This window comes from Plecotus auritus, assembly GCF_963455305.1.
Source record: "Plecotus auritus genome assembly, chromosome: 12".
Classification (NCBI taxonomy): Eukaryota; Metazoa; Chordata; class Mammalia; order Chiroptera; family Vespertilionidae; genus Plecotus; species Plecotus auritus.
In genome coordinates this window covers 9,207,105-9,346,714 of record NC_137778.1, presented here as the reverse complement: position 1 = coordinate 9,346,714, position 139,610 = coordinate 9,207,105, and the positions used below count along the sequence as shown (strand labels likewise).

Genomic DNA, 139,610 nt, shown 5'->3' with positions numbered 1-139,610 from the left:
TTTGTTACTTAGATTCCACATATGAGTGCGATCATGTGATACTTACCTTTCTCTAACTGACTTGTTTCATTTAGCATGATACTCCAGGTCCCTCCGTGGTGTCTCAAAGGGTAGGAGAGTCGTCTTTTTACTGTGCAGAAGTTTTGAGTTTTTTGTAGTATTTTAATGGCTTGACTTAATTGTTTTCAAGTCCTATCCCGATTCATTGAGATCTCATTTCTAGATTTAAAAAAGGAAGTTTTTGTTTTTGTGTTGGTATTGTTCAGTTATAGGCTCCTTAGATGTGCTGATATGTATTTGGCCAGAGTTTTTGCCCTAAAGAATTCTTCCTGTTAAACAAGGTGTTTTGAAGTTTTATGAGGAAAATAACTTTGTGCAAGCAGTTCCTTGCTGCTCCATTGCCTAAACCAGTGGTTGTCGGCGGGATGACTTTGTACCCCGGGAGAACATTGGCAGTGTCTGTGGGCATCTTTGATTGTCACAGTTGGGCAGGAGGTGCTACAAGGCCCCTGGTGGGTAGAGGACAGAGATGCTGCTAAACAATGCACAGCACAGCTTCCAGGAACAAAGAATTATCTGGCCCAGAATGTCAGTAGTTGGGAAACTCTGGCCTAACTAGGGAGGTCCTAAAATTTGGGATATTGAAGGATTTTTCAGCTCATGTCTTGATAATCAAATAAAGGTTACTACTCAAATTGAAGGTGGATTGCCCCGGCCAGTGTGGCTGAGTTGGTTGAGCGTGGTACCATGCAAAGAAAGGTTGCTGTTTGATTCCCGGTTAGGACATATGCCTGGGGTTGTGGGTTCGATCCCCAGTAGGGGGCGTACAGAGGCAGCCAGTTGATGTTTCTCTCTCACATGGATGTTTTTGTCTCTCCCTCTCCCTTCCTCTCTCTCTGGAAATTAACAAACGATTCTTAAATAAATAAATAAATGGCGGATCTATGCGGAGGAAATCCCTGTGGGCAGATAGATGGTGACAGAATTTGCAGGTTCAATCAAGGAACATTTTGCCCAATTTTCAGTGCTGCCAATTTATATGTAAATTATAGTTACGATAATGGAAACCATTTGAAGGAGAAATACCAGTGGAACAGAAGTAGATTATTCTATACCCCCGGGCCACACTGAGACACACACATACACATCCTGGCAATAAATCAACTGGGCTGATTAAGATGCCGAAATGGTGGTCTCCTCAGAGAGGAGGACAATGAGCTTGTAAGATAAATTTAATAACCGTGATACTCCAGTGATTGGCAGGCATCAGGCTGCTCCTATAATTTATGGAACTGGCTTTGTCTCCCAAGCTAGACTTCCCTTAAGCAGTGTGGCATGATTGAGCATTTAGACTCTGGATTCGACTGCCTAGATTTAAGTCTCAGCTCCATCATTTGCTTGTGTGATCTTAGACAAATTATTTAGCTCTTTTATGAATCAGTTTTCTTTCTTTCTTTATTATTAAAGTATTACATATGTGTCCTTATCCTCCCATTGCACCCCCACTTCCCCACTCATGCCCTCACCCCTCTGGTGTCTATGTCCATTGGTTGGTTAGGCTTATATGCATGCCTACAAGTCCTTTGGTTGACTTTTTCCCCTTACCCCCTGCCCTCCCCTGCCTTCCCTCTGAGGTTTGATGATTCTCTGTCTCTGGATTGGTCTTTGTTCATCAGTTTATGTTGTTCATTATATTCCACAAATGAGTGAGATCATGTGATATTTATCTTTCTCTGACTTTTTTTTTTAATATATATTTTATTGATTTTTTTTTTTTTTTTTACAGAGATGAAGGGAAAGGGATAGACAGTTAGAAACATCAATGAGAGAGAAACATCGATCAGCTGCCTCCTGCACACCCCCTACTTGGGATGTGCCTGCAACCAAGGTACATGCCCTTGACCAGAATCGAACCTGAGACCCTTCAGTTCACAGGCTGATGCTCTATTCACTGAGCCAAACCGGTTAGGGCTGACTGACTTACTTCACTTAGCATAATGCTCTCCAGGTCCATCCATGCTGTTGCAAATGGTAAAAGTTCCTTCTTTTTTACCACAGCATAGTATTCCATTGTGTAGATGTACCACAGTTTTTTAATCCACTCATCTGCTGATGGGCACTTAGGCTGTTTCCAAATCTTAGCCATGGTAAATTGTGCTGCTATGAACATAGGGGTGCATATATCCTTTCTGATTGGTGTTTCTAGTTTCTTGGCATATATTCCTAGAAGTGGGATAACTGGGTCAAATGGAAGTTCCATTTTTAGCTTTTGAGGAAACTCCATACTGTTCTCCACAGTGGCTGCACCAGTCTGCATTCCCACCAGCAGTGCACGAGGGTTCCTTTTTCTCCGCATCCTCACCAGCACTTGTCATTTGTTGATTTGTTGATGATAGCCATTCTGGCAAGTGTGAGATGGTACCTCATTGTCATTTCGATTCACATCTCTTGGATGATTAGTGACTTTGAACATGTTTTCATATGTCTCTTGGCCTTCCTTCTGTCTTCTTTCGAAAAGTATCTATTTAGGTCCGTTGCCCATTTTTTGATTGGGTTGTTTATCTTCCATTTGTTAAGTTGTGTGAGTTCCCTGTAAATGTTGGAGATTAAACCCTTATTGGAGATAACATTGGCAAATATGTTATACGGTGATCGGGGAGCGTCAGCTGTTAATGTTACTGTGTCTCTCCCTGTGTGCCTCTTTCAGCTCATTGCTATGGACAGTGCTATCACCCTATGGCAGTTCCTCCTGCAGCTCCTGCAGGAGCCTCAGAACAAGCACATGATCTGCTGGACCTCTGACAATGGGGAGTTCAAGCTTTTGCAGGCGGAAGAGGTGGCTCGGCTCTGGGGGATTCGCAAAAACAAGCCTAATATGAACTATGACAAGCTCAGCCGAGCCCTCCGATACTATTATGTAAAGGTAATACACGTCCACCCGAGAACAAGAAGCGTTCCTTCTCTTCTGTTCAGGTTATAGGTACTAAGATGTTGATTTATTTAATTTTTAAAATCTACATATATAAAAGCCTAAGCGACCGTTACGATGGGACGACCAGAACAACCGGTCGCTATGACGCACAATGACCACCAGGGGGCAGACACACAACGCAGGAGCTGCCCCCAACCCACAAGCCCCAATCACTGATGGGGCCTGCCAGCCAACCTCCTGGTCCCTCCTCTCTGGTTGGCAGTCCCCGGTAGCCTGATAGGGGCCGGGCCCCCGGGCTGGGATGGGGAACCGGGGGTGAGTGGTGGCAGATGTGGGTGGCAAGGGAAGGATGAGGGGGGGAGGCAGGGAACCATGCTGTGGTGGTGCATGGGTGGCGGGGGAAGGAGGAGGCGGGGAGGTGGGGAACCTGATCGCTGGCCAGGCCTAGGGACCCCACTTGTGCATGAATTTCATGCACCAGACCTCTAGTTGAGATATAATTGAAATAGTTTCAGGTGTACAACATGATTTGATATTTGTTTCCATTGCAAAATGATCACTGTCCTGGTTTATTTTAATCCAATTTATTTTATAACTTGAGCAGTTTGGAATTAAGATGGAGGCTGGAAATGTTCCAGTTATCTTTCTGCAAACTGTTATTCAGTACCCCACCCCCATTGCACCTATTTTATTCCAAACAGTTGTCTGGAAAAGTAAGGATAGGGTTGAAATAAGGAAAAGGAAATCTGAGATTCTTGAGGATAAATATTATTTTGTATATCATGATTTACTTTAAAAATTGTCATAGATACTTGTTTCTTAGCTTTACTTAGTTTTTACTTTTTAATTTAATCCAGAGAACACAATTAATACATGCCTATTTCCCCATAGAATTGATTTCTTAGTCAAAAATTTTAAAAAAATTCTCATTTTGAATACACTTTGGGCCCTGAGGTAAAATAAATGACTCAAATGGATAGAATTGGAATGAGAAGCTGAGATCTTAATTTCTTTCACTTTTACAGTGGTTGTTCTTATCAGCTTTGCTGTCTGAGACATGAGTTGAAAGCAACCACTGGAATTTTTGAAGGAAGTAGGAACCTTAGTAGAAGTGATGTTTTCAATTCCTTTTTGCTTACTCAGCATGTGTATGGCTTGTACCTTTGGACTTATTTTAGACTAGAGGCCCGGTGCACAAAATTCGTGCACGGGGGTGTGTGTCCCTCAGCCCAGCCTGCACCCTCTCCAATCTGGGACCCCTTGAGGGATGTCCGACTGCCCTCTCACAATCCAGGACTGCTGGCTCCCAACTGCTCGCCTGCCTGCCTTCCTGATTGCCCCTAACCGCTTCTGCCTGCCAGCCTGATTGATGCCTAACTGGTCCCCTGCCAGCCTGTTTGCCCCTAACTGCCCTCCCCTGCAGGCCTGGGTCCCCCCAACTGCCCTTCCCTGCAGGCCCGGTTGCTCCCACTTTCCCTCCTCTGCTGGCCTGGTCACCCCTAACTGCCCTCCCCTGTAGGCCTGATCGCCCACAACTGCCCTCCCTTGCAGACCTGGTCCCTTCCAACTGCCCTCCCCTGCTGGCCTGATCGCCCACAACTGCCCTCCCTTGCAGACCTGGTCCCTTCCAACTGCCCTCCCCTGCTGGCCATCTTGTGGCGGCCATCTTGTGTCCACATGGGGTCAGTCATCTTTGACCACATGGGAGCAGCCATTTTGTGTGTTGGAGTGACGGTTTGCATATTATTCTTTTATTAGATAGGAGGATTAGATAGGATAGAGGCCTGGTGCACGGGTGGGGGCTGGCTGGTTTGCCCTGAAGGGTGTCCCGGATCAGGGTGGGGGTTCCCTTGGGGTGTGGGGCGGCCTGGGTGAGGGGCCTGTGGTGGTTTGCAGGCTGGCCACGCCCCCCAGCGACCCAAGTGGAGGCCCTGGTATCTAGGATTTATCTTCTATAATTGAAACTTTGTAGCCTTGAGCAGAGCCAAGCCTCTTGCTCGCTCCCCGTGGCCGCAGCCATTTTTGTTGGGATTTATTTATCTTCTGTAATTGAAACTTTGTAGCCTTAAGTGGACGCCAAGGCAGGCTAGGGCTGCGGAAACTTGGCTTCCTGCATCGCCGGGGGCAACTCAAGCTTCCTGCTCTCTCCAGCTCCGTGGCTGCCGCCATTTTTGTTGGGATTTATTTATCTTCTATAATTGAAACTTTGTAGTCTTAAGCGAGGCCAAGGCAGGCCAGGGCAGGCGGAAAGCTTGGCTTCCTCCATTGCCAGGGAAACCCAAGCCTCCTGCTTGCTCTGTGGCTGCAGCCATCTTGGTTGGGTTAATTTGCATACTTGTTCCTGATTGGCTGGTGGGCATGGCTTGTGGGTGTAGCGGAGGTATGGTCAATTTGCATATTACTCTTTTCTTAGATAGGATTGTGTGTAGGTCAGCGATTTTTGACAATACAGATAATTGGTTGAGAGTGTTAAGCAATTAAAATCTTTAAGCTTTTATGTAATATATTCCGTTCAGTTGTTAATATGACATGTAAATGTTCTTAACTTATGCTCCACAACAGTAGGCACTGTGTTGAGTATGACTAGATAACATAGACGATGTTAGATGAATTTGAAGCTTGAAGTAAAATGCTTGTCACACAGAGGACACCATTAGGTCAGTTTTTTCACGAGCTATGCGAGATGAGATTATAAGGAAGTATAAGAATGCTTTTTTTATTTATCTACAGAATATCATAAAAAAAGTAAATGGTCAGAAGTTTGTGTACAAGTTCGTCTCTTACCCGGAGATTCTGAGCATGGATCCGATGAAGGTGGGCAGGATTGAGGGAGACTGTGAGGCCTTGAGTGCCAGTGAGGTCGGCGGCAGTTCCAGAGATGTGGAGAGTGGAGGGAAGGAGAGGCCCCCGCAGGCCGGTGCCAAGGCCTCGAGCCGCAACGACTACATACACTCTGGCTTGTATTCTTCATTTACCCTCAACTCTTTGAACTCCTCCAAGAGGAAGCTCCTCAAGTCTATAAAGATTGAGAATCCAGCTGAGAAATTGGCAGAGAAGAAATCTCAGAAGCCAGCACCATCCGTCATTAAATTTGTAACAACACCTTCCAAAAAGCCACCAGTTGAACCCGTTGCTGCCACCATTTCAACGGGCGCCAGTATTTCCCCATCTTCGGAAGAAACTCTCCAAGCGCTGGAGACGTTGGCGTCCCCCAAACTGCCTGCCTTGGAAGCCCCGGCCTCTGCCTGCAGTGCAGTTGCCGCGTTTCCCAGCACACCCGTCCCGTCCCCTTCCTTCCAGGAGCCTCCGAGAACACCCTCCCCGCCGCTCAGCTCCAACCCGGACCTCGATACAGACATCGACTCTGTGGCCTCGCAGCCCATGGGACTGCCAGAGAACTTGGCGCTGGAGCCTAAGGACCAGGACTCGGCCTTGCCGGGAAAGGACAGAACAAACAACTCATCCAGATCCAAGAAGCCCAAGGGGTTGGAGCTGGCTCCCATCCTCCTGATCACGGGCAGCGACCCGAGCCCCCTGGGGATTCTGAGCCCCTCTCTCCCCACAGCTTCCCTTACGCCAGCACTTTTCTCACAGGTAGCTCTTTCTTTCTCTTTAGTGCCAGCGTTGTTTGCATTCACTCACCTTCCCGAACAAAGCCAGATTTATAACTTCAAGTTTTCATTCTGCTGTTTAGGTTTTTAAATGACCCCATAAAAGTAACCCAATCCCTTACTTCATTAGGATCGCCAACACAGAAGGTTTGGAGCACTGTGTTAAATAATTCATTGTTCTACAAGTAAAGAAATATTTTGGTTTTCCACTTCCTTCTATAGAAAATAAGTATTCTCTCTCTTTTTTTTTTTTTTTTGCTTGTATAAAAATCTTATTAAAAACAAACAAACAGCGATAATCTCAACTTGCTTAAGTATAACATTTAAATGGATGGCTCACTCACAGACCTCATTATTAAGGAAAAACTACGTTTGTGACTCAAGTTACCCATTATTTTTCAATACCTGAATTCAGATTGGTCTTTCTGTTTGAGAAAGGCCCTACAAAAAATAGATCAAAAAATATTTTGACCTTTATCTTTTTTTTTTTTTAATATATTTTTATTGATTTTTTACAGAGAGGAAGAGAGAGGGATAGAGAGTTAGAAACATCGATGAGAGAGAAACATCGATCAGCTGCCTCCTGCACACCTCCTACTGGGGATGTGCCCGCAACCAAGGTACATGCCCTGGACCGGAATCGAACCTGGGACCTTTCAGTCCGCAGGCCGACGCTCTATCCTCTGAGCCAAACCAGTCAGGGCTGACCTTTATCTTTCTTAAGTTGTAAAAAACAATTTTTGAGTATTTCCTCGTGATAAAATTTCAGACTCGGAGAGATTTATAGTGAATAGGACAGTATTTGGGGTCAAGGCTAATGGCTGTATTACTACCAGGATAAAGCATAACCCCGAAGTGCCAATCAGCGAATGTTTTGCTTTGTGTGTTGCAGACACCCATCTTACTGACTCCCAGCCCCTTGCTCTCCAGCATCCACTTCTGGAGCACCCTCAGCCCTGTCGCTCCCCTCAGCCCAGCCAGACTGCAAGGTGCTAACACACTTTTCCAGGTAAATGGCGTAAAGCCCGTCTCTTGTAAGGGGGCGTGGTAAACGAAGAAAGAGGCAGAAACACAGTACCCCCTCTTTGGTTTAAGCATTATAAAACTCCTATTTAATAAGTATTCTTTAGTTTTGGTTTTGAATTTCTAAGTGTTAATTTCCTAGCCAGCGGAAAGAGTTCGGATAAATATTCACAGCAAAGTTTCCTTTTCATTGTTGACCATTTACATACATTGGAGTTAGATCAAGAACTGTTCAACACTGTAGTAGATTTTGAGACCACCTAGTTTTTTTTTTATCATTTTAAACTGTAGAAATCCTTTTTTATTAGAAAAAATATGTATACACATATATATTCATACACACACACACACACACACATATATATATGTGGAGGGGATTTTGGACATATGTTTCCCCTTTTAACTGAGGATTTAAAAGAAATAGAGAAAACTCTTGAGAATAGTATATTAAATACTCCCATTTCCCCCTCAGAATATACATTTATTAACATTTTAAATATATATATTTTTAAATGACTACTGTATTATCTCTTAAGCAAGATCTTAGGAAAAGTCTCACAGCTTTTGTTATTTTGCCCAGAACATCTAGACTTTATAACTGGTAGGCTTTCTTATGGTTGATTCATTTACTATTCAGGGGTGACTCCCTGGAGGATTTTCTTATGTTTTTGTGATTTAACTCTTCATTACTTCTTTTGAAAATGAAATGTTAAAGAAGAAAATAAAAACACCCCTACTTCTGCATTTTTTGACAAAAAGTTCTAAATTATTGAGTAGAAAAAGTTGAGAATTTTCCTTGTTTCATTTTTGCCTCTCGAAAACCAGTGATTGCGTTATAGAGGGATCTGAGACCTTAAGCAAAGTCCTGTTCAGGTAGCTTCGGCCTAGAATCTCCTTCTAGAATTGGCCTCAGAATATATGATGGGGAACCCTTTTCTGCGATGAGCACCCTGTAACTATTTGTACCAGTTATAAATAGAGTTAACAGGTGGGTGTCTCTTTCTGGACCTCTTTTTACAGTCTGCGATTTGCTTTGTAATTGAATATACTCTGTAGGGTTATTTACCGACCTTTCTAAAACCTTCAACTGAAGTTTAATGCAATCCTGTGCACCTTAGGATATGAGGAAAGGTGTAGGTTTGTGCTTTGCATTCCATCAGGGCAAGCTGGAGAGTATTAATAGTTAACATTCTTTTCTTTTTTATTTATTTATTTTTAATTTTTATTGATTTCAGAGCGGAAGGGAGAGGGAGAGAGAGAAACATCAAGGATGAGAGCAGATCATTGATCAGCTGCCTCCTGCATGCCCCACACTGGGGATCGAGCCTGCAACCCGGGCCTGTACCCTGACCGGAACTGAATCGCAACCTCTTGGTTCATAGGTTGACACTCAACCACTGAGCCATGCCAGCTGGGCAACATTCTTTAAAGTTTTGTTATGACATCATATTCTTTCATGATAAACAGTTACTGCCTTTGTCCTATGAGCCACTGCTGATGGCTTGTCATGTTCTGGCTCAGGAAACATAGAAGGGACAGAAAGTGAACGTTCAGTTGAGTCAAAGGATGATAATGTATTTTCTTTTCTTTCTCAGTTTCCTTCTGTTCTGAACAGTCATGGGCCGTTCACCCTGTCTGGCCTGGATGGACCTTCCACCCCTGGCCCCTTTTCCCCAGATCTACAGAAGACATAACCGACGCACTTGCAGAAAGAGAGAACCAAGGAATAAAGAAACAGAGGGACACTCGCATGATTACCTTTGAAGTGAGTGGTGGACAGTTCCACAGTGCCGGTAATAGACTATCGTGATTTGCTATTCCCATCAAAATGCCTTTTTAGGATTCCCTTCCAAGAAGACTCAAGTTGGACTGTGTTTAACAATGCCTTAATTGGAGTCTGAACTCCACCTCCCTCTTTTTCTTTCTTTTATTTTTCTAACAAATACTTGAGCTTTGTGTTAAGGAAATGTTTGGTGGGGTTTAGCAGCTAGCTATGTTTTGCCAGAGCAGTTAAGAACAAAGTTATTCCTTCTGCCTTCTTGGTGGAACTCTTTGGCCAGGAAAAAAATAAATAAATTATGCTTTGAGCATATTAGTTAAATGAAATTGGCCATATCTCTAAGACTTAAGTGTGCTTTGCTGGGTAATGAGAAGTGAGCTGTGCATAGGCAGGAGAGGAAAGAGACATTTCTGTTCACCCGGAGGCAGACTGGAGCAGTCTCTGGGGCTGGTTCTGTATTGCTGTGGAGTCTGACCTATGAGAAGCAACTCTGCAAAAACGCATCCTACTTACATTTGTTCAGGAGGGTCTCTCAGCCGTACACATGTGTGATCTTGTCTGGGCCTGTCTACAGAGCATGGAGCTAGTCCGTTTCAGCGGAGGGAGACTTGTAAACCTGGGGTTTAAAACTGTTTGCAACAGCCAGTGAGAATAGGGGGCCCCATCTCTAGCACAGAAAAGTCGGCTGCTCGCTGGGTGTTCCAGTTCCACATCTGTGGGCGACAGCATGGCAGATGACCGCTTTTAGGAGACTAAGCCCAGGTTTTGAAATGTAGAGGCATCTCTGAGTAAAAGATCCAGTTGAATAACTTGAAACAGCATCTGTGGCCTTTCCCAGTTCGAGGATACATCCCAGCATGAAGGACCCTTTCTCGCTTCTGTTCCTTGCACCTCATTTTCTACCGGATGTTGATCTTCTTTTAAATGTGAGGTTGAGAGAGGTCGTGACAGTTTTGAAGATGTAATTAGAAAGATGAAAAGCCTCCAGATCCATAGTGAGGTAAAGGTGTGCTGATGTCTTTGAATAGTTCTTTTTAAATTAGGGAGGAGCAGAATTCCTTTGGGAATTCTCATGCATAGGAATTAGATGGTTCTTAGTAGTGAAAAATTTGGGCCTTTGTCTCTACCTTACCAAATTTATAAAATACTCCTTTATGGTAATCAATGCCAGCTTTGTTGATTCCCCCAAACTGAATTGATACCAATGTCTCAGTGGAATCTTTTGAAAATCTTGGCTTTAAAGTCCAGGATTAGATAGTATATGCGGCCCCCTCCCCCCCCCACACACACACCGCTCTGTCCATTAAACTAGTCTTTTAACCCTAGAAATAGTTCCTATAATTTAATCGCATGAACTAAATGGAATGAGGGAATAAAGAATTGAGGGCTCAAAAGGACCCTGATACAAACCAGCACCTTCCAGGTGTACAATCTGTTAGTGTGTTTACACCCAGAGAGGAGAAGCGCTTGTGAAAGACGGCTGTGCTCGTGCAGTGGTGGCGGAGGGACAGTGTTCAGGGAGCTGCCTTTGCATTCGGAGCGGGGGAGACCCATTCCTGCTTCCTCGGGGTCTCAGCCGGAAGGCTTGTTCCTGAGACGTGCAATAGCCGTGTTGAGAGGTTGTGGTGTTCAGTAGTGATGCGGACAGACTTCCCGGACGTGCCCCCCACCTTGCATCGTTTAGTCTGCATGCCTGTTTGAAAGTGGACCTCTCAGCAGCACTTTAGAATAGATTTATTAGGTTGATTAACATTTTGTACATTAAATAAGTAAATTTTTTAAATGTATTTTATTGATTTTTTACAGAGAGGAAAGGAGAGGGATAGAGAGTTAGAAACATCGATGAGAGATAAACATCAATCAGCTGCATCCTGCACCCTCCCCACTGGGGATGTGCCCACAACCAAGGTACATGCCCTTGACCAGAATCGAACCTGGGACCCTTGAGTCTGCAGGCCGACGCTCTATCCACTGAGCCAAACCGGTTAGGGCAATAAGTAAATATTGATGGATTGACTGAATTAGATATTTAAAATTGTGAAAGCACAAAAAATACCTTTTGGAATTAAAGGAGAAAAGCCATTGGTTTGTTTTCTCTCTTTAGTAATTAACTGTTTCAGCACAGGGATGCCTGGGAAGCTAGGACACCATTGGAACTGAGTCAGAGCAACTTCCTAGGAACGAGTGTTGGTGAACCCTCGGTCCATAAACCTATCCTGGAGGCCTCTGAGTGGTGTGGGCCTGTAGGAGGCTGATGGTGACCTGCTTTCTCTGTGAGATCAATTAATCTGGGGAAGCTTGTGTGTGAGTGTGTGTCCTTTTTTAAATGAAAGTTTACAACCTTAGCTCAAGTGTTTGAGACAGACCATTCTATTTGTAAACTACCTCCTCCCTGGAGAAGTCTCAGCTTCATATTTTTTTGAACATCCATGGAGTGACATACCACTTGGGACCAGTACACTGGAGAGACTTCCATTTGGTAGCTGTCGCTGGTATCCATCACGAGTCACTTTGCCGGGATGAATGTTGGTGGGCAAAGGCAGCCTACGTTAGGATGGGGGAGCAGGCTGCATGCGTCTTTGAGACATCTGCTGCGGTTACCTTAGCTCTCCGTCTGCTCTGGTCCATGTCGACTCAGTTGTTTGCTGGAAACTGTTTAACTGCCAGGCTCTCCGAAGGGGAAAAGAAGCCCTTATATGTAGCATTTGCTGATTCCGTGTGAGAGTTCTCCCCATAGGGCTGATTTTAGCTACCACATTGGGGCTGGGAAGGGACGCGCACAGCCACACCCTCAGCCAGCAGCCCGCTGCCTTCATTCCGCCCTGGGGTGGTGGATTTTCACATAGCTTCTAAAACATTCTTTTTTTTCATGCGCTGATTTTTAAAAATACAAAATTAAAACCACATGTCGGACTTCAGTAATCTTTCTTTTCATGGTTTGTCACAGTGCTTTTGTGATGTTAGACTCCTCAGGGTGTATTTTGTGTGTTCAAACGAAGGTGGAAACTGCCATTGATTTTTTAAGAATTTATACATAATGAGAATCCAGAAACCCTCAAAAGGTCAACCTTCAGCTTCTTGGAGTTAAAATATAGGTTTAATTTTTCTTATTTTTATGGTTAAAAAATGAGTTTAATTCTTTTTCTTCAAATTTTGATGGGAAAAGTAAGCTCATGACCCTATACTATATAGTAAAAGGGTCTGGATTTAAATATATATATTTTTTTAATTGATTTCCGAGAGGGAAGGAGAGGGAGAGATAGAAACATCAATGATGAGAGAGAATGATTGATCGGCTGCCTCCTGCACGCCTCCCACTGGGGATCGAGCCTGCAACCCAGGCATGTGCCCTTGACTGGAATTGAACCCAGGACCCTTCACTCTGCAGGCTGACACACTATCCATTGAGCCAAACCAGCTAGGGCTGGATATTTTTTTTAAACTGGAAGAATTTCTTAAAGATTTATGTACTATGTTAGAGATAAAAAAAAAAAGGCAGGACTATTTATCTGATACAGTTTCTAGCTTCTCCATATTATGTGTCACTTAAGTTTTCTGTTGCTGCTATTACTTCAGTTCCCTTCACATCTGGCAGTGTATGACATCACCTAGTGACATTGTTTCATCCTGACCTCAGAATTTGTGTTATGATTCTAAAGTTCTAAAGGCAGTTTTATGTGTTTCTAGTGAATTTTAAGCACATTAGAGACACTCATTGGCATTTCAGAAAATCAGTCTCCAACCTTTTTGACCATACACCTTGATCAGTAAAAATTTTTGAACACAAATTCCCTCTTGCAAATTCGTACCTGTTAAGTTATATACCGCTCTACTAAAGTAATATGTGCATAAGACATACACAAAAATAGAAATAGGGTGGCATAAAAAGTAAGTCTTGAGGCCCAGGCTGGGTGGCTCAGATGGTTGGAACTTTGCCCTGCACACCAAAAGATGGCAGGCTCGATTCACAGTCAGGGCCCATACTTAGGTTGTGGGTTCGATCTCTGGTTGGGGCAAGTGCAAAGGCAACCAATTTGATGTCTCTCACATCGACATTTCTCTTTCTCTCCCCCTTCCTCTCTCTAAAGAAAAAAAGAGTAAGTCTTGAGTAGAAGTTCTATTTCTTCCTGCACTGGTGGCTTTGTCTGGCCACATGCACTCAAAGGACCTCAGGATATGCTTCTCAGTCTAATCTTGGAAAAAAAAAAAAAGAAAACAACCGTGGATGCTTTTGTTGGATGTATAGAGAAATTCTTTACATATTTGATCTGATTTTCATGTAAAACCTCTCGTAGAGATTTGGAATTTTTCAGGAGAGCTTGTCATCAACTTTCTGAAATTTCATATTCTTTTTCATAAGTTACCAAGTAACCCATTACCAAATGTTTTCCAGAGCTTCATGCATATTGTTTTGGACAGATACCTCTATTTCCTTCATAGTAGGTGTAACTCTATAATGTACTTTTTATTTTACTAATCTGCTTACAAACTTCTCTGGCCTAATTAGTATTATATTTTACCAACAAATTCAGAATTATTTAAGTTGCTTTATGTTACAATACATAGTAACCTCCATTTTATTGCTGCATTAGTTTTTCTTTTCTTTTTCTTTGTAACATTTCAGCATCTGAAGAAATACTTTTCTTGATGGGCCTGTTCTCTTGTCACTTCATTTATTTTACTTATCCACGCCAGAAAGCTAGGACTGTGCTGAGGCACCATTCTTAGGTGTGTAAACAGGTATAGAGACAAATGCAGGTACTCGGAAACCTGGGGCTCTGAAGAATTACCAAACCAATAGGAAAGTTAAAAGATGCATGATATAAGCAGTCATATCTGAGGGTGTGACAGAATATATCGTTTCTACAAAGGAATCAAGAAGTTAATTAATCCATAGTAGTGAAATGGTGGTAAACCATAGTTGTGTTTCTTTAGCAGGTACTCTGACCAGAGAATGGGTTCTATGGAAAGTATTTTGTTAGTTACCTTCTTGATTTGGGGTCAGCAAGTAAATGTTTTACTGTTTTTAATACTGCAGGTATAGCCTGCAACAAGGTGCTCTGTTATTCCTCTGAGGTCAGAATTCTGCTTTCCGAAGCCAATGTTTTCATCTTGGGATCTGGAAATCTTGTGGGTGGTAGTGTATTAAGCAAGAAAAGAAGGCGGTTTGATTTCATTTCTCATACTTGGTGGAACCTGTTATATATAAAAATCAAGTTTTGACCTGTAAACAGAGCAGATCGGAAAGGTGAGTTGTTGATGTAGTATAAATATTCCATTGGAAACTGCCAAGTTCTTCAAGCTATTTTTCTTGGGGGGAAAAATCGCCACAGATTGACAGCCTGTCAGAATATAGCAGTTTCTCGGTGCTGCCATTCACGCTCAGCCATTGTGAAAGCTGGGATCCAGAGTGGTCTGTGGACAGGGAAATACTGGCTTTAAGCTTTCTTTAGAAACCAGAAAATTCAAGTTGTCGTTAACGTAATTTAAAATGAAACCTTTAACAAGAAAATTCATGAGGGATACACTCAAACATAGTAAATTGCTTGAACTTTAGTCTTTTGAGTATAATATAAAACAGGAACTTTTATGAGGTTTAAAATTTTATTTTTAAATATTTAATTAGGAGACTAGAGCATTTCTTCCCGTGTCCTAATTTATTGGCTGAGTACATATATGTGTGTATATATTGACTCTGTGTGTGTGTGTGTGAGAATCTGTTTTTCAGAGGAACCATTTATTATTCATCCTCTAGGATGGCTCCTGGGCTATTTTATACTAAAACGTAAAAGAAATTGGCGCACTTTCAATTGCCACTTTTTAAAAATCAATGCCTTGCACATTTCAGTTTTTTAGACTCATAGGCCTTAAAGACTAACTGCTTGCCAATATTTTACAACTACAGCGCCGTATGTGACATATGTTAAAGTCATCTTAATCTTTTATTATTGAGCAAATAAGGATGTTCTTTCTTAAAATTCCTACATTTACTTTTGCTTTTGTGTAAAACCCTTATTACATTGGGTTCTAAGTTTCTCAGAGGAGAGGTTTATACTGTAATGTTTCTGAAGTACCGATTTGCCCATGGATTGATATAATAGTGGAGGAATTCTGACGTTGTAGCTTCATTTAACCTCTTAAACTGTACGTAATAAGTGTTAGAAACCTCAGAGTATCTTGGGCTGAATGTTCTCAACTTTGCCTTGTTTTCCATCTCATAAGGGCCCATGCTGGTTCTTGTCCCTTCTGAGGATTATGAGCGGTGCTAGGACAGGCCTGGGGTCTTCTGGACGGGGGTGGGGGTGTCCTGTGGCTGCGCCAGAGTTCTAGCCAATGCAATCATTAAAGTATGCCTGGAGTTCAGGGGTGGGAATGCCAAATATTGGTATTAATTCACGTGGCACTTTTTTTGGGCACCATTATTAGCACTGTTTTGTTTTTAATAACTGGAAGCACTTAATGATTATTTTGTTAGTCTAATTCCAACGTATGGATGTTAAGAGTCAGGGAATTAAAGCTTATTTCTCATTTATGTTTTCTGGGACTTAAGACTGTTTGGAGAAGGGGTACATGGGTTCTTCCAGGCTCTGTAGGTGGGCTGTCTTGCCTAGGATGTTTTAAATAACTTACAAGCTTTCACTGCTCTGCTTGGTAGAAATGTATCACGTTTGATGATTTGCAATTAGATTATACTCAACTTTGTAAACGCTTCAGTTTCAAGTTTCTTTTCTGTTTAATCATGGTTGTTTACTGTCTGTTATTTAGGGGGTGCAGTTCCTCTTAAGACATTTCATATTTTTTGTTTTTGAGGGCTGTAGTACCAGTGGCCTTTGTATGTACATTATATTCATTGCTTATGTGGTAAAGTAGCATATTTGATGAACTTCCCTGCTCTGTATCAGTGAAATTAAGAAGCAGCTAGAAAGCCATACAATTACTGTTTTATTACTTAAGGCCTATTTATCCCGTTTGGTCATTCAATTGTCTCTAATTATAGTCATATCTGTTTTTTCACTTTTGCCTTCTGGCAGTTTCGTTTATCTTTGTGGGTAGGGAAGGTTATATATGAAACTCAATCCAGTCATTTAGCTACTGGTTAACTTTGGTTTGAGGCAATAAAATTTTATTAAAATTAGTTTTTTTAAATTACGTCCTTTAGTCACCAAATAATCAAGTTGGCTAAAAATAAAGTGTTTAACTTTATATTTTGAAGAACAAACAATTTTTAAATGAGTTCTACTGGATCTTCAGTGTCGACATCACTTGAAAATTAAATGGTGTTAAATAATAAACTTTTAACTTCCATTCACCCAGTCGGTAATTCAGAAGAAAAGTCTTCTATGGCATTAACACAGAAGAGATGTATTTTTTTATGTCAGTGTCTTAGTTTTAGGACATGTGATAATAAGAACTTGTCAGGGTGCTTTCCTTAACCCTAGATCAACTCAGCTGAGAAGACCGTTACTTCATTTTTTATTTACCTTCTTGTTTATTTTCTTGAAATCTGTCCCTCATAATACCCAGCATCCACCACTCTTGTATAAGTAGAATACTTACCTATAAAGTGCAAGTGTCATTAGTAACTTGTTTTCATTTCAGTGTAATTTATATTAGGGAGACTTTCAAAGTATTAAATATTTTTCCTTAAAAAAAAAAAGGCAATTAAAATGATGGTAACTGCTAACACTAAAATCGTTCGTTTTGATGTAACTGAGAGAAACTGCCCTCTCCTCTAGCTAAGCAGTTTGACCCAGCTAACCTGTTGGGAAACAAAGGATGTTGTTTTAAGTCTTGAGTTGTATTTATTTACGACATAGAAACATGACCCCAAGTTTAGTGGGTGAGGGTGAGGGTGCGCCAGCACTTGGAGGGCTTTGAATCCACTGCTTTTCAAAGAAAAAAGGTGTGGTTGACACCTAGTGGGTCTTCAGACATTGCTCTGAATAACTTTTTTTCTATCACTTCAAGTTTTATGCAAAAGTTTTGTTAAATTCTGTAATGATAAGCATTTAATAGAAAGATGACATTAAAAAACTATTTTATATAAGGACTGACAGGAATTTGCTTTGTATAATGGCTAGCTGGCTTTAAGCACTGTATCAAATTTACTAAAGTCCAAAATTATATAGATATGTTAATAGATACATGTGCAACTAGATATGGACAATTGTATTTTTTTAAGTAAATATTTTTAACAAAATGGATTTCTGAATATTCATTTCCCTCCTCTCACATCTGTGTCTTAGACACCCTCTCCTGTTTATTGCAATTGTAACCTTGCCTGTGTCCTCAATTTTATTCCTGCCCCTCACCTGCTCACAACTCTTCTAATAACTCACATAACTTTAAAAAAAAATCTATACTCCTAACACGGCTTACACGATCTGGCCCCTAGCTTCCACTCCCACCGGTTTCCTGCCACTCTTCTCCCTCGCGCACTGGAGCACGCTGGCCTCTCGCCAGTCCTCACAGTACGAGCACATGCAGCCTAAGCCCTTGCACTGTGTCCCCTGCCTGGTCCAGGCTCTCCCGGGTACTTGGGTGGCTTGCTCCTGTCTATCCTTCAGGTTTCTGCACAAACGGTACCTCCTTAGAAAGACCATCTCGTGACATTCCCTCTCCCACCCCTTTCCCTGCTTTGCTTTGTGGCCCTCCGGTATCCCGCTTCCTGTAGCATGTTACCTGTTTACCGTCTGTATGTCTTCAACCGCAGAGTGAGCTCTGGGGGGCAGGGACTTCCATCTCATTTTCTGCTCTATCTCTGCACATAGATCAGTGCCTTGAGCATAGTAGGTGCTCAACAAATCTTTTGCATGAATAAGGGCATTCTCTCCAGCACCTGTCACGGTACCTCCCGTCAGTGAGCCTGGCGCGCTGGTGCTGGGTTCGGTCCCCGCATCCAGTAGCAGAGGGAACTCCGGAAACGGAAAGTCCGCAGCAGCCTGGAATCCCCGAACTCTTAAAGGAAGATCGGAAAACTGAGTGTGCAGCCTGGTGTCAGCACCCACCCGCCTCTCCTCATTCTGGTCCTACGAGGGAATCGTGGTTCTCAGTCCTATCTGGTGAGATTTTGTTTCTTCTAAAATATTAGCCATGTGAACTCGCACTAGGATAAAGACCCGTCTTTAGGGGAACATTTGGTCATTTGTTTCTGGGGTTATGTAAAAGGATCAATTGCCCTTGATAATAGATAACACACTTACTCAATTTAAAATGTTTTATTTTAGAAAAGGAAGTCTTAAATTTGTCTCAATCTTGTTTTCTATAGTCACAAATTAATCTTGGTCATCGTAGATATAGCCACGGATTCTTCTTTCTAACTCTGTATAAAAAGGATGTTTTCTTGGAAAAAAAACCACAAGAAAAATACAGCTGTTTTCTTTTTGTCCCAGTTAGGCACTCCCGGAGTATTTACAGACATAGTTAAAACTATACCCCGGCACCACCAACTTTCAAAAGAATTTGGATCTGTTTGACTTACCATAAACATGTAACAAACATATGAACAATTTCTAAGCTGCTTATGAGGAGGTTTTATAAGCAATTTGTCGGGCATGTGATTAATTCCACAAATTCACCAAATTTTTTCAGAATTCCTTTGAGGTAGGGCAATTCCTTCTAGAAATGTCACTTTACAGATGACAGAAGTGAAGCTGGAAGAGCCTCAGTGACGTCCCTGCCCAGGGCCACAGCGAGAAGCGGAGGCCGGATGTGATCGCCACTCGGTGCTGCTGGCTGCTGACGGCAACGCCTGCAGGCCCAGGACGCATCTTTTCATGTCGGGCATGCGAACTGCATTCCTTGGACAGGTTACTGCGAATCATGATCCACTTCCTTTTCATAGGTGTTCATGTGTATACAGAGAAAGAGCAGGTGAACTAAATACAGTCCCCGGGACAGCCACGTCACGACTTAGTCTCAGGGCTCACCCCTCTCCAGGCCGCCGAGAGGGTAGAGCTACGGGACTTGCTCTGGACGGGCAGGCGTGGTTACACTCTGACAGGCAGGCACGGCTTTCAGGTACTGTGCAGCTTGGATTGCTCAGAAGTCCCGTTTTTGTCCAAGAACTTGACATTGGTATACAGGCATACCTCATTTCATTGTGATTCGCTTTATTGTGTTTCACAGATGTTGCCTTTTTTTTTTTTTTTTTTTTACAAATTGAAGGCGAGAGTCTCCACCAGCAAAAAGATTGCAACTCACTTGTGACACTCGCTTTATTGCGATGGTCAGAACTGGACCCGCCATATTCCTGAGGTATGCCTGTAAAGAGTTGTTTTCTCTATAGAAGTAAAGTTTAAATTAGATATTTTTGAGAAATTCTTAGAGCCGTTTCTACACCTTTTATAAGCTCTAGTCAGTGTCAGTAAAGAAAAATGGAACATCCATCTCATTCTCTCAGGCAACTTCTGGACCAATTCGCATTGGTTTTTAGCAGTGGTGTGCTGGCAAATGTTTTAACACCTGGATCTCCCAGGGAGAAAAGCCATGCTTTGTAGCTTTTGCCAATTTCTGTGGTGTAAATACTCCGGCTCTGGCTGACCTTGAGTCAGCAACACCTTATCACTGAAAGTGATAGTGTTTCTACAATACAGATACAACAGTCATCAATTCCTCCAAGAGCACAGATATAGAAAAATCAGGAAGTGATGAGTTTTGAGTAGGCATTACCTTTGTTTTTAATGTAATTGTAAGTTTCTATAATTTAAATTTTAATAATGGCCACATTTAACAAACAGCTCTCAAAAGGAAATTTTAACCATCAGCCTTTTTTCTTTTATAAACTGGTAGGAGCTAGACCAGCATACCACTGAATTAGTGTCCCGCAGAAAGCAAGATTCACCGTTTCCTTTTGCTGTTTTAGATCACGGATGAGCTACTGATACCAGCAGTGGGAATTTGAGGGACTTTGGACTATGAATAAGGAAAAAGCACACAAATCCTATGAGCATGCCACGGAATAACTTGGGGTTTGTTCTAATTAACTTAAAATAGATCTACATAGAACAACGATCATCAAGTTTTGTAATTTCAACCTGTATTTTCAAAATCATCTAAGAGTGATCTTCAAACCCGGGGTGTGGTCCGTGCAGGAGGCGGCCAGTGGAGTGGAGTGATGATTGTCCTCCTCCTCCCCAGGCAGGCATCCTGGACAGCTCTGACCAAGTCTCCCCAGGGAGGAGAAAAGTCACCGGAATAGCCGGGTGAAATCCTAATGATTTGCCCAGGGGGGACCCGGATACCAGAACTCGATTTAATTTCTTCTATGCCAGTATTTAGTGGAGAAGACCTGACCCGGGCGCCAGGGGATCGATCGCCTCCGCTTTCACCCAGCTTTCTTCCACGCTTTGGTCTCTGCTGGTGCTCAAGAGGCCGGAGGTCTTCGCCTGCCTCCTTCCCCCACTTCTATCTCTGGTAGCACTCGGAGCTTTCCATCCCACGTGGTCGGTCCTGGGGAGGAACTGCAACAACAACAATAAAAACCAGGCAGCACTGTTTACGCGGCTCTGATGGAGCTGCAACCAGCGCTGGTTCCGAGAGCTTCCCCAGCCTTTGCTTCTCTGCCGCTCGTGGCTCCTTAGCGAGCCAGGTGGAAAGTTAGACCTACTGGTTCTGGCAACTGTTGGTGGAGGCAGTTTGTTGAGACTAGTGCCTGGGGCTTAGGGACTATGTACTTCCTTTTGTCTCCCTTGATTAGAGAATTTAAGTGTCACTCATTTGACATTCAGCAAACTCTTCTTGAACGTGGGGCCTAAAGGAGGGCTCTGTGCTGAGTGCTGGACCAGACGGCTGCTGGTACCGGCCACCTCTCAGCAGGACTGTCATTAGAGCTGATTGGGGGACCCCATTGCTCTTCTGGGCTTTACACTGATTGCTTACAGCGGGCATGTGCCCACCTGCTGAGAGAGGACTGTGGCTGCCCGTCCCTCCAGACTTTGCTTTTCATGGGGAGGACGAGGGCTCTGCCGGGCACCTTCTCTTAGGACCTGGCCACGTGCATGGCTGAAGCAGTTGCGGGGACATTGAGAGCTCTGGGTGGGAAGGCAGGGGAGGGCTCCAGCAACGAAAATAGCTTTGGGCCTCCCCCAGCCCGGGTTCTGCCGCCGGGAGACTGTTAGCTGTGCCTGTCCTGAAGGAGCTTTTCTTTGCCACTTGGCCTGAGCACTTCTTTTTGACAAAAAGTTTGGACTTGAGTCAAAATCCTAAACTGCAGAGAGAGGGCCAATTGGGCTGCTGGGCTGAGTTCCAGCCAAGGAGGCAGGCTCTGCCTCTCAGGGCCCCGTGCAGGCCGGGCGAGTCCTGGCCTGCGGTCCGTGGGATGCAGGAAGCCAAGGTCACATCCACGCCCCTCTCCTGTTAGAGAAACCATGAGCCAGCCCCTCCTCGTTGCTCCTGCCCTGAGAGCAGACAATCGCCTAGCAAAGCAGGAAGAGGGGAGAGGAAGCTGCGGAAAAATAAACATTTCCTTGCATTTTTCTTGGAACAGAACAGCCCTGGTGGCGTGCTGAGGGCCAGAGCATCTCCCACGTCCTCCCCTGCTCCGTCTTCCTCCCCTTGTGTAGAAACAGCTTCTTCCCTACCTGATGAGAGTCCAGGGTGCATCCTGTGGAAGAACAGGAGCAAGATGTAGAAGGTGAAAGCCAAGCAGGCAAAGATCACGCCGCAGACCAGGAAGCTGTGGCTGCCCCGAGCCTGGAATACCTGCCAAAGGGGAAAGCACAGAGACGCAGGCCATCAGAACCTCACACGAAGATGTATGGGCGGAAGCGGCCTTCGCGGGCCCTTGGCAGGTTTTCCAGCCACACCAAGGACGGTCACCCCGATAGACAGGAACGTGGGCAGCAGGAACATGTTGGCCTTGTTTCAAGGTCATGTTTCTGGAGGAGACGGAACTCCTGCTCTACAGCAGGGGTCGGACCCGGGGACCCCGGCAGTCCCTTTCAGCTCTATGCCTGGAACCTTCTGAAAAACATCCCTATCTTCCTTACAACACCAGTCACTAGGTGTTCCTCTCCCCACAAGGCCTGTCCAGAACTTTGCAGAGGACACACACACACACGTCCAAGCAGCATATGGAATGAATGCCCATAGACGCACCACCAGCTTCAGCAATTAGTACCAGTTTCCCCCGTGGCCTCCACGAGATCACACAGAAGCCCATCCAGGTCCCCTCGTTTGCACACACACGGCCCTGTGCGCTGCAGCTCCTCCCCGCCCAGCAGGCCAGGGCAGCGGGCAGGGGAGCAGTGTGGAGGGGACTCTGGAGACGGAAAGACCTGGGTTGGGAGTCGTCCCGACAGTCCCTAGAAGTGTGATGACTGAGGCTAGCTGCTTAGTTGATCTGCGCTACAGTGTGCTCCACTGCAGAAAGGGGGGTGACAGTGTCTACGCTCTAGTCTTCAGTAAACAGCAGGCTTATTTCCCCTGGTGAACACGTGCACGGTGGGTGTGGGACAAGAACTGGAGAGCAGGGCCAGGGTCTTGGCAGGCAAGCTGGCCCTTTGCAGGTGGCCAGAGGCTCTGAGAGGCAGGCTGAGGGAGTGGCCGGTTGAGAAGCGACGGACAAAGAGCTCTGCAGCTCGATCCATCCCAGGCCCGGGAGCTAAACGTTCCCACGGGGCCCCCTGGCCCTGCTCCCAGACATGACTTGTGTTTGTGTTGGACTCTCGCATCCCTTCCCAGCTCCAGGTTCCCCGTTTGGGAGGCTCAGCTTCCAGGGCTGGCTCAGCAACGGGGACAGGTAACACCGAGTGGGCCCTGCTTGCCTTCCCACCTGCTTGAAGGAGCGCACCCCAAGTGCTCCTCCTCCCCCCAGAGTTTTCCACTTACCCAGCCAACCAGCATCTGGAGGGACATCTCGCCCAGTCCTGCCCCGGTCACCAGCACTGTGGTCGCACAGCCTACCAAAAGAAGGCTCGGTTTAGCGAGAACAAGTTAGGAGACAGAAGGCAGCCGGCGTGATCCAGGTGGTTTCTGGGAAGGGCCGGAAAGCAGCATGGACTTTCCGTCCTAGGAGGACTTGCCATTCCTAAGGTTTCTCAGACTTTAGCTCTTAACTGGGCTTTGAAAATGCTCAGGTCCCGCTGTCGTTACGACTCCTCCGACCTTCAACTGTTCATCATTGCCTTCGTGGTAAATCCCAAGTTGCTTAGCCTGGCATTCAGGGCCCTTCCCAGTCTGCCCGCCATCCACCTTTCCAGAAAGACCTCCTGACCCCAGGCCCCTCCACTCTGGGCAGAATGGTGTCCTGGCGCCCTGGCACTGCCCTGGCCAGCGCACCGCTCACCAGCCTGGCACCGACTTTCAGAGCCCACGCCCCGCAGTGTCCCCTGCAGCTCTGTGACCTGAGGCAAGTTCTGTCCCTTTTCTGGGCCTCGGTTTCCTTCTGTGAAATGGGCGTCGCAGGGTTGCTGTGAGGGTCCCTGGTGCGAGGCATGGAGTGCTGAGCACAGTCCTGGACAGGGCAAGCCCCGAAGCCAGGCCGGCTCTGCTTAAACCCTCCAACGCGGCCTCAGGACCAAACCCGAGTGCCGGGCGGGGTTTCCAGGGCCCTTTATAACCTGTGCCTGGGGAGAGCGCAGACCCACCTCACACCCCCTGCTGGCAGGCTGCTCTCCAGCCAGGAGAAACCATCGGCTTCGCACCTGCCTGTGCACTCACACTCACCACCCCCCCTCCCCGCCCCGGTCCCACACGTGCATTCGCCCCCCCCCCTCCTCCTCCCGCAAACTCCTGCTCAGCTTCCAGTCCTGCCTGGATTTCCTTCTGTTCTCTCCTCATCCCATCCCTCAACTGGGTTAGCTGCTGCTCCTCTGTGCTCCCTCAGCCCTCTCATGCCCCTCCCACCCCTCCGGGATCTCCATCCTTCACCAGCATCTCCCTCCCTCCCAGCCTCGCCCACCGGGGTCAGGCCCCCAGAGAGGATGTGCCTGGGCTGTCAGTGCAGTGGATGCATCACTGCTTCATTGCATTGTGGCGGACGGACGGACGGAAGACGGTGTTTTCTGAATACAGCAGGTGGTTTCCTCCCTGTCTCTGTGCATTTTCTCTCACACTGGCCACTGCCCCGCCCCACCCTTCCCTGGAATGCCTTTCCTTTTTCCTTCTGCCTTTCCAAATTCCGGGCCAGCTCACGTCCCATCTCTTCCATGAAGCCACATCAAGATTTAACACTGGTCACTCCCTTCTCCGAATCCCAGTGGCACCCACTGTCTGTTCCACCCATTCGAAAACCTTCCAGGACCTTCTATGCATCAAGTACTGTGATGAACACTGATGAATAATTAGAGTTAACATATATATTGGGCCCCTGTGAGCCAGTTAAGCTGCTAAGTCAAGAGCTTTGCATTCCCTCTAATGCGCAAAACAATCCTCACAGGGAAGTGTCGGCATCCCCACTTTTCAAATGAGAAGACAGGCTCAGAGAGGGGAAAGAAATCGAATCACACCAGGCCACAAAGCCAGAGAGGAAGGCTGGACTGGTGCTCAGGTCTGCTGACGACCTCACAGCCCTTGCCCCGGCCCTTGTCCCTTGCTGGTGCCCCTGGGGAGTGTGTGGTCAAGGAGAAGATGCAGATAACTAGGTGCAAAGCCTTGAGGGGATCAAACATGAGAAGCAGGGACAGAGGAGAGGGTACCTTTCAGTGGGGATCAGGGAAGCTTCCAGGAGGGACGGAGTCGAAGACTTTCCGTGCAGAGGGTTCATGTGCCGTCAGGGAGTAGCCGGCCGGAATGCCGCCTCCGAGGGGAGCAGGGTGGGAGAAGGCGGGGAAAAGAAGAGAGCTCCACGGGAAGATGGAAGACGCGAAGGCCGGGGCCAGCTGTGTGGAGGCAGCCCCTCTGTGGCAGCGTGAGTGGCCCTCGCCCTGGCTCCACCTTAGAATCACCCGGCAGCTCTGACCAGTGGCATCAGACTTGGAGGGGAAGCCCAGGTGCTGGGCTTTGTAACAAGTGCTCCAGGTGAGTCTAACGGGGAACCAGCACAGAGAACCTCTGATGGGGGCAAAGGTGAAGGCCAGGAGATAAGCCAAGGCAGCGATGGAGGTGATCAGACACTGGGGAACGCTGGGTACTGTTAAAGATTCCTAGCAGGCAAGTGATGAAGGCCCGAAGCAAGGCAGGGTGGGGAGAAATGAAGAGAAGATGGGTCTGAGGGATCATCTGCAGGCAGAACCAACCACTGTTATTACTGTTAGACTCTAACACTTGCTGATCACGTAACACTCTGCGGGATGTACTGTGTGACATACGTCACCATTATTTCCTGACTTCGTTTACTCGCTTGAGGTTTGGGGGTTATCCTCAGGTTTCAAGGGTAATCTCATTGCCACGGAACAAAGCTGGGTGTAGTAGTAGCTCTAACTGCTCTGACCCCCTCCACCTCCCCACTACACCAATTTCCCCCCTTCCTCCTCGAAAGAAACCACCCATCTTTAATGCTGCTTTTCCGGCACCAGGCCTAGAGTCTAGGCATCTCCAGGTACTTCTAAAGCAGCGGACGCCAACCTTTCTGACCTCACGGACCACCAGTGGTAATGTTAACTGTTCAAAACCAACTATTTTCCAGGAACTCGTTTTACAAAAGATTTTCGCTACCTGCATTTGAGACAAGGCTACAGAAAGAGCAGGAAACGAGTGAAGAGAATTCGAGGTCTCTGACATCAAAGAAGCTGCGTCACAAGCCACAGCAGATGTGGGTGCTGCTCCAGTCCTCTGTGTGGAGCAGCACCCGCGGGAACAAGCGAGGGGGCGCGATTACTGCTGAGGTGTCAAACCCCTCTCCCAGCCCGTGGCTTCTGTGCTATGGAATGTCCATGCATGTTACACAAAATGCCAACTGGGGGTCAGTAGAGATCACTATGGGGAAAAGGAAATGGGCGAGAGAAACGTACTGCTTCTCTGAGGCCTGAAATCACACAGAGGTATCATGTTGAGCAGGGAGCCCCCTGGATCAGAACAACCCCCCTGCTGAACCTGTTCCCACCAGTCAGGAGCATCACAGAAGACGGGGGGAGGGCGGGAAGTGGCCCCCGGCCAGAGGGAGCGGCCCGCCCCTGCGCTCAGCCCTGCTCACGTGCACACTCACCTCTGTACTGCAGAATGTCCTCCGTGTAGGCCAGCATGCTGGGGAAGGTGCTACTGAGGAACAGGCCCAGGCAGGCTGTGCCCACGAACAGGAAGATGACGTTGTAGGAGAAAGCGAGAAGCACCAGGTGTGTCACCACCGCGCCGATCTGTCACAGCGGTGACAGAGGTGATTAGAAACTGGGAAATGCCGGGTGTCCATCAGAGAGGAAAAACCTGGAGGAGTCGGTCCCCTGACCTGGACAGTGAGGCCTTAGCAACAGCGCTGTGGCCAGTGTGCCACCCTGTGGAAGATGTGGGGACTGCACCTTCCGTAGTCCCGCCTGCCAACCGAGCCCAGAGAATGTGAGGCCTGGAGAAGGTGAGCCCACCCAGCCGTCGCCAACAAATGGCCTACCACACTCGCTCAAGAAGTGCTTGGTGAGGGGCCGTGACTGTCCTCAAGGTCCTGTCTGTAAGCACAGGGAACTCCATCCAAGTCATTAGCTCTGTGCCTGCTGGCTAGAGGCAGGGGTCCCCCACTCCTCACGAAGAGGAACTGCTTCTTCCTTAAAGGACCCACGTTTGCAGAGGAAGCCCTGGTAGCAGGAGAGGAGGTGGTGGCTGCAGGGTCCCCAGCGTCCAGGAATCCCGGCAGGACTCCCAGAGAGGGTCAGCGGCTGTGGCAGGCCAGTGTAGCTCCCCCCAGATTCGGCTCAGACTCACAGATGGTAGCCCCTGTGATGCGCTAGGGCAGTGGTCGGCAAACTGCGGTACGCGAGCCACATGGGGTTCGCGAGCCACGGTTTGCCGCCCTGTTGACTGATGAGTTTGCTGACCACTGGATAGGGGCTTCATCACAAGGAACAACAGCCTGTAATTATTGGAATCGAGAGTCTAGGTCAGTGGTCGGCAAACTCATTAGTCAACAGAGCGGCAAACCGCCTGTGGCTCGTGAGCCGCAGTTTGCCGACCATTGCGCTAGGGGACCAGCAATCTTCCTAGTTCAGTCAGGGGACTGCCCATGGGAATGTTTTTGGTAAAACAACCCTTTAAAATTTATTTTAAAAATGTGTTTGTCGCCCTGGCTGGTTTTGCTCAGTAGATAGAGCATCGGCCTCTGGACTGAAGGGTCCCAGGTTCCATTCCGGTCAAGGGCACATGCCTGGGTTGCGGGCTCGATCCCCAGTGTGGGCCATGCAAGAGGCAGCCGATCAATGATTCTCTCTCATCATTGATGTTTCTATCTCTCTCCCCCTCTCCCTTCCTTTCTGAAATCAATAAAAATATTTAAAAAATAAAAATGTATTTGTCAATATTGACTAATTTCTATGCGAAGTGCATCTGGGCCCAGCTGGTGTGGCTCAGGGGTTGAGCATCAGCCCGGGCGCCAGGAGGTCACCAGCTGGGTTCCCGATCAGGGTATGTGCCCGGATTTCGGGCTCAAGCATACAGGAGTCAACTGATGTAGCTGATAGATGTTTCCGTCTCTCTATCCCTCACCCTTCCTCTCTCTCTGAAATCAATAAAAGCATTTTTTTTAAAAAAAGCAGGTGGGAAGAAACCCAGGCAGCAGCGATTTGGAGCCGGAAGACCCAGTCCCCTCCGTCTGGCCTCGGAGTAGCCGATCTCGGATTCCTAGCCTCCTGCTCTGCAAGGGGCCACAAAAGCCTCCCCGAGGAGCAGGGGGACACAGAGCTGCCAAGGGGCTCTTCAAGGGCAAAGCTTAGACAAGTCTCAGCCCCGGAGTCTGTGTGAGCTTTTCCAAACGTCTCAGGAGATACAGATCTTCTACAAGCCCCATAGCGCTGAGGTAAAATTCTCCTGGGTGAGTGCATGTTTCTAGAAAAAGTAAGATCCTATATAATAAAAGCCTAACATGCTAAGTGTCTGGTCATCTGGTCATCCGTTCAACCAATCAAATGCTAATGATATGCTAAGACGGCTCAACCGCTCACTATAACGTGCACTGACCACCAGGGGGCAGACGCTCCAACCAGTAGGTTAGCTTGCTGCTGGGGTCTGGCCAATCGAGACTGAGTGAGACAGGCCAGCCACACCCTAGAGCCCTCCCACGGTGCCTCCCCAGCTGGCCAACCTCCTGCATCCCTCTCCAGCCCCGATCGTGCACTGGTGGGGTCCCTAGGCTTGGCCTGCGCCCTCTCACAATCCAGGATCCCTCGGGGGATGTCAGCCAGTTTCGGCCTGATCCTGCTCAACGCAAGAGCTGCCCCCTGGTGGTCAGTGCAGCTGCAGTGGCAGGAGCGCTAAGGATGTCTGTCCCCCGAGGGCTCCTGGACTGTGAGAGGGCACAGGCCAGGCTGAGGGACACCACCCTCCCCTCAGTGCACGAATTTCGTGCACTGGGCTTCTAGTATAGCTATAGAGAGCTAGAAGGTATGGGAGAAGTCACAGCTACCCCAGGCCCGTCTGCTTTACAGATGAGTGTGAGGGAGGAAGGACTGCCACACTCACAGGTGGACCCTGAGGGATTTGCTCCAACTGGAAAGCAAAGGCAGTGGCCGCAGCTGTGAGCCCCTCCCGTTCCTCTCCTTCCCTGGTCCCCGTCCCAGGTCCCCTGCAGGCCCTCTCAGAGGCCAGGCTCCTATGGAAGCTCGGCGTCCTTACTGAGAGAGGCTCGCTGTCCAGAGAGGGATGCAGCACCAACACGTCCTCTCCCCACACGAAACACGCAAGCCACGGGCCTGTCTGTGGTTCCAAATGGAACGGATTTCCTCCGCGTAGAAAGTGGCCCTGCAGAGTCCTCTGCTCTTTCTTCCTTCTCGGCCCAGTTTCTCAGCACGAGAGGCTGCTGCGGCGCTTCTTTGCCGGCATTTCCCACCGTCCAGCTCCGCGGTTTCAAAGGCCTCTGTGCCTGGACTCACACCCGCCCCTCCAGCCCGACCTGTGGCCAGAACCCCAGACCTGCCGATAAAACTGTCCCTTTGACGTGTCGCTGGATGACTAACAACGTGGCCCAAATGGGACTTTTCCTTTCCTCCCCCAAGCCTGCTCTCCCTCACATCAGCTAGCAGCTCCTGCCCTCCGGGCTCAGACCTGTATCGAAGGTGGTCAGTCCTGATCCCTCCTTTCCTCACCTACATTCGAGCCAACACCAAGTCCTGTCACCTCCCCTTCAAAAATCGCTCCACAAACTTTGGATCTCCCCAAATCCACCCTGACACGCTCGCCCAGCGCCGCCTCTCAGGCCTGGACTGAGTGGCATCTCAGATGGCCTGCAGGACCGGCCTCTCTGGTCAGGAAGTCTGGGTTGGGCCCCAGAATCCGATTCTCCTTTTTAAAAACCTTCACTCCGCCCTAACCAGTTTGGCTTAGTGCCGTGGTCGGCAAACTGTGGCTCGCGAGCCACATGCGGCTCTTTGGCCCCTTGAGTGTGGCTCTTCCACAAAATACCACGGCCTAGGCAAGTCTATTTTGAAGAAGTGGCGTTAGAAGATGTTTAAGTTTAAAAAATTTGGCTCTCAAAAGAAATTTCAATCGTTGTACTGTTGATATTTGGCTCTGTTGACTAATGAGTTTGCCGACCACTGGCTCAGTGGATAGAGCGTCGGCCTGCGGACTCAAGGGACCCAGGTTCGATTCCGGTCAAGGGCATGTACCTTGGTTGCGGGCACATCCCCAGTAGGGAGTGTGCAGGAGGCAGCTGATCGATGTTTCTAACTCTATCCCTCTCCCTTCCTCTCTGTAAAAAATCAACAAAATGTATATTTAAAAAACAAAATAAAAACCTTCACTCCGCGTGAGTTTTCATCGTCGTACCCAGGGTGCTTCAGACGTTCTTCCTTCTCTCGGACCCAGACGCCCGCCCTCTCCTCTCCCTAAGCAGCTGGCCTCCAGGGCTGGCCACCAGCAGGGCCTGCACCTCCCTGGTCTCCGCCTCTTCTCCTGCCGGGCACCAGGTCCCCGCGGCTCCCTGAACTCCCCACTGCCTTCCCCTCTGCTCTTCATCCCCTCCCTCCTCTCCCAGGGCCCTCTTCGCTCAGTTCTTCTCTGACAGTGGTGTCTTCACAGGCCCCCCAACTCTTCAGGCTCTGCCTACAAACAGGCTCACACCACCCTGACTCCTGCCGGACAGAACTCCCTTCCGCTCAGAAATATGTGCAATACTCTCACCTCCACCTCCAACTCCCTTCCACCCGCAGTCTCCTGTGCTTGGCCTCCACCCGCCCACCCAAGCGCCATCTACCTTGAACAGAAATTTCTTTCTGGAAGGTCATAAACCCGTACAAGGCAAATCCAAAACCTTTCTTGGGACTCATCGTGTTCGTTCTGTGGAGCCCCAACGGTACTTCCCAACCCCCTCTCTGCAGAAACCCAACCCAAGGAAGGACTTTCTGACAATAGATGGGCTACGTGGGAAGGGAGCGAGTTCCCAGTCCCTGGAGGTTTGAACAGACCGTGTGTCTCTCCTCGTACAGGGGTGTTACGGAGGTCAGTGCAGTCCTTCTAGGAGGCTGGGTAGAGACCTTTCTGGAATCTGGAATCCGGACCCTCGGTCATAGGTGGTGACAGAGATACATTTCAGGGTGAAAGCTAAGACCCATCACTCAGGCCCCGACCTCCTGCCTCCTGGGCAGACCAGTTCCTGGAAGGCAGCCCACATGCCAGCCTGGCTACTTGAGAATCGCCTGGGAGAGTTTCAAAATGCAAATGCCAGGTTCCAGCCCAGGGTGGAGATTCTGAAGGCCAGGGGTTCCCTGGCTTCCACCGGTCACAAGGCTCTGCCAGCTGGGCACCAAGGAGGGCACAGGGCCAAAGCCAGAACCTCTTCCCTTGCAGGTAGGTTGTCAGCTGGGACCTACCCACACACAGCAGGAATCACCTCCTTCCTGTCGGAGTACAAATGGGGGGAGGGCAGAGGGAGGAAGGGACCACAGATGGGGCTACGTGGGAAGGGAGTGAGTTCCCAGTCCCTGGAGGTTTAAACAGACTGTGTGCCCCCTCTAAGGGCGCAAGGGTAGGCTCCACTTCCTGGATCTCCATCCTTCTTCACCAGCATCTCCCTCCCTCTGCCCCGACATCCCACCCCATTGGCGGAGTCCAGTCCTAAGCAAAGGCCTGGGGCAGTGGTAGGGCCAGGAGTGAATGGTTCTCCTGAGGCTCCAAGAAGTGAGAGGAGGCCACTTACCACATTGATGAAAACCATGGTGGCCGGCTTCACGCGGGAGGAGATGGGGATGGAGGCGAGCTGACCCAGGGTGATGAAGCCCCAGAACAGGCTGGGGAGGTAGCCGGCCATCTTGTGTCCCACAGACAGCGGCTTCTCCACGGCATAGCTGTACACGAAGGTGGAATATGCGCCCTGTGGAGACAGGCCCGCTAAGCACACCCGCAGCGCGGCCGGACCAGACCCCTGGGAAAGGAAGCCCTGGTGGCAGGAGGTGAGGACAGACCCCGGGCGCCACGGCTCCCGGACGGCACCTGCACTGGCCTCTGGGTCCAGGGAGGTGCGGAGGCTCCTGGGCAGACCAGTTCCTAGAAGGCAGATCCGGGCCCACTACGTGTCTTATTTGTCCTGATTCCACAGAAAGCTTTTTGTTGAAGGACGTTTGCTAAAGGGTGTGTGTACACGCATCTCATTTTACAGATGAGAGGGGGGAGCAGCGACGTGCCCGAGGTCATACTGCGAGGTGGAAGTCACCAGCACTGGCCGCCAGAACTTTCTCCCTGGAGAGCCCCTCATGTGGCCATCAGTGAATCAGCCATTCACACCGTCCTAATTAACCCTTAGAGATTTCTAGAAAAAGGCATTAAACAGTGTGACAGTGGTCACCGGCGGACTGGACCGCCGGGCCCCGATCCGTCTGCGGCTGGTTTGTGCCACATGGCGAAGGAGCCCAGGTGCGGAATGTATTCCAGGGAGCAGCGTGCCCCCGAGTTCACTTGGCATGACCTCTGCTTGGCAGAACAGGGCTCTGCCTCTTAAAAAAAAATTGGGGTAAAGCCTGCACTTAGTAACAAACCCATAGGCCCCTCTCCCCAGAGTTTACGAACATGTAAACCACTGGCTGGGACAGAAGACTGTGGTACCAAGAGGCTGTGAGCAATTCTGGAAACAGTCACCCAGAACTTTTATTTAGTTTGAAGTTTTGGATCGACCCCACAGGTGAGGTCTCTAGAAAACCTCGATGCCTCTCTCCTGCTCTTGCCATCCCCAGATTTGAGTCTCGGGTGGAGGGTCCCAGGAAGGTGCCCCCCGAGGGCAGACTCACCGTCATCCCATCGGTCATGAACAGGACCAGGGCAGCTGTGACGTGGATGGCGAAGAAGGAGTAAGGGGCTCCTCTGAAGTTCCTCCTCTGGCAGCAGCTGAACAGGTCCTCGTGCACTGGATGAGACAGAGGAGCAGGGCTGAGCTTTGCTCCCGCCCCGCCCCCCTGCGTGCCCAGGGGAAGAGGCTGGCAGCATGGAGGACCACTTACTGCCGCCTACCTTCTCTAGCTTCAACCAACCATCTGTTAGAATCAGCCCCTGTCCACCTCACAGTCCTGGTGGAAGCAAGGCTCAGAGAGGTCAAGTAACTTGCCCCAGGTCACACAGCAAGGTTAGGCAGAATGGAGGCTGCAGCCGGAAGTCTGCCTTCCTGGTGCCCTTGGCCAGGCTGCTCCTTCTCCTGCCTCATGAGACCACTGGTGCCAAGGCCCTTTTCCAACCTTTATTGCCTGTGACCTACGTCACCCTCTGGGGGAGGGGTTACCGGAGAAGCCTCGGTGCGGGGCTGTGACATGAAGGTTCGTGAGAGCCCCCACCTGGGTATGACTGAACCTTTGGGGGCAGCGAGGAAGCGGCTTCCTTCTCGGGAGGCTGTGTCTCCAGGGCGAGCTCATCTGCAGACAGGAGCAGCGGCCTCCTCTGCGGGCAGCAGGTCAGCAGCCGCTCTTTGGACAGCAGATACAGCACAGCCATGGGCACCGGGAGCTGGGGGTGGGCAGAGGGTCAGGAGAGCCCTGTTCCCGTCAGGCTCCCCCCTTCCCACGCCTGGCCCACTGCGTTCGCCTGCACGGTCGGTCGTGGGGCGCAGGTCTGCGTGGTCCTGGGAGAAGACAGCTCTTTTCCAAGGGCGCCCACCTGAGAGGCGCCCCAGCTAAAGCAGCCTCGGCCCCGCGCAGGCTTGGTGGAATTGCTGCCCAACCTGAACTGCCTCTGTTTCCCCGAAAAGACAGGTACGTGCCACCTGCAAAGCTTAGACTCGCACCGGGCCCCTGCTGGCCAGGAGAGGTGCCAGAGGCAAACTCGTTTCCAAAGAAGTTCTGCTTTGGTTCATCTCGGCTCTATAAACCGTGCTGGGGGGTTATTATCCCCATTTTCCAGATGGGGCCACTGAGGCTCCAAGTTATCACTTAGTCAGAACCTGTTAGAACTGGAAGAGACCTGAGAGGTAAGCCAGAGACCCAGCGAGCATTAGCGCGGGCCACACAGCTGACTTCGGGCAGGGCAGGGCTGGCCCCGGTACCCTGCTTCTGCCAGTGCCGTCGCCACCTCAGGAGCTGTCTGGGTGATGTCTTACCCTGGGAGGCAGGGGCTGTCCTCAGGGGCTTGGTGTCTAAATGGGAAACAGAGACTCCGACTCCTTTTGATTTAAAAATGCCTGCTACAAGCAACACACCCACGCCCAGTGTTATGGTAGCCGCTTAGGCGTTACGAACTCCCAGAGCAGGGAGAAGGGTCTCCTGTCTGAGGGGCCCGGAGAAGCCTCTGCCACCTCCCTCGGGTGCCCTGCATGTCTAACCACCTGCTGCCAGGAGGGCCTCATCCAGCCCGGCCTCTGCCCTCGCTGCCGCATCCCACCCAGCTCCTCCTCTTAGGACAGGAGGCTCGGGGGCTCTGGGAGTTTCCCTGAGGCCGCGGGCTCCTCTGGCGGACGGAGGGTGGAGGGGAGTGTGCCTGGGCCGCCGAGAGGGAGCCTCCCCCAGCCTGGCTCGCTCCAGCATTTTCCAAGCCACCCGCACACCAGCCTGTGCTGGCACCTCCCTGCGGGCACCTTGGGAGCCTCCCTCCACCCTCAAAAACAAGTCCAAGGTCAGGCTCTGCCTGGAGAGCGAGAGCCACAGAGTGGGCCCGAACGGAGGGAGACAGTTCCCGCCCTCAGGAGGCCGGGTCTGGGGTGACGAAGCTCTCCCTCCGGTCTGATGGGGAAACAGGAAACCCACGTGAGGCGGCTGGTGCAGAAGGCCCAATGCCCGAGCGAGGGCCAAGGCACACGCCTGCGAAGGGGCCAGTCACTCAGGCGGGGCTTCCAGGGAGGCGGGTGGTGGGGAGACGTCACACCTAGCATTGCCACAGGAACACACTTCATCTTCAGAAGAAGCCACTTTGAAAGCCAGAGAGTGCCAGGTGGGCAGTGTGTGTGTGCGCGTGCATGTGTGTGCGCGTGTGTATGTGTATGTGTATATGTGTATGTGTGTATATGTGTGCATGCATGTATGTGCATGTGTATATGTGTGTGTGCGCAAGTGCATGTGTATATGTGTGCGTACACGTGTGTTTGTGTCTGTGTGCATGCACGCCCACCCACCATCGCCCACATGCTCGCTTGCACGGCCTCATTCTCTTCTGTGTGGGCGGTTTACCTTCAGACACAAAGCGATGGAAAAAGTACGGAAACCCCGCTGCAAACAAAGCACCTCCAGCCTGCACCTTGGGGGGCAGGAGGGAGCCTCGGGCTTTCGTGGACCTCCAGCCTCCTGGCCCCAGAGTCCCAGCTGACATGGTACTGACACTGCTCCTTCCCTGTGCAGGTTCTCCTTGGACATCACGGCCCAACGCGGCGTTGTTCCCGAGCAATGATGGGCAGGCAGGAGAGGGAAGGAGCGGAGGGAGAGGGGAAGATTCTGCTCCGGGGAACAGGAAGTTACAAAGGAGAAGGAAGGCCAATGAGCAGTGACTGCAGGCAGGAGTTTGTGCTGGGAGTCGGGCTTCCAGCCCGGCCTGGCCTCTTGCTGGCCCCCATCAGGGCGCTGAGCGTGGTGGTGTGACACCGAGGCCCAGAGGGACTGGCCGGTGGTCTCAAGAGCCCCTTTCAGTGCCACGGGCACCGCAGCACCCCGAGTGCCAGCAGCAGCCAGGCAGCTGCCGATCTTGCCTGAACCCAGCCGGCCCGACTCTGGGGGTGACAAGTCCGCTTAGTCCAGGCCCGACTCTGGGGGTGACAAGTCCGCTTAGCGCAGGAGAAGCTCTAAGGCAGAGTGACAAGCCACGCGGTGACTCCATCCCAGTCAGCAGGCCAGTGGCCACCAAAACACTCCCCACTCCCAGCCCCTGCTGGGCTCAAGCCAGGAGGTGAGGGCTGCTCCTGAGTTCCCCCGAAGCAGGGCCAGAGGCTGGGGTGGGGGGAATCTCCCCCCCTCTCCTTCTGCCCAGCCCAGGCTACCCTGGGAGGACCCGGCGTGGGTTAAGAGCAGCAGCGGAGGTTTCCAGCCAGAGGCCAGAGTCTGTGCTGATGGGGAGGGTGTGAGCTGGGGACTCAGAGGGGCCTCCGTGTCTGACCCAGTGACCGTGAGGTAGTCAGTCTCCATTCAGGACCCCGGAGAAGAGCCCGGCCTGGCCCGCAGCCTCCGGCCCAGGGTCACCTTTACCTGACGACTTGCAGGTGGGCCCTGATTCCACTGGGCCGACCCTGTGCCCTGCTCTGTCTCCCCGGAGAACTGCAGTCACAGGGTGCCACCCTGAAGGACTTGGAGGTGAGCTTTTGCAGCCCTCCTTGTGCTCAGATAAATCCTGGGGGGTCAGCTCTCCCATCCGCTTGTTTTCTCGAGGGCACTCTCAGCCTCAACCCATTTCTCAGAATCAGAAAAATCTTCAGCAGGAGCTGGGATGGACTGGTGCTCACGACTGTGACTGACTGCTAGCCCCCGCCCCACCCGCCCATCCCAGTGGCACTCACGTTGATCAGGGCCATGATCCAGAAGGCGTAGGACACGCGGGTTCCTGCTCCGTCTGGCGGGGACAGCCCAGGGAGCGTCTGGTTGGCCCAAGGCCGGGCCTCTGCGTGGTGCTGGCCCAGGACCCTGGAGGCGTGGAAGAGGTGGCTGCCAGAGGTGACGTTGACCGTGCTGTTGGCCGGCAAGCAGCTGTTCTCCGACAGGAAGGGGTCGGCGATAAGGGGGCTCAGCAGAGCCCCAAAGCCCACAAAGAAATGGAGAACCTGGGGAAGGAGAGGTAGAATGGGGGGTGATGGCTCAGGCGTCATACCCCACCCGCGTCTGTGTCCCCTCTGGGAGCCCCTTCCTGGCCCAGGTGGGAGCGAGGGCGTGAGAGGCAGGAGAGGGAGTGAGCTCCCCAGCCACCCGCGTGTCCTGGGATGGTGATGACAGTGGCTACTCTCCCTCCTTTCCCAAATCTTCACCCCCAGTGGGGGGCTGTTCCCCTGTTAATCATCCACCAAAGGGGAGAGGGCCGGGAAAGGGAAGGGCTGCGCTGGAGTCACGGGTAACTGGAAGACGAGGAAACAAGAAGAAATGCAGAGAGTGGAAGGAGACAGGAGGAAACAGCCCCCCGTCACGCCACTTCGCAGTGACAACAAACTCTCTGGCCGGTGCTCAGACGCCTGGGACCACCCTGCAGGCAGGGCTGTTACTACGTCCAGAGACGCCGGCCCCGCTGGTCACACTGAACTGCGCCCCTGGTGCTGTTTCTGCATCACCACCCTGAGGCCTGGGCAGAGGGGCTGGGAGAGACGGACAGAGGGACAGGCCCCTCCCGGCCCCAGCTCGTGCCCACGTGGGCTCACCTGGAGGAAGATGGCCGAGTCCTTCTGGTAGATCCTCACCAGCTGCATGTTGGCCACGGTGTCGATGCAGCCCATGGCCAGGCCCGCCAGCGCCATGACGGAGGCCAGCACCTTCACGTCGCGGCAGAAGGGGATGACGGCGAACACCAGGGAGATGGTCAGAGAGGAGGTGAAGAGAGCCCACAGCGACTGCGCCAGGCTGCGGTCAGGGAGGGGCGCGGTCAGTGGAGGGGCCCGGAGCCCTCGGGGCAGGCCCCCCACACGGGGTGGAAGGGAAAGGATGCTGGGAAGAGGCTCTGGGTTGCGGGCAAGATGTGTAACGAGCCCAAGTCTCAGAGAGCAGCCCCCCTCAGGGGCCGTGCTGTGAGGACTCCGGAGAGTATGTGCGGGAACACGTGGGCCTTAACAAAGTGTACCTGCTGTTATTTTACTTACAACAGTTTATATTGTGAAGTTTATACCTGTAAATGCTTAGAGGGGAGCCTGGTTTGAGTATTTCAGGGAACTGGGCCACATGCATGTAGCACCGTTCCCTGAACCCAAGGCCCCACAGCGAGGTGTCGGGGCCATTTGGTGACCCCTCGGTGGGCAGAGCTGTTGGGCCCTGTATCTGGCAAGTATCCGGATGGGGGGCTCTGTGGGCACCCCCACTGAGAGGCATCCCCCGGAGGAGCCCACCGCAGGCGGGCAGAGGGCCTGTCCCCCGCGAGGGAATGAATGGACGAGCGAGGGAATGAATGGGGCGCCTAAGGCTCTGTCCAGGTCTTTTCCGTACACCCTGCCTGACAAGCACTCTCAGAGGAAGGAAGGAAGCCTCGTATTTCTGGGACCAGCCTCCAAGGCTAATGTGGGGAGGAAGGAGACTGGGCAGCAAGAGGCTCTGGGAGGGAGGAGTCGTGGAGAAACCTTCTCGACTTATGAAGAGTTGGGGAGGCCCTGCCAGCCTCTGGCTGCTGAGCGTGGGAAGGTGCAGGGTACGGGGCGAGATGTGTCTGAATCGGCAGCTCCCCCAGACCCTGCCGCTGCCTTCCCCGCAGGTTCTGGCCTCTGCGCCCTGGCGCTCAGCTCTCATCTTGCCCATCTTTGATTAAATCCTTTATCAGAGGGCTCTGCTGACCGCAGCGGTCCGTTATTTTCTCTTTCTTGTTTCCAGGCTGATCTGCCAGATTACTGACCATGACCCCTGCCTGTTCCCACTCCGCGTGGTGTGAGGGGCGTGGGAAAGCTCGCTCACCCTGGCCACTGTGAGGAAAACAGGGACGCCCTGTCCCTGCCCCGGCCCCGCCAGCCCTGCTCTGTGGCCCCCAGTGCTGGCAGCCTGGGCTGCTCACTGAGCTTCTGCTTCCGGCAACTTGGTGGCTGCGGCTCACCTGCCTCTGATGCCAACACAGGTGATGCCCACGCCTCCACGGGGCACTAAAAACACAGGACTTTCATAACAGCTCTTCCTCCCCTTCATTCCTCTACACAGATGTTCAAGGAGCCCAGATGTTGCATCCTCCTGGCTGGCCCGACTTCAGGGACCCCAAGAGGGTCCCTCTCTCCTTCAAATGTCCCCTGCGCTGGCCCCGGACACAGCGGTGCCATCCCCACCACTCACTCACCACTCAGGGAAAGCACAGATGCCCGGGTACAGGTGCTCTCCCGAAGAGCTGGCACATGGCCACCTGCCCCGGAACCCTGAGTGAGCGCTCAGTCATCCGTCCTGGGGCAGGTCGAGGGACTGGCCGGGCCCAGTCACCGGGACGGGAAGGAGCTGGGGCGCGGGAGAAAGTTTACATGACAACGACTAACGCTTTAGTGTCCAAGACACCTGCACGTGACCAAGCTGTGAGGTAGACTGTGCCATTGTTGACCCAAAGTAAACTGAGGCTGAGAAAGGCCGAGAAAGTAGCTGACAGAGCCTGGACTTAACCCCAGGTCTTCCATGCCATGCTCCACGTCCATGGAGGAGAGCACGCGTGCATGTGTGTGTGCCTGCGTGTGTGTGTGTGTGTGTGTGTGTGTGTGTGTGTGTGTGTGTGTGGCTGGAAGGCTGGTGTTGGGCCACAGTCCCAGCCAGGGGGAGGGGTGGCCAACGGGGAGCATGAGGGAGCCTGTGCGGAGGCTGGTCTCAGGAAGCAACACGCACAGCTACGGTCGCTGGAACATGAGCCCCAGGTCCCTCTGCTGGTGTTATGGGAGCTCCAGACGCACTGCTGGCCTCATCGCCCCCTCCTCCCAGGCATCTGCTGCCGCCTGTTCATGGTGGGACCCCCTGCCTGGCACTGAGCTCGGCCCTGAGAAGGTGCTGAATGTGGCTGGGGAAATGGGACGAGTGCTTGAGGAAGGCCTGTCTCATCCCGTGCACAGGATGGCGCGGAGAAAGCATGGGAGACTAGGAGGCTGATGTGGGACTGCGGGGGGGGGGGGGGGGGGGGGCGGCAGAGGCAGCGGCAGAGAGATGCCAGGAAGGTGCTGAGTAGGACAGCAGGGGCTCAGGAAAGGGGCTGGGGAAGGGCTGGTGGCCAGCGGGCTGCCCCGTCCAGGCCTCTCCTCTCTCCCAGCTGGACCCTCTCATCCTGTCATTCTTGAGAAGGACACTTGATGCCCACAGGGGGCCTTCTTGTGCCCAGGCCCAGTGACAGGTAGGAGGGAGGCATAGAGGCCCGGCAGAAAGGGGAGGTGGGGGAGCCTGCCCGGGAAGTGCCCTCCCTGCCTCGCCTGGCCCTGCTGGGCAGTGGTGGGAGCTTGCGACCCACCGGCTGAGGCCGAGGCGGGCTGACCCATCTGGGCCTGGGTTCCTGGGCATGAGGGGATGGAGACTGTTCCCAGTGAATGGGGGCAGCTGCGTGCGGATCCCAGGCTGCCGTCCTCCCCGCTGGTCGGCAGGGCCGTTCCCGGGCATTCCCAAACCAGCCGGAACCAATTTCTTTAGAACAGAGAGGGACCCCTGGGGCTCATGTTCTGGCGGCCAGAGCTGTGCACCGCCTGCTTCCCGAGACCAGGCTCTGCACAATCTCCCCGTGCTCCCTGCTGGCCACCCCCTCCCACAATCTCTCCCCGTGCTCCCTGCTGGCCACCCCCTCCCACAACCTCCCCCGTGCTCCCTGCTGGCCACCTCCTCCCACAATCTCCCCCTGTGCTCCCTGCTGGCCACCCCCTCCCACAACCTCCCCGGTGCTCCCTGATAGCCACCCCCTCCCACAGTCTCCCCTGTGCTCCCTGCTGGCCACCCCCTCCCACAGTCTCCCCTGTGCTCCCTGCTGGCCACCCCCTCCCACAGTCTCCCCCGTGCTCCCTGCTGGCCACCCCCTCCCACAATCTCTCCCCACGTGCTCCCTGCTGGCCACCTCCTCCCACAATCTCTCCCCGTGCTCCCTGCTGGCCACCCCCTCCCACAATCTCCTCCTGTGCTCCCTGCTGGCCACCTCCTCCCACAATCTCCCCCGTGCTCCCTGCTGGTCACCCCCTCCAGTCATGAAAAAGGAGTCTCAGATACACCCTAGAGCCAGAATGAAATATACGAACTGGCTTGGCCACTTAATGGTTTGGTCAACGGCCCCTTCCAGGACTATGGATAATTGAAAATTATAAAATAAAAATGTCAAAACAGCTTTGGCAGTGCGGGTGCGGTGGGATTTATACTAGTGATTGGCAGCCTGGTCTGGCCCACCTCTGCCACTTCGCAGGGGGTGGCCTGGGGCGGGCCACGTACACGTAGCTTCTGCACCTCAGTCTCCCCCATATCACATGGGGATAGCGGGCTCTGCCTCACGAAGCTGCTGGGCAGTCAGTGCCGTTCCAGCCCGTCCTTTGCTCACTCATCGGGCTCTTCCCCAGGCCCCTGCAGCCCCCCGCCCCATGCTCCCCCTCCCTGCTGACTCCCCCAGAGAGCACTCCAGGCCCAGGGAAGCATGCCCTACAGGAGGGCACAGGCTGGTGCTGTTCCCACGGCAGCACCCTCTGGGGTGACTCTGAGGCTGGTCCAGGGACAGCTAGAGTGACAAGGGCCTAGGAGGCCTCCCCTCATATTACAGATCAGGAACCGGGCCCGACACGGGAGGAGGGCAGGGTAACGCTGAGCCAGGATCCAGTTTCTGGACGCGCAATCCTGGCAGAGGCCCGGGTAGTGCCGTGGATCTGCCCTCCCCTGGTCCTGGGTTCGGAGGTAAATCAGGCCGGTTGGGGAAGAGCCCCAGGCCCAGGAACAGCGTGGGCAGGGCAGGGAGCGTTCCTGAGGAAGCTGGGAAACGTCCAAGTTACTCATTACCAGCTCCACAGGGAAGGTTAAAGAGAACAGGGAGGGAGGGCAAGGAGCCAGGCCCCCCCCTGCCTGGTGGTGGCTTTCCTGGAGGTGCCAGCCCCGCCAGTTTGCTGGGTGACCTTGAGCATAAGCTGACCCTGTCAGCCAGGTGCTCTGCCTTACCCAGAGGGCACACATGATCCATCACCTTGACTTGGCTTCGTGTGGTCAAGGGGCTGCTTGGCTTCAAAACAAGGAGGACTCAAGCAGTGAGGTGTCCGCAGCCTGTCCTGCCTTCCACTCCCCAGGGTTGGGGGGAATGACTGCCCCTCGTCACCACAGACTGAGTGACCCCAGGTTCGCCAGGTGAACAAGCTGCTGGCGAAAGAGGCGCAGGCTTTCTCGATGGGAGACCAACCCAGGGCCCAGACCAGAGAGGAAGGAACTGGCTTTTGTATTGTGTCCCCGCAGGGCCAGCATCGTGGGGAAGCAGGTCTGAGAGTGGCCTAGGGCAGTGGTTGGCAAACGCATTAGTCAACAGAGCCCAATATCAACAGTACAACGATTGAAATTTGAGAGCCGAAAACCGACTTCTGCACATGGGCCACGAAGTTTCAGTCGCACTGTACGTGTGCGCCCGCACGTGGTATTTTGTGGAAGAGCCACACTCAAGGGGCCAAAGAGCCGCATGTGGCTCGCGAGCCACAGTTTGTCAACCACTGGCCTAGGGAGTCTTACGCAGAAGACTGGGTCTCATGCAAGGGGCAGGAGGGAGTTGGAGCTGGGTCATGAGCAGGGCAGGACTTGCAGGAATTGGAGGAAGAAAGAGAGAGAGAGAGGAAGGAAGGAAGGAAGGAAGGAAGGAAGGAAGGAAGGAAGGAAGGAAGGAAGGAAGGAAGGAAAAAAGAAAGAAAGGAAAAGAAGGAGATAGTGAATGGGGCAAAGAGGGGAAGAACTCAATAAGGCTTCAGTTAGGAGGGTGTATCCAGGGGAGAGGCCGAGGTGAGGCTGGGAGGAGACGGGGACGCTCAGAAAGCCACTTACCTACCCTGATGCCTCTCAGATAAAGGGGTCTCCTAAACTGCCCAGGGTGGTTAGACAGGTCCCCAGGAAACCAGGAAAGAAACTCTCAACTTTTGTCTAAATACCCCCTCCTCCTTCCTGTCTGACAAAGCACATACCTGTACACCCTGCCCACCAGGTGGCTGTGTGTTTTCTTTGAACTATTTCCTGCTCTCCAGTGGAAGGTCTAGTCCCGATTCTTCTGGCCCTAATTTGCACCCTTCTCCCTCTTGGCCTGCATGTGGTGGCCTCCTTCAACATCTCTCTCTGCTAGAAGAGAGACAGAGCTAGAGCTAGAGATAGAGAGAGAACTAACAGCGTGCACACTGGTTCCTCCCCTGCACCCATCCTAACATCCAAGGCTTTCCACACCCAGTCCCTCCGATGCATGTCTCTACAGGGGCATCCCGAAACTGTTCAGCCCTGGCCCTGGGTCTGGGGCAAGCAGCAGGCAGAACTGAGCAGGAATCCTAGAGAAAGACCCCGCAGGACTCTCCTCTCCAAGGCTCTGCACTCTCCCCACTCCTCTGCAACAGCTGGCCCTCTGCAAGGTTCAGCCAATCCCCCCCTGACAAGCAGGAGCCTGTGCAGAAGCCAGTAATCACTTAAGCTGAAAAGCACTTGCAGGGTATTAGCACTTTAACTGAGAGGTGGGGAGGCCCCGAGGCATCAAGCTTTAGAGGCTGGTGTCAGGGCTGGGGGAGGTTGTGTTTGTTGGGGGGGTAGGGAGGCCCGGATGGGGAATTATGATGAGCTACCCAGCTCTGGCCAGGTGGTGACTGCCATTTACATACAGGCCAGCCTGTGATATCCCTCCATTTCCACTGCTTTGCTCTGAACCAAAGGAGAAGGTTCTTCCCAACATTTTGTCCTGGGGATGGAAGGACTAAGGTCCAGAATTTAAACCTGAAACACTGCCAGGACCTGCCCCCCTCGCCCCTCCCTCCCATCCCATCCGCCCTGCCCTACCCCCACCCCTCTGCCCCCAGCAGGAAGCCCCAGGGGCCCACAGTTTCCTTCCCAGGAGTGTCAGCTCAGGGAGAGTCAGCCGTGCCTGGGCCCAGGAATACAGGGCCCATATATACCTTGTACCCCGCAGAGTTGAAAAGGACCTACTCATAGAGCAAAAGGCGTTTTACGGTATCTGGTTCTAGAGACAAATGCCTGGGTTCACACCCAGACTAGGCCTCTTCACAGCTGTGGGACCTGGGCAAGTCTCTTAACCTCTCTGTGCCTCAGCTCCCTTCTGCAAAACATGGAAACAGTAGTAGTACTCTGCAGGGTTGTTGTGAAGATTAAATGAGTTGATACAAGTGAGGTACTAAGGGCAGTGCCTGGCATTGGGTAAGTGCTCAGTAAAGTTAGGTATTATTGTTGCCATGATCATTTTTCTTTTCTGCGAGTAGGTTTCCTGCTGCAAGACCCTTTCGGCTGCCTGTTCAGAGCCCCCTGTTGAGTAAGGAACCTGAGGGAGGTGCAGAGCCAGCGAGGAAGAGATGGCCCACCTGGACGTGTATCTGCCCCTTTCACAAAGTCCGGCACAACAGCCTGCCATTTAGAATGATACTCATTCCCCTTTTGGTTCAGTGCGCTAAAACGTTGCAGGTAAGGGAGCGTTTGTAAATCAAAATACTTAGAAAACAAGAACAAAGCCAGAAAAACACCTTGATCGACCTCTAATGAAACTGCAGGCAGGTTGCCTCACACCTGTCAGAATGGCTATCATCAATAAATCAACAAGCACGTGTTGGCCAGGGTGTGGAGAAAAGGGAGCCCTCTTGCACAATTGGTGGGACTGCAAATTGGTGCCGCCACGATGAGAAACAGTATGGAGGTTCCTCAAAAAAATTTAAAATAGAACTTCCATAGGACCAGCAATTCCACTCCCGGAAGAAATCTAAACGCTAGTTTGAAAAGACAGATGCACCCCTACATGGACTGCAGCCGCATTTACGATAGCCAAGATATATGCAAACAACCCAAGTGCCCATCAATAGACAAGTGGATAAAAAAGTGGTGGTACATAAACACAGTGGAATATTACTCGACCACAAACGATGAATGAAGCCTGGCCTTTTGTGACAACATGGAAGGACCGAGAGGGTATGTTGCTAAGTGAAATAAGTCAAAAAAAAAAAAAAAGACAAATACCAGGTGATTTCACTTACTAGTCTATATGAAATCTTAAAAAAAAAAAACACACAAAAATCCACAAGCAAAACAGAAATAAACTCACAGATACAGAGAACAAACTGATGGTTGCCACATGGGAAGGAGGCTGAGGAGGATGGATGAAAAAGGTGGAAGGATTAAGAAGTACAAATTTGCAGTTATAAGAATAGGCACGGGCTGTAAAAGACAGCATAGGGAATATAGTCAAGAATATTTTAATGCCTGTGTATGGTGCCAGATGGGTACAAAACTTATCAGGGTGATCAGTTGACAAGGTATATAAATGCCTAACCACTATGTTGCACACATCACACTAATATAATATTGTATGTCAAATGTAATTTTAAAAGTAAATTAAAAAACACCTCTAGGCAGAATCAGAATGGATCTTAATGCTTTTAAAGATTTTCTGACTCTCATATACATCATATCCTGTACAAAACCCACAGAAACACTAGTATTCACAAGGAGAGGTGCTTATTAAGAGGAGAATTCTTCCGTTTACAAGAGAATTTCGTAGTGGGGATAATTGCTCCCTAACTGATCATGTTTTGTCATTCGAGTGGCTTAAAGTGGGGCCCATCTATATGACACCTGTGCCCCTCTCCATCAGCTGGAGGTGGACAGGAAAACCTGCCCTCATGGATACCTCTAGGAATGAGCCCAAAGGGGTAGCCCTTGGCCCAGCGTGGCCCCCAGAGCTTTCTCTGGGAGAGCCCTACTGTGGTTCTGCTCCCAGGCTGTGGGCCTGCTCCAGCCATGCAACCCAGGAAACCACCGGCCGCTCCGGGACCAGAAAAATCTCCCAGCAGCTTCTGGCTTGCAAGTCATCTACCCCCCGTTTTGGCTCTGCTCTCCCAGCTGCACTGGGAGAGCGATCCTGCTACCTTCCCACAGGGCTCCCTGGAGGCAGCCCCATCCAATTCGAGCAGGAGATTGAAGCTCTGCAATGAAATCCAAAAAGAAGTCTCTCAGGCCATGCCAGGCACTCCAGGGCCAGTCCTGGGCAGAGGCCAGGGAGGAGTAACTGGGGTGAGGGAGTGGAGGGGACCTGGCACAGGGACAGGGCCACGTTACCCCGCTATAGGTAAGACACCTGCACCTGCCCTACAGCCCCTGGAGGGAGGTCCTGGGTCTCGCAGGTGAAAGGGCTCTGTCTCCAGGTGCCCTCTTCCTCCAGTGCTGGCCCCTGGCTCCTCAGGAGCAGGAACACACGGGACCCTCGAGCCTGTGCCACCTGGGTCCAGCGACAGCCTGTGGCAACTGATCTGAACTGATGGTGTGCGCGGAGCCCGCCCCAGGGGCTCGGTCAAGCCTCAGCCGGCTCTGGCACCTCGCCGCCCGGAGGGGACCCTCCCATTCTCCTTCCACCTCACTTCCAATCCCCCGGTACAGAGGCTGAGGACAAACCTCAGACCCGCGCAGGAGGGGCCCTCCCTACAAACTCCATCACCCCTCTCCCCGCCGGCTGTGGGTGGGGGAAGCGGCTGAGAGCTGGGTTTACCCCCTCCAGGGGTGAGTGGAGGCCAATAAACAATCCAGTCTCGGGGGAGAGTCTTTTTTCCGGGAGAGCTGGCGTGGGGTGGGAGGCATGGGGGACACGCAGCGGGCAGAGTGGGAGAGTGGTCGCAGCGCCAGCGCCGCGGGGATGCGCCAGCCGGAGGGCAGGGCAGGGCAGGGTCGCGGAGCCCGCACTCACGTCCTCTTGAAGACGCCCCCGAGGACGCTGCCCAGCAGGAGGCAGAGCTGCTGCGAGAAGAAGACCCAGGAGATCTGGGCGAGCGAGCTGTGCGTCTGGCAGCGCAGGTCCAGCAGCGTGGGCCCCAGGAAGGCGATGCACAGGCCGAAGCTGAAGAAGACGCTCCAGTAGGTGAGCGTGGGCTGCAGGTGGCGGCGGAGCAGCCCCGACAAGCGGCCGTCGCAGCCCATGGCCCCGGCTGGCGGCTGCTGCCCGGAGCGCGGTGCCGAGTGCCGCCCGCGGAGGGCCCGCTGGCCCGGAGGCCGGCGCCGGGGGAGGGGCCGGGAGGGCCGCCCGGGAGGGCCCCGCCCCTGGGCCGGGGGTGGGGGCGGGTCTGCGGCCGCGGGCTCCGTGTCCGGTGCAGCCTCGCGATCCTTCCCGCACCCACAGTCTCCCACCCCCGCGTCGGAAGACCAACCAGGAGCCGCTCTCCACCCCGCCCTCCTCCCGCCCGGCTCCCGGTCCCGCCAGCCTCCCTACGCAGCCCCAGGTCGGAGGGGCCCCGAGTGCCCATTTTAGAGCCGGGCACACTGAGGCCCGAGGGGTTGTGGGCGTGCCGAGAGGCTGGGAGAGCGCCTTCCCCATTCACCAGCGGGCCTGGGCTTTGGCGGTAGAGGAGCCCCCAGCCTCCCTCCTGAACTAGAGGCTTCACAGACACATTCAGTCTGCCAGCGCCTCCCATCTTGTGAACAGGAGGCACAATCTCCTACATATATTGTTTCATGGTTTTCAGTAGAACCCTTGGGACAGAAAGCCCTAGAAGCTACCCATCCTGGCCCTGAGCTCAGCGGAAGGGCCTGTAGCCCATCCTCACCTGCAGCGCGCCCCTTGCTCCTTGGACAGGTGCTGGGGGAGGGGAAGATGTGGATGCTGGTCCAGACTTTCTCCTTCCTATTTGGGGGAGCAGAGGGGACAGAAAGGGGAGGGTAGTGACCTGGGGAATCCCAGGAGAAATCTGCAAATAACCCTTTAGGAGAGAAGAGAGTTCTGGGGGAAATTCCTGTTTTGCTGGGAAAAGCCGGAAGGAGTTGGGATGGGAGGATGTTAGATCTCCAGGCTGGGAGTCCTTGGAGGGCCTGCCTCCAACACAGGTGGTCCCTCACCCCAGGTGGTCACAGGGCTGGTGGTGCTGGTGCGGTCCTGCCCCTGAGCACGGACTCTGGCCCTGCACTGTTCCCAGGAGGCAGAGCAGTAAGGCCCTGCACTGCCATCCTGCCCTGGTGTCCTGGTGGTGGTGGGAGCCATTATTCATGCCCACTCGCGCCCCCCCCCCCCCGGTGGAGGGGGACCAGGGCTAAAAGGACTGAGGAGGTTGTGGTGCCCTGTGACAACTTGGAATGAAATAGGGACAACCTACTTCTCTTGCAGGTGCTGGCCCCATGTCCCAGTGCCCCCCGGCATCTGCCGCCACCCCCCCCCCCCCACCCCGCCCCGCCAACTGTGAGCACCAGGGAAGGGAGCCCTGAGGTCTCTGGCTCAGTTGGCTTGTAGGTCATGATACTTATTCAGCCCTGATAGTGGTGGGCCTCACAGTACTTGTGCTTAAAAAGGTCTCCTCTGGAAAAACGAACAATTCATAACCACAGCGTTTGATTGAGTCTTCTGAGCTACTGTCGCAGAATTCCGGAACCAGCAGCTCTGAGTTGGAGGGAGCCATCTCCAGTGAAGTCCCGCCCCCGCCCCTCTACCCTCCCGCTCTTCTCCCCCACCCCCATCATCACTGATAAAGGTTTGTCAGCCCTATTCCAGAGGGGTACCTTGTATCAATGGGAACCTTACTTATCATTTCCTGGGGGTGGGCACTGTGGTAGGAAGGGTTTCAGGCTTAACTGAAAGGCGCCTCCCTGTGGCTCCCCACTGCCACCTACAGGACGTCTAGTGGCTCTTGCCCTGTTAGCCCTGCTCACAAATAATGACCTCGCCCCAGCACTGGGCTTCTGCAGCCCAAACTCCTGAAAATCCTTTCATAATTTCCTGCGGCTGTCTACTGGCTCAGCTCCTCCGGCCACAGCGGCAGCGACCTGCTAACCGAGGGGCAGCCTGCGGTGTCTGGGCCACTAGAAACATCCTGTGACTTGATCTGAGTGGTGGTTTCACACAGGTAAGTATATTGCATTGTCCGCTGGGCTTATGATTGGTGCCCTTTCCTGTATGTGAATTATATTTCAATAAAATTGTAAACAGACTATGGTGGGTGCAGTGCCCAGCCCCACTGCAATCAAAGACCTTCCTTTTTCCTTTCCTTTTTTTTTTTTCTTTTTTTTTGGGGGGGGGCTTGAGTTGAGACAAGCCATAAGGAAGCCAGTACAGCAATGAGATACATTCTATACTAGGGGTGCTTTGAGTTCCAGAGCGAAATAAGAGCCGGATACCCTCACCACGATCCAAGAAGGTCCCATGTTGCCTGGGAAGACTTCATGGAGGAGGTGATTACTGAACTGGATCTGAAGGATAAGAACATAAAAAGTCTTGCTTCTTCTCTTTCCTTCTCTTTCCCCGTGTCACTATTTTCCAGCATCATCACATTGTCCACTTCCTCCAGGAACTTTTCCCAGAAAAATTCTACCCAAACCCCAAATTCCAAGGAGCTCCAGACTTACTTCTTGCCCCCCTACTGTCTTCACAGTGTCAGCTATCATACAGGGTGGGGCAAAAGTAGGCTTACAGTGGTTCATATGGAAAATAATACAATCTATATATATAAAAGGCTAAGCCGACTGGACGACCAGCCAGTGCCTATGATGTGCACTGATCACCAGGGGGCAGACGCTCAATGTAGGAGCTGCCGAGCGACAGCAACTTTGCAGAGTGCCCTCTCACATTCCAGGACCCCTCGGAGGATGTCGGGCTGCCGATTTCGGCCCGATCCCCACAGGTCAGGCCGAGGGACCCCACCTGCTGGAGGGACCCCACTCAGTACACAGATGCCCTTCCAGCCCAGTGCCACCCCAGGTGTGGCTGGCCGGGGAGGGACCGTGGGAGGTTGGCTCCAGGGCGTGTCCAGCCCATCTCACCCAGTCCCACCCCGCCGTCCACCTTCTAATTAATTTGCTTTCAATGTGCACAAATCCGTGCACTGGGCCTCTAGTGATTAATAAATAATAATACAAGAATAAACTGTGTTTTGCGTGCTCACAAGTGTAAACCTACTTTGCCTCACCCAGTATTCCACCAACTGTTAGCTGCCTCTTCCTGCCACCCTGCCCGCCCCCCCCCGCCCAGGCCAGTTACACTGTGAGTACTTAAGAGCTGGGACTGTATTCACCTGTGTTTCTAACACTTCCCCGCCCCTGCCCAGGTGTCTCACAAAATACCTGCACATAGAGTGCTGGATAAACAGCTGGGGAAGTGAATTATTTGCACGGCAACTTTGCAATTGTTCTTGGTGCTTTATTGACATATCTGATTTACCAATGAAAGCAAGTCTCCCAAGGGCAGAGGCTGCCCTGTATTTCCCTTGTGCTTTGTATCCAAATCTCTAGCCCATTAGCTGGGCGCCTGTTGTTACTATTCAATTAGGAAGACATAACCTTGGCCCTGGCCCGCGTTGCTCAGTGGTTAGAGCGTCAGCCTGCGCAACCAAAGGGATGCAGGTTCCATTCCTGGTCAAGGGCACGTGTACCTTGGTTGCAGGTTTGATCCCCAGCCTCAGTCGGAGTGCGAGGCGACTAATTAATGTGTCCCTTTCAGATGGATGTTTCTCCTCCCCCAGCCAATCCTTCGCCCCCTACTAATCTTTCTAAAAAATCAATGGAAAAAATATCAAGTGAGGATAAAAAAATTTTTTAAAGTCACAACCTTGCATGGTCCCTTTGTCATACTCTGACTTCCTCCTTGTAAATTGGAAGGGAATGATCCTTGCCCCTCAAGCTCTGGAGAGCAGTCTGAGACCCCAACTATAGAAAGACGAATGTGGTGGCAGAAAGGAGCTGTAGGAGTGAAGGGTCCTCAACTCTTGCCAACTGAAATCAATTCCTTTGCCTCAAAGGTCACCTCCTCTGGGAAGCTTTCTTCCACCTTCCCAGGGTCCCTCCTCAGGGCTGCCAGCCCGAACCATTGCTGGTGATGCTTCGGCCGCCCCTCCAAGGCCAGGGCCAGGGCCAAGGGTTTGCTCTGCACTGGGTGTGAGAGGTGCCTCCTGGGGGAGAGGTGTTTGCACTATAGAGAGGCGCTTTCACTTACACCTGGAAGTTGCGAAGCAATAAAGCAGCAGCACTTCTCGGGCCATTGACAGGTGATCTACATCCTGGAAATACTCTAGGAGAAAGCAAACAAGATAATATAAGACAGAGCGAAATAAGAGCCGGATACCCTCACCACGATCCTTTTGCCCAAATTCCTTCGTGGGAAACCCCTCATGTACATTTTATTCCCTCACTCTTGCTGTTAGAATTGAAAACCTTAAATATAATAAAGAATGTACAAAGAGGAAAGGTCTGGTTATCGCAGCCTCGTGGGCTCCTCTACATGCCCAGGGGCCTGCCCTTGGTCCCAGGACCCTGGAGTCGCTGCTTGCCAGACTCTCAGGAGGCCAGGCAGGAGTAGTAGAGTGAAGTCTCTAGTTCAAGGTCACCAAGCACAGTCTGCAGTTCCCCTAGCCATTCTGTGGCACGAGGCCGCCCCTCCTCCACCTCCAGATTTCGGCCTTCTCAGCCCCCGCGTCTCTGCCTTGCTGCCCAGGGTGTGGAGAGTGGATTGGCATGCTCTCTCTAAGGTTGGCATGGCGCAGGTGGCAGACAGCGTGGTGCCAAGGACTGCACCCGGATGAAACAGCCACCCTACCCCGTATGAATGCAAACAGTAGAGCTGGGTGTGTGCACAAAGGGCCTCCTTTACAAATATCCGGATGAACCGAGTTTTCAGCTTGCCCCGAGAGTGCGGGGGTGGTCACTGCAGGTGGCAAGGAAGAGAGGAGAGGCAGGGGCAGGCGAGTCGCACCGAAGCATCTCAGAGTTAGCTCGGTGGCCACACATATCCCGAGGGAATGTTGCATAATGCCTGGCATTTAGTTGGTGCCGAATAAGTGTTAGTGTTGAAAGCGCCAGCTGAAGCCGGTCTAACTTTGAGAGTCAGAAGAACCCTCTGAAATGATCTGGTACCATCGCCCACTGAGAGACAGAGTCCCATTTACCGCACAGCACCCCTGCAGGTAGCCACTCAGCCTCACCTGCAGCATTGGAGTCAGAGAGACCTGTGAGGCCTGTGAAGTACTGAGGCTCAGCTCCCTCCCCCGCCCCCCGCCTAAAATGGGGGAGAATAATTGAGAAAATGTAGACAGAGTGTGTAACACAGGGGCTGACACACCAGGTTCTCCATAAAGAATTCTTCTCTTTCCCCTCCTCCTCCTCCCCCTTCCTCTGCCTTCTCCCCCTTTTCTCCTGCTCTCCTCCTTCTCCCCCTTTCTCCTCCTTTCCCCCTCCTCTTTTCCTCTCCCCCCACCCCATCCTCCTCCTTCTCCCCCTTTTCCTCTCCCCCCACCCCCGTCCTCCTCCTTCTCCCCCTTTTCCTCTTCCCCCGTCCTCCTCCTTCTCCCCCTTTTCCTCTTCCCCCTTCCTCCTTCTCCTCCCCCCTCCTTCACAGCAACACAAACTGCTTTGCTGGGCTGGTGTGTACCATAGGACAGTGGCAAGCAGAGTGTGGTGCTGGACCAGAGGCATCAACCTGTCCCGGGAACTTGTTAGAAATGCAGATTCTCGGTCTGCCCCGGAAGGGCTGAGTCACACACGCTAAGGGTGTGGCTCAGGTTCTGCTCTAATAAACCCTCCAGGGGCCTCAGTGCAGCTGGGGTTTGAGAATCACCGGCTCTAGAGCCACAGAGGGAAACCTCTAGTTCCCATTCTACAGAGAGCCAGCCATTCGCTATCTGAAAACATTCTTCGTGTTCCTCCTCAGTTTTATTCCCACCAGCATCCTCTCCACCTCTTTCAGCCACTCCTCATTTACCATGGATTCCAGACCCTTTGCCACCTTTTTCTCACCATCATGTCATGCTTTCATCGTCAGTGACCCTCTTAAAAAGGGGGTTCCACCTGGCCGGTTTGGCTCAGGTGTTGGCCCATGGACTGAAGGGTCTCAGGTTCAGTTCCCGTCAAGGGCACATACCTCAGTTGCAGGCTCGATCCCTGGCCCCAGTCGGAGCGCATGCAGGAGGCAACCAATCCATGTGTCTGTCTCACATCCATGTCTCTCTCTCTCTCTCTGGCTCTCCCCCTCCCTTCCACTGTCTAGCAGAATCAATGGGAAAATATCCTCAGGTGAGGGTTAACACAGATAAAGGTGACTCCTAGCACTAGAGCAGGATTCCCCAGCAGTCTAAGCAGCTCGTGGTGCACGTGTGCACTTGAATATCTGGAAGGTTAGCCTCAGTGAAAAGAAATATCAGTGATGAGAGAGAATCATGGATCGGCTGCCTTCTGCACACCCCACACTGGGGGCCAAGCCCGAAACCTGGGCATGTGCCCTGACTGGGAATCGAACCATGACCTCCTGGTTCATAGATCAAAGCTCAACCACTGAGCCATGCTGGTGGGGGCTTCTACCGACTTCTAAAATTGTGTTGTCTCACCCTGGCCAGTGTAGTTCAGTTGGTTGGAATGTCCTCCTGTGTGAACTGAAGGGTGTGGGTTCGATCCCCAGTTGGGACGCATGTGGGAGGCAACCAACTGATGTTTCTCTCTCACACTGATGTTTCTCTCTCACCTTTAAAAAATAAAAACATAAAAAAAATTAAATTGGGTTGTCTCTCTTTTAAACTTTTATTTAGGAGTTCTTGATATATTCTGGGCGAGTCCTTTTTCAGTTCATTTATTGTACATACCTTCTCATTGTCTGTACCTACTTTATCTTTAATCTTCACAATGATCCTGTGAGATAAGCATCATTTTGCTCCATTTTATGGATAAGGAAACTGAGGCTCAGGAAGGCACACAGTCACATAGCTAGGGAGTACTGAAGCTGAATTTTGAGCCAAAATTCCTGACTCCAAAGTCCAGATCCTTCCCTCAAGGATCAAGAGGGAATCATTTTAGTCGCCTTTCCCTGCTCCCAAGTGTCATTTCCGAGTAACTTTGGTTTGTCCTCCTCTTCCCTGCCAGCCCTCTTGGGGGGTCCCCATTCAGCCACAAGGCAGAAGGGCCCTTCCTCCAGCTGCTCCAGAGTAAGGACAGCACCTCATGTTATGATGCACTGTGACCAACAGTCATCCAAGCCACTGAGGCAAGTACTGAGTGCAGTGCGCCATTCCCTACCTTCTGTTTCCCCGTCAACCTTTCCTTCGGGGCTCCTCGAGCTGTTCATTCTGCTGGGAGAGCCCCACCCACCCAGGGCTGCCCAGGAGCCCGCCTTGTGTGCTGTTTACCTCCTCACGAACTACCCTTCCTGTGGTCCCTAGCTGGGGTGTCCGTGACACAGATCAACCGTCAGCTTCTTGAGAATGGAGGTTGGGCTGCTCATTAATCCTTTTATCTCAGGGGCCCGGCACAGCACCTGTCTGGCACACAGCAGGCATTCAGAAAATAGTACCTACCCAAACGTGTGTTTAATTACGCTAACCTTGAACTTATGAAAACCTCTGAAGCAAGAAATAATATTCTTAGAGGATTTCACGAGGAATGTACAATTTATCCATCTCACCAGTGGTTCTCAGACTTGGCTATATATTCGCATCATCTCGAGGTTCAGAAAAGACTCTCTGGCTGATGGAATCCTGCCTGGATGTTTTGCAAAAGCTCCCCGGGGCTCTCTGATGTGCAGCTAAGGTTGGGAACCCCTGCTGCTGAGAAGCTAGCTACATTTTACCATCGGAGACTTACCAGTACTCACCTATCCTGCGCCGTGTAGGCCCCTCATTAACGTGCCTTTACTGACTTACACGTGGGCTTCATGCCTCGCTGGCGTGGGCCTAGGATGTGTTACTGGAGTTAACGGTGGAGATGTTGGCCATGGGGCCCCCTTCATGAAGATACACAGGACAGCGTTCGATGGGGCATCGGCATGAGGAAAAGCTGTGATTCTCCTGAGCAGCCAGTTCGTGTGGACCTTAAGGATGCTGGGAATCCCGTCCTAACACTGTTCCCCAAGCTCATAGTGGCTGCGGGAAAGCTCATGGCCGTAGTCACGGTCCACCTTTATCACCTGGGTAGAGTTGTATGGTATGTGTGCTGTGTACAGACTTGGTCTTAATTTTCTGTCCTTTTCTCCCCACCCTCTTTTCTTTGTTCCCCCTGCAATCATGCTACTTAATTGAGATATAATTCGTGTATCATAAAATTCACCCTTAGAGGACAGTTCAGTGCTTTTTAGTAGAGTTACTGGGTTTTGTGACCATCACACTGCCTGATTCCAGAACATTTTCTTCCCCCCAGGAAGAAACTCTATACCCAATTGCCCCCTCCCTTCGGCCTTTGGTAACCAATAGTCCACTTCCTGTATCTGTGGACATTTCATATACATGGGAGCATGTAGTATGTGGTCATACATGTTGTAGCAGGTATCAGTACTTCCTTCCCTTTTATGGCTGAATAATACCCCATTGTATTGATGAACCACATTTCATTTATCCCTTCATCAGTTGATGGGCTTTGCGGTTTCTACATCATGGCTATCATGAGTAACGCTGCTATGAACACTCATGCACAAGTTTTTATGTGAACATGTTTCCACTCCCTTGGGTATTGTACCTAGATGGGTGGATTTCTTGGGTCATATAGGAACTCTATTTACCTTTTTGATCATCTTTTCTTATTAAAATTTCTCTTCATTTTACTGTATTGCATGTATCTCTGTAAGCCACTGAAAATCCTCCCTTTTGGAGTGAGGCGAAGTATAAATAAATAAATGAATAAGCCACAAAGCACTCCCAAGCCATCTGTTTAATAATCTGCACTAGAATTTTGCCAGGATTCTATATTGAGCTGCTTGGTCTATAGTTTCCAGAAATACCTTCTGTCTCTGTGAAAATCAGGACGTTTTCTCATCTCCCGTGTCCTCCTCACTTATCCGGGTTGTTTTTCAGTCCTACCTGCAAGGTAGTTCATGACTCCGGTGTCTAACTCACCTGAATCCGACTCCTGGGACTCATGAGCAGTCACATAAGCTCTCACCATCTACCTTCCCCTCTATGGGGTGATGTCCTTAAGATTTTCTATCCAAGTAACTCGTGCACGTGGCTAAAAATAAAATAGAACAGAAGCTCCTACAGTGAATTGTCCTGCCTCTCCCCTCCCTCCTCCAGTCCTGCTCCCCGGAGGCAGAGCCCTGGAACGCCTTTAGCATCTCATTCTGGGAGGGACTTCCATCTCCCTAAACAACGTGCTTATGTTGCTGTTTCTGGATTTCTCCATTTTAAACATCCTTCATTGATCTATAACTGTGACAGATGAGGTTTGAATTCACACATATCACCCAAACAACCCTCCCCCACCCCACTCCCAACATGGTTAAATAGCTGTTTTCATTTGGTTTCCTCTAAATAAAATAAATCTGATGACTAGTCTGTTGCTTTAAGTAACGTATGTGTATCTTTATTTCTCATCCCACGAGCCATTGGCAATATCCACCAACATTATAACTGCATCTGCCCTTTGCACTTCCAGGAGGTTACCCTGCTCATAGAGTTGTACTGGTGCAAAATGACACCTGCCCAAACTTATCACAGCACTTTTACAAGTTTTATAAAAGCAAAAGAGTGTAGACAACCCAACTATGAGTAGAGACTTGCTAAATAATTGACAAGACATCCATATAATGAAATATTATGCAGCCATAAAAGTGAGAAAACTCTTTCTATATTGATAGGAAATAGCTCCTAAGATCTATTAAGTAAAAACTAAAGGATGCAGAACACGTGGCTAACACGTGCGTAGCATCTGTGCAAAGGGGGAGAAAATAATGTGTTTATCTTCTTGGCTATTCATTAAATTCCCAGAATGTTACAGCAATATCAAGGAGGCAAACTAGGTGGTGTGAGGTATTTCCACTATATGCACTCCTGAGCCTTTCGAATTATGGAGTGCACGAATGTGTTGTCTATTAAAAATAAGTAAATAAGCCCTGACCGGTTTGGCTCAGTGGATAGAGTGTCAGCCTGTAGACTCAAGGGTCCCAGGTTTGATTCTGGTTAAGGGCATGTACCTTGGTTGCGGGCACATCCCCAGTAGGAGGTGTGCAAGAGGCAGCTGATCAATGTTTCTCTCTCATTGATGTTTCTTTTTTTCTTTTTTAAATAAATCTTTATTGTTTTACCTTTTTCTTCTTCCTCTTCTTAAAGAGTACCTTTCAGCATTTCATATAATACTGGTTTGGTGGTGATGAACTCCTTTAGCTTTTTCTTATCTGTGAAGCTCTTTATCTGACCTTCAATTCTGAATGATAGCTTTGCTGGGTAGAGTAATCTTGGTTGTAGGTTCTTGCTATTCATCACTTTGAATATTTCTTGCCACTCCCATCTGGCCTGCATAGTTTCTGTTGAGACATCAGCTGACAGTCGTATGGGTGCTCCCTTGTAGGTAACTTTTTCTCTTGCTGCTTTTAATATTTTCTCTTTGTCTTTTGCTCTTGGCATTTTAATTATGCTCTCTCTCTTCTTCTGGCACCCCCATAATTCGGATGTTGGTATGCTTGAGGTTGTCCCAGAGGCTCCTTACACTATCTTCATATTTTTGGATTATTTTTTCTTTTTTCTTTTCCGGTTGGGTGCTTTTTGCTTCTTTGTATTTCAAATCTTTGACTTGATTCTTGCAATCCTCTAGTCTGCTGTTGGATCTCTGTATATTATTTTTTATTTCAGTCAGTGTATGCTTAATTTCTAGTTGGTCCTTTTCATATCCTCGAGGGTCTTACTAAATTTATCGGCCTTTTCTAGAAAATTCTTAAAAAACCTTATAACTGTGGTTTTGAACTCTATGTTCAGTTGTTTGCTTTCCTCCATTTCTTTCATTTGTGACCTTTTCTTTGTCTCCACATTTTGGCTGCTTCTCTGAGTTGATAGAGTGGTTTTGTGTGCTAGGTGTCCTATAGGGCCCAGTGGCTCAGCCTCCCCAGTTACCTGAGGTGGACACTCTTGGTGCACCCCTTTGTGGGCTGTGTGCACAGTCTTGTTGTAGTTAAGCCTTGATTGTTGTTGGTATCACTGGGAGGATTTGACCTCCAGGCCAATTGGCTGTGAGGATCAGCTGTGTCTATGCTGGGAGAACTTCTGTGCTGGAGACACCCTTATGAGACAAGACTTGCAAAAGCCTCTGTGCTCAGCTTGGATGGGGTGGAGTCTCAGGGTGGAGCAGACAGCAATGGCTTCCCAACAGCCCTGCCCTAAAAGGCCCCTGGGTCTCAATGTCCCGCGGAAATCACTGCAAGCACCTCTGAGAGAAAGCCACCCTCGAGTTTTGCCCGCTGCCAGACAGTCTAGTTTCTCCCCAAATGAGTCTGGGTCCCCAGAGTCTCACCCAGAACTGGAGTTCAGAGCTGTCAGGAGCTTTTATCTCCCTCCCAGTTGAGAAAGCCAGCCGCGTACTCAGTTGCCAGCCCTCTCCGCGCGCGCGCACACGCGCCTCAGTACCTCTGCCTTCCGCAGTTCCTCTGAGTCTCAGGGTGCTTTTCTCTTTCCTGACTGTCCAGTTTCTCCCCGTATGAGTCTGGGTCCCCAGAGTTTTGCCCGGAACTGGAGTTCAGAGCCGTCAGGAGCTTTTGTCTCCCTCCCGATTGAGAAAGCCAGCCGCGTACTCAGTTGCCAGCCCTCTCTATGTGCGCACCTCGGTACCTCTGCCTTCTGCAGCTCCTCTGAGTCTCAGTGTGCTTTTCGCTTTCCTTCTAGTTGTAGAATTTCCACTCAGCCAGCCTTCCTGTGGTTCTGGATGATGTCCGTTTTGTCTTTTAGTTGTAGTTTTGAAATTATTGTGTGAAGCAGCAGTTTAAGTGTTTACCTATGCCACCATCTTGGTTTCTCCTCATTGATGTTTCTAACGCTCTATCTCTCCCGCTTCCTCTCTGTAAAAAAATCAATAAAATATATTTAAAAAATAAGTAAATAAAATTTCAAACTCTCCCTGTGTAGCATCTCAGTGTTGTTTGTTAAGAAAGCACATATATTGTGCTAAGTTATTATTCAGGGTTGGGAAAAAGTAGGTTCACAGTTGTAATACAAATAAGTAATACAATAATTAATAAATAATGGCACAAGAATAAACTGTTTCAGGTACTACTCACAACTGCAAAGCTACTTTTGTCCAGCCCTGTGAAATAACTTGTATGTTACTCTGTAGATTCTCTGAATTCATATGCTCTAATATAACATAACCTTTTAATATTGGAGATGCATTTTGCTATGCCTATGTATTCCTTATTGCATTTATCCTACATATATACTCTTTTTAAAGGTCTCTTTATAAAAAAGGATCTGAAAGGGAAACAGCAAAATGTTAACAGTGGTTATTTCTGGGTAGTTGGCATATGAGTGGTTTTAAGTTTCTTTTTTATCCTTTCTCCGTTTCTCCCCCGAGTGGTTAGGATAAGGACATGCTGCTTCTGATAATCAGGAAGAAAGCATATATGCTACCTACCTCCTCTCGCCATCTCCAGGGGAAAGCTCAGTCCCATCCGTGTGCCTGTCAAGGCCCCTGTCTGCATGTCCATCCTCTCCCATCATCCCCCATGGCCCCCCACAGGAGGGCCTGTGACCCCTGAACAGGCCTCCTGCTGGCTGCTCTCCACTGACCTGCAGAAATGTGACCCGGCCTTCACTGCCCGGCTCAAATGTCCCTCCCAGATAGAATCGGTGGCTCCCTCCTTGGGCCCAGGTGACACCTGTCTCCTCTGGATGGGATGCCTCAGATGTGTGGCCCTTGTCTCAGGAGTCACTGAGTTCTCAGGGGTGGCCCAGGCCCTGACTCGGGATGAAGGCTGGGAATGTGTGGCCCAGCAACCTCTTGCTGCTTCCTCCCCCACTGCGAGTTGGAGGTGCTAACCGAGCTGCTGCTGGCGGCAGGCCTCACTTCACTCGGTGTCCCCTTTCTGTTTGTTCGAGCTCCTGGGGTGTGATCTTGGTGTTCTGCCTGCCCTGGCTGCAGGCCTGCTTCCCTCCTGGCAGGCCTCTACCTGGCAGCATCTTCAGGCGACTGCATCTTCCAAACCAGTACCTGTCTGGACCAACCCCAGCAGTCCAGCTTGAGCGGAAAGGGCTCTCCCAGGATGGCTGGTCTGCTGGAGGGAGAAGAGGGGGAGAAGGGGTCCTTCCCTCATGTCTGTTGGAGCAAGTGGGGCTGGGAGATGAGGTGACATTTTCCTCAGAGACTTTCACAACCCCCTTCCCCCAACTCCCCTTTCAGTGGAGAGGGATAGCCTGCTAATACCCAGAGGGAAAGTAGCCAGAAAGGGAGGAGAGGGGGCAGGAGGAGGGACTAAAGCAGACTCCACCACCCACCTCCCTCCCCTGGAGGGCTGAGTCTGTGCCTTCTGGCAGATTCCTGCAGAAGGCAGAGCTCCCCCAGAACCCCACTCCTTCCCAGTTTCTCAGGGCAGAGACCTAGGGGCTCACAGCTACCCACCCTCCTCTCACCAAGCCCTACCCCCAGCTCACGTGGAAGCCATAAAGGCAAAGGCAGAGAGGAGCAGATGTCACATTCCTTTCCTGTCCATCTGGGCCCTGGCTTAGGAGGTATTCACAGTACCCCCCCGCCTCCCCCCTCAATTTGGCTGCTGAGGCACTCATCCTTATCCTTATTCTCAAGGACCATGGTCGGCAAACTGCGGCTCGCGAGCCACATGCGACTCTTTGGCCCCTTGAGTGTGGCTCTTCCACAAAATACCACGGCCTGGGACAGTCTATTTTGAAGAAGTGGCGTTAGAAGAAGTTTAAGTTTAAAAAATTTGGCTCTCAAAAGAAATTTCAATCATTGTACTGTTGATATTTGGCTCTGTTGACTAATGAGTTTGCCGACCACTGCAGGAGATTTACCCAGAGGATAAACCCCGGCCGGAAGTTGGCCACTGAGCTCCATTGACAGCACCTGCCGGTGAGGGCAGCCAGAGCTCACCTTGGATGTGGTGGGCGCACGGCCCTGGATGGACCCCGGCAGACCTATGAAGTCTAGACTACAAAAACATCTCCCCAAGTTCAAAGTCCTTCCACCAAAAAGCAGCATGGCTGTTTCCCGAGCATCTAGTATGTGCCAGGCAGTTCTGAGTGCTTTCCCCGTGCTAAGGACGTGGACACGGGTATCACACCTTTGTTTTACACAGAGTCCACATTCTGAGCCAGCACCCCAGGCAATGCTGATTGCATGTGAACGCCTGAGAAACCCTGCTGGGCAACATGGAGTGTCACAGGCCTGGGTTCCGATCCCAGATCTGCCTCGAAATGGGCTGTGTGGTCTGGAGGCTCCGTTTCTTCATCTGTAAGAAATGAGGCACCATGCCTGTTGGTGTTGCTGTGAGGATTAAGTTAAATCAGGAGCAAACCAATGCACATGGCACCCAGGAAGCCCTGTGTGGGCACACCCAGCGCAGGGTACCAAGAGGGAGGCGCAGTTCATGCCTTCGCCGGGAGGGCATTAGGACATGGAGCATTACTCACCCACGGCAAACAATGGGCTGCTTTAAAATAATTCTGACCTGCCAAAACTGGTTTTGCTCAGTGGATAGAGCGTCGGCCTGCGGACTGAAGGGTCCCAGGTTCGATTCCGGTCAAGGGCATGTACCTTGGTTGCGGGCACATCCCCAGTGGGAGGTGTGCAGCTGATCGATGTTTCCCTCTCATCGATGTTTCTAGCTCTCTATCCCTCTCCCTTCCTCTCTGTAAAATATCAATAAAATATATTTTAAAAAAATAATTCTGAACTTGCATTCCTCCGGGGAGCGGAAGGAAGCTTTTCAAGACCAGGTTCCTTCCCATCCTCAGGGGCGAGCCATCTCAAGTTGTGGTTAGATGTTGTAAACAAAATACCATTCAATTTGGGCTCAATGCCCCCAACCCAAACCCTGCATCCACCAGCCCTTTCCCACTCCTGCCCCCACTTCCCCTCCACTTTACATTCCCAAACCCTCATGCTGAAGGGCCAGGCCCCCTTGGCAAGCGCAGGTCTGCCAAGGTCCCTGGTAGCTGCTGCAGCAGTGGGGAGCCTCCAAGCGCTTCCTGTCCTGGGCTCCCCCAGTCGGGCTGGTTGGGAATGCCAGAGCTGTTGAAAAGCTTCAGCCATTCATAACGGGTCAGTTCCCTCCGGAAATGTTCCCAGCCCCGCTGAGAGCCTGCCAGGCCGCCTGGTGACGCCCAGCTCTCAGCCGCACCATGGGCAGGGCAGAACAATGCTGAGCAGAAAAACATCCCACCCATCCATGGGCTCACATCCTCCTGGGACCCCACCCGAGACTCCCAGAGCGAGGGAGGGGGTGGGGTGGGGGAAGCAGCTGTGGACCAGGGGAAGGGGAGGAGTGGGAGCGCGACCAACTTCCCCATCGTGGCTGCACTCTGAACCAGCTGGGCGAGTCAGATTAGAAGTCAGATCTGCTTATTCTGGCTCCCCTGCCAGCCCCGGCCTCTGCTCCACAGCCTGTCACCGGAGCGAAGTAAAACCTGAGCTGGCAAACAGCAGTTCAGAGGGCAGTGTGGCAGGTAGGCGGTGTGGTGGGATGCCTGGCGTTACCACTTAACTGACCAGGGCAAGGTGTTCAGTCTCCTGGGGCCTCCGCTCCCGTGTCCATGGATAAGGCCCGCTCCATCTCACAGGTTGTCTACAGAGAAGAGTCTTAATAACGACAGAGGAATTACTTGATCACCAACTGGTGTTGCTACTAACAAAGCAATCGGGGGTGGGGTGGCCCACCTGGGGGAGATCACACGCAAGAGGCACTCTTCAACCCAGGCCATTTACAGCCTAAACACAAGAAAGAGACCTAGTAGATACTGCAAAGCTCGAGTGTAGACTACAGACGCTTAGAATTTCTAGATCGTAGGGCTTGAGTGTAGGGCTGCGGGGGGGCGTGGGGGTGGGGCGGGGTAGAGGTCTGACCTAGAACTCAGATTTCCTTACTAAACCCTCTGTTTTCACTTAGGACCTGTATATCTGGGTGGCCTTTTGGACGATGGAGGTTATGAGAGTCTAAGACCTCCATGAACCCCTTGCATCAGCATTGGTGTAGGCCCACTTGGTGCCAACAGAACCAGCCAATAAAGTGTGCACGCAGTTGACCAAGGAAGGCTTCTTGGAGGAGGAGAGTTTGAGGCATGCTTGAAAGAAGAGAAAGAAATGGTTCCTACAAAACACTAAAGTGGGAACAGATAGGGTGATGTCAAACTGGGAGCAGGGGGGACACTCAGAGGTCATCTGCTGCCCCCTTCATTACAGGGACAGCAGCACTGAGTCCCAGCAAGGGGACAGCACCTGCCCAAGGACAGTGAGCCTGACTGAGCCAGAGTCTTAATAATGACAAAGGAATTACTTGATCACCAAGAGGGAAGTCCAGGTGGAGGGAACGTGGACAGGTGGAGGTGCAACGGCTTGAGGGAGGAGGCGCCTTCAGGGAGAGGCGGGTCCTGGGTCTGGTGGAAGCGTGCAGAGTGTGCAGCGGTGGTCAGACCCTGAGCTGGAGAGAGAGGCGGTCAGGGCTGGGCACAAGGCCATGGGCACCTTGCTAGCGGGGATCGCCCCTTAGGGATGATAGTGGAACAGTCAATGAGGGGTCTTGAAATCCTTTGCAGCTTGGGGGCCACATTCTTCTGAGTATTCTTGGGGGAAGATATGGGCTGGGGAGGTGTAGTTTGGAAACGCCTAGAAATAAGACCATGTGACTGACTGTAAATGGGCACTCACAGCTAAAGAGGCTGGAGTGTGCCCGGCCGGCGTGGCTCAGTGGTTGAGCATTGACCTATGATCTAGGACAGTGGTCGGCAAACTGCGGCTCTGTTGACTAATGAGTTTGGGATAAGAGCTTAATCACAAGGAACAACAACAGCCTGTAATTATTAGAATCGAGAGTCTAGGTCAGTGGTCGGCAAACTCATTAGTCAACAGAGCGGCAAACCGTGGCTCACGAGCCGCATGTGGCTCGCAAGCCGCAGTTTGCCAACCACTGATCTAGGAGGTCACGGTTTGATTCCCGGTCAGAGCACATGCCTGGGTTGCGGGCTCGATCTCCAGTGTGAGGCGTGCAGGAGGCAGCCAATTGATGATTCTCTCTCATCATTGATGTTTCTAGCTCTCTCTCCCTCTCCCTTCCTCTCTGAAATAAATAAAAATATATGTTAAAAATAAAGAGACAGGGAAAGAGAAGGGAGGGATTGGGGAAGGTTCCTAAGGTATCAGATGTCTCATTTTGATGCTGATTCGTTTCATTCAGAACTTAGAACTGAGCCAAGAGGGTGGAGGTCCAAGTCACTTTCTGAGGCTGGTTGAGACTGGTACTGCAGAAGCTGAGGAAGGGCACGGGAGGTGGAGGTAGGCGGAGGGGAGCCAGCCCTGGGTTCAGCTGCGCACACCCTCTGGGATTATTGCTGAGCATCTGGGAAATGCGGGTACCAGAGCCCACTTTGAAGCCATTATTGTTATTATTTCTGCAGTTGACTTCTCTGTCCCCGAGCGGACTGTGAGTTCCTTGAGCAGAGAGCACTGTTGACTTACTTCTGAATCTTTAGTGTTTCACAGAGTGGTTAGGGGCAAGGAGATTTTTTTAAATGTTTGTTAAATTACATTTTCCCCCTAAATTTAGATAATGTTTGTCAGGGTCACAGCACTTTGCCTAACACATACATCTGTTAGGATGAGGGGCTTCACAATTCGTGGCAGTGTGGGAGGATGGGTGGTCCCCACAGAGACAAGGTTGGTTTTTAAAATATATTGTTATGGATTTCAGAGAGGAAGGGAGAGGGAGAGAGAGATGGAAACATCAGTGATGAGAGAGAATCATTGATGGGCTGCCTCCTACACGCCCCCTACTGGGGATCCACCCGCAACCCAGGCATGTGCCCTGACCTGGGATTGAACCATGACCTCCTGGTTCATAGGTCGACAGTCAGCCACTGAGCCACACCGGCCGGGCAGAAGGGGTTGCGTTCACTCCTGTGCCCCCTACAACTCTTTTCCCTCTAGTGAGTGAGGCCTGCTTCCACCCGGGGACGGATGACCTAACAGCCAACACCTATGTGGTGCTTTCTATGTTGCCAGTAGATTCTGGAAGCTTTCCATGTGTTAACTCAATCTCCATGCTCATTCTATGATCACTTCCAATTACAGAAGGGGAAACTGAGGCATGTGTCCCATAACTAGGAGGTGGTGGAGCCAGGATTCAAGCCGAGGCAGCCTGGCACTAGAGCTGTGCTCTTGACCCCGCACGGCACTGCCTCCATTGCTTGCAGATCCCAGTCCCCACCCTCCTCTGGTACCAGGAAGCTGGGCAGCCAATTCCATTGCCAAGCTTTGGGCCCATCCCCTCTTCCCCGAGGTAGCCCTCCCTCCCTCATCAGCTCCAGCTTTAGGAATCCCAGGTGAGTTTATTCCTAACCCTAGAGTCAGTCCCAGGTCTTCAAAGGCCAGGGTAGCCTGGCCTCCAGGTGAGCAGCCAGAGTGGGAAGATGCAAGGTGTTTGCCAGCCCACATTCTGGAATCAGAGGGAAGGCGTTTGCCAGCCCAGAGGCCACATTCCTCTCTGCTTCTCTGAGGAGCACTTCTCTCCCGCTGTCCTCTGGGCAACGGAAGCCCTGAGGAATAGTGTCAGACCAGGTGCAGATCTGGCTGATCTCAAACAGGCCCCTTCTTCCACAGCCTGGTAAGGCCTCCCAGTGGCATGCAAGCCCCTGGAGTTCCCATCCAGGGCTCTCCCGGCCTCTGCTTGAGTGCTCCTAGGGACGGAGTGCTCCCCATCCCAGAAGACAGCGGATCCACTTGGAGTGACACCCGTGGCCCCATGCTTTTCACCGCAGATTCTCTCCCCGTGTTTCCCTCCCCAGCTACACTTAAACCTCTCTGGAGACAAAACTCTGGCCTGAGGTCATCTTCTTCTACTTTTTTTTTTTTTTTAAGATATTTTTATTAATTTCAGAGAGGAAGGAAGAGGGAGAGAGAGATAGGAACATTGATGATGAGAGAGAATCCGATTGGCTGCCTCCTGCACGCTCCCCACTGGGAGGTCGAGCCCACAACCCGGACCCTTTCGTCCGCAGGTTGACGCTCTATCCATGAAGCCAAACCCGGCTAGGGCCCTGAGGTCATCCCCTTAACGTCTTGCCAGACCTTTTAGTTAGAATATGCTTAATACATTCTTGCTAACGAAGATCTGATGGAGGATGAAGAAAGCAAGAAAAGAAAAAGCATGACCCCATTTAATGCCAGGACTGGGACCCGCAGCGGAGCTGGGATTTCTGCTGGCGGAGAAGGGGGTGTGCACGTGCAGGGAGAAGTTAATGCTGCCACTTACTGAGCGCTGAGACAGGACCCTCACAGCCTCGTGAAAAGGGTGTTAAAATCTTCGTTTTAAAGCGGAGGAAACCGAGGCACAGAGAGGGTGAGTCACATGCCCGAGGTGGCACAGCTGGCAAGAGCTGGGATTTGAATCCACGTCCATGTGTTTTGGGGCCGGGCTGTGCAAGACTCCTCCTGGGAGCCCAGGACCAGGCCGGACCCTCCTCCTGGGAAGGCATGGATGGCACAGAGCGTTTGTGTTGTGTCTGAAACTGTTTTCAAAAAATCGGTAAATTTTAAAAGAATGGCTTGTGGACAATTTCCTTTCCCCCAAGTCACCGAGACCTCATGAGAAGAAGCAAAGACCACATCCTCACGGACCGGAGACTCTGGGCTCCTGCAGGGAGGGTCTAGGGCAGAGTCACGTATGCCGGGTGCGGGAGGCCGAGCCTGCGAGGAGTGGGGAAGCCTCAGGCGAAGGATGAGTGAATGAGGGAGGGAGGGCTCAGGGGGACAGGGAGAAGCTTCGAGCAGGGGGAGTGGTGACCGCATCCAGGAAGGCAGGGCCACAGGTCTGCCACTCTCGCGTTGAACCCCAGGCCACACAGCCGCTGCCACTGCACCCCAGGCCTTGAGTTGACACCCTGGACATGGACCAGGGTCAGGACAGGGATCAGGAGAAAGGAATGCTGCTTGACCCCAAGAGAACTCTTGGGACGTGAGGCCTGGGGACCGTGAGGACAGGCTGCGATCTTGTCCGTAGGGAAAAGGCCAGGAGAGAGGCTTGGTCTCCGGTTTTGGGGTTGTTCGGGGCCACTCCGAAGAGGAAGGGAGGGAGGGGCAGGAAAAGGGGGGTAACAGTAGGAAAGAGGGAGAGAGAGGTAGAAAGAGAGATGGCGGGTGGGAGGGATGGAGGAAAGGTAGATGAGCATGGAAGGCAGGGGCAGGGGGCATCGGCTGTTCCATCAGCGCTGCCCTCCCCCCTCCATCCTGTCTGAGGAGAGCTGGCATACCGTCACTGAAGCTGGCACTGACCCTCGGAAAGGACGCCGGGCACCGCATTGAGCAGGAAGCAGGGCCTCCGGTGCCCAACGCTGCCCTTTGAGTTGGTGGATGGTGGGATGGCCCAGAGGAGGGGGCTGGGTGATGCCAGGGGGCACAGTGTGGGGGGGGCACCGTGACCAACCCTCTGGTGCCTACTGGCTGCTGTCAGCCCCGCTGGTAGGAGGGTGAGGGTCTGCTCCCAGTCCCCAGGAATCCAGCCAACAAGTGAGGTGAGCCTCCCGGTGGGCCGCCCACACCTTCCCGAGGCAGGTGGAATGGCAGGGAGCAGGGCACTGCCCAGGCCCGCAGACCTGGGGTTGAGTCCTAACAGTCCCCCTCACTTTGTGTGGCCAGGCAAGGCCCCTCACCCAGAGCCTCAGCCCCCACCAGCGATGGGTCTCACAGCACAGCCCTGAGCAGAGTGCCTCCCTCCTTCCTTCGCTCCAGTGCCTGTAGGGCGGCGGGGTGTCCTCCCCCCCGCCCCCCCCAGCACTGTCCTCGTGGGGACTGACATCTGTCAGCCTCTCCACGCCATTAAAGACGAGGTCAGTGGCTTCCCTTCTCAGAAAGAAGTCTGGAGCCCCCGCTGCCTGACGACCCCACCAGCGTGGTTCTCACCCCTGCCTGCCATTAGGGTCAGCGGGGGCTGTAAACCCACTATAAACCTGCCCTGCTGCCAGGAACCCTGAGTGAATGGGGCTGAGCTGGAGCGGTTGTCGGTGCTTCCTGGGCCCCCACCCCACAGTGGACCTGCAGAACCACCGTCCGCAGGAGGCGGGAGCCAGCCGCCTGCCACTCTGCCCCCTCTGTGCTCCGGCCTCGCTGCCTCCTTGCTTGTCCTCACACACGCTCCCTGCTGGGCCTATGATGGAACTCGCTGTCCTTGGAGCCACATGGCTCCCCCCTTACCCCGTGCCATCCCATCTCCCCTGGCCCTGCTCCATTTCACTTCGTCACATTTGACCCCTCGAAGGGCCATGCCTGCATGTGGATGGTGCCTTTCTAAGCTCCGTGAGAGCGACATAGTGGTCTTTATTCCTGCCCCATCCTCGGTGCCCAGCACAGCGCCTGGCACACAGTGGGTGCTTGATGAGAACCTGCTCTGAGAAATTCCATTTCCACCGCAGGGCTGTGCCTCTGGAAGGCGAGAGTGGAGTCATGCACAGGGCATGGCTGGGATCAATTCCTGGTGCTGATCATTTGCTCTGGAGACAGAGGGGCTCATGGGGTGCTGTGGGTGCCAAGACTGGAGGCAGGGGACGGGGCAAAGATGGGCCCAAGGGGCTGGGCTGCTTCCAGAAGGAAGGAAGGAGGTCTGCCAAGTGCCCGACACTCGGCTGGCCCAGGTCGCCTAGCAGGACAAAGGAAATGGTGGCCTGTTGGGCAGCGGCCCTGTTCTCAGGGCCCAGACCAGACGGTAGAAAGAGGGTGACGGGGACCCATGGGAAGGGAAGGGTGGGCAGGGGAGCCAGCCCCAGGTCCCATCTTCCAGGGAGCTGATGTGGGGCAGGGTCTGGCATGTGACCTGGTGTCACTGCCACCCTTGCAAATAGGACCTTCCGCCAGGCCCTGCAGGGCTCCCAGCTGTGGGCACAGGAAAGGGACGACCAGTTGGAGCCCTGGGCATTCCTGACCATCCCAGGAGCAGATGGCAGGAGGCGGAGGGGGAAATGGCTGCCTGAAGGTGCTTGGGCCCAGACCCCAGCAGAATGGGGCAAGCTCCTGTTTGTAAGAGCCATCGGGAGGCAGGAGAGGATGGCGGGGTGCCCAGGAAAGAGGGTGCCAGGCCACAGGCCCTGTGCTGTGGCCGTCTGGTCACCGGGGAACCCGGGTCAGCCCCAGCAATTCTGCCACTTGGTCCCCCCAGCCTCCTTCTCAGAAGCCATCGTTTCTCCATTGAAAGCCTTTGAACCCCAACAACTACAGAGTGTGAGCCTGTCCAGCGGAACTCCCAGGCTTTCTAGGGCCGAAGCTGAGTCCCAGGAGCCTTCACAAAAGGCCTGAAGTTGTGGCACCAGGACCAGCTGCCCCTCCCCCCAGGAAGATTCTTAGAGGAGCAGGAGCCTCTGACCTGGTGGGGCCACTGCCTGCCTCAGTGGTGGTCTTGCCAGGTGCTCCAGTGAAGCAGTGTCTGCCCCGGGGCCCTTCCTGTTTCCCTAGTTCCTGGGGCTCTGCACTGTATACACCTCCCCCTTCTCCACTCCTACCATCTTTCAAGACCAAGGGCTGGGGTGGCAGGCAGACCAGGGATTCTGATTTGCTGTGTGACCCCAGACAAGTCTTTTAACCCTGCAAAGTGGGGATAAATGGAGATCAAGAGATGCCTCTACACAGTCATCCTGCAGTTTGATGACTGGCTGTCTACAAAGGGATGAGGAGGTCTAGGCTGGTGACCTGGAGAATCAAGCCCTGGTCCACTCCTTCCTTCCGGGGCCTCGGAGACATCACCGCACCTCTCACATCAGCTTCCTCCTCTGGAAAGCATCCCACACACTGGAAAGTTCTTGCCAGAGCTGAGCCCCCCTGACAGGGGAGGTCGGGGGCGTGGCTGAGGGGGTCTCACATTCCCCCAGTGGCCCTGGGAAGAACAAACCTAATCTAGGAATTGGAAAACAGGGCAGGATGCTGAGAGCTTCGGAAGATGTGTGTGAAAGAGGACGCAGACAGACCCCAGGCCAGAGGCGACGGGGCAGCAGAGGGAGCCAAGGTGGTGGTAGTCACGGCTGGGCCCGGTCACTGAGGTTTGTACCCTCGGTGTTGCTTCCCTGGCCTTGGCCCTTCCCCACGTCAACCCTCTCGAATCGTCCTCCCGCCCAAGAAGTCAGGGAGCCATCTGGTTGGGGGAGCACAGGGTTGGCTACGGCACCCAGACCTGCAGAGCCTCCCCGGGCCTGCCTCTTGGCTCCCAGGCTGACCCCCTCCTCAGGCACCGGCCTGGGCCCAGGCTGGACGCAGGCCTCCTCCGCGCCCACAGGCACCAACCTGGCCCTAAACACAGCCGCGTTGGGAATACAGCAGGGAGGGCGCAGGGCATCCTCCTACCGCCGCAGGGGATTCAGAGAGACACACAAGCCAAACGCTCTCTCCACTTTATACACACACACACACACACACCCGCACGCCCGAGGCCCAGAGGCCTCCGTCTTTGGCATCAATCTGTCAAACTCAGCTTTTCTGCGAGAGACTGCGGCTCCTTTCTGTACATGAATTAAATATGGCGTCTGTCTCTGTGCTGAGTCCCAGGACATTCACAATTCACAGTACCGTGGGGGAGGAGTGGGGGGCCCTGCAGGAGGCAAAGACCCTCCAGGGCGGCCCCTCAGGCGGAGGCGGGGCAGGGAGGGGCTGGTATAGCAAGGTCGGGACTGGCCTCCCCTTGGCCTTGGTATTCAAGGTTCAGCCACGCGTTGAGGTGCCCTTGGGGACACAGCAGGCATGCTCCGGAGGGGTCCTGGGAGCGCCTTCTTCAGGGGCCCATACCCCCTCAGACTGCCAGCCCCTGTGCTGCCCACCCCACCTTCCTCCACCTCAGACTGGCCTTCTCATGACCACCCTTCGGGTGGCTAGTGCCAGGATCGGGCGGAGCAAGGACAGGGCCACGGGGGCTGGGAAGGAGGGCACGGGGAGGCTGTGCCAGTCCCAAGGAGCCAAGGCCAGCCTGGCACCAGTGCTGGGGTGACCCTGCCTATCTGGGTGCTGTCCCAGGACCCTGGCCCCGGGCTGGCTTATCAGCACTCGGGTGTGATCAGCAGGAGCTGCTCTCGGGAAAGGCTGGGCTGGGCAGGTCGGAGCTCGGGTCAGAGCTCCAAGGGCAGTGCCTGCTCCCCGCCTACCAACTTAAGGCAATCAATCCCCTTCAGACTAGGGAGACCGGGGGTGGGGGGGGGGGGGGGACGGAGGTGCAGGAGTGCCGCGGGCGGTGCCAGGCCTCCGGACGCAGCGGGCATCCAGCAGCATACGGGGCCTCTGACGAGGCGGGGGAATGGGAACAGGTGGGGTGATGGAGTGGGGTTAGGCCTACTGTTTCCCCTGTTGCTCGGCGGGCACCTGCCCCTCGGGGGCTTTGGCTCACAAGGGACCCAGAAAGGATGCCACATCGCTTCCTGCTCTCAGAGGGGGAGAAGGTGAACGAGGGGCCCATAAGGGGATCTACCAAACTGGTGAGACAGGCCGGCCCTGGGGGAGGCATGTCCAGGGCACATGCTCAACCCGGCGGCTGGATCCTCCTGTCCCCGTGGGTCCCACGTGGGTGCCACGTGGGTGCCCAAGGGCTTTGGGATGGAAAAGCCTCCGAGGTCCTTCCGTGCCTCTCACCTCCTCCCAGGGCAGGTGATGGAGGGGTTGGTGTCTGGGCCGAGGCCACGGGGGAGACGTGGGGAGCAGGTCAGGACCCAGCTGTGGCCAGCTGGGCTGCCAGAGGTCTTCTGGGTCGGCCTCACCCTCAATCCTCCGTCCTCCGAGGGCCGCATGAGCCCCCTGCCTGCAGCTGCTCAGCGTGTCTCCCTCCGGCCGCAGTGGGGTGGGCGCAGCTCAGAAGATGCTCTGCCGCCGGCTCTTCCCTCGTCCTGGAGAACAGAGGGGAAGAGGGGGCTGCAGTGAGGCAGCCGGGCCGGAGGGAAGGGCGTGCTCCAGAACTGGGGGTAGAGCGAACAAGGACACACACTTGGGAGCCAGTCAGTCCTGGGTTCAAATCCTGTCTCTGCTACTTAGGAGCTGCATGCAGTTGAGACTTAACCTCTTCACAGCCTCAGTTTCATGGACTGGGGAGCATTACTAGTACCAACTTCAGGTGTTTTCAGGATTAAATGAGAAAATGCATGGAAAGTGCCTGTCACTTCCAAGGCCGTCAGCTGTTTCTGTTTCCAAGACCAAGTACAGCTCTCCAGGGTGCAGGCTAGTTGGAGAGCTCAGAGCGTGCAGAGAATGCACAGAGAGCATGTGTCTTCAGGGCTGTGAGAGGCAGCCAGTTCTGTCTGGGTGGGGGTGGGGGTGGCGGTGGGGGTGGGGGAGGGAGACACTAGAGGAGGAAGCCTGGGCTGGAGATAGGGAAACCAGTCCTTCCCTGCTCCCCACAGGCCCCCGGAAGGGAGGCCAACGTCCAGGAGGCCATGCTGATTTCCCATCACAAGAGGGGCTGCTGGGCCCCATCTCTGTCCCCCAAGAGGGAGGAGCAGCCTGTCCTGTCTTCTCTACTAAGCGGGGAGAGGTGGGTAAGGGGCGCAAGGCCCTACCTGGCTGCTGGAAGGCCAGGCCCCGGCAGCCTGGGTCCTTCTGGAGCTGGATCTCCTTCAGGGAGAAGACGGAGGCAGCTGGAGTGGAGGACAGGGAGAGAGCTGAGTGGAGCCGGCCCTGTGCTGCGAGCCTGCGCCCCACACCCAGAGTGCATGGAGCTGGGAGCGCCCCCTGGCTGGGAGCCCCTTCAGTTAGGACTGTGCCCCTCAGGCAGTCTCAGGTCCACTGTCTGATCCTTTGCTCACAAATGAAAACCTAAGGAGGGGAAGCCCTGGGCTCAAGGCTGTGCAGCTGGACCGAGGGCCTCTGGCCTTTTCGTTACAGCTCTTCTGCCCACACCTGCTTCCCCCTTTCCTGGTTCTGGGGTGCCCCCACACCCCCCCCTCCACCACTCACTGTCTTGGAGCTGGTGCACACGCTCCCCCAGAGACCGGAAGTAGGGGTGGTTCAGGGCTGCCTCTGCGGATATGCGGCTCTTCGATTCATACTGAAAGCACAGGGGCCGGTTGGGTCCTGGCTGGAGGGCTGTAGGGACCCCTTTGGGATGTGGTCCCCCTCAGCTAAGCTAGATGCCCACGTGGGAGGGGCCCGAGTTTAAACTGAGAGGCCCTGGGGTCCACTGCCAGCTCCCAGCTCCAGCCCAACCCTAGGCAGTCTCCGCAGAAAAACTAGAAATGGGACTTCGGGAGCGTGACCTCCTCTCGGGATAGAAATGCAGCCGCTAAAGCAAGTGCGATCACAACGTTAATAGTAACAGCAACATATCATTCCAACAAGCACCCTCTTCCGTGTGCTTCCTTCAAGACATGCCCCATATTAAGTGCGTTCCAGCATCTCGATTTGGCCTCGGGGCCATCTTATACACATGGAGGATCGATTCCACTTTGCGTGGAGGACACTGAAGCACAGAGAAGTTCCGCCGCTTGCCCCGGCTACACAGCCACTCAGTGAGTTTGAATTGGCTTTCAGTTCTGAGTGCGCCCACTCCAAGTCCGAGGGGAAATCGTGCTTCTCTTGGGCCTGGGGGGTGGGGGTGGGCCGTGGCGGGGAAGGGACAGTCCTGACGTATGAGCAGGTGAGCACAGAGGTGGGTGCAGGGCCGGGGTGGGGTCATGGGCTGCAGCTGTCTTTGGCTGCCCGTTCCTGGCCCAGCGGCGGGCACACTCACCAAGAGAAGGCTGGTCAGGAGGTGGATGCCTTCGGAGTCCAACCTGCAGGAGGAAGGAGCTGGCACAGGCCTGGCCTGGGGGGAGGGGGTGTGTGCACCTCCAGGAGGGACAGCCAGGACCACAAGCAGGAGAGGAGGCTGGGGAGGCAGGCTACCTGGGAACGTGGCTGATGAGCGGCTGGGGGAGGTACCGGGGGAAGTTGTAGGCACGGAACTCAGGCTGGCCCATCACTCCGGGCCACGTCTCTTCTGTAGGGGTCCCTAGGAGACAAAAAAGGGGTGGGAGGGCGTGGTGAGGGGCCAGGGACAAGGGCGACCTGGAGGGGTGCAATGTCAGGGAGGAGACAGAAAATGGCCAAGTCCACTGGGTCCTCGCCCTGCTGTGAGCAGGCGCAGCGGCTCTTCCCAGGCCCTTTATGTGATTGGGCTGGACAGAGTTCTGTCGCCCCCTGGTGGTCACATTGGGGGAGCGCAGGAGACTGACCGAGGAGTCGAAAGATGAGGTGCAGCTCCTCCTTCACCGTGGAGCCGGGGAAGAGGGGCCTCCCCGTGGCCATCTCGTAGTGAATGCAGCCCACGCCCCTGCGGGGAGCAATGGGCAGGGGCGCGTCAGGGACGGCTGCTCCCCCACGATGCCCTGCCCCGGGGGGCTCTGGTACATCCTGGCGCTGAGGTGGGTGGCCCAGCCCAGCCCCCACTACAGCCTCTATGGGGGTGTCTCCGGGCTCTAGGACGCGCTGCCCGCTCCCCTTTCACTCTGTAGGGGTTGCGTCTGCACGGCCAGCACCCCCTGACAGCTCCTTAAGCTGTGTTGTCTCAAACCCTGTCCACACCCTGTTCCCCAGCCGAGGAGATAGGTCACACATGCGCTCTCCTGCCCACCCCCAGGGCACAGGGCACGGTGGCCAATCATCGGAAGCCTGTGTTTTAGTTTTAGCTTTTGAATTCATACGATAACAAATAAGATCCATGTAAATGTTTAAAACAATATATTCTTTCCAAAACGTTCGGTAGAACGGATGCTTGGGCAAATCATCTTCACTGTGGGGCCTCCGGTGAGCCAGGGGACCCCAGGGAAATATTTCAGGAGCACAGCTCAGAGGGGTCTACACAGAGACAGGGAACCCCAACGTGGTTCGGACTTCACCCTTTAGCATCCTGTTCGCCAGGATGCCACGTGGGGCAGCAAAAGGGAGTCTGGAGGTGTGGAAGGTCCCCCCACCCAGGTCCTGTGACACTCACTCACCACATGTCAATGGGGGTAGAGTACTCTGTGGACCCCAGCAGCACGTCGGGGGGCCGGTACCACAGGGTCACCACCTCATTGGAGTACGTCTTCGTGGGCACGGACTTGGCCCGGGCCAGTCCTAGGGACAGACGTGTCACTGAGCCTCAGCCTCCCCTCCCCCAGGGCGCCCGCATCCTAAGGAGACTATCAGACTCCAGGCGGCCCTGGGGCTTCCGTCCTCACCAAAGTCCGCCAGCTTCAGCTCCCCCCGCTCATTGATGAGCAGGTTCTGGGGTTTCAGGTCCCGGTGCAGGATCTTGCGGCGGTGGCAGTAGGCGAGGCCCCGGAGCAGCTGGAACATGAAGATCTGGGGCGGGAGGGAAGAGAACGGGGTGGGGGTGGGCAGTGAAAGGGGGGAACGTGTTCCATGGCTGGGCCTCGGATGGGGACAGGGACTGGGCAGGGTGAGGTACCTGGAGATCCAACTGGTTCTCCTGCCCACACTGCATCACTCCTGGGCTCCATCCACCCCAGGGAACCCCATCCAGAGGGAAGTGCAACAGGTATACGGGGGAGGCAGGAGGATGGGGGAGGGCAGATGGACAGTTCTAGGCCAGGAAGCCCAGCATGTGGGGATGTATGCGCTTGATTCTCTGACAAACACCAGAAGAGGCCATTCATTCCTCTGAGCTGCCCCAGAAGCCTCCCTTCATCCTGCCAGGTAACTCATGCTCCCATCTGACAGGTGGGAAAACTCATGCTGGCGGGGTGGGGGAGGGTGTATATCAACAGCTAGATGGTGGCAGAGGGTATGTGTCTGTGTGGTGGGCTGAGGTGCTCAGCACAGTTCCTGGTCCGCTCTGAATGGCACTGCCCCTTCCCTCCGTCCTGATTTGAAGCTCTGAGCAGCCTCAGCAGCCAGGGCCCTTGGAGGTGAGTGAGTTCCCACACTGGGCTTCAGAACAGGTGGGTGCCGAGATAGACGGGGCCTGAGGGCGGGGTCCCTGCCAGAGGTGCTCACCTTGACATTGTGCATGCTCATGAGGTTTCCACAGTGGTCCAGATACTGCTTCAGGTCACTGTCCTGGAACACAGAGCTGCTCAGCCCCACCCTGTCCTGACGCCAGTTTAAACCGCGCCCCCCACCCCCCACGCCGTGTAGGCCGAAGCCCAGCCCAGGAGTGGGACAGGTCCCTGCTCCAAGCTGCCCCTAGGCCTGGAACATCTGAGAACCTGATTCTAGAACAAGACCTGGGACATCCCCTATCTCCCCCACACACACACCCCCTCACTGCCACAAGGGGAAGAAGCTCCCAACTCACCAGGTACTCAAACACCAGGGTGAGGGACCGCTCCGTATGAATGAGGTCATGCAGGGTGACAATATTGGCGTGCTTCAGGTTCTTCAGTAGAGACACTGGGGGGACAGGCCACTTGGGTCCCAGCACCCCACCTGCTCCTCAAACCCCCTCTTCCTGCAATGACCCCACTCCTGCAATGACCCTCACCCCCAGACTCCTCCCAGGACCCCTCAGGAGTTCAGGACCCGGGGGTGCTGTACCCTCTCGGATGGCAGTGCAGGGCGCCCCCTCCTCGTGCTCCAGCCGGATCTCCTTCAAGGCCACAAGGTTCTCCGTCAGCTTGCTGCGCCCTTTGAAGACCGTGGCGTAGGTGCCCTGGGAAGAAGAACCCCGCGGCCCCAGCAACACTCAGGTGCTGCTGTCCTCTGCCCAGTGCCCCCTTCCTTTGCCCCTGCCGGGGCTGTGGCTCCAGTTGGAGTGCCCTTCCCCCTTCTCCCTTCATCTCTCTGTGAAGCATCCCGAACTCCTCCCGCTCAGAGTGAACTGTCCTCCCCCAGCCCCTGGCAGGCCAGTGCCCCTCTATTATAACCCCGTTTGTTCTTCCTGCTGCTGCTGTTTGCGTAGGTCTCTCGGGGTTTCTGCAGGGAAAGGGCCATCTTCCTCCTCTCTGTAACCCTTTGCCCACCCGCAGCCTCGAACATAAAGCCTGGTGCAATCACAGAAACAGCTAACAGCACTTCGCTACATGCCAGGCACCCGAGAGCTATCCACAAGCTTATCACAGTAACCGCTTCAACCCTCAACAGCCCTGTGAGGGAGACCAGTTAGGGTCCCCATTTGACAGAGGAAGAACCCGAGGCACAGAGGGGGCGCAGCACAGACCCAAGGCCACAGAGCTAGTATATGGTCAAGTTCGGATTCGAACTCAGACAAGAAATACTAGCATGAAAAAAATACACTGGATCCTGCCCAGAGCCCAAGGGCCACTCCATCCTCACACCCTCCTCCAGCACCTGGACGCCCCTCAGCACCTGCCAAAGGCTGAGCCCAGCTGCCCAGCCAGGATCGTGTGCCCCTGTGGGCAGGGGCAGCAAGGGGGCAGGTCAGGGAGGGCGGGGAAGACCCTGTCACTCCTAACCATCCTGCTGGCTGCCCTGAGAAGACCAGACCCAGCCTCTTACCTCCCCCAGTTTGTCCAGTTTCACGTATGTTTCCAGTTTCCCAAAGCCGATATCTGACTGAGAGGAAGAGACATAGGGTCCTGTGAGCTTGAAGGCCCCAGCAGCCCCGACACCACACCTCCCCCGCTCCACCTCCCCAGGAGGAAAGGTCATGAACCCCCACTGGGAAGAGAGAACAACTGAGGCCACCAACCCTCCCTCTTCTCCTCTTCCCTCTACCCCTGTGCTAAAGGGGGAAGGCCTTGGGAGTCGAGTTCCCTCCTCCCGACAGCGGAGGGTGTGGAGCCCCGGGCTGCAGACCTGGGGCTGGCTCAGCACACCGTCCCCTGTCGATCTCTGTCTGTTCGGACTACTAGCTCCAGGAACTCGGTCTTTTCCTCCCCTGCACCTCGAATGCCCAGTTCAGAACCCTCCACCCCAGTAGCCTCTCTCATCAGCACACTTCCTCTAGCTCAGTGATACCCAACCCTTCACAATACAGACCCCAGGCCCTACCACCCAGAGTCTGATTCTGTGGGTTCCTAGAGCGGGAACCAGAGTCGGTGTTTAGGAAGATGCTCCCAAGGAAATATGATAGCAGCCAGGACTGGAGAGCATGTACCAGCTGGTCTGTTGATTTCACTCTATGGGACCCACCTATAGAGTGAAAGCTGACCAAGGATGTAGGTCTCTATAGGAATCCGCTATGACCAGCAGGTGGCGCCAGAGGCCCGGGACCGTCCCTAGAAAGTCAGCCCAAATAGGCCAAACCATGTGCGTGTCCATGTTTGGGAGATGGTGTCCCACCCTGGTTATCTTGGATGCTCTGGGGACTCACCAGGGATGCTCGGCGGGACATGCGGCTGAGCGGTTTGGGCAGCTCCGGGCTCTCCAGCTGCAGCTTCTGCAGGAATTCCTGGGGCAGGCGGATGTCCACGGGCAGAGAGAGCCTCTTACTGATGTCCTGCAGTGGCCGGGATGAGACGTGGGCAGTGATTGCTCCAGGGCAGCTGGCGCTGTGAGATCCCTGCCTCGCACCCTGGGCCCAGCGTTCCCTGCAGAGCAACTCAGGCGGGGCCAAGCCCCAGGCTGCGACCCAGGCTCCCAGCTGCCTCAACGCTGTCCTCAGAGACCTCCGTGAACACCCAGCCTGGTTGCTACGTGACCTCTGGAGGCCCCGTCCCCTCTCTGGCCAGTGTCCCCACCTGTGGACTGAGGCTTCTGCGGACACTATGATTCTGGACGCATATGTTTCATACACTCGGGTCCCTGGGTCATAAGAACAATAGTCCAGCTGTCGGCCCTTGCTATGTACCAGGAACGTTCCAAGCGCTTGGCATACGTTCGCTCATCTAATCTTCGTGGTGACCGTTTTAACACAAGGTGACTGCAGTACACAGAGGTTGAGAAACTTGCTCAAGGTCACGGAGCTAATCAATGGCAGAGCTGGAATCTGAACCCGTGAAGTCTGGCTCCAAGGCCACCTCCCTCCTGGGCACACGTGAGTGGATGCGTCCTGCCAGGCCCACGGGACGGCCCAGAGCCCTCACCTCCATGGAGAAGCGGCGCTGGCTCTGCCGCCGGTACTGCATGCCGGGGGACGGCGGCCTGGGCTCCTCCCCGCCGTCTGTGGGGGAGAAGGAGCTGGACTCTGGCTGGGCGTCTCTGCCAAGAGGACCAAGCTGCAGATCTGAGAGGGAGAGGCATCAGCTCCCCTCCCTGCCCCTCTGCTCCGGAGGGAAGTCCCCGTCCTCCCTCTGTCCTCCCCCAAGGCCAGCAGTGCCGGTGTGGGGTGTGGTCCTCCCCCAAGGCCAGCAGTGACGGTGTGGGGTGTGGTCCGCGTGGTCGAGGGCTAGGAAGGGGCTTTGGGGGAGCGGCCTCACCCTCATTGTCCCGGTTGTGGAGCTGGTTGAACTGCTCTGCGAACTCCGTCAGGGACTCCTCGATGGTCTCGGTGCGGGGCACGGACAGGGAGAAGCGGCGCTTAAAGTTCTTCATCTTATTCATGATCAGCCCGGACCAGGCAGCAGATCCTGAGGCAGAAGAGAGGAGAGCCAGCCATGAGAACAAGGCAACAGGGAATGGCGGGTCTTGGTCTTTCCGTCAAGCTCTGTGGCCCTGCACTGGGAGCCAGGGTTGAGTCTTCACAAGTTCCAGCTCCTAACCCTCTCCCTCCCTGTGAGTCCACGCAGGACTCCCTGCTCCTGGGAAATACTCACAATGAGGATCCATCAGAACCGTGCGGTATTGCTCATAATAGCAGCGTGACATGCCAAGGGGGTCCTGGAGGCCTCCCCAGGGCCAGAGGGAATCCCTGGTGAGTCCCCAGAGCATCCGAGATAACCAGGGTGGGACACCATCTCTCCAGCCTTTTAGCTGCTGGAGATCTAGAGAGTTCTGGAAGGAAGGCTGAGTGGCAGGGAGGGCACCAGCACCGATGGCCCTTGGGCCAGCAGCTCTTTACAAATTTGTGTGTGAGCTTGGATGTGTCAGCAGCTGGTAAGCCTCATTGATTGATGCCTATAAGCTAAGTAAGTATCAGCCGACTTATACCCTCGCGACAGAGTCTGGTCCAAACCCCATTCATCCTCATACCAACACCTGGAGGTTCCTGGCTGGCTTGTCCTGGGTCCCCAGGAGACAGAAGAGAGGGGAAAGTGAGGGAGGAGGTGTGTGCATCTGAGCTGGCCCAGCACCATCTCTCCAGCTGAAATGTGGGAGGTCAGGAGCAGCTGAAGGTCTCAGGGGAAACACAGAGAGGTCCCCCGAGAAGCCCCAAGCGGGAAGGGTGTCCACTACAGAGAACAGTGGCGGGGGGAGCGCTCTGCTGGCTCTTGGGGGGGGCCCTTCCCCAGCCAGAGGGGTTCTCCCTGCAGCTCCTCAGCCCTCTTGCCCTCAGAGTGAGGGGACTTGTGCACTGCTTCCTGCAGACCCTTCCTTCTGTGTCCTGCCCTGAAAAGCCAGACCGGGGCTGTCCCTCCTCCCCGCCAGTTTCATAAGCTCCCACTGTGGCCGCCCCCTCATCCTGCTCAGCTCACACTCCCTCGGCTGCAGTGGGGCCGGGGCCAAGGAGTCTCGCAAGGGCCCCCACCCACATCAGCCAGGAAGGCATGTGGTCCAGCCACCCTGCACCCCCTCTGAGCTTTACCCACGCACCAGACACAGCCCATCTCCAGAGGATGCTCTCAGCCCTGTCACTGGCTACTACCCAGTTGCCAAGGCAACCAAGCCCCTCCTGAATCCTCCTGGTTTAAGGGATTATGGGTCAGTAACATCTTTGCTTTGCCTAATGATCACATCCTTCTGTCCTCAGCCAGAAAGAACCCTGCAAAGGGTCCCTTCCCTGGGCCTGAATGTTCCTGGCTGCCCCCAAATGCACTTAAGGTTGGGCCGGAGCCCCGACACTGGGCATGACCAAGCTTCCTTCCTCGGGCTTGTGCCTCCCAGAACTCAGGCCCTGGGTCTGCACTGCCAGCTAAGCCTCCCCCGGTCAGTGGGCCCCGAAGTTCCGCTCAACAAATGAGGACTGAGTACCTACTGTGTGGCAGGCATTGTGCTAGAGAGGCATATGGGCCTAGTGACAGGGGGGCCTCGACATCCCCTACCTGTGACTCACATTGCCCAGCATGACAGGGGTATGGAGACGGCTCCATTATAAGGGTCAGTGGTTTACAAGGCTGGCAGGACATACGCGTCACCAGGAAGCTTTGTAAAAAGTTCAGATTCCTGCCCGGCCGGTGTGGCTCAGTGGTTGAGCGTCGACCTATGAACCAAGAGGTCACGGCTCGATTCCTGGTCAGGGCACATGCTCGAGTTGCAGGCATGCGGGAGGCAGCGGATCAACGATTCTCTCTCATCATTAATGTTTCTATTTCTCTCTACCTCTCCCTTCCTCTCAGGATGCAATAAAAATATGTTTTTAAAACATTCAGATTCCTGGGTCTCACCCTCAGATTGTGGAACTGAGGCTCTGAGGATGGCCCTGGGAAAATGCATCTTAAAAAGCCTCCCCGCGGATCTGACACGAACCAGGTGGAAGCACCTGAGGCCCAGGGAAGGGCGAGTGACAAGCCCGGGTCCCGCCCGCCTGGCCGCGATGGGGACTCCTCAGAGCTGGGCAGGAGCCGAGGGTGGAGAGCACATGGAGTGGAGCAGGACCCCCGAGAAGGGGAGGGAATGTCTGCCAGGCACACACTGACGCCCCAGACTCGGTCATGGATACCCTGGGGGTAGGGGCAGCCAGGCCCTTGGCTCCCTGAGGTTTGAGTTCTGCCAAGAGGGCCAGCCACACCCCCTTCTGAAAACAGGGGACCCCCATAAAGCTGTGTGCGCTCAGGAATCCACCGCCATGAATCTCATGTCCTTGCTCTCGCTGTGTAGGAGGGCTAGGGGGCTCATTAAAAGCCTCTGGGAGCTGAAACCGGTTTGGCTCAGTGGGTAGAGCGTCGGCCTGCGGACTGAAGGGTCCCGGGTTCGATTCCGGTCAAGGGCATGTACCCTGGTTGCAGGCACATCCCCAGTGGGAGGTGTGCAGGAGGCAGCTGATTGATGTTTCTCTCTCATCGATGTTTCTAACTCTCTGTCCCTCTGCCTTCCTCTCTGTAAAATATCAATAAAATATATTAAAAAAAAAAAAAGCCTCTGGGAAAGAGGCCCCCAATTTCTACACGATAAAGGAGGCCCAGGCCTAGCAAGGAGCCACCCGCTTGGGTTGAGGAGATGGGGGGGAAGTGGGATGGGGAGCCAAGGGGGGTGGGACTGGGGACAGCTGACTCAAGCAGGAATGTGGGGCCAAGCAAGGCAGAGGGATGGGAACCAGCTGTCCTCCACCGGCCTGAGGAGAGACCAAGGGGAAGTGGCTGTCACTGTGGCGGGAGCGATGGAGGTCAGATGTAGGGATGGACTTCCGGATGGTGACAGGGGAGCAGGTGGCAGGGGTGGTGACCACGGCAGAGAGTGGCTGCCTCTCTCTGCTGGGGACAATCGGGGCATTGAACCCAGCAGGGTCTTGGGTGTGACAGGGCAGACTGGGCAGTGAATGGTCTGTTGTTTCCTAGCTCAAGACACAAGATGCCTCTGTCACTTTTCCCTTGGGAGAGTTAGCTCCTCCGATTCGGGGGTCGCGGGGGAAGGGAGACAGGAAAATGGCCTGTCACCTTGTGGTGTCTGCCCCCACCCCCATATGGGGACAGAAGGGCTCAGTGTGACCCTGCCTGAGGCCAGCCCAGGGCTGGGCACAGTGTGGCCTTTGTCCCCAGGCCAGGGAGCCATCTGGGGCTGTCCCCGTGCAACTGGTGCCAGGGGAAGAGGGAGACGGGCGTCCAGGGGTGCTGGCCTGGGTGGGGTGGGGGATGGTGAAGGAGCACAGCCCTCTCCAGAGCGCGGAGCTGCAAGGTTGGGCAGGCAGAGCGCCCTGCAGGCCTCCCTTCCTGTGCCCCATGCCCAGGTAAGTCTGAAAAGTTCCCAGCTTACCTCCGCCGCTTCCTCCTGGGCACACACCAGCCAGCCCAGAACGTCCTGCTGGTGCAGGAGGAGTGGATGGCACAGGAGGAAGGAGGAGTCGGGCCAGGAGGAAACGAACACTTGCCCAGGGGCCACTGGGCACCCAGGAGCAAGGGCTGGAGTCCTGGGACCTTGGCACAAGGCACCGTCCCGACCCCTCGCTGGCCACGGGGACGCGCAGGCTCACAGAGGGGAACGCAGGCTCAGAGGGGAACGGACTTGCTCAGAATCTCCTGGCGTCGCCAAGTTAGGAGGAGAAAGAAGCAACGAGGTGTCCTCCCTGGAACGCTCCCCACCGCCCCTCCCTGTGCCCGAGGCTGTGTGCGCCCTTTCCTCCTCCTGGCTCCCCCACCCCCACCTGAACGAAAAGCCGGCCCCGGTTTAAAATCTGGTGCTACCGCCTGCAGGCTGTAGGATGGCGATCACGTTATATAATTCTTCGCTTGGGCTCCCGTCATTCATTTGATAATTATGTATTGAACAACTACTACATGCCAGGAACTGTTGTTGACCCCAGGAATCTTGTGAACAAAACAGACATTCATTCCCACCTTCATTACGTTCTAATCAAGGCAGGGAGGGTGGGCGAGGGCAGTAACATAAATAAAGTACACAGCATGTTAGGTGGTGACAAGTGCAATGGAGGAAATACAGCACGAAGGTGTGAGAGGTGGGGGCGTGGCGACTTCAAGCAGGGCGGTTAGGAAGGCCTCCCTGAGAAGGTGGCATCTTCTTGGAAAAATTCCAAGTAGGCCAGGGAAGGAGGCTAGTCACGTGGAATCTGGGGAAGCAGGTGAGCGAGGGAACAGCAGGGGCAAAGGTCCTGAGGCAGAAGTGGAGACCTGGAGGAGTGGCTGTGGCTGGAGAGGAGGCCAGAGGGGAGCACCGAGCAGAGCAGATCATGTAGGGGCCCCTAAGGACTTGGGAGGGTTCAAGCGGATGAGAGATGTGATCCCACTTAGATTTTATTTTATTGTTTACAACGATATATTGCTTTTTAAAGTGTATATATATATTTTTTATTGATTTTAGAGAAGAAAGGAGAGGGAGAAAGAGAAAGAAACATCAATGAGCCAAAACCGGTTTGGCTCAGTGGATAGAGCGTCAGCCTGCGGACTGAAGGGTCCCAGGTTCGATTCCGGTCAAGGGCACGTGACTTGGTTGCGGGCACATCCCCAGTAGGAGGTGTGCAGGAGGCAGCTGATTGATGTTTCTCTCTCATCGATGTTTCTAACTCTCTATCCCTCTTCCTTCCTCTCTGTAAAAAATCAATAAAATATATTAAAAAAAAAAAAAAAAAAAAAAAAAAAAGAAACATCAATGATGAGAATCATCAATTGGCTACCTCCTTCACGCCCCCGCTATTGGGGACTGAGCCCACAACCTGGGCATGTGCCCTGACCAGGAATCGAACCATGACCTCCTGGTTCATAGGTCGATGCTCAACCATTGAAGCCCACCAGCTGAGCAACTTAGATTTTAAACAGCTCTTTCTGGCTGTGGTGCTGAGAACAGACGGTGGGCAGGAGGCTATCAGAGGTCCAGAGAGAGGTGGCCGAGTCTGGGTCAGTCTGGGAGCAGCGGGGTGGGGAGGGGTGGTGGGGTTCTGGAGGCGTCTGCAAAGTGGAGCCAAAGGGATCGCAGAAGGACGGCACCTGGGCTGTGAGAAAGGGGCCAAGCAGGACTCCGAGGCTTCGGGCCAGAGCAGCCGGAAGGATGGGCGTGAGGAATGCTGGGAGCAGGGGTTGCATGGCTTGGGGAGGAGAGGGATTTGGGCAAGTGTCTCATGGCCAGAGGATGTCTGCATGGAGATGCTGCGTGAGCTGCCACGACACGGCACCTGCCCCAGGGAGACGCCCAGAAAAGGTCAGCTCTCCTCCACTTTCCTGCTCAGACGTGAAGATGTGCCAGAAAAGGGGCCCCATCGAAAGCTCATCAGGCACCCCTCACAGACGCCCTCACAGCCCATAGGTGCTCTGAGGAGGGTGGGGGTCAGCGTCACTTCTTAACCTCCAGGGAGCAGGCTGGAGATTCCCCAGCAAACCCCTATGAGGAGCCCCTTTGCATTCCTCCTGAATAAAGCCCCACTCCCAGCCTGCACCCAAGATCCTTCAAGATCTGGGTCCCCTTCCTCTCTAGCTTTGCTCTCCCTCCTCCCCTCCCTACCACCCTAGCTCTGCTCCCGGCCACACCCCTGCATGCAGTTCAGGTCTCTCGGGTCTTCAGAAGCTTCACTGAGCCTCCAGGACCCTCCATCAAAGCGCATGACCCACGGGGCCGCTCTGATCCCCGCCTCCTGCTGCACGGCTGTTTCTCGGCCCAAGGAGCACGCACTATGTTCCGGGTGCACGTCGGGCACTTCCCCAGTTCCGTTTTGTTTGTTTTGTTTTGTTTTGTTTTGGATCTCAGTCTCTGTGGGCCCAGGGGCAGAGGCTGAAGGATATAACTCCAACTGCCCACGTTCTGAAACCCAGAGGGTCTGACCCTTAGTCCCAAGGCTGACCACCTCCTGCTGATACTCTCTGCTGCCCGATCCCTGCCCCCACCTCGGTCACTCAGCCACGTGGGGCCTCCGGGCAGGTTTCAAAAGAACCAGAGGCCACAGCCGACCAAGTGCGCAGACGTCAGGAGCGGAGACTTCAGACACTCCCTCCTCTGGTGAGAACGGTGCCTGCAGGGAGCCGCAGATGGCATCTCTTCCTTCACCCTCTAACCGACCCTGCCCTGCTCGGCACAGCTTGAGGTTTTAGTTTCCTCGCCGGGGAGGAACCTCAGGGGAAGCCAGTCTTCCGGTGGCTGCCTGAAGCCGGAAGGCCAGGGCAGAAGCCGAAGCCCTGAGCCCTCATCACTGACCTCGCCCCGCCCAGCTCCCACCTGCAGGAGAGGCGGCCAGCCTGGGCCTTCTGGGTGGCAAGAATCTAGGTCCTAGATTCTAGGATGACTGCGCGGCCTGCGTCACCCTGCCAATGCACAGATGCACAGGACTCGGAGAGGATCCCCGCAGCCTCTGCTTGGAATGTAGGAAGCAGGAGGAGGGCTGGGGGCGGGGGGGGGGGGGAACAGGCCTACCGAGAGCAAGCTGCGCTAACCTCCAGGAAGGACGCCATGTGGGGAGGCCAAGCATCTGGGGCTCAGCCCCTGCAGCCCCTACCCGATGGCACGTCCCGCAGTGAGCACCCCATGCCGCCCAGGCCTGCTCTCCAAAAGTCTGCAGTTTGGAGTCCTGGGAGAAATCCCAGCTCTCCCACTTCCTAGCAGTGCCACCTGGGCAGACACCTGAGCCTCAGTTTCCTTGTCTGCTAAATGGGGATAATACCTAACCTCCCATCTGCCTGCTATTGCTACCAGGCTGCGGGGCTTCACTTTCTCAGCGGCTTTCTGATGCTGTCGCTCCCCTTCAATATGACACTGCCCTCGGGGAGAAGCCCCAACTCGAGGGCCCAGCAGAGCAGGCCTCTGGTGCTGTAGTCCCTGCCTCCCTGTCTGAGCTCTCACCCCTCCGGGGAATGTGCTTGGCGTTCGCTCGCAGAGGTAACCGCGCTTGCGCCCCCACAGCTCTGCACGAGCCGTTCACTTGGCCTGGGACGCCCTTCCTCATTTCCCCTTGGTGACACCACCTCCACACTCAACTCCGGTGTCCTTCCCCTGAGAAGCCGCACAGGACACCGCCCCCTTCCTCCAGGAGAAACGAGATGCTTCCTCGTGGCCTGCGTGCGGCTAGACTGGGATGCCCTTCAGGCCAAGAGCAGTCAACTTCCTTTCCCCGGCAGCGCCTTTCACGGCATCAGGGACCGGGACCTCCCAGGGGCTCAGACCGCAGCCACTGCACATAAAGGCTTGTTGAAGCCTCTTTCCTCTACAGATGTAGGAACATCCGCCCCACGGAGGACAGGCCTGTGTCACTGAATCGCCAGGACACTCGGTCCGTCTGTGTACAATGCATGCTGGCTCCCTTCCTGGCACCTTTGGCCACCAGGGAGGGACCTGTGTCCAGGTTTCTCTCCCTGTCGGGCCAGCCACACTCTTGGTAGGTAGGATTTGGGGTGGGCCTGGCTCTGCCCTCTCTCTGAACACACGAGAGCAAGCCAAGCAGCCCTAGACTCCCCGGGACGTGGTTCTGGCTTGCTTCTCCTGGCTCTCAGTGGGAAGTGGGACACTGGATGGTGGGCCAGGGATCGAAGGGCCAGGGACTAGGGAAAAGCCAGCGAAGTGCTCATGTCGTCAGGGCTCCATCCAGGAGTAACCTCCCCCCACACACCTGCTACACTGCCCCTGTTTTCTCCAGCCAGAAACCCCGCCGGCCCCAGCCAGGCCAGCCCCTTCTCCGTGCCCTCACAGCATTTGGACACCCCCAAGCAGAGCCCTGGGCAACCTGTCCTGTTCACTTGTCTATTTCCCTGGTTTACCTGTGAGCTTGTTAAGGGCAAGGACTGGGTCTGACTCATCATTACACCCCATGCCCGACACAGGGCCTGGCACTGAGCTGACCCTCCCCTGACCGGTGAGACGAAAGCTGGGAATTCTTCGTTCCAGGAGCTGTTTGGAGGCAAGATGACTGACAGGAGACCATCAGTTCCCGGCTGGACTCAAAGCCTCAACCTAACCTAACCCTCCTCCGACCAGCTCTTGGCCTCAATGGCAGTGGGAGCTGGTGGGCGGGGGAGGAGGGGGCAGCTTCCTGCCTGGCAGCAACTTCCTAAGTGAGGCCTGCAGAGGTCTCCTGGCTGGCAGGTGCTGCCCCACAGTGAGGGATGGACTAGGGCTGGGAAAAGTCCTAATGAAAGATTCCAACCAAACATTCATCAAGCTGAGGCCTCCGGGGCTCATGGGGAGGGAGGTTGGCAGGGGCCTTCCCCTAGGCTCCCATCCCTCAGGGGCAGATTTCCAGAGACTCATGGGTCAGGCACACAAGCCAAGCTCAGACTTTGACCTTGACCCCTACAGATGACCCCTCTGACTCCCTGACTTCCCCACTTCTGGCCCCTCTTTGTGGCCCCGCAGCAGCCCTGTTGACACTCACTCTCTTTGGCTCCCTAAGGCTCAAGAAATGGAGGCACAGAGACCATCTTCCGGCATTTTCTTTTTGACCTTTTTTGGAGACCCGGCTGCTGCTGGCTTGCAATCATTGGGGAGGCTTTGGATTTGCAAGTGGTAAGAGGGGATCAGGCGCCCTTCTGACAGCGGTGGTCCTGGCCATGCAGAGCCTCCCAGATCAGAGGCTGAAGCAAGACCTCCATCCCCACATCTTCCTGCTTCCAGGCAAGGCCCGCCTCGCCTTCTAGGCAGAGGAGACCCTTGACCACTCCGTTCAAGATCCTCAGAGAAGGTCCCTCACCTACCGCCCATGCTTTCAAAAGCCCCGAGTCCAGAGACTTTCCTAAGGCCGTCCTTCAATCCCAAAGGAGGGCGCTCACATTGGTTTCCTCTCCGGCTGCTTAAGCACAGACACTGTGCTCACCATCTTCTACAAACCAGGAGCAGGGAAAAAAAAGAGCACCAAGTCCACCCACTCTCTGGCCTTCCCTCATCCCGACATGAGAACCTGTCACGGGATCCTGGTGAACAGCTCTCTGAGTTCTCGCCATGCCCAACTTTAGCAACAGAACGCAGGGGCCTTCCAGGGCTGCTGTCCCCAGGGACCCCTCAGTCTCAGGAGCAGGGAGGGCAGCAGGGAAGGGCTTCCCAGCATTTCTAGACCATGTTCCTATTTATACTCCACTCTCAGCCCCCACCCCACCCCCAGGCTGGCCCACACTACCCCATGCCCGCATTCCAACAGAACCCGGGTCAACCTTCTCCAAGCCGCCTCCTCACACTCTCATTGGTCTCCCAACCACCAGGCTGGGCCCAGGCGACACCTTCCGCCTGGACTCCCCTACCCCCCGTCCACTCCTCCCTGTCTCCAAGGCACCTCTGGGCAGCGGCTGCACATCGCTGTTCACCTGCCCTCTAATTGCCCCATCCGTGGCACCTGCCACCGGAGGGAACGGAGCGCAGGCTTCCTGGAGGGAGGGGCTAGTCTCTGTCACTTTCTAATTTCACAAGTAGCTGCTGGGCTCCAGGCATTGTCCTGGGCTCTACACCTTCCCTTCCCTTCCCTTGGCCTCCCGCTTCTCCTCCTCCTTCTTTCTCCCTCCGTGTCGGTGTCTGGCAGACTCACTTCCTCTCCCTGTCCCTGTGCGTCCGCACTCCCCAGAGTTCCCTCTTGGGCCCTTTGCTCCCCCCTCTGTACGCACTCTTCCTGGTGACCTCATGTTTTCCGGTGGTGGAAACCACCACCCATGTGCTGATGACTGTGGCCCCCTGAGCCCCTGAATCTCACACAGGCAGAGCCGACTGCCTGCCAGGCACCTCTGTCTGGATGTCCCCCAGGGGTCAGAGATACGAGAATAACCCCAGTGGGTTTAGGACAGTGAGAGACAGCAAATAGTCTGAGATGTGTTTTTAAGTAAAAAAGGCAGATGTGTACAGCTTGTAAAAGCTCTATGTGTGTTAGATATACATGTGTCATCCATGTACACATGTACATACGAACACGGTCTATAATCCAGAAAGGCAGCTGTTAAAATGCTGACAGTAGTTATCCTTGGGGGGGCAGAATTGTGGGTGATTTTAAGCCTTCTTTTTGCTGATTTGCATCATCTAATATTTCCATAATGAGCATTCACTGCTCAGGTTGAAAGAAGTAACAACGTCTTTTTAAGTGAAAAGAAAGTATTTTTAGATCGAGATTCCAGAACTGTTCAGTGTGAGCCTTGGGAGGACTGTAATTATCTGGAGCAGGGTCAGCAAGCGTCTTCTGGCAAAGGCCAGACAGTCCGTGCTTCAGGCTCCGGGGCCATTCGGTCCCTGCAGCAACCACACGCTCCTACCCAGGGGGCAGGTGCCCACAGACGGATGGAAATCCAGTCAGCTGTACTCGTGGGCACTAACATTTGAATTTTATACAATTTTCAAGTGTCACAAAATATTAGCGTCTTCTGTGGAATTTTCCCCAGCCACATAAAACTGTAAAAAACATTCTTAGCTCATGGGCCCTACTAAAACAGGCTGGCTTTGGCCAAGAGCCACGGTTTGCCAAGCCTTGCCCTGGAGCACCCAGTGCCTGCATGGCATTAGAATCTAGCACCCACCAGGTAAGGCAAGAAGCTAGGAGACTGTGGCCCTGGTCAGTGTGGCTAGATGGTTAGAGCATCGGCTCACGAACCGAAGGATTGCAGGTTCGATTCCCAGTCAAGGGCATGTACCTGGGTTGCAGGTTTGACCCCCAGTCCCCGTCAGGGTGCATACAAGAGACAACCAATCGATGTTTCTCTCTCTCTCCCCCCCATTCCTCTCTCCCTTCCACCCTCTCTAAAAAAAAAAATTCAATGGGAAAAACATCCTCAGGTGAGGATTAACAACTAAATAGCTCGGAGTTTGTGGACATTATCTCATTGGAATCCGCACAACCACATCAAGTAACACTATTACTCTCCCCATTTGCCAAATGAGGAAACAAACATGGGTGAGCAAGTTCCTTCGTCTAGGCCAGTGGTCGGCAAACTCATTAGTCCACAGAGCCAAATATCAACAGCACAACGATGGACATTTCTTTGGAGAGCCAAATTTTTTAAACTTAAACTTCTTCTAACGCCACTTCTTCAAAATAGACTCGCCCAGGCCGCGGTATTTCGTGGAAGAGCCACACTCAAGGGGCCAAAGAGCCGCATGTGGCTCGCGAGCCGCAGTTTACCGACCACTGGTCTAGGCAACCACTTACTGAATGGCAGAGGCTGGATTTGAATTGACCCCTGATCCCAAAGCCCATACATGGCCTCCACCCTGGCGGTTGACAGGAGGGAGACGCTCAACAGGTAGAAAATGAACGACTGCACCAGCCATTATAGAGTCACCTTGTCCATCCCAACCCCTAAGGGAAGACGTGAATGTTGGGGGTGGGGCAGAAGCACAGGCAGAGACCATCATGCAGAGTTCCAGGACAGGGGTCTCATCACTCACTGTCCCCTCCGAAGTCCTGGCCAGCTGTCCTCTCAGAGCATCCAGACGCTTTTCGGTTCAAAGCCAAACCGCACACTCGCCGCCTGATCCCTCCTCCTCTGCAAATGGAACACCGTGGAGGTGTCAGGAGCAGATGGGTGCTCCTTCAAACAGGAGGGCTGGCTGAGATGGGCTGACGCTCTCCGCTTCCCGATTCACGGCTGTGCCCCCGGGCAGCTCCTGCCAGCCCAGCCACGGGTGTGTCAGATTCTGGGTGTGAGACCCTCTCCCTGACCTACGTGAGCCCAGCCTGGGAGTGGGCTCTGTGTGTGTGTCCACAGCTGTGGGGACCAGAACAAGACAAGACTACCCTTGGTCTGCTCCCACCCCTTGGAGATGGGAAAGTGCCCACTCAGCAGCTAATGCCAGGAGGACAAAGGTGAAGGGTCCGGGGTGGGGAGAGAAGGGGTTATGGCGGGACACAGGGCTAGGGAAGAGAAATGTGACTCGTTCCCAAAGGGATCGTGAAGTTAATCAGGTGAGTCTGGATCCAGGCCAGCCACTCCCTCATGGACAACAGAGCAGAACAGGGACTGCAATTAATTAAGTGCTGGGGGAGGGGGGTCGTCTTACCCCAGGGAAAGGAGGCCTGTCCAAGGCCTCAGAGCGGAGGCTGAAGGTTCCCAGCTCCCAGTGCCTACCTCATTCATCCTGGAAGCTGGAGGGAAGAGTCCCCACAGCACAGATTCCTGGTTTCCTCTTGCAGGTTTCCATCCAACCTGCACCCCACCCCCTCATCTTCTCATGCAGAGCCTTCCTCCCCGACCTGGAAGACCAGGAAAGAGACTGAGAGCCTGGCCTGACGGGATTAGGAAAGCCTGCCTCCGACTCTCTCTACCCCAGAGCAGGCGCAGAGCCGTGACTAGGAAATCCCTTTCCAAATAACCAACAGCAGCATGTACAGCTACTGGTTACTTAGCAGCTGCTGCGTGCCAGGAACTGTGCTCCTTCGCTTCACTCACACAACAACCCTCCCTGTCATGATCCCCATTTCCCAGATGAGGCAGCTGAGGCTGGGGGAAGAAGCTCAGGAGTTTGCCGGGGAGAGAGGAGTCACACAGCTGGTGAGTGCTGGAGCCGGACTCCATCCAGCCCCTCCCTTTAGGCTTCAAACTAGAAAAGGATAGAAGGAATCAGGGGAGAGAGAGATGGAGATGCTGGACAAAAGTCCAAATGGGGTGTCCCAGGGAAAAAAGAAGCCAGGTTGGGGTAGGAGCTGGGAGGACCCAAGCCAAGCTCCGCCCAGCAGCATGGAGCCTGTGTGCCTGGGCACAGAAGGCACAGGTGGGCAGAGGACAGAGTCTGGCTTAGAGAAAACAAATGCAGCTATGAAGGCAGCTCCATCTCCCAGAGGCCCCGGGGGAGGGGGAGGTTGGTGGGGGGGGGGGGGGGGCTTCCAAGGCGGGCAGCCGAGCCCATGAGATCCCAGACCAGGAACCTACTCGTTCCTCAGATCTGGTGCCCTCTCTCCTGCGCCCCATGGAGAGGCTGGCTCTGCCTGGCACAGGACACACGGGAGTCTCTTACTGGAGCACCCCCCCATCCTTCCTTCTCCTGGGGCTGAGCTGGAGCCAGAGAAGTCCAGGTGGGCTGGGGTCTCCTTTGATGGAGCAGAGGCTGAGCAGGGTGCTGGGGGTCCCATGGAAGTGGGCTGGATCCCACCTCTGCGACTTCGGGAAAGTTGGTTTCTCAGAGCAGCTGTGTCCTCCCCTGTAATATGGGGGTGATAACACCCACTCCTAAAGCTGTGTGACACACTGTTTGGCACCGAGTAGACACTCAGTAAATGGTAGCCATTCGGGCAACTCACTGAAGCTACTCTAGCTCTGGAAACCCAGTAAGTTTGGGGAGTATGAAGGCGGGGAGACTCCCAGGAACCTAATGGGCAGTGCGGTTGCAGGAGTGGGAGGAGGTCAGCCTCCCTGGCTCATCAGCTACACAGAAGGCAGCAGGGGCAGGGAAATCCTAGACAGTAGCTTTGCTGCGGCAGAGTGACCCTCTCCAGCCGACCTTCAGGATGCAGACCCAAACCCAGGAGCCAATGTTGCCTCACTTTCCCCCAACCCTGAGCCACTGAGGCCTCAGCCCCCTACCAAGCCAGGCTCCAGGCAGGGGGCCTGAGAGGACTAGGCAACCCTGCTGGCCATACTTCCCAGGCGTCTTCGAGGATTTGGCTCCCTCAGGCCAGTGTCCAGGACTGTGCTGCGTGCCCAGCCCCAGTGGAAAAGGCCACGCGAACATGCCGAACCTCACAGGACGCTGACACAGGAGGGGCATGCCAGTGGTGTTAGTGAGTCACCCAGGGCCCAGGCCACAGTTGGGCAACGGCTGAGGGCCGGGCTGGGGGTGGGGCTGGGGTTCTCAGAACTGACCTCCACTCCTCGCTTCCCCAACTCCCACCCCTGCATCAGGAAGGGGTTCAGAGAGCATTAGAAAGAGGCCAGTGGTGCCTAGCGGGATGGTGACCCCATAGCACAGAAAATCAGTCACTGTCTCAGCAGTCACTCCCACCACAGGCCTGCGTCCTCGTCCTCCGCACGGCATTTCCCACGCCTGACCCTGTCCCCCGCACAGCACAACCCTCCAGCCCCATCTCCTTCGCCCAGCAGGCCGCCCACCCTTTCCCATGGCTGTTAACCCTTTGCCAGGGGCTACCACGCAGGGGGCCACTGCCCCTCTGGGCTCGCGGGTGGGAAGAGAGAGGAGGCGGCAGTCCCCAGAGGCTGCACTCACCCCCTCCCACCACCTCCAGCGCTGGAACCTGCAGAGCCTCCCTCATCCTTCCACCTTCACCCCAGGGCTCCGCCTCGCCCCCAGCTGGGCTCTAGAAAGTTCCTGGGAGCCCCGAAAGCCCTTGGGGCAGCGATCTGGCCCCACACTCGCCGGTTCCCTCCGCACCGGAGACTCCTGACCCTTGCCCTCCCCAGAAGGAAGGGCACTTGGAAAGCGCCAGGTTCGCCGCTGAGTGGAAAACTTTGCTTGTCAGGGTTCAGACCAAGCTCGGGGGCCCAAGGGAGTCCCGATGCAGACTCGAGAGAGGGGGTGGGGGGTGGGGGAAGAGAATGCAAACTCGCCCTCCCTCCTGAGCACCTGGGACTTGAGACTGGCCTCTGCGGGGCATCGCCCACCACCCCAGCACGCCTCGCGATCCCCCATCTCCACGCCGCTCCCCCAGTCTCCCCCACCCCCTCGCCCCCAGCAAAGGCAGCGGCGCCTTTAAGAGCTGCCCAGCTCACCTTTGCTCCGTTTCGCCGGCGCCACGGTGCCCCCCACGCCCCTCCTTCCCGGCCCCGGCGGGGGACTCACCGCGCGTCCTGGGGCCCCGGGGATGGGCGCTGCGCCCCGCGCCCGGGTCGGGGTCCCTGCCCCGGCTCGGAGGTGCTGGCCCTGCTCCCGAAAGGTGAGCGGCTCCCCGAGAGGCTGCAACCTGAGCTGGATGGGAGGGTGAAGGGGAGGGGAAGGGAGGAGTGAGGAAGGTGGGGAAGAGGAGGGGGAGGAGGAGGAGGAGGAGGAGGAAGGGAAAGCCCGGCCCCGCTGGAGTTTTTCACGTGTACAAGTTGACTCCTCCCCGTCCCTCCCGGGCTGCACCGCAGCTGCCAATCTCCGCGGCTCCCTCTGCCTGGTGCCCACCCCTTTCGCCCACTCTGGGTACCCTGTCCGAGCACCTCTTCCGGTCTGGGTCCCAGGCCTGGGCTCTGCCGGCCCTCCTCTGGGGCTGGCCAGGAGAGGCTTGACTAAGGGGTGAGACCCTCTGGACTGGAGCACCCCAGGACGGGACCAGGGCCCTGGGTGATTTGCTGAAGGACCTGCCTTTAAAGGCAGGCAGCTCTCCCACCTTCTGCGCCTGACCCGCTCCCAGCACCTGGTCAGGAGCGAATGTGCACAGACAGGTCCAGTAGGGCAGTCCCGCCTTTAGAGTTCTTGACAACAGTAGCCCTGGGGCCCTTCCTCTGCCCTGTCCAGTGGGGCTTGTCACTTACCTTTAGGTACAAAGCTTCCAGCTGGTTGGCCCCAATTCTCTAGGGCCTGAAGGAGCCCCACCAATAGCCATCACCCCCACTTCCTACCCTGAAGCTATTTCAGTTTGTCCTTCCAGAATTAAACCCTGCAGGTCCACTGAGAAGCGCCCAAGAATACTTACGGACCAGCTAGGGCTGGTCCGGCTTTAATTTTACGGAAGGGGAAACTGAGGCCCAGAAAGGAGGTGAACTGGCCCAAAGCCCCACAAGCAGTTAGTGACAAGCCACGATTAGGACCTCGGCCAATGGCCACTCCACCCGCACATCCCACTTCAGGGATCAAAGGAAGACTGAGGTGAGGTGACAGGCCAAGTGGTCTCCTTGGGGCCCCCCAGCTCTGCTTCCTCCTGAGGGCTGTGAGGAGAGCGGGTGGCACCTCAGATCTGATGGGCACCAAATCAAGGTCTGTGTCCTCTGCCCTGCCAGTGGGCATGGCCTCTTTGGTCTGAGGGTCCTGGCAGGGGCGCGGGAGAGGTCTCTTGAGAAGAACCCTTTCCTAGGATTGATCTGAAGTGACCGCCACCCTTTAGGTCCTAGGTTTTGAGCCAGGGCCTCTCCCTGGGGAGAAGGGGTTGTTGAGATTAGAACAATTCCTGTCCAGAAGTCGGGCCTGCGGTCTCACCCTCCGGCCAGCCATCTGCCCTCCAACAACAGCGGGCAGCACGAGGCCTCTCTAGCCTCCAGGGGGTGGGCGTGGCGGAGGAAGGAAGCAGCTAGGCTCTGCAGGAGGGTGTCCTGCAGGTAGTCCACAGGGGCAACCGCGAAGGGGCTCCCAAATTTTGCCACCTCTGTCTGCTCTGCCAAGGCAGGTAGATTTCCTGGGCACACACACTTTATAAAAATAAAACTGTGGAGCCTTAGCTGGTTTGGCTCAGTGATTAGAGTGTCGGCCCGCGGACTGAAGGGTCTCAGGTTCGATTCTGGTCCAGGGCACATACCTGGGTTGCAGGCTGGATCCCAGGCCCTGGTCGGGGCCTGTGTGGGAGGCAACCAATTGATGTGTCTCTCTCACATCGATGTTTCTTTCTCTTTCTCTCCCACTCCTTTCCACTCTCTCTAAAAATCAATGGAAAAAATATTCTCGGGTGAGGATTAACAAAATAATAAATACAATTCATTTTTTTAAAAATATATTTTACTGATTTTTTTACAGAGAGGAAGGGAGAAGGATAGTTAGAAACATTGATGAGAGAGAAACATCGATCAGCTGCCTCCTGCACACTCCCCGCAACCAAGGTACCTGCCCTTGACCGGAATTGAACCTGGGACCCTTGAGTCCGCAGGCTGATGCTCTATCCACTGAGCCAAACCGGTTAGGGCACAATTCATTTTTTTATTTAAAAAGAAAAAACTGCTGAGTGTTGAAGGGGTGTGAAGAAGGATGGATCTGGAACCTCCAGGCTTTGGGGAGAGGAAGCGACCTACCTGGTTCTATAATCCATGTCTGTGATAAGAAGACTGAGGGACAAGGAGGCCAGGCAGAGGCAGGAAAGGGCAGAGAGAGGGGCTATGGAAAAGGAACTGTGTTTTAGAGGATTAGAGGGGATGGGGCAAACGAGAGAACCAGGAGGATGGATGAGGCGAACAAGTTTCCACAAAACTTTTCTGCACATCTGCCGAAACCGGTTTGGCTCAGTGGATAGAGCGTCGGCCTGCGGACTGAGGGGTCCCGGGTTCGGTTCCGGTCAGGGGCATGTACCTTGGTTGCGGGCACATCCCCAGTGGGGGGTGTGCAGGAGGCAACTGATCGATGTTTCTCTCTCATCAATGTTTCTGGCTCTCTATCCCTCTCCCTTCCTCTCTGTAAAATATCAATAAAATATATTAAAAAAAAAAACTTTTCTGCACATCTCTTACCTGCCAAATAACAGACACGTGTCTGGATGCAAAAGGTGAGTGAGACACAGTCCCTTCTCTCATGGAGCTCACAGTCTAACGGGGCAGCTAAGTAAACAGTTATGAGGCAGCAGGACTGAGGTTGGAGCTGCGTCTGCCTGGAGGGGTCATTCACTGCTGGAGTTGAGGCCTATGGGATGAGAGGGCCCTGGAGAGGGGGAAGGGTTTTTTGTTTGTTTTTCCAGGAGGTCTCACACCGCCTGCAAAGTGCATGGGCAAGAGAACACGCCCCCACAGTTCTGTGAGGCAAGAGCTTAGAATCAGTAGGGCTGGAGGTGATGCCATAAAGGGAGGCAGATGCTGGTTTCTGAAGACCCTTCTAGTATATCCTGGTGAAGAGCCAGGACCCTAGCTGAGAACACACAGCAACGTGGAGCAGAGAAAGAGATATCACCTGTCTGTGATTGAGGATGAGCTCTCTGGCAGCCAAGTGAAGGATTGATGGTGAGGGCAATTCTGGAGATGAGAACCCCAATTTGGAGGTGAATCCTGGTGAACAATCCATTCTAGGCCAGAGGAGGAGAGGAGGGAATTTACATTAGAGATAGTTAGGAGACCGGTCACAGAACTTTGTGCCTGTTTGAGTCTAGAAGATAAGGGAGCGAAGAGTGTCAAGGTTGGAACCATGGGTATGCTAGGCCAGGCTGAGAGCCCCTTGGGGATGCCCTGATTCCCAGAACCCCCTTGTGTTGGCTGTGTGGCCTTGGGCAGGTAAGTGACTTAACCTTTCTGAGCCTAGTTTTGCCATTTGTAAAACAAAGTTACTAAAATTGATCTTGTACATTAAAAATAATGTACACCAAAGCATAAGGCTTGGGTCATCATAGAAACTCAATAAAAGAAATAGATGCAATTACCATTGTTTGCCCATTCAACAAACATTCATGGAGCACCTGCTATGTGCCAGACCCCTGAGATATAGGGATGATTTTAAGTCTCATTCCCTATTCTCAAGCAGGTCACCATCCCGAGGGAGAGGGACATGCAGAGGAACAGTCACCCAGCAAGGCACTATGGGCTGGGGCAGAGGAAGAATCCAAAGAAAACCAGGGCCCTGACTGGTTTGGCTCAGTGGAGAGAGCTTCGGTCTGCGGACTGAAGGGTCCCAGGTTTGATTCTGGTCAAAGCCATGTATCTTGGCTGCGGGCACATCCCCAGTAGGAGGTGTGCAGGAGGCAGCTGATTGATGTTTCTCTCTCATTGATGTTTCTAACTCTCTATCCCTCTCCCTTCCTCTCTGTAAAAGATCAATAAAATATATTTTAAAAAAAACAAAACACAAAGAAAACCAGGGACAATTTCACAGAGGAAAGGTGACAGCTTCAACAACGTGGGGCCAACCACCTACTCAGAGATGGTGGCATCCTCCCCCACCCCCGGCATGGGATGGTGTCTCAGAATCTCTGAAATCTTCCGTTTTCAAGGCATTATCTCGCTCCTAGGGTCGGGGTAAGGGGATGGGCAGCAGATGGGTGTCTAGAAGGAGCCCATCGAATGGCAGGTGAGACGTTGGCAGCCCCAGATGGGCAGGTAGAAAAGGGCACCAGGTAAGGGAGACTCTGGGCAGGTGGGCAGAGCCTAATAGCTGGATAGGGAGCCTCTGTGTGCACACTGTTTGAGCCATCCTCATTTTTCCGTGCCCTTCTAAAAATTCCCTCTGAACCCTTTGGTGTCCTCGCCCTCCTCCCATGCCGTGTCCCCCCATACTTCTGTCAACGAGCTCACTCAGTAGATGCAGCTCAACCTGGGTCTCCCACTCACGAGGGACTCCTGTTCTGCTGCCCCACCAAGCAAGGCCTTGCGCTTTAAAACCACATTAAAGCCATGCAGACCATGTGACCTTGATCGGTTCCTCACATCTCTGGGTTCCCATCTGTGACACAGAGATGGTAACAGTCCTGCTCTCAGGAGGGCCTTGCGAGGTTTCAATGAGATGTACACTTGAGCCCAACCCATGCTTGTTTCCCTTCTCTGCAGCCCAATGACTGCCTCCGCAGCTAGGACAGGCGTCCCTGGGAGCCTGAGGGCTGAGGGGGGGAGCTGGGAACAGCTCTCGCTCACAGATCGTGTGGGCAGTGTATGGGAATAGCTTCTGAAAAAAACAAATTCAAGCCTGCCCCACTTTCCCCTGGGAGGCACCACATCCAGACAGAGAGAGCTCAGCCAACAGATGATCTCCTTTCTGCACATCGCCACGGACCCTTCTTTCTGGCCCTCCCACACCCATGCAATGCAGGCACACCCTGCGGGGTACAGGAGTCATTTCATTTCTCTGGGCCTCAGTTTTCCTCCTCTCAGTATGGGAATGCTGGGTGGGAATGCCTTCCTCTCAGGAGGGTTCAATGAGAGTGTGAATGTGAAAGTAAGCTGTAAAGATCTGCCTGTGCATGAGTTCATTAGTGCTGGGCCAGAGGGAGACAGGTAAAGATAAGAGAAATGGGAAGCGAAGTAAGAACAAAGTGAAATTCTCCCCAGGGCAGCCCAGCCGGCCAGCGTGGCTCAGTGGTGGGGCGTCGACCTATGAACCAGGAGGTCAGGGTGCATGCCCAGGCTGTGGGCACGATCCCCAGAGTGGGGCGTGCAGGAGGCCGCCAATCAAGGATTCTCTCTCATCATTGATGTTTCTATCTTTCTCTCCCTCTCCCTTCCTCTCTGAAATCAATAAAAATATGTGTTTTTTAAAAAGTTATCTTGAAAACAAACAAGCAAAACTCTCCCCGGGGCAGACAGGCCCTTGGCAGGGAGGAGAGAGAATGGCAGCAGAGACCTGAGCCCGTGGATGGGCCCGTGGCCTGGCCCCCTAGGATGTGGTCAGTGGGGTCAACAGGACTTGGCTGGACTCAGCCAATTCTTTTTCTTCCTCTGAATAAAGCCAGGCCATTGCTTTCCAGTGATTGATCACTGCCCCAAGCAGTGCTGCATGTACAGGCATGTGTGTATATGCACACGAGTGTGCACACCCCCCCCCCCCCCCACACACACACACACCCCACACACTATGCATGGCCACTTCAGACTTCAGAGGGAGCAACAGCTGCATCCCCAGAAGGTTCTGGGACAGGGTGGGGGACATATAAACAGAGTCAGCCAATCACAGCCCTGTTGACCCTAGCAACCATCAAGCCAATTAGAACCCCACCTCTGCATCCAGCAGTGCCTTCCAAACATACCACATGCACAATCCGTCTGGTGGCTGCATTGCCACAGCAAGGAAACCACCACACAGAGTGGAGGAAAGGGAAAGTGGCCCCTAGCAACAAGGCTCGGCCAGTCACTGAGAGGGTCCCGGTGCAGGCGGGGGGAGGGGAGAGAGAGATGGTCAAACTGGACTTCCCACGTCCATTCTCTAGACCTGCGCCTCTGTATGCTCACCTAGAGATAGGCTCAGAGACTGCTACTTGTATTATGGTGAGTGCTCAGAGTATGCCATTGCTTTTCAACTAATAAGTAAGGAAAGGAACTATAGATTTTTCTTCAAAAAGCCTTAAGAGCCCTACCTGGTTTGGCTCAGTGGATAGAGCATTGGTCTTCGGACTCCAGGGTCCCAGGTTCAATTCGGTCAAGGGCATGTGCCTTGGTTGTGGGCACATCCCCAGTGGGGAGTGTGCAGGAGGCAGCTGATAGATGTTTCTCTCTCATCGATGTTTCTAACTCTCCATCCCTCTTCCTTCCTCTCTGTAAAAAATCAATAAAATTTATTTTAAAAAAAAACACACCAAAAAGCCTTAAGAATTTTGAGACTTCTGGGTAAAAGAGTTGCTGATCCCCAAAAAGATCTAAAATCCAGCTCCTGCGTTCATTACACAAGGTTTACAGTTGCAGGTTTACAGTTGTTCATATGGAAAATAAAGCAATCATTAATCAATAAGAATGCAGAATAAACTCGGTGTTTCATGTACTCACAGCCATAAGCCCTCTTGTGCCCACCCCATAGAGGTGGGCCTCAGTTCAATCTGAAAACGTTTATCTGGTCTCTAGCGTGTGCCGGGCTCAAACGCTGACTTCAGCTGTGGCCAGGGAGAACATGGTGGAAATGTCTAGAAGGCCTGTTGGACAGGCCCGCAGGCTGGGATCACAGACTGCCTCAGGAAGACTTTACACAGGGCCAAGGAAGAGGGCTGAAGCTTCAACCCCGCGGCGCCCCCCTACACTAGTTTCTAGCTGTTATAGCTCATCGTCCTCCCCGCAGTCATGTCTCCCCAGAGAGGCCCTAATGAAAAAGGAGAAGCTGCCAGTGGCCTCTGCTGCCAGCTGCTTCTGAAGCTCTCCCACAGCGGTCCTCTGGGGCCCCAGGACCTCCTTCAGAATCTGCAGAAAACTGGAACTCACTCGCCATATCGAAATATATGCCTATTTCCCATTCATCTGGGGACCTCTGGACCTCTGGAAGCTCGTTCACGGACTCACTCGTGAGACAGGGCACAGGAGGTCCTGTTAGCCTGGTCTCTGCCTCCCTCGTCAGCCACATCAAACTGATGGCCTTGCCTCGTGCACACAACTGAATGCCACTGCTTCGTGCCTTTGCTCCTGTTGTTCTCACCAACTGAAGAGGCTTCCTCCCTCATCTGGTCTCTAGAAAACTCCTATTCATTCTTCAAAGCCCAGCTCAGGAGTTACCACCTCTTTTGCGGGAAGCCGCCCATTGTCTTCACTAGCAGAGAGGTGTGGACAAGGAACCCGGAAGGCTGGTGACCTTTGAGCCCTGGCAAAGGTGAGGGCTGTACACCCACTGTTTAGTCCAGACAATGGTAGCTGAAGCAACTTCCCCACCAGACAGTCATGTAAATCCTTACTGATAAGATAGTCTGACTGTTACTGGAAATTGCCTGCCTAAGGGCTATAGGTTGATCCCAAATTGAATAAAAGGATGGCAAGACCGGAGCCCAAGTGGAGTCCTTCCTCTTGAGTTGGGCTCCCACCTGGTCCCCCAATATTTCCAAATTATTATTTCTTGTCTCATCTCTTTCATTTGCGTGTGGCCCCCCTTCCAGAGCCCGAACCCTGAACCACGTGGGACGTGGGTATTCACTCTCTTTGTCCAGTTCTCAATGCTTGATCTCTCCGCAGTCTGAAGCACTTCTGTTCCATCTACATGCTTCTCTCATCCTGTCTCCCAGCAAATGGGGGCTGTTTGTCTTCTACCCTAGGCTGAGTTTCCTGAGGCCAGAGACCACACCTTTAGCCCTGTAGCCCCCCGTACCCAGCACATAATAGGTCTGCAGAACCAAAATGGCAGAATTGAATCAGCAGAGGAAAGAGAGCTGACAAAGAAGAGGCCAATGAGCAACTGAAAGACAGGACAGGAGAAGAGAGAGGGTGTCAAGAAGGTAAGAGGCTCCAGGAGGAGCCTAGAGGTCAAGATGAAAGGCATCCTTGAATTCCTCAACTAGGAAGCCATTGACAGAGTGGCCAACTGTCCTGGTTTTCCTGGGACTAGAATAGAAAGTTCTAGAATTGAAAGTCTTAGGCAAACAGAGATGGTCTGTCACCTGAGATTGCTGACCTTGACGAGGGCAGTTCTGGAGGTGGGGGTCCGATTGGGCAGAAGTCTGATTGTGGGAAGCTAAGGGGTGAATGGAAGGTGGGGAAGAGCAGTGGGTGTGCTGGGGCTGCTGGGCCAGTAGGCTGTGCTGGGAAGAGGCAGAGCAGGCAGGAGCCTGAGCATCGTGCCAGCCTCCCAGCCCATCTCTCCAGCCCCCACCGCCCTGGAGAGAAAGCAAACAAAGCTGGCGTCAGGAACACCAGGTGCACCTTGGTGGCTTATTCCTGACGGGCAGGCTCCAAGTCGGCCACCTCTGCCAGCCGCCTGGTCCTCCCACCACCCCAGTCCTGCAGCACCCGCGGCCTTTCGTCGTCTGGGTGCTTTGTCCAATGAGCAGAGCGGGTCCTGCTTGGACAGCGGTGGCTCTTCTCTCCTTTGAGCTGTTACTTGAGCGTCTGAGTTTGCCCATCTTGTCCCACTAGGCGCTGAACTTCTTAAGGCAGGGATCATGCCCTCCCTCCCTGGCTCCTTCTTTCCCTCACTTCCCTGTTTCTTCCTTCAGCAAACACTAATGTACCCAGTGGGCACAATGGTTGGCCAGTCCCTGTCCTCAGGTCTCTCATAGTTTGGGTCCCAAACACAGGGGAATGGGGCAGGGCGGGGGGAGTAGGGGGGGTTATACTTCTGAGCAGGGGGAGGGCTTCAGTGAGTCTGTGAAAACCCAGAACTTTATATGTCAATGTTGACTGTGTGTGAGTGTGTGTGTGTGTGAGAGTGTGTGTGTGTGTAAAAGAGAGAGAGCCAGAGCATGTTTCTGAAGAGAGAATCTCTACAAATGACCATGTCTAGGTGGAGTCTGTCTTCTGGATTCAAGTTCTATCTGTGTGATAAAGGCAAATTATTACCCACTGTGCACCTCGACTTCCTAATCTATAAAACGCTGATAACACCCTGCCTTTTCCATCGGTCCTGGTGAGGGTTAAATGCACAACAACAGCCCAGTTCTTGGAACCTAATCAGAGGACAATTAGTGTCATTCTTTTTTTTTTTTAAATCACTAATTATTTTTTTATATATATTTTATTGATTTTTTACAGAGAGGAAGGGAGAGGGATAGAGAGTTAGAAACATCGATGAGAGAGAAACATCGATCAGCTGCATCCTGCACACTCCCTACTGGGGATGTGCCCGCAACCGAGGTACATGCCCTTGACTGGAATCGAACCTGAGACCCTTCAGTCCGCAGGCCGACGCTCTCTCCACTGAGCCAAACCGGTTAGGGCTAGTGTCATTCTTTTTGAAAGAGGTAGAGATAGGTGAGCTTTGTGAGACGCTCGCTCGAAGGGTTCCATGATCCAGAGAAGATGAGGACCCAGTGGTCCAGGGCTGGGGACTGGCCTGAGCTGACGTGGTAGCTGCAGTGGCAGGTGCTAACGGGAGACAGCCTGAGGGCACTCAGGGCACCTTGAACTTCCTCTCTGCATCTCCCAAGCACCACGTGTGGATCAGGACCTGCTCTAAACTAGTCACTCAGGCGGAAGAGTGCTGGGTGGACCCCCACTGCCATTGAGGAGCTCGTCCAGGTTGGAACCGTGTGTTAGGAGAGACCAGAGCTCCATTTCCTAGCTGGACGGATTAAAGAAAAAAGGTGGAGGAGGAAAAGGAAGAGGAGGAGGAGGAGAAACGGGAAGGGGAGCGGGGAGAAGGTGGCTTTTGCTCCTGATCTCATTAAGAAGCACTAGCCTCTGCAGCCAGGAGGGTCCGTCCATGAGCGCCTGCCTCTGTCAGCTGGCTCTGCACTGTCTCATTAGCGAGGGGCCCAGAGACACCGCACTCTGCTGGGAGCTGCCTCATTGCCAAGTGCCTGCTCCATAATTAAACACCAAATCCTGTCTCTTCAAGGCGCATGCCCGCCCCTCGCTGAAGGACAGAGACAAGGTGGGGAGGGGAAAGCGAGGAGGAGGCCTTGCTGCAGGCCCTGCTGGGGTGGGATGAGGGGAGGGGAGCAAGAGGAGTGAGTTGGGAGTGGGGAGCCCCAGGGCCCTCCCATGACCTTGGGAGGAGATTTGGGAAGTCCTCAGGGAGAGGAAGTGAAAGGCCTGGGATAAGAGGAAGGACCTGCCTTCCCACCTGGGCGCCTGGACCGACCGAGAGCAAACAAGCCAGTGGGCTGCCCTGGAAGACCTGAGCTGCCTCAGGGTGAGGCCCAGAAAGAGGCAGGGTGTGAAGTCCTTGCTCAGGTCGTCTGAGAACATCTACCCCCCCCCCCCACACACACACACACACACACTGCATTGGTTTGCAACTAGATGGGAGCTGACAGGAATGGATACTGGGGCAGGGTTGGGGGGGGGGGCACAAGACAGCCCCCAGAGGCCAGATGATAGTCACAACTGAAGGAAGGGTGGGCTAGCTGCAGGTGGAAATGTAAGAAGATGTGAGTAGAATTCATTGGACAAGTCTCTCGGGAGAGGTGAGCCCCCCTCACAGTCAAGACTGTTCTGGTGACAAGAGGGTGGGGGCTGGCTAAACAGCAGAGCTTCTGCTTCTGCTTTGCTGAGTGGGGAACAGAAACCAACAGGGAAGGCAAGAGGGGCTGAGGCCAGCACCAGCAGGTTCTCCCCCGACCCCCGACCCCCACCCCCACCCCCACCCCCCCGCCGAGCCTTTGGCCCCTCTTCTATATCCTCTTTGAACAAATGTACTGAAAAGATATCCTGCTGGAGTTGCCACGTGATTGGCCTGCCCTGGATGCACGTCTCCAGCCAGCCATGACCACAGCCGCAGGATGGAGAGGCTGCTCGTGGGCTCCTGCATCCTCCCTCGTGCTGCTGCCTGGTCCAGGGCAAGGATGGAGCAGGAGAGAGGAGAGGAGAGATGCAGCTGCCGGGGCCCGGGGAGGCGCACAGAGGGGTCGGGAGGGGTACAAGAACACTCCTGTAGAGGCACGGATCATCCCGCAGTTCCCTGGCACCCACCCTCACCCCTTGCCTGAGCGGCTTGGGCCTGATGATGAAATGCTCTGAGCCCGGCTCCAGCGGCTGGAGGCTGATGGGGAAGGACAGAGCCATGGAGAAAACCACTGGGCACAGACAGAAGGGAGTTCACTGGGGCAGAGGCAGGGAGACCCCGAGGCAGAGCCTCTACAACCAGGGCATGGAGAGAAGAGGTGGATGCTGTTTGGCATCCATTTGCGAGGCATTTCGTTTAAACGGAGCAGCTGGGTTGATGGCCAGCGCCCACCTAGACCCCGGGAACTAACTTTGCAGACAGTCACAGAAGCCCCTCTGGCCCCTGCCCTTCTCCCCTGGGTGATCCTGGCTCTGACTGGCTCCAGGCCAACACTGCTCTGCTCCGGGTTTCCCGCAGCCGGGGAGGGAGGGAGAGGTGAGAACAGCCTGGCAGTGGTGGCCTCCGAGGTTAGCACAGCCCGAGACACGAGACACGCCTGCCCAGAGGAGCGCCTCTCGCCCTCTACAGCGGCCCTTGGCCTGGCTTGGGGACATGTGTCCATTGCGGAGGGAAGGCAGCGTCCCTCTCCCACCTCAGCCTGCAGGATGCAAGTTTCCGGGCCCAGATCTATGGCCTTTGCCACCACACCTTGTGAACCCAGCTCTGGGGACCATGGCTCCCTGGAGTCACAGGTAATTTCCCTGGGGCTCCTCCCAGACCAGCTTCCCCTTTTCCTGCTGCCTGGGTGGGGCTGGGGCCCCAGAGCAGCCAGGTGTGGCCTGACGGATGGAAGTGGGGCCTGGCAGGTGGGAGGGGGCAGGAACCAGAGGACTCTGGGCTGGCCCAGGGATGGGGGCACATCTAGAGGTGTGAGGAAGAAGCAGGGGCTATATTCACCGCCTCAGAACCGCAGAAGGGGGGGGTCCCAGGGCCTCCCAGGCGCACACACTGTGAGATGGGGCAGGTGCCAGACCTGCTCAGCTCAGACACACCTGAATGGTCAGCCGGGCCCAGGGCTCCTACGCACCAATGAACAGATACGGCCAGTCAGCATACATCGGAATGAGTCAGGTCCTACCAGGGGAACTGCACCGTGTGTCCAGGCGGCGGTGGTCAGTCCATACAGGCAGCGCCAGGAACCATTCCTGAATACACCAGACTGCCCCACATCACACCATCTCGCCAAACGCCCTGGCAAGAATAAGCCATTCCAGGGGACCCGCCCCTCCGGTGACAGCTCGGCCTCCCGGTTGGTATCTGGCAGTGCCTGGTGCACCTGGGGAAGGAGAGGAGCAGCCTGGACGCCGGGTGCCCTGTTTGCCCCGGGCGCCTGCCAGGGTCCCTCTGGGGCATCAATGCGGTGCAGCCTCCCTTTCCTTGGACCTCAGCCTTTTATGAACCCACAGCTTCGCTCTTAGTTAAACAGCTGGTGCCTGAACCTGATCCAATATTTACTCCCAGCGAGAGGGCAAAGGGGCAGGCGTCGCCCGGCAGCCGAAGCCGCAGTTGGCTGAGTTCTGGGGAGAGGGAGCGAGGGGAAGGGAGGACTTGCTCTTTTTTCTCAGATACAGAGGGTCTCTCAGGCCTTACTTATCCCTCCACCGGGCCATCCACCTCCGCTCTGAACCTTCTGCCTCCGCTTCCTGGCCTGGGCCGCGGGGACTGGCAGGGACTTTGTCCCGAGGGACCTGCCCCCGTGAGGGGTGAAAGTCGAGCGGAGGAACTCCAGCCAGGAGTGGGCAGAACCCACAGGCCTCCCTTGAGACGAAAAGGCACCAGGTTCTGCCCCGGCCACCCCGTGGGAGGGAGGCTTCCAGGGGCAGGAGGCCTTCCCGGAGGAAGGGGTCAGCCGCTTTTCCCCGCAAGAGGAAAGTGAGACCCCACTGGGAGTGAGAGCAGGCGGGCATGGGCATCAGGGCTGGCAGCGCCACCTCAGAAAGGAGCCAGACGCGCCAAGACTGTAAGAATCCAGAGACTTGGTCATTTGCCCACCTTCGGTGTTTTAATTCTCCCCGAGGGGATCAACAGTGGACCTTGAACCCCATGTTAAAGGACCCTGCCAAGTCGCTTGGGAGAGGCTGCTGGGGAGCTCCCTAACCAGCGGAGGAGAGCTCTAGGGGGAGAAGAACTTGGGCCGCTTGCCAGACAGGGGGGGCAGGGCGGGGGGGCGGGGGGGGGGGGTGGAGATGGAAGCCAATGTTTTTCTGATGAGAATGGACTCTCCTGAGTGCCTGCTATGTGTCAGGCACTTTATGTAATCCTCATGATAACGTAAAGTAGATACCGTTATCCTATTTTTCAGGTGAGCAAATTGAGGCTTAATGAGGTCAAGAGACTTTCCTGGTCACTTAGTGAGAAGCAGAGCTGAACACAAGTCCAGGTCTGGCTGAGTCCAGAGCTCGTGTGTTTTCTGCGGCACCTGGATGCTCAAGTGACCCCAGGCCCCGCCCCACGCCTTTGGCCCCGGCCCTCGGGGCGGGTCAAACTGGGGAGGAGTCCCTGCTACAACCTCAGCGTGTCCGCGCTCAGATGCCTGCTTCCTGGCAGCCCCAAGCCCAGGGAACAGAGCAGCACCAATCAAGAGAACACGGGCACTGGCCTCCGAGGCATCTGGACGCAGGCCGCACTCGCTAGCACTTGTGACCTTAGGCAAGCGGTTTACCTGCTCGAGGTTTCCTCATCCGTGGAGAGACTTCATTACCCCTACTTCGTAGAGCTGCTCAGGAATTGGATGAGGTAACGTACATAACATGTCTAGCACACAGTAGGTGCTTAAGGAAGGATAGCTCTCGGTGGGGCTGGCTTCATGAGCATCTGGCTGGGCAATCTCACAGGGCCCTGTGCTCAGAAGGGCCCACACTTGGCTTACTGCTTCATTGCTGCCTTCTTGAAATGCAGAATACTTTGTGAACAAGGAGTCCTGTGCTTTCACGTTGCATTGAGTCACAAATGATCTCGCCAACCCTGCTTATCGGTTTCGGTTCAGTTCCCTGACCAGAACGGATTAACTGTGCCCCACACTCTGGAACAAGCCATCACCTCATCATTTCTCGACTTTCTCTGCCCAGGACATGTCCTCTGCCTGCTCACCCTGCACCTCACGGCTGCTTACAGAGACCAGGGAGCGCCAGGCAGAACCACGTCTCTCTTTGGCTTGCAGCACCTGCGCAGGGTCAGGAGAAGGTCATGCTTGTGCTCGTTCTGAAGAGAGGCCCTTTTTGGGGAGAACTGCCAGCCCTGGCTCCTGGCAATTGAGGGAGGTCTCCCTGATGCCACCAGCCCCATTAGGCATTCACCACCCCCTCCCGCCTCTCCCCTCTCTCCCTCTATTGGGCCCGGAAGTGTCGAGACACCCCCCCCCCCCGCCCACCCACCAGGCTGGAGCAGTGACAGGCTCTGAGCAACAAAGTCAGGAAATGATGGCAGGGCAGGCGCTCCGAATGCTGCATGTCCCAGGACTGGAACCGAGGCGACTGGACGCCAACCCTCCCTCCCGTGCAGCCTGCTCCCAGGCTTCTGACCTCCACGGCTCGGCCCCTCGGCTGTTTTTAGACTCTAGTTCCCAGGAGCCCAGTTGGCAGCCTGGCCTCACCTACTGAACCCTGAGAAGCATCCTACAGGGAAGATGGAAATTGATAGGCTAGGAGCCTTTCCCAAGGACGCTGGAGTGCCGTGGGGCAGGATGTCGGCGGAGACTGACCGAGAGGAGTCACACGCCCATCCAAAGACCAGGCAGTACCAGAACCAGAGGGACCGTTGAGGTCAGAGAGGGAAATAAGTCACTCAGCGTCACACAGCCAGGACCTTGGAACCTGAGTCACCTAATGCCCAGCCCAGGTTCAGGATCAGAGACAAACTGGGGTAGCAGGGGGAGTAGTATGTGCCCTCTGACCCCAGTGTTGGTATTGCCTCTGAAATCTGAGGCTCCTGGGGTGGCATGACATGCTAAGCCCCTGCCAGGACCTCCCCCGCCCCCACGATGGCTGAGCTAACACGGCAACCACCTTTCTGAGTCCCCAGGCTGAGATCTTGGGGCCTCTTCACGCGAAGGAGTGACCTGGAGCGTTTCCCATTCAGTGTGGGATCTTAAAGATAACAGCATTGATTGCTAATATTTATTAAGTACTTTCTACATGCCAAGCACCAGTCTAAGAGCTTTTCGTGTATCAATTACTCTAATACACAACCCTATGGAGATAGACACTATCATTCTATAAAGGAACTGGAACACAGAGAGGTTAAGTAACTTGCTCAAGGTCACACAGTTAGCAAACAGTAGAGCTGGGATTTGAACCTAGGCAGCCTGGGAGTAGGTAACCTGTGCTCCTACACTTTTCCCCAAATGAGTGCTACTCTAAGGGGTCCTAGTCCAGTGCTCTTGGAAATATAACACCTGCTTGATCACCACCCAGGAAGCTGTTGGTTGGAAAAAGTTATACATGTACACCCATATATGCTCTGGTTCAGCTCCCCTTTCCTCCCACACTTAGTGACAAGCACTGTTGCCCAAGCAGGAGGTTAAAGTTTTGGGGGGGAGGCCTACCTTTCTCTCCTGAGCCCCTCTTTCCTGCCCCTCAGAACACCCCTTAATGGCCTATGCTGCCACCTCCTGGCCACGGAGGGTTAAGACTGGCTCTGCAGGTGTTTTTCAGGATTCTTCCTTTTTACTCTGCATTCCCAGTGATGTCATCCTTTCCCAGGGCTATGTGACCATATTTTTGCTGTTGATTCCAATATACATATTTTTTTATTCCAGGTCCCCCCCCCCCAGATTTACTTAGATGTAATTGACATAACATTGTGTAAGTTTAAGGTGCACAGTGTGATGATTTGAAATATGTATATATTGTGGAAGGACCACAATAAGTTTAGTTAACACATTCATTACCTCACATAGTTAGGATTTTGGGGGGATGGTGGTGAGAAGTCTCTGCCCAAATCCTTATCTCTTCTGAGACCAGGTCTGTGCATCCGGGGTATTCTCTGAGATCCAGGTCTGTGTACCCCAAGGCATCTTCTGAGACCAGGTCTGTGCATCCCGGGGCATTCTCTGAGATCCAGGTCTGTGTACCCCAAGGCATCTTCTGAGACCAGGTCTGTGCATCCTGATGCAAATGGCTCTCCCAGCCCAGCACCGTAACTCCTACAGTTCAGAGCTGGAACCAGAGCCCAGGTTCCCTGGCTCCTAGCTCAGTCCTCCTGTCACAGCACCGCTGCTTCTCCAACAACACAGCATAAAACACGGGCCAGCCCTAACTGGTTTGGCTCGGTGGATAGAGCGTCGGCCTGCGGACTGAAGGGTCCCAGGTTCGATTCCGGTCAAGGGCATGTACCTTGGTTGCGAGCACATCCCCAGTAAGGGGTGTGCAGGAGGCAGCTGATCGATGTTTTTCTTTATCTCTCTCCCTTCCTCTCTGTAAAAAAAATCAATAAAATATATTTAAAAACAAAAAAACAAAAAAAAAACACGGACCAAATGAACACGCAGAGAAGGACAAGATAAGTCACGTGCTGACTGGTGCCGGAATCAGGATTTAGACCCAAGTCAGAGTGGTGGCAGCCCCGGTGTGCTTTCTGGACAGTGTGCCACGTCCCTCCTGGGGTCTGGAGAAGGGAAAAGACACAGATAAGGGAGGGTAAGGCCAGCGGATGGGCTGGTGCGCTGTGCAGGGTAGCTGGACAAAGGCTTTGTGGCTGAGGAGTGGTGGAAGGAGGGTGCATGCTGGGACTCCCTGCACCAGGCTAGGGACACTGCATGCGTGCGTGTCCATGGGAGAGAGGGTGGAGAGAACCGAGGACTGAGGGCAGGGCTGAGGGTTCTGGCCACATTGAGGGGACTGAACAAGGGAACAGGTGGAGGAGAAAAAGCCTGAACACTAAAGACAAACTCCTGCATCCCGGAGGAAGGGTTGGGACATGACCACCTACTGCCCGCCTCTTTTTGGACTGCCCACAAGCACAGGATGGTTTGTACATTGTCAAATGGTTGAAATTTTCAAAAGAAGAAGAATATTTGATGACATCTGAAAATTATATGAAGTGAAAATCTCACAGTCAATAAATAAAATTTTATTGGAACACAGTGTGCTTGTTCACTTATGTCTTATCTCTGGTGGATTCCTGCCACAGTGGCAACAGAGGCCATACAGTCCACAAAGCTTCAAATATTTACTATCTGGCCCTTTGCAGCAAAGTGTGGGGACCCTACCTCAGAGGAAAAGGGCCCTGGGCCATAGGAATGCCCTCGTGTCCGAGGGGAGGCAGCTGTGGGGGGTCCGAAGGAGGCCGTGGGCGATCCGGAGCCAGCTGCCCTGGCTTTCCCATGACAAACGCCTCCAAGAACGAACCTACATGTTCCCAGCCCTGAGCTAGTTCCCCGGAGGAATCCTAAAGGGGCCTGGACCCCTGCACACACCGCTGGCCTGGGAGTCTCAGCTCCACCACCGTGAACTGCGTGAGCTTGTGCAAGTCCATACTCTCTGACCCTGGGGATCTCCATCTATACGATGCGGATGCTGCCCTAACCGGTTTGGCTCAGTGGATAGAGCGTCGGCCTGCGGACTGAAGGGTCCCAGGTTCGATTCCGGTCAAGGGCATGTACCTTGGTTGCGGGCACATCCCCACTGGGAGGTGTGCAGGAGGCAGCTGATGGATGTTTCTGTCTCATCGATGTTTCTAACTTTCTATCCCTCTCCCTTCCTCTCTGTAAAAAATCAATAAAATATATATTTTTTAAAAAAGATGCGGATGCTGGCACAGACCTGGAAGGACTGTTGAGAAGTCTATAGGAGGAGAAAGTTCATAGATGCCAGGGGGCATTCTGAAATCCAGACCTTGTTGCTGGTATGGAAGTGGGTGTACCTCCTACCCACGCCCACTAGAGGGCAGGAAGGCCCTGCTGGCAGCCACCAGGGTGTCGGAGTTGGTGGGAGATTTCCGCCTGGGAAGAGATGCCACCCTGCTGTTTACAACCCTGGCCTTTGATCAGCTCCTGTTCCCCCTGAGGCCTGCTGGCGGCCAGGCAGGTGCAGAGCTTCTTGCTGGAGGAGGGCCAGGCTTCCTTCTTACCCTGGTGCCCGCAGAGGCAGGCCCCATAGAGCCCAGTCACTCCGCACACCCTCCTTCTCGTCTATTCGCACACCCCCCCTAGTCATCCTCCAATGACCCCAGCATGCAGGGCAGGCGGGTGGGAACCAAAGCCCAGAGCGGTTGAGTGGCTTGCCCTAGGTCCCACAGCTGGTTAGCCCTGTGCCTGGGATTGGAGCTCGAATCCTATCTTCTGATGCCAGGTGTGGCTCTTTCCTGGTCGGCAGCTGTCCTTAACTGTCCTTAAGGACCCTGTCTCCCTGGGGCTCCACCTTCTGCGGTTCTTCCAGCATCCCTGTCCTTGTCCTCTGGGCTGTGAATCAAGAAACCAGCCCTCATCCCCATGGAACTCAGACTGTTCCAAGGGCTTCCACACATGTGAGCTCATTTCTACCAAGAACAGGCTCCCCAGGATATATGCGGGCAGCGACTGTTCTGTCCACGGGCCACATATATAAATTGATTTCAGAGAGGAAGGGAGAGGGAGAGAGAGAGAGAAACATCAATGATGACAGAGAATCACAGATCAACTGCCTCCTGCACGCCACCCACTAGGGACCAAGCCCGCAACCTGGGCATGTGCCCTGACTGAGAATTGAACCATGACCTCCTGGTTCATAGGTCAATGCTCAACCACTGAGACACGCCATTCAGGCTGCCCACTGGCTTTTGATGCAGTTGTGAGCTCAAGGGCAGACGGGCACTTACACACACAGATGTGACAGGAACGAAGAGGTTGCCGGGCGGAAGTGGTCAGGGAAGGCTGCCGAGATGGCCTTGGGAAGCCGCAGGGAGGAGAGGCAGAGATGCTCACAGTTCTTCAGGGTCTGCCTCTAAAAGCAGACAGCAGTCTGGGACAGATAGCAGAGCAGAGGGCAACATGGGAGCCCATGAAATCAGAGTAGGCCCCTTCAGAAGGAGCCTCGAATGCCAGGCTTGGAGAGGAGGGCTTGGTCATGTGGGCAATGGGGAGACATCGAGGCTTTCGACGGTGGGTGACAGGAAACAAGGGAGTTTCAGCAAGTCCTCAGAGAGGCTGATATGAAAGCGATGAGTGTGGATAGCAGGCGAATATACTCAATAACGTCAAGATAACGGGGCACGAGGCCAGGTGGATGGCTGGGGCTGTGGGGACCACTCTGCAGAGTGCATGGTTTTCTGGCCACTTTGCTGGACATCTGAAACTGGTGAAAATGGTATGGAATGTAAACGTGGTTACATTTTTTTAAATGTATATATAAAATGTACATATAAAAATGGCATATTTGCAACACACACACACAAGGAAGGGAACTGGGAAACAGGCACATTGGGGAGCAAGCAGAGGAGGAGGTTTCTGTGGTCCAGGCCTAAGGTGGCCATAGACACGAGGAGAGGGTGTGGGTCTGGAAGAACAGCAGGATGTTGAGCCTGATGTGACATGGACAGTGGGACTAGCTGAGGGGCCCAGCGGTGTGTCTGAGTGGGAGGGGTAATGCCAGAGGAAAGAGGACTATCCTTACATGCGGATGAGTTTGAGGACACCAAGTAGGAACGCTCCAGGAATGCCTCAGGATACAGGGTGGGATGTTGGAAGAGAGTCAGGGCTTGAGACATAGAAAAGGAGGGACTCAGCCACAAGGAAGCTGTGAGAGGGAGTGAGGGTGCCAGGGGAGCAGCGTGGGGACAGGCGCAGGTGGAGCAGGGACAGGGACTAGAAGGGGCGGCCCAGGGGGAGGGTGTGCAGAGGCGCCTCCTCAGGAGTCAATCCCCTTTCCCACCCAGCAGCCCCCGGGTGGAGCACGTGGCAGCCCCAGCAACCATGATGGGTTCAAGGGGGACATTGGTCTTGAGTCAGGCCAATGAGAACCACAGCACTGATGATGGCCACGCTGGGAAAAAGAAGCTCTCTCCATCAGTACATGAACAACGAGGCAGGTGGGGCCAAGAGCCCTTGATGGGACCCCAAGGGGGGCCTGCCTTAGGCTGAGGAAGACAGAGCAGGGGCTGGAGGAGACCTGGCCCTCGGGGACACCCAGGCCGGTTTATCGCTCTTTGCCTGAGCCCTGGGCGGACAAATATAAATGAACCCTTTCTTGTTTAAGGCAGTTAGTTTTGTTTCCTGAAAGCGAACCATTCGCACCCATACTGAGGAAAAGGAGACCGCGCCACATTTTGGTGATTGAGGAAGGAGACGTTTTCCAAATGGAGGGAGGGGTGACCACTATCAAACGCTGAGAGTTCAGGTCAGAGATGTTTTATTGACCAAGAACTGTGTGGCTTAAGAGGACACCGTGGGTCAGACAGGTTCCTGTGGTCAGACAGCCCCACCCCAGGACTCAGGGTTCACAGTCAGTTTGCACCTCAGAGGGGAAGAGATGGGCTGCATCTTGGAGGTCCTCGCCCATGGCTTTGGTCCCCCCTCCCTCAGCCCCCACTCAGCTTCATTCCAGAAAATTCAGGAGGTTTAAAGCCAAATCTCCACCATCCTACTTCTACCTCAGACAAAAAATATTTAAGAACTCTTTTAAACAAAGAGAGACCACACCCCTCCTTACTCTACCACCCGGCACGGGGACAGCTTTTCCTAGTATCTCCCTTGATTCCTTTCCGTTGGGAGTGATCCATCAGCCCTCCCACGGACGGTGCTGGTCGGTGGGCCCGTAGGGCATCTGAAGGTGACACACTGGGTGTGGGAACAGAGGGAGGCCGGTGAGGAGGAGTGGTTGCAAAGGCAGGCAGGGGCCGTGCCCCAAACATGTGTCCCCCTCAGGCTGAGGCAGGGCTGGGCTCTTCCTGAGCAGATTACCGCTGTGGTCCCAGTGACTGAGCTGCAGAAAATGCTATTGTAGCAAGAGGCTTGCCCAGGTGCACATGCCGGCCCTGGCGTGTCCCGACACACAGACGGAAATGAGCAGAGTAGGTTCCCAGCGCTAAGCCGCTCTATTGTCCTGCTTGTTGCTAAAACACCTGGCTGAGTGTGCTGCCCAGGGCCCTCCCGCCTCCAGGACTGCACTCCTCGTCCCTGTGGGCGCCCCGCTCCCAGGAGGCTGAGAACGCAGCTACAGCTCAAAGCTTCTGTCCTTCAGCTGAGCGTTAGGATCCCGGCAAGTCAGCCAGCTGCCTGAGGCCACGGGGCATGTCAGTAGCAGGACCAGGATTAGCACTTAGGTCTCCTGGCCTGGCTCCCCGTGAGAAAGTCAAGACTCAAACTATAGGAGAACATTTATTTATAAAATCACAGAGGTAGAAGAAGTAATCCGTAGAAGAAATGGGCTGGGGAAACAAGAGGCAAAGGAAGGGCCCTAGGAGCTTGGGAGTGAGGAAGGTAATGGTAACCCCCCTGGGAAGAGGGGAAGGGCAGAGGGAAGGGGAGAGGAAGAGAGTGAAGAGGAAAAGAGGGGAATGGAGAGGAGGGTGCTGCTGTGCCCGGGAGGGAGAGCACACTGACTGAGTCCTCTGTCCGAAGGGCTTAAAGGTGGAGATTTTAGGGGCGGCCCCAGGGGAGGATCTCAATAGAATATTCAGCAGCTTTCCAGGTGTGTCCTTTTAGGGTCTAGGTCTCCACTGGTGGATTGGTTGGCACCAGGGCAGGGGGTCATTATCCAATGCAGCTGGTCCTGAGGTCAGCTGGGGCTGGTTTTGTTGCTTTTCTGGGCCTGGAGCTGAAATACAACTGAGGTCTAGGTTATCTCTATGGAGGAACGGTCAGGGGGTCCAAACCGCATGACCAGTGATATGCTGGGGGAGGAAAGGTCACCCTGGGGGCGAGGCCCCACCCTGCGATTGCCCATTGCTAGGCACCTGGGCTTTCTGCCCTGGTGACCTGTACCTGGCCCATCGTCCTTGCTCTGCTCACGTCTAACTGCCCACCACAGGTTCTTATTTCGTGTAGGAACGCTTTCTCAGCAAGAGTCCAGGTGATTTTGAGACGATATTTATTAAAGCTGGGAAGGAAGGGCTTAGGATAGAAGAAGCAACAGGAGAAAGACCAGGTGGGCTGCTTTGTCTCTCTAGAAGTGTTAGAGGAAAGAAGTGAGCCACAGTGTTTCACTGAACAGTTAGAGAAAAGGGGGCCTTGGAGACAGGTTCCGGGGTTAGCCCGGACGAGCTGCCGCTGCCCATTGCTCCCCTGGTTGCAAGTCTCTTGGGGACCCTTAGAGTTTAGGAGAGAAAAATAACGATGCACCCCTGAGAGAGGAAAAGGCAAGGTCGGGCTCCAGAGAGAGCCCGTGCTGGGTCTTTGTCTGGAGGGTTCTCATCTGTTTCCACAGTTGGGAATTTTAGGGGAAGTCTTAGGGGAAGATCTCAATAGAATATTTATCAGCCTTATGCTGATGTGCCAAAGTGAGATTTATGTCCCTGACTTCATCCATCCTTGGGTGTGGTTGGCACAAACCGGATTTCTGCTCTCTCCCTGAGTAGGGTGATTTAAGCTATTTACTTTCCAGTTTGGGGAAACATGTAAACCCTTTACTCTTAATTGTGATTTGCTTGATGACTATAAACTACGTGGCCATATAGCTATCTGTCTCAGTTTCCCTATTTCACTTGTCCTGGTTTACCAACCTGTCTCAGTGCCATGTCACATAGAGGGAGATAACGTTCCCATACCTGGCAGAGAAACCAGAGTAGGAAAGTCCCATCCACCGTAAAGGCAGGCTGGAAATGGGGAGGGCCTGTGAGGGCCCACCCAGAGGCGGCAGACACTGCGGCATGGCGGGGACTGGAATCTGGGTAAGCATTGGAACTTCCATGTCGGCATGGCCACTGCAAGCGTGGGATGATCTGAGATATATAAACTCCTAAACAAAGGAGCTCTCTCTCTTGCTCTCTTGGTTTGTGCTCCTGGCATGTGGTGGCTCTCACATCTGCCTACATGGCCCACAGCCATGTGGACCCCACAACAATGGACTAATGGACTGCAACTAGCCCGATGCCACACCAGACCCAGCTCCACCATGGAATGGACACTGGATCTGCTTTTAGCTCTTCTGGATCTCCAGCTACGCTTCTCCCAGGACTGGGCTAAAGGAAATGGGACTTTACAAGCCCACGGGGGTAATTCCATGCCAATAAAAATCACTCATCCTCCCATGCGAGTCTCAGAAGATTATTTTTCTCAAGATATCGTAAGGACCTGACTCCCAGCACCCAGTGGGGAAAGGGATACCACTTCGGCTGGTGGATCCCTCACTTCCATTGATAACACTAACAGATCAGATCTCTCTTCCTTGCCCCTAAAACCCATCCTCCACAGATGCTCCAGGGTGGTCCCCTGGGTCAGTCTGAGCAGCTGACTCTCCCATTTAAGTCCTCAAGGTCTCCCCATCTCTGCGGGATCCTCTTGGGCTTCTTAGTGAAACAGGAATTTTAGGGGAATATAGGCAGACTTGGAGAATTTTTAGAATTGGGGTCCATGGAAAAACACAGGGCTACAGATTGGAAGAAGGTACATCTCCATAACACAAGGAAGCCAGGTGCAGTTACATTTCCGTAAGACAGGGAGCAGCAACAGTTGCATTTACATAAGACAGGGGAGCTGGAAGTAGCCAAAAAGGTCTATGTTTACAAAATAAAGAAGAAGAAAGAAAGCCAGAAAGAAAAGAACAATGAGGAGGGGGTGGGGGGTGGGGGGGTGAGAACCTTACATGTCCCATGTGAGGTTCGACCTTTAGGCCCAGGAGTTACTATAGTAACCAGGCTTAGGGAATAGTGAGCAATCAGAGGGGATATCAAGGCACCAGGATCTGCAGGCTTTATAAGCCATAGGGAAAAGGAACTCAGTGGGACCCTTTCCCCCTCCCTACGTGGGAGTCCATTCTGTGGGACTCTTTCCCTCTCCCCACGTGGGAGTCTGTACTTGTTCTTCAATAAATCTCCACCTTTGCTGTACCACTTTCTGTGCGTGGATTCATTCTTCGATTCCAGCGGACAAAGAATCCGGGTTCCAGTCCAAAACTTCCGTTTCATTAGCATGACCAAAAAAGACAACTATGGTTTGACTCCTGCTTGCCAAGGCAGTGCGGTGTGTAATCAGAAGCATAGATGCTGGAGCCAACTTCCTGGGTTCCAATCCTGCCGGCTACTTTCTTGCTGTGTGACCAAGGGCACATTACTGAACCTCTCTGTGCCATGGTTTTCTCATCTGTGAAATCAGAATTCTAAAAGTACCTGCTTCATAGACTCGTGAGGATTAGATGAGTTTTCTGTGCAAAGCAGTTAGGACTGTGATTGTTGCTACTTCCTTCTCCTGCTTCCTCTCTAGTCCCTCCTTGCCTCACACATTTGCTTCAGCATCTCAGCCTTTCCTGTGATCCACCCCCACGTCCCGCTGCCCACAAATTGTGCTATTTCTCACCTCAGTGTCTGGGCCCCTCAAAGAAGTAACTTTCTCTGTCTCCTCAACTAGACTGAGAGTCCTTTGAGGGCTGGCCTGGGTCGTTGGTGCCAAGAACTCTGCATGGTACACAGCATGCCCTCCATGAATGTGCTGGATGAATAAAGAATTGTTTTATCATAATTAGTTCATTAATATTAATAATAGGAAGAGAGCAAAGGGGAGGCCAGACATTATAAGCATGGTCATCTGGGCAGCTTCACCAGGAAGCTGCAACTCCATGCAGATCATTGGGGGAAGGGATCGAACCAAAGGGGAGATGGGTGCATTCACAGTGAAGTTAAGGTGACATAGGAAAGGTGTTTGCCTGTCACTCTAGCCCAGGGAACAATGGATTGTGCATCCCAATGCAAGCCTGCGAAATCTTGGAAGGTTAAAAGCCCCAAAGAGTTCCCTTCTTCCTCTTCTTGTGCTCCCTTGCTCCAGGACCCACACTCACCTGTGTGTTCATCTGTTCTCTCTCCATAGCCATGTGACCATCAGCTGCTGCATGGCCCATGGGTGTGCGAGCCCCACACCCAATGGACTGCAGCTGGGAGCACAAGCTAAGCTAGCCAGATGCTGGCCTGGCCTGGACTTTAATATGGAGCAGAAACCCTGGACACTCGTTTTGATTCTGGCCCTGCTGGAGACAAGATTGGGCTTCTTCCATGGCAACACGGACAGAGATGAGACCTTGGAGGGGAAGCCCCTTAACATTACATCATCAATAAAAGCTTCCCACGAAACCCCATCCTCCCATGGCGGCCTCAGGAAATTCTTTCCCTCAAGGTACCCCAAGAACTCCACTTCCACTGAAAACAGAATGGGTGATTGAGAGTGTTGGGTTTGGGTCTTCACTGCAGTGGGGGTGCTTATGTGGGAGGATTTTGGGGTGTCACTATGGTCCCAAGGGTACATGTTAATATTCCTGTCCCTCCCCCAAGCACATGTCCAGTCCCCTACAATAAGTATCCAGAACACAATGATGGCCATGCCAGGGGAAGGCCCTGGAACCCCCTGGGGTTGATGGACATGCTCTTGGAGGGGAGGAGGAAAAGAGGAAGGAAAATGGGACTTGGGTCTGCTGTCCCCAAAAGTCTGCTACCCCCTAGCTTGCTTTGGGTCTTTATGATTCTTGTGACCCTGGGGCCCTGCTCCTGGTGTGACCCAACAAGGTTCCCTGGGCTGGAGTCAAAGCTCCCACAGCTGCGCCATGCCATGTTGCTGCCCTGAGCTGGTAAGTGGGCATCATAACACCTCTTCTCTCCTCCCAGGCTGATTGTAGGGATCAGCTTCCTCAATCACCAGTCCATCACCCATTCATCCATTCACTCAACAACCGTAGTGTCTTCCAGGTCAGGCACGTCGCTGGTTGCAGGGGCACAACCTTGGTTAAGACACAGGGAACTTGGAAACACAAACAGACAATGAAACCATGAGGCGTGGTGAGTTATGACCAAGAAAGTATATAGTACAACGGGAGTGGATGACATAAAGGGGAGACGGGCCTTTTTGGGGCCCCCAAGACTACCCTCTTACCAGGTGCCAAAGAAATGGTGTCTAGTCACAGATTCTTGGCACCACGACCCTCCTGGTCACAGATTCTTGGCACCACGACCCTCCTTTCTCCCTGCCCTCCCATGCCAAGGACCCGCATTGCTGTCCTTCAGTGTTTGAAGGGGCTTTGACGCTAAAGACTTAATCTTGTGAGGCTCGAAGGCCCCTGCCAATCCCTTGTGTTTAGAGCGGAGTTGAAGGTAGTTCACAGTGTCTGGGAAGGGAAAGTGGATGGTCCAACAACCCCCACTATCCCTCCAGGCAGCTGAGTGCCCTGGCCCCTGCATCTCTCTCTCCTGTACTCATCCGGAAGCAACCTAGAATTCCTCTTCACTCCCTTTACTAGCTGGGTGACCTCGGACACGTTACCTAACCTCTCTGAACCTCAGTTTCTGTATTTGTAACATCCATGCTTTGGGGTTGTTATAAATTTCATGACCTAACAGAGGTAAAATGCTTAAAACAGTAGTTCACACAACCAAGCAAACACACAGATTGTACATGGTGAGCTCTCTGTGTTTTATAAGCACTATCCTTGCTTTTATTACGATGTGTTAGGTGCTACTTGTCTGAGGTCCTTGAGGGCATTCATCTTGGTGTCCCCGGGCACTGTGCCAGGCCCTAGCTCAGAGCAGACAGGCCAAAATATTTGTGGAATGACAACTGGCTAAGTGCTCAGTAGGAGCACTGGGATGGGCTAAGGCAAACGCATGCAGACAGGTCTCTCTGTTGGGGAGGAGTCAGAGAGAGGATGCAGGGTGGCAGCAGGCACCGTCAGGGCAGGCCTGGCTTGGGTGCCATGCTTTTCTTTTCCTGCTTGTGGCTGTGACCATCTGCCTGAGGTGGGAAGGGCTGTGCCCAGGGAGGTGGAGTCTGGAACCAGCCGAAAGACTTACTCTTCTGCCCCTGAAACGCTCCTGGCTGGGAACAGCTAGAGTGAGAGTCCTCATGGTCCTGCAGAGTGGATGGGGCAGCTGGCCAGGTATCCCTGAAACTGCTGGGGTGTGAGGAAGGAGGGGCCAACAAGGTGGAGGGCTACAGGCTGTCCCATGTCAGAGTGGAATGTGACCACACTAAGGAAACGGAGGCGCAGGGCGGGGGGGAGAGGACCTGTCTCCCAGGGGTCAGTGTAGGGCCAGGCCTCACATTGGTCACCAGCGTGTTTTCCACCTTTGCACAGCCTCGCAGGAGGTGCATGGCGGCTTGGATCCCAGTCTTTGAAGCTCAGCAGAGGCAGGCGGACAGGGCAGAGCCCCTACAGCCTCACTCAGTTGAGTGGAATGATGAGTCAAGGCCATTGAAGCACATTTTCACAGGAATTATGTTCTGAATCGGTCCAGAACTGCATTTATTGCTAGTGGACAAGAAAAGGTCTGGAATGTTGGATTATGAGTTGGGGTTAGGTCCCTCTGCTCTCTAAATCTGCTGGGAGTTTGCCTCCTTCTTCTCCTCTCAGCCGCCCAGTCCTGTAGATGCGACCAGCTGAGCAACGAACAGCCAAGAGTGTTGGCCAAGGGGCCGCAGGTGGGACCATCTTGTGGAAGTGACAATTATCTGTTGCTGGGACCCCAACAGTCAGGGACTCCAATAGCAGGGGCTTCCTGGGCCAAAGGGCAACACCAAGGGGCTGGGTGGGTGCTGGGTGCTCTGTCTCAGGAGGTGGTCTGCAGCTAGGAGACCACCAATGGTTCTGTTGCTAGATTCCTGTGGACTCTGCATCACCACACATGCATGCATGTGTACGCACACACGCACACACACACACACACGCACACACACCACATGCAAACTCACACACATTCTCAGGCACAAATGTAAATGTCCCACCCTCACACACAAATACATACATACTCACATGCACACACACTCCTTCCCCACCCTCACCATCTCCTTGCCACCCATACACACGCCACTCTGCTCCCTTCACACACGAAGAGAATTCCAATCTGCTGTGAGATTTTCGATTTGTTTCCAGTGGGGAATGAAGCAAGGGCTGAGGACGAGCTTGGGGGAATGGTAGTTGTAGTTCTTTTTGAAGTTGTCTGTGTGACTACCATGAATCCCGTGTTCGCAGTTATTGTCCATTCATTTAGTCATTCCACATGTATGTCCATTTATACCCAACACCTACTATGTGCCAGGCACAGTGATAGGCTCTAAAGGTCTTAGTTTGTGTTCCCCAAGAAGTGGGCCTTGAGATTAGGGCTTTAAAAAAAATCTAAAGGGTTTATTGAGATATCATTCACAGACCATACAACTCATCCATTCAAAGCGTATAATTTGGTGATTTTTTGCATCACTACAGCCAGTTTTGGAACATTTTCATCACCCCATGAAGAAATCCACGCCCAGTAGCAGTTATTCTCAATTTTCCTCTTCCCGCGCCCACCCGCAGCCATAAATCTACTTCTGGCCCTGCTTTCTCCTGGGCCTGGCCCTTCCCCCTCTCTCTGCTTTTCTTTCTTCTCTCTGCCCCGTTTCTCCCTTTGCCAATTTCCTCAGCCCTCCTCCTCATCTCTCTTTTTCTCTGTTCCTCTGCACCCCCGGACATCCTGGCTGTGACCTCGAGCAGCATGTAGGCCACCTCTGGGGAGATCCTGTCCCCTGGCACCTCCCTAAACAGCAGCCACCCCCTCGCCCCATTCTCTCAACAAGTTATTGAGTGCCCACTGTATGGTAGGCACTGGCCATGCCAGCCTGTACACTGGCGACAGCAGTACCAGGGAGGAAAGGGAACAGAATGTTTTTGGTCTGAGTCTTTCTAATTGTGGTAAAATACATGTAACGTAAAATTTACCATTAGTGACATTCAGTACATTCACAAGATTGTGCACCAACACCCTTATTTAATTCTAGGGCATTTCACCACTCCCAAAGGAAACCCCATTCTCATTAAGTCACCCCCTTTCTCCCAACCCCTGGCAACCATATCTGCTCTGTGTCTATAGATTTCCCTGTTCTGGACAGTTCGTATAAATGGAATAATACAATATATGGTTTATCGTGTCTGGCTTACTTCACTTAGCACAATATTATAAAGGCCCATCCATGTAGCATGTGCCCTTTTGCTGGCTGAGTAATATTCCCCTGTAATGCATTGTGTTTATTCATTCATCAGCTGATGGGCATTTGTTTAGATACTGAATTTTGACACAGAAGCCCTAGCATTGAGTCCCCTCTTACCTGTGTGGCCTTGATCAGCCATGTAATGTCTTTGAGTCTTGACAATTCACCTGTAAATAGAACCATAACATTTTTTAAATTTTAAAGCTCTCGTGCCCTTTAAGAGCATATGAAAAATGAGCTACGCTCTTCTAGCTTGATAAACTGGGAACTGCCTCTCACCTCTCACTACATCCTCTTCCCATTTGCTATTGAATTTAGGATAAACATCCAATAAAAAGATTCATATTCCAAAGCCAGTGGACTGTCATTTATAACATTTCACCAAATGTAACACGCATTATTTTTCAGATTTTATTATCTTTGAAATCAGCACTCCATTGCACACCGGTGGGTTTGCTATTAGCTCTGGAGTGGTGTGTGTTTGGAGAAGCTTCTTTGGGTGGAGAGAGAGGGTCTACCCATCCTCAGAGAGAGTGTTGTTCAAGAGGAAGTTGTTCAAGAGCTGGCTATCTCTATGACATACTCCTCATGGGGAGGGTCGCTGTGTGATTCATGGAGAAGGAACAGATTTTGCTTTTCACTCATTGCTGAATCCGCAGACCCTAGTACAGTGCCTGGCATATAGCACTGATTTGTTTATTTAATAAATACCCTGGATACCTACCGCTCACTGGCTCTGTTATAGGTGCTGGGGATGAAGCAGTGACAAAGACAGATTAAACCCTCACCCTTATGATGTTTGTGGTCTAATAGGAGAATCAGATCATAGTTTCAGAAATAAATAAATAAAGCAAATAAGACCATCTCAGATAGCAATGAAGTTGTGAATAGGAAAATACAGGAATGGGAGAGAATTCCTGTTGCAGTGAACATGAGAACAAAGTTATTCACACCAAGATGGGGAAGGGTGTTCCAAGCAGAAGGAAGAGCAAATGCAAGGCCCAGAGGCAGGAACAAGCTCAGAGCGCTCCAGGGAGCCAGAAAGAAGGCTTGTGCAGCTGAGGATGAGGTGCATGTGGGAAATGAGAGAAGCGGGGTCGGAGCGTATAAAGCCTCATAAGCCACGTTAAGAAGCTTGGATTTCATTCTAATTCCAATAAGAAGTCTTTGGAAGGTTTTAAGCAGTAGGAGGGATGTGATCTGATTTATGCACTGAAACAATCACTCTGGCTTTTGGATGGAAAGTAGACTGTAGTCATTAGGGTGAGTGGAAGCAGAGACCAGTTAGGAGGCTGGTGCAGAGAGAGGCGAGATTACTAGACTCAAGTGGCAGCAGGGAAGATGGGAAGAGGGGTTGGATTTGGCAATGGGTCTTGCTGATAGATTTTATGTAGAGAGTGAGGAAAAGAGAGGAATCAAGCATGTTCTCTAGGCTTCTGGACAGAGCCGATAGTGCTGTTAACTAACATAGGGAAAGACAAAGAGAAACAGGTTGGGGGCTAGCAGTATAGGATCAAGAATTCCATTATGGATGTGTTAAGTTTGAAATAACTAGTTGACATCGGTTATGGGTTGACTTGTGCTCAACCAAAAAAAGATATGTTGAAATCCTAATCCCTAATACCTATGAATGTGACCTTATTTGGAAATAGGGCTTGTACAAATATAATCAAGTTAAGATGAAGCCATTAGGATGGCCCTAATCCAACATTACTAGTGTCCTTCAGAGAAGAGGAAAATGTGGGGCACACACACAGAGGAGAGCACTGTGTAAAGACACAGGCACAGAGGGAAGACGGCCGTGTGAAGGTGGAGAGGAGATAGGTGTGGTGCTGCCACAAGCCAAGGAACATCTGGAACTGCCAGACAGAGGAGGAGGAAGCGGCAAGGAAGGATCCTCCTCCCTGATGTTGTCACTGAAGAAAGTGAGACTCAGCGGGAGTGTGGCCCTGCCAACACCTTGATTTTGAACTTCTGGCCTCCGGAACTAGGAGACAATATATTTCTGTTGCTTCAAGGCATCCAGTGTCTGGTACTTTGTCACATCATCCCTAGGAAACTGATACAGCATCCAAGTGGAGAGGTCAAGTGGGCTTTTGGATATGCAGGCCCAGAGCTCAGGGAGAGGCTGGTTTTTAAGGCCAAAGGACTAGATGAGGTTGACTAGAGAAAGGGTTAGAGTTCAGAGGAGAAGAGAGCCCATGAGGAGATGAGGGAATGGCCAGTGAGGTGGGGTGGGGAGGTGTTTCAAGGGAAGAGAGTGCTGCAGGGAGAAGAGTAGAGTAGTCATTGTGTCTAACACTGAGGAGAGTTCAAATCAGACTGGCTTTGTTTGCCTTTTGGGTTTGGTAAGAGGGAGGCTGTTTAAAAAAAAAAATGAAAAAAGAAGGAGGTTACTGAAGACCTGGACAAGAGAGATATCAGCAGGTGGTGGAGACAGAAATCAAACTGGAGTGAGCTGAGGAGAGACCGTAGGTAAGGAAGTGTCGAGTAATTACAGAGAATTGTTTTGAATTTTGTTATAAACTGACAAAGAAGTGGAGTCTTACCTAGAAAAAGATGTGGAGGTCAAGGCATATTTCTATGTTGGTAGAGATGACATAAGGAAAGACCAATAATTTAGGAGTAGAGACTTGTAAGAAGCAGAGCCGTGGAAGAAGCAAGAGTGGATGGGGTCAGTGCACAGACGAAGGAACTGGCCCCCGGTAAGAACAGAGCCTCTTCACCTGTTATAAGTGCAGGGATGACAGAGAATATGAGTAGAGAGCATGCACATGGGTTGGTGGAAAGATGAAGTAGTTCTTATTTCTTTGCATTTCTTTGTATTCATGATATCAGTGAAGTATGGGGCAGAGTCATATGGAGGGATGTTGCTAGAGCTTTGAATGAAGAGAGAGGAAGGGAAGATAAATACATCATGGAAATGCAGAAGGTTTGCTGGGTAGACTTGAGTACTCCTTTGAGATTTCAAGTCATAAGGTTAGAGTGAGACCAGTCAGTAAGGATGGTTGTGTGATTTCTTCAGTAATGTTCAGCTGCGTGGGTAGGCGACTAGCTGCTTTAAATAGGATTGGGGTTTGACCAGATAAGTACAGCCAAGGAAAAGAGAGACAAGAAGATGAGGGTGTTTGTAAGAGAAATATCGTAGTAATAAAATCTGAAAATTAAGCTATAAAAGGGGAGAAGTGGTCCTTTGTAGGACATGGTGGACAATAAAAATTGTGTTCAGTAAATTTGGTCCCTCTGGGATCAAAGAATAGTTTGAATGGGGTCTGGTAGAAAATTAATTGGAAGAGATAGAGGGCATTAGTGACTGAGATGTTTGAAAATGAGGTTATTGGGGGTAGAGATATTGGTAAGAACAAGATTTAGGGTGTGATCATGGGAATGGATGGAAAAGATAGCAAGTGATGGGATCTAACCCCACTGATATGACAGATGCTGCAGTGTTTGCAGAAGGAAGGAGACGCAGTTTGGAAGCCCTTTTATAGACCCTGAGATGTGTGAGTCTTCACCCCTCATCCTTGCCTGTAGTCGGGTCTGCTGGGGAGGCAGTGTCTTCAGGGGACAGTCAGGTGTCAGTGAAGGGAACGCTGAGGGAGGGGTTTAAGGCTAGAGGGGCATGGGCTAGTCACAGACTGAGTTCCCGAGGTTACAGTGCAAAGGTTCTGGATGGTAAGGAGAGGTGGGAGATAACATTCAATTCATGGCTGGGTTGGGGATTCCGTCTATGGGATTAAAGATGATGTGGGCGACTAGGATTTGTGATATGAGGCATGATGGGGCATGTCCTGATGTTGTAACTGAGGAAGGTGGATGGTCAGTTAAAGCTACACACAGTCCAGAGTATTTAGTTGGCAAGTGTGAATAAAAGGATGAATGAAACGAACCCTGGCTGTATCCCTGAGATGTATAGTGCTGTGCCAGGCAATGGCATAATCATTGGTTAAAACAGCATGAATCTGATGCTCTGATAGCTGTGATAGGAGCAGGCCAATACCCAGTGCACTGCATACAACAGGGTCTCAGAATGTGTGCGTGGGGGATGATCATCTCTTAGTACCTTTGATTACTTACTATGGAAATCATTGGCACTTTGTCCCTTCTTATGAAGGTCATTTCCGTGTTCAAGACTAACTAGGGACTGGATTGTAGTTGTGTTCTGCCTTAATGAGGAATAGCGGACAGTAGGCAAAGGTGGGAGTCAGGAAGATGATGTGTCCGAGGCTGGAGTTACACAACGTCCTGTGCCCCAGCCCCCAAGACAGACTAAAACCCTCACCAGGCCCTTCTCCAGAAATTCAGAGCAGAAAAAGGAGCAGCCACATCCTCCCCTTAGACGGAAAGGTGGCCATTCCAGCCCTAGTACTTGACTTTTCTTCCTTCCCTCCCTTAGCTGTTGCTCCTCTCAATAAATGATTTCCATTTCTTCTGATTCTTCCTTTTCTAGCCTTTCTGACCCTGTTTGCCCTACCTTTAGTTTCACTGAGGCTGGGGCCACTATCTCTCTTTTCCTCCCCAGAATCTCCCAGAAAATGCTTCCTTCCTGTCTCAATCCCTCCCCCAATGCCACTAGATGTAAGAGTGCAAAGCTTTTTTTAAGAGGCTCTAAAGTTCCCACTGAGGTTATGCCCCAGTATCTGAGGTGACCTGGCCTGGTCTCTGTGTGGCTGAGAGAGTGTCTCTTTGTGCTGGTGATGAATGGCTGCCCTGTCCTGGCCGGGACCTCAATACCTGGAGGGTAACAGGAGAAAACCCACTCCCCTCCTTAGGCTCAGCACCTGCTGCTCTCAGCTTTCCTTAGGGGCCACAGCGTGCCCGGGGTGGGGGGCGGGGTTGTGGGGGGGAGGAGATAGCTCGCTTGCTAAGCTTTAGAAGAGCTAACTAAGGAAGCAGGTCTGGGAATCCTTCCTGTCCTATCCTCTCTGGACAGAATGGGGCCTGTGGAAGGGCTGCCCAGACCCCTGGCCTTTCCTTCCTGTCACCTCTGCTCCATCCCCATCCATCTCATGTTACTTCCAGGAATTTGGTCTCTCAGTAGAACAATGGGCCTACTGGGATGCTTTTTCCCTCTGTGCAGAGGGTTTGAACTGTAGAATTTCTGGACTGGAAATATCTCACCTGGTTGGCATCTTCACCTTTGCCTGTGGCCAGAGTACAATCCTTCAGGCCAGACCACTTCTGAAGGAGACTCTGTGCTTTTCTTTAATAAGCCATCCTGGTATTTCCAACTGCAAAACTCAATTCAGTTCAACAAATGTGTACGGAATGCCCATTTGGTGGTGGTTATGTTGCTTCATGTATTATCTCATTAAAATATTTCATTCTTCATTTTGGACAGGTAACACATGCATGTGGTATATCACAGCTACTAGGGGAACCATGAAAAGCGAGTTCCTCTTTTTGCTCCAGTGCCCCATTCACTCTGACCCCCTTCCCAGCAGTAACTGCTGTTATCAATGTCTTTTGTATGTTTCCCTAGATATTCCATACACCTATCATTTCGCTTAATCTTGCAACACCTTCTCAGGTGGATCCTGTGAATTCCACTTGAAAGATGAGGGAACTCTGCCTCAGAAAGGCTGAGTAACGTGCACAGTGTGCGTTAGTAACAGTGTCAGTGTCGGTCGAGGTGTGTGTAAGTCCCAAGACCATGTGGTTTCTGCTGTTTAATCAATTCCTTACTTTCCACACAGCCAGGCTCTCAGCAGGGTTGGCTTGAGAGCCTGGGTGTGTCGGGCCCTGTCCTAGGTGCTGAAGGAGCTGGCTGGGGATGGTTTGCCTCTACCCTCAATGGGGCTCACCAGATTGCTGGGAAGGTGCACATACCTGAAGTCTAGTGGGGAGAAGGTAGGAAGCCACAAACTGCTTCGTCAAGAAATTTGCATGTGACACTAGGTAGGCCATACCCCCTTTCTGACTTTCAGTTTCCCCATCTGTCCCATGGAGATAAACTTAATTCTCAGGGTTGTGCGAATCGAGGGATAATAAACGTGGAAGTGCTTGGAAAGCATACGATCCCAGCGTGTGGAAAGAAGTCTAGACTGGGGGACAGCTTCCAGTGTCAGTAACAAAGTAAACAGAGTGACACATGGAGCAGGAAAGTCATCATCTAGGTCAGTGATCGACAAACCGCGGCGCGGCTCGCGAGCCCCATGTGGCACTTTGGCCCCTTACGTGTGGCTCTTCCACAAAATACCATGTGCGGGCGCGCACGTACAATGTGATTGAAACTTCGTGGCCCATGCGCAGAAGTCGGTTTTCGGCTCTCAAAAGAAATTTCAATCGTTGTACCGTTGATATTCGGCTCTGTTGACTAATGAGTTTGCCGACCACTGATCTAGGTTATTTATTTCAGGGTTCTCTTTAGCAGGCAGAGTTGGTCCAGTTGCAACAGACAGCGACTAAAAGTAAAATGGGGGTAGGGTGCGGGGTTAGCCTAGAATGAGAGATAACACACAAGTGAGCCTCTTCCGAAACCTTAAACTGTCAGGCCTGGAAAAGTCTGCCCTGGGTCATACGTGTAGATATTACTCGGGCAGTTCTGTTAGTTCCCCCGGAACAAGAGCACAGGCCTTCCCAGCCCCACCTCCCTCTCTGCAAGGCGGATGTTTGCTTGCCTTCTAAAGCCAGTCACCAGCAGCTCAAGGCCCTTTCTACAAGTTTCTTCTGCTCAGAACTCGCACCCCCCTCCCCTTCTCCAACCCATCTTCACCTAGCTATCTCTTATTTATCTTTAGGCCTTCACTTAGATCTCAACTCCTGCTAGTCCCATCACCCCTCCCCCTATGTCTGCCAATTAGCTCATATCACACCAGTCAGTGCCCACCAGACTGTCTCCTCCAGGGAGGGTGGACACCATGCCTTCTAGTCCATCTATGTATCCCCAATGCCCAGCACAGAGCCTGGCACTTAAGACATGCTAAATCATTAGTTGAATGAATGGCTGAAATTAGTCACCCCTATTTCTGAGTTCAAAACTTGCCTGTACCTTGGTGTAGCACCTCTCACACAGTTGTAATTTTATTTATTTATTTATTTATTTATTTATTTATTTATTTATTTATTTTTGCATGATTGCAGATCTGAATCTTTTCTCTCTGTATTTCCCGGTGCCTAGCCCACGTTCTGGCATAGGGGTGATCCTGCATATTACTTACTTGAGGAATGAATGAATGAATTCTTGGCAGGGAGCTGCTTGGAACCAGAAGGTATTGCCTGTCTTCCAGGAGGGCATGGAAAGGCCCAGGAAATAGGGAACAAGATTGGGCTGGAGAAAGCAAAGAGCCTTAGTGCCACCACCTCTTTGTCACTGCTACTGTGTGGAGGGCAGATGGCCCCAAGGGAGGGGCCTTGGTCACTAAAGGAAACCTCTCCGCGGGCTCCCCAGGCCCTCTCTAACTGAGGTGGTTTGGCTCAGGTGACCGACCCCAGCTGCCCCCGTTTCTCCTTCTTGGAGGGTGGTGGGAGCAGAGGTTGGGGGAGGGAGTCTGCGATCTCCATCCTCTGGGCTTCTTTATCCCAGTCTTTTCGTCCCCAAGACACCAGCCAGAATTGAGAGGGGCGAAGGGTCAGGCGGAGCAGGGTGGCGGGGGAGGGGCGGTGAGCCAGCCGGCTGGTGTCCTCCGGTGTCTGGAGCCAAGGCCCCTGGCTCTTGGCCCCCGCGAAGGGAGGCGAGCCGGAGCTGTGCGGTGAATGCAAAGAGCCGGGCAGACTCCCAGCCCGGCGCCGCCGACGGCGGCCTCAGCCACAGCCCAATGAGAAGCGAGCAGATAATTTATTCTCTAATCCGCGATCGGGTGCCCGGCGCGGGCGAGTGGCTGGGCTGGGGGGTGGGTCTCCTCTCCCCTCTCCCGCTCCCGCCGCGCTCCTCCTCCCCCTTCCCCGCCCCCCCCCCCCCCCCCCCCGCTCCGGCTCCCGGCGCGCACACACATTTCCTGACAATTAGCGAGCACACCTTGGCCGCGGCCTCCGGCGGTGCCGCCGCTTTTGTCTCCCGCCCGCCGGGCTGCGAGGAGCGGGCGCCTGGGCGCGAAGTTGCCACTCGGACGCGCTGCTCCGGAATGCCGGCTGCCCGCCGCCGTCGCGGGGCGCGGAGGGCGGGGGGTGGGGGAGTGTGGGGCCGGGCAGGCTGGCGCGGGGCTGAGGGGCTGCCAAAGAGTGGAGAAGAGAAAGAAAAGTAAGGCAGTGCTGGCCCCTCTTCCTTTGTTACAACCCTGAGTGTGTGCGAGCGCGAGCGCGCGCGGGAGTGTCTGTGTGCAGATATGTACGCGCGCGTGTGCAAATGCGTTCGTGTGTGCGCGCGCGCGTGCAAATGCGTGTGTGTGTGTGTGTGTGTGTGTGTGTGCAGGTCGGGACCGGCGGGGGCGACGGGACCCCCGGGCGCTGGGTGGCTTTGCCCGCAGGGGATCGTGTCCTGGGCCTTTCTCGCTCTGCCGGGAACTCCGGCGCGCGGGCAGGTCGCCGTCCAGCTCTCGCCAGCTTCTCCCGGCACTGAGCTCGGAGTTAGTTCCCTGACAGGCACCGTGCGGGGGCGCGGGGGCCCAGGCCGCCGCGGCGTACGGGAAGTGGAAGCGCCCGCCGAGGGTCTGCCCCGACCGCAGGGGGCGCGCGAGGGGGGGGTCTTGGGGCACAGAGCAAGGTAAGGAGGCCCCCCGCGGCCCCCTGACACCCCGTACGAGCTCGCGATGACCACTGCGAGGCCGTGGAGGTGGCTTGTTGGGGCTATGGGCGGGGGGTGGGGGACAGAGACCGAAGTCTGTCTAAATGCCAAACCTGAAGTTCAGCGCATCGGTCGTCATTTCATACCTTAATGCATATTTATGCTGCGCCGAAATAGGCTTGGTAATTAACTCCCGGAGTCATCCGCGGAGGTTAAAGGGACCCCGAAGATTTGTGCATTGATTGGGTACCCCGGCGGGGGTGTGTGTGCGCGCGCGTGTGTGCGTGCGCCCCGTGCGAACCCATTGAGAAGAATAATTATTTTTCTCCACTGGAAGCTACTGCGGAGTCTCAGACAAGGAGGGAAGAGAGAGGGAGAGAAAAAGAGACAAAGGAAGTGAGTGCGAGAGAGGAGCCGGCTCAGCATCCGAACTGTGAGTACTGAGCGAAAACAAATGGGCAGAAAGTGCTGCGAGTCCGAGCCCTCGGCTGGGTTGAGGACCGGGAACGGCTGGGGAGGGCTCGCCTCTTCGCGGGGCTTTGGCTGGGCGGCGAGGGGTTCTTGAGGCTCGGGCGGACTCCACGATGCGGCTCAGGCACTCACCTGAAAGCCGGGCCAACCGGCCGCGGCTGCGTCGACGCGCCCCAGGTCGGCCAAAGGGAGCCCCCACCCGGCCCCCATTGCCTTTGTTCTTTTAAAGGTTTTTGCAGTTGGGGATTCAGGGAGGAGTGTGAGAGGGAGCTAGGGCCCTGGCTCAGGAGGTCAGGCTCCCACTCCTGGCTGGAGAGACTAGCTTTGGGTGTCACCACCCTTTCCTTCACCCCAGGGTGCTGGTGGGATTGGGGGAAGGGGATATATGCGAGGTAGGGATCAGGACTTGGTGACACCTGTGCCTGTGTTTGACACTAAGAAGGGGAAAGCAGAGGTGTCTGGTACCCCTGGGGCAAAGGTCTCAGGAGACCCCATCATGGGAGGCTAAGTGAAACCCTTAGGACAGGATCACCCCCTCCCTCCTCAAACCCAGGGCCCTAAGAGGGGCTGGAGCTGGAGGCCAGCCTGGGAGCAGAGCCTAGCCAGGGCAGGCTGGGAAGCAGCAACGGGACAGGAGACCTGCACCCTTTTCCTGAGAAAGGGTCCTTGGCAGAATGACCATAGAGAACCGGCTGGCCGCCAGACCCTGCCTCTTCCCAACTGGTCAGGAGAGGGCGCCTGGGGGCCCAAGGGAGAGCCCTCCCCTCCTGACTGACATCCCACAGCCCTCCTTTGGAAGCACTAGAATCCTGCCCCCTCCCCTCAGTTCTCATGAACAAATTCTTCTTCAGGTTTGCTTTTACTTTCTTCTGGTGATTTTTTTCATTGTACCTTCAGCAAGCAGGGAACAACTTAGCCCAACTTGAGCCTGGAGAAGGGCTAACTTTGGAGGGCCGTTTGGCTCACTTGAGGCTGGGATGGGAGCCCCGGGATCAAAGAGCTCTGAGTTGACTGTCCTCTAAGATGCCCCCTTGGTGGGGGGCAGTTTTGATGGCCTGAAAACCCTGGTCCCTGGTCACGTCCTCCAAGCGGACACAGCCACGGCTTAGGGCTGGGAACAGTGTCTATCTCTGTCACTCAATTCCAGCTCCCCATTGCCCCAGTGGGGCCTGTCTCACACAGTATCCACCTGAGGCCACTTGCCTGAAGGTATAAAGAGGAAGGAGGGACCCTCAAACAGAGAGAGTGCCAAGTTCAGTGTAAGACACCCCGCCGCCAAAAGGCAGTGTGAAGGTCCTGGGTGGTGAGGGAGACCGGGGCCAGGGTTGTAGGACTGCTCTGAATGCAATCATTGCCCGTGGCCTGTCTTCCCATCACTGCCTGGTGGTGGCTGAGCCTCACTGAGTGCTGTATCCCAGTGCCTAGCACAGCCCCTGTCGCATTGTATGTGCTCAGTGCATGTTTGCTAAACGAGTGGCTGCCCCTGCAGACCCTCTCCCCACCCCCAACCCCCACTTCTCTGCCTGCCTCCTCCTCTGAGATACTCCGCAGGGGCTTGGGAGAGGGTGGCATTCTGTAGGCTTGGCCACCATCGCCCACTGTGGGTTGAGGGAGGCCCGGGAGGAAAGGAGTGGGCTGGGAGGAGGAAATGGGGTCTGGGAAGGTCGTTGGAACATTTTGATATTCATGAATTGCTCGGGTTGAAATGCATGTGAGTTTGCCAATGACCCGTTATTGTATTTTTTCTTTAACAGCTTGACTGCTCTGAGAGGCAAAACTGTGGCCAGGCCTTGTGCTTGGGGAGGCTGGATTCTGGTGACCCAAGCACTTCCCTGTGTTCTCCTCCCTCCCACAGCCCAGCCCTGGGAGCTTAGGAGAAATCAGATGCAGGGGCCGAAAGTGTCAGGGCTGCAAAGACCCCCCCCCCTTTATCTCTCTGTCCCCTGGTCTCTCTCTGCCTTGATGGTCTGAGGCCACCCCAGGGCTCCCTTCCCTTCCCACCCCCCAAGCCCAGGGACCCTGTCAGGCTGGGAGCTCCCTCTGTTTGCCTGGGGAGGCTCAGAACGGAGGCTCCTGAGACAATTAGACAAAGCCCTTGGGGGAAAAGAAAATTCATGCCTGACATCTCGGTGCTTTCTTGCTCAGCGGACAGCACCCTCCCCCTGGGGGCTCTGAAGCCAGTGACTGAGAAGGAGCCTGAGCTGGTCATGCTTTGGAGTAGAAGCAGAGCCAGGAAGCAGTGGAGGTTTGTGCCATAGAGAAGGCTGCCTAGGGGTCCGGAAATAAGGTGGTCATCCTGTTCTTGGGAGCAAGCACCCCTCTGGTCTGGTTCAGGTCTAGAGGACAGTGTGGAGGAGATTGCCTGGTCCGTCTGGAACTAGTCTTCTGGGTCAGTTATGGGCCAAGGACTGCACCCACAGACCCATCCCAATGTCACCTCCAAATCTGGAGGCCTGTTTGGGCAGAGGCAGCAGAATCAAATCCCTGGCACTCTGAAGTTTCTGCAGTGTGTTCTCCCGCCGCCCCCCCGCCCCCGCCATGGTGGGTGGAATCAGATGTCAGGAGGTGTGTTCCTACCCCTAACCCGGCCTGCTCCAGCACAGGGACTCTCCTCCCAGACAGTACAGACCGCGAGGAGCTCCACACTATACACCAAACCTGAACTATGGGAGAATCTAGATCTTTTGCTCTTGTTTCCAAGCTTCACCATTCATTCGTGCATTCATTCATTCACTCATTCAACAACTACATGCCTGTATCGTTCAGCCAGCATCCTTAGAATAAGGTGGTATGCTTCCAGTTCAATCTCCATCATAGGGTGTGTGGGGTTGTGAGAGAGAGTGCCTCACTTTCCTAATGGAGTATCTTCCTCATGGCCTGGTTTCCTGCCACCATGGGCAAAGAAAGAGGCGGGGCTGCTGGGCTCCAAGCCCCTCAAAAGGTACCTACGTCTGTAGACTCATGAAATCTTGGAGGTGATGGGACCTCAGGTTTGCTGTAACTTCCTTCCACGTGCAAGAATCCCTAATACACGAGCATGCCACCTATTGAGCACCTACTGTAGGCCTGGCCGTGGTGCTGAGAGGTGGCTGTGCACCTGTGGCCCCTTTAGAAGCCGTTCTAGTTCTTCAGTCTTTTCCCAGGCTGAGCCTAGTCTGTGCCCCTGGCCCCTTTTGTGGCTCTCTCTCCGGTGGAGGGTGAACAGCTCACCAGCCCCTCCCACTCCTCTCCTTGCAAAGAAGTGCTCTCCAATCTGCCTGATTTTCAACTGGAACCACTTCCAACCCCGGTGCCTAGATGTAGGCTGAGGTTCAGGGTGACTGGGCCATCGGAGGCAATGGTGGGACTGGGGGCTCTTTAACAAGGGAGCTGCTGCAGCCTGCTCCCCCGTGAAACAAGTGTTTCGTGTCCAGGCTGCACCTGGGTTCTGTAGCAGGTGTGGCAGCGAAGGACTTATTCCCGAGAGGGGATGGCACTGCAGGCCCTTAGAGCGTGTGCTCTCTAGTCAGGCAGCTGGACCCGAAGGGAATGGCAGGGGGTTAGGGATATCCCAAGACCACGGCTGGCCCTCTGCCTCCTCCTGAACTGCTTGTTTTCCAAGGCAGCCTCTTTCCTCATTGGCAGCATTCTTCCTCTTCAGGCTCTCCTTTCTCTCAAACTTCCCCTGCCCCCTGTCCTAAGAGCAAACATGCCCATCCAGCTTCTGTAAGCCTCCGTTTTCTCATCTAGATGAGAAGAAGAATACCAGTATTTGGTATTAAAGACCTAGCGTACGCATGACATAGTTTTCACTTAATAAAATAGTTCCTTTCTCCCCTTCCCCTTTCTCTATAATTTCTCTTACATTTCCATCTTCTTTCACCATTTCTCTGTGTCCCCCCCAGTTCTGTCTCCTCCCCTCTGTTTTGTCTCCCACCTCCTTTTACTTCCTCCCGATTGTCCCCGGCCTCCCTCCCCCAGCTTCTGCCACACACAGGCGCGGGCCCAGGCTGTGCTGATGAGAGCAGGGCGGGAAGGGCTGGTGGCGGTCTCAGCTTCTCATTAGAGGCCCAAGAATGTGTGGAGTCAGGAGGGACAAAGGGAGCCGGCCACAGGAAGAATGGGGCCTCTGTTGGGGCAGGAGAACTTTCCCAAATCCTCCGCTCAGCTGAATGGAGTACCTGGGGGGCAGGGAGGGGTGGAGGAGGCCACAGGTGGTGCATGGGGAGCTGGCAGGGCACTCGCAGATGACAATGGGAACTCTTAGCATCTGTTGGCATTTCTGGGGAGAGCTCAGCCCTCAAAGGTGACTGTCTCCCTCCCTGCAGTGGCCTGCCGTGGGAAACGGCCGGGGAAGCCAGAGAGGACGTGCAGTTCTCATCCCAGCAGGACTGCAGAGGTTTGGGGTGGCCACAGAGGAGGCAGGAATGGTGGGATGGCTCCCACTTGAGGAGGGTGAACCCTTGGGGTTCTCACCCAGTGACAGCCTTTCCCTAGAAGGCAGATTCTCAGGACTGGACGAAGCAGGGTTTCCTCAGAAGAGTAGGTGAGGCCTGGCTGACCTGCCTCTCCCTCCTCCACCTTCCAAGGAGGTCTGGACAGGCCACTGAGAGCTGTTCTCCCCCTCACACCCTAGTCGTCCTGGCCCCAGAAACACCCTGGAGAGAGGCTGCCCCTTGTGGAGCTTACTGGGGGCTTGTCAGGTGGGCTGGGCTGGCAGGCCGGCCAGGGCAGGGAATCCATGGTCCAAGGGAAGGACCAGGTGAGAGTGAGTGGAGGGGCCAGACCTGAGCTGGTTTGACGATCTTGGAGAGAGGACAGACAGGTGCAGCAGCAGAGGCTGTGCAGGGACACAGGGTCTGGGTGAGGAGAGGAGCTAGCTAGGGCTGAGAGGTGGGGAGGGGCACTCAGGGAGGAAGGGGACAGGTCTCCTGCCAAAAATCAAAGCATAAAAAAGCTAGAGAGGAGCAGCAGGGGAAGGAAGGAGAGGAGATGGGGAGGGGTTAAGGGAGGGGAGCCCCTCCACACCAATAGCCTGGCAGGGGGATGTGAGTAATACATGGTGCGTTCAGAGGGAGTGAGATCAAAAGCAAGCAGATACAAGAGGTTTGTGCTTCACCGACCAGACAGCCGGAGGCTCAATGAGACCTTTGTTACCCAGGCCCAAGTCAGGGTTGAAGGAATACCTGACCTCCTGCCGGCCCCGCCCACCCCCACACCCACTGGCCACTGGGCTGGGGGAGGGGCGCATCAGGTCTTCCCTAGTGAGTCAAGTTGAGTTGTGCACAGCTCAGACCAGGAGGCGGAGTGCGGACCAGGAAGGCCTGCCCTAGTTGCTGGGCAAGGAGCTCTTGGGGTAAGCTGAGGAGTGGGTGGCTGCACGGAGGCAAGCAGTGGCTCTTGGGGAATTGTGAGCCCCTTGGCCCAGTGTCCCTTGGGAGAGGACCGAGGGCATTCTTGGAGCCCACAGTGTTTGCAGGGCCTGTGTCTGGGATCTGGGGGCCGATGACCCAAAGTTCACGTGGGAAGTTGGAGGGTGTCAGTTTGGCTCTTAAAATTGGTGTGTGTGTATGTGTATAGTGTGGGAATTAGCCAGGGTCCCGCAGAGCGCCAGTGAGCCTCCAGAGGCTGGGGAGAGGGCTGAGGTGGGGGTTGCCCCTGCTCCCTGTCCTAGACAGGGCCTGGTCTGTGCCCAAGGCCTCTCACCATTCTGTTGGGGGTCCATGAGAGAGGTCAAGGCCGGGCTTGGGGATTTGAGTTCCCTGAACTCTCCTCCAAGGCTGATGCACGCCCACAACTGCCCCATCATGGGAGAGGGAGGAGGAGACAGTCCTGAATTTAGAACACATCTTTTCCTGGGACCCGCGACCTCGGTTTCCTTTGACTCAGCCCTTCACCCTGATGTTGGAGATGCCTGTGCCAGCCACCTTATCCTGCCAATGCGGGAGGCAGAGCATCGCGCACCCCTCCCTCAGCATCACCCAGGGGTAGCGCCATGGCCAGCTCCTCAGCCAGTGGGGATTTCGAGCTCTGGCCCTTTTCCTGCCGCCATCTAGGTCTGAAGACAGAGGCCCCCTCCCCTCTAAACCGTGCAGGAATGGGAAGAGTCTAACTACCAGGACCAGTCTAGAAAGTTGGGCCATCCCCCAACCTCAGGGTGCTCAGTAAACGCGTTCATCCCTCTAAAGCAAAGGCAGGCTTTTGTCTCTGCTCTTCTCCTCCTAGACCCTCTTGCCCTCTCTGCTTCTTGTGGCCGGACTAGAAAGGGTTAAACAGTAAGGAGAGCGTCTGATGGGGCTGATCCTGGGCCCTGCAGCAGTGCATTGAAAAGATCCGGCCTTTTTCTCTAGGGGAGGGTGTAGTTAAGGCCCCTGGGCAGGGGGCTGGAGGCTAATTAAGGGGACTGGAGGAGGTGCTTTGTGGCCTGGAAGCCACCCCTCATACCCGGAGTGAGGCCCATTGTGTGGGGGCTTTTGTGGGACAAGAACTGGGAACTCATTACTGGGATGGCTTTAATGCTTCTGGGGCAGGCCTCAGGGGATGGTGAGAGAATGTAACCTGGGGGGCCCAGTACCTCAAGGGAGGCAGTGTGGGTGGGTGGGGTGGGTGGGAAGGGGCATGAGGGCACCCAAGTACCTTCAGCTCCCTGAGTCCTTTTGTGATTCCTGCTGCCGGACCCCCTCAGCTCTGCTGTGGCCTATGGCTTTTCATTCCTATGTGATTGCCGTTGGAACTCATGTAGGGCTAAAAGCCATGGGCTACAGTGAGGGGCCTGCTCCTTCTCCTGCAGCATCTGCATCTCCCTCAGGACCAGGCTGGGAGACAGCCATGATGGGGCTCCGCTTGGGGGCGGGGCATGCAGGGGGTCTGGGGCTAGGCTGTGTGACCTTGGCCAAGTCACTTGCCCTCTCTGGTCCTGGTCCTTCACTCTGAAATGAAGAGGCTGGACTGGTGATTCTAGAGGGAGATTCCCTCTGAGGCTGGAAAGAAACATGCGGGGCGCAGAGGTCTCTGTCAGCTCCTGCCTCCTTGCCAAGTCACTGAGGCCTGGCCTGCGCCCTGGGGTTTGGGGGCTGGAATCAGGAATGTTGGGCCACTCGGCACTTGGACCTTGGCTCAGTACCTCCAGGACAGCCTCTGCTTCTCGGCCTCACTCACTCCTCGTGGTCAGCTCGAATCCTCAGCCTTTGTCGGTGGAAGAGAGACCCCGGGACCTCTCCGTGGCTGACATGGGAGGGCTCAGGCTGGCCACTGGGGGAGAGGAACTTCAGCAGAGAAAGTAGGAAGCAGCCACCCCCACAGGCTGCTAGTTGGAGCCCAGGATCCCAGCTCCTGGCCTGCTACCCCGTCCAGGCACTTCCTCCCTCCCTCCCGGGTCTGTGAAAGACCTGCTCTCCCTACTCCCTCTCCGCAACCTGCCTAACCCCACCCCAGCCGCCCTGGAGGACCCCGCCGAGGGAGCTGAGGCAGGCAGTCTGGAGTAGCGGAGGAAGCACCCTCGCCTCCCCACCCCTTCCAGCGCCCAGTCTGTCTAAGACAGACCAAATATAGAGCCAGAGTACTATATATGATATTGAGAACCAGAAGGCAAGTTACTTATAATGCCTCAGAGCCTTTCATTTCCCCAGCCAATATCTACCTAGTGCCCGCTATGTGTCAGACCCA

The 139,610-nt window shown here is 53.7% G+C and overlaps 4 protein-coding genes across 9 annotated transcripts in view; 2 read left to right on the top strand and 2 right to left on the bottom strand.

Moving 5' to 3' along the window:
• Positions 1 to 2,707: 2,707 nt before the first annotated feature.
• ELK4 (ETS transcription factor ELK4) lies at positions 2,708 to 9,655 on the top strand. The gene is made up of 4 exons (XM_080648114.1): positions 2,708 to 2,923; positions 5,663 to 6,526; positions 7,436 to 7,552; positions 9,162 to 9,655. The coding sequence occupies exons 1-4, from the start codon at positions 2,717 to 2,719 to the stop codon at positions 9,258 to 9,260; spliced, it is 1,287 nt and encodes a 428-aa protein (XP_080504240.1). The 5' UTR covers positions 2,708 to 2,716; the 3' UTR covers positions 9,261 to 9,655.
• Positions 9,656 to 18,549: 8,894 nt separating this feature from the next.
• Positions 18,550 to 46,769, bottom strand: MFSD4A (major facilitator superfamily domain containing 4A). Its single transcript, XM_080648911.1, has 10 exons — positions 46,319 to 46,769; positions 37,161 to 37,359; positions 36,315 to 36,575; positions 33,181 to 33,349; positions 32,644 to 32,759; positions 31,560 to 31,733; positions 26,433 to 26,580; positions 23,177 to 23,247; positions 21,928 to 22,048; positions 18,550 to 20,808 (listed from the first exon to the last, which is right to left on the bottom strand). Exons 1-10 carry the CDS (start codon positions 46,546 to 46,548, stop codon positions 20,753 to 20,755), a joined length of 1,545 nt encoding a protein of 514 aa, XP_080505037.1. The 5' UTR covers positions 46,549 to 46,769; the 3' UTR covers positions 18,550 to 20,752.
• A 6,927-nt stretch (positions 46,770 to 53,696) lies between these two features.
• CDK18 (cyclin dependent kinase 18) lies at positions 53,697 to 94,000 on the bottom strand. 6 transcript variants are annotated; one of them, XR_013959473.1, is made up of 20 exons: positions 93,721 to 93,943; positions 91,056 to 91,180; positions 90,376 to 90,473; positions 78,756 to 78,905; positions 78,423 to 78,562; positions 77,711 to 77,836; positions 76,894 to 76,950; positions 75,973 to 76,087; positions 75,734 to 75,828; positions 75,433 to 75,495; positions 74,655 to 74,778; positions 74,430 to 74,550; positions 73,668 to 73,765; positions 73,339 to 73,444; positions 73,184 to 73,226; positions 72,412 to 72,502; positions 72,015 to 72,092; positions 71,223 to 71,348; positions 56,600 to 58,339; positions 53,697 to 53,846 (listed from the first exon to the last, which is right to left on the bottom strand). XR_013959473.1 is itself a non-coding variant. In XM_080648908.1 (18 exons), the coding sequence occupies exons 2-18, from the start codon at positions 91,058 to 91,060 to the stop codon at positions 71,314 to 71,316; spliced, it is 1,482 nt and encodes a 493-aa protein (XP_080505034.1). In that variant the 5' UTR covers positions 91,061 to 91,180; positions 93,721 to 93,945; the 3' UTR covers positions 69,478 to 71,313. The 6 variants fall into 6 exon arrangements, 4 of the variants coding, with proteins under 4 accessions (XP_080505034.1, XP_080505033.1, XP_080505035.1 ...); XR_013959474.1 differs by lacking the exon at positions 53,697 to 53,846 and adding an exon at positions 55,413 to 55,524; XM_080648908.1 differs by lacking the exons at positions 53,697 to 53,846; positions 56,600 to 58,339 and having other exon boundaries at positions 69,478 to 71,348; positions 78,423 to 78,499; positions 93,721 to 93,945.
• A 37,013-nt stretch (positions 94,001 to 131,013) lies between these two features.
• The window catches only part of BLACAT1 (BLACAT1 overlapping LEMD1 locus), a 20,379-nt gene continuing 11,782 nt past the window's right edge, over positions 131,014 to 139,610 (top strand). Inside the window, exons 1-2 of the mRNA XM_080647586.1 lie at positions 131,014 to 131,474; positions 131,833 to 131,928. The gene's annotated coding sequence lies outside the window, so the exon portion shown is untranslated. The remainder of the gene's footprint in view (positions 131,475 to 131,832; positions 131,929 to 139,610) is intronic.

Bases quoted from the DNA above. Each gene is read 5' to 3' on its own strand.
- CDK18 (XM_080648907.1), bottom strand. The intron at 76,951-77,710 runs GTGAGTCCCCAG...TCTTCCTCTCAG, and splicing joins TGTCCCGCCGAGCATCCCTG to TCAGATATCGGCTTTGGGAA. The intron at 72,503-73,183 runs GTGAGTGTGCCC...CTGTGCTTTCAG, and splicing joins TCCTGACCAGCCTTCTCTTG to TATGAATCGAAGAGCCGCAT.
- MFSD4A (XM_080648911.1), bottom strand. From the start codon at position 46,548: ATGGGCTGCGACGGCCGCTTGTCGGGGCTGCTCCGCCGCCACCTGCAG. The intron at 36,576-37,160 runs GTGAGCCCACGT...CTCCTTCCCCAG, and splicing joins ACTCGGCCATCTTCCTCCAG to GTTCTCCATTTCTTTGTGGG. The intron at 33,350-36,314 runs GTGAGTGCCACT...GCCCACCCCCAG, and splicing joins GGATCATGGCCCTGATCAAC to CTCCCGGTGCCCATGGCTGT.
- ELK4 (XM_080648114.1), top strand. From the start codon at position 2,717: ATGGACAGTGCTATCACCCTATGGCAGTTCCTCCTGCAGCTCCTGCAG. The intron at 6,527-7,435 runs GTAGCTCTTTCT...TGTGTGTTGCAG, and splicing joins CGCCAGCACTTTTCTCACAG to ACACCCATCTTACTGACTCC. The intron at 7,553-9,161 runs GTAAATGGCGTA...TTTCTTTCTCAG, and splicing joins GTGCTAACACACTTTTCCAG to TTTCCTTCTGTTCTGAACAG.